The 125,243-nt window shown below is 36.9% G+C and overlaps 1 protein-coding gene and 1 non-coding gene across 6 annotated transcripts; one reads left to right on the top strand and one right to left on the bottom strand.

Annotated features, from left to right (window-relative positions):
* Positions 1 to 22,806: 22,806 nt before the first annotated feature.
* Positions 22,807 to 114,864, bottom strand: AHI1 (Abelson helper integration site 1). 5 transcript variants are annotated; one of them, XM_038176999.2, is made up of 28 exons: positions 114,713 to 114,782; positions 113,358 to 113,449; positions 112,047 to 112,153; positions 111,153 to 111,224; positions 110,620 to 110,727; positions 110,205 to 110,323; positions 103,597 to 104,207; positions 102,902 to 103,056; positions 101,688 to 101,901; positions 100,676 to 100,868; positions 99,234 to 99,329; positions 97,485 to 97,670; positions 96,773 to 96,928; positions 94,791 to 94,923; positions 93,720 to 93,843; positions 91,339 to 91,568; positions 89,742 to 89,845; positions 89,042 to 89,160; positions 85,927 to 86,057; positions 84,819 to 84,959; positions 82,296 to 82,498; positions 67,019 to 67,136; positions 48,286 to 48,344; positions 43,008 to 43,073; positions 40,592 to 40,754; positions 39,078 to 39,178; positions 27,939 to 28,018; positions 22,807 to 24,021 (listed from the first exon to the last, which is right to left on the bottom strand). In XM_038176999.2, the coding sequence occupies exons 4-28, from the start codon at positions 111,160 to 111,162 to the stop codon at positions 23,793 to 23,795; spliced, it is 3,849 nt and encodes a 1,282-aa protein (XP_038032927.2). In that variant the 5' UTR covers positions 111,163 to 111,224; positions 112,047 to 112,153; positions 113,358 to 113,449; positions 114,713 to 114,782; the 3' UTR covers positions 22,807 to 23,792. The 5 variants fall into 5 exon arrangements, with proteins under 5 accessions (XP_038032927.2, XP_038032926.2, XP_038032928.2 ...); XM_038176998.2 differs by lacking the exon at positions 113,358 to 113,449 and having other exon boundaries at positions 114,713 to 114,864; XM_038177000.2 differs by lacking the exon at positions 113,358 to 113,449 and having other exon boundaries at positions 39,078 to 39,175; positions 114,713 to 114,864.
* TRNAG-GCC (transfer RNA glycine (anticodon GCC)) lies at positions 57,114 to 57,184 on the top strand. The gene has a single exon. It is a non-coding gene; the product is annotated as a tRNA-Gly (tRNA).
* Positions 114,865 to 125,243: the final 10,379 nt, after the last annotated feature.

The following is a 125,243-nucleotide window of genomic DNA, read 5'->3' as shown; positions in this document are numbered from 1 at the left end:
GTTATATATGTTGATGATGTATGCTATCATAATAGTCTTCACTTCCTCTTACTCCTGCCACATTCAATTGCATTTCAGCCTTAGACCTGATTTGGGACAGGGATGATGACAAAGGACAGAAAGAAAATCTGTTCATAGAAATTTGTTTAAAAAATTACCTACCCTACCCCCCAGAGTGGAAAAGAGATTGTTAAAATACTTCAGTTTGGGAAAGAAGGAATGATTCTGAGGCACTTTTCTGCATCTTTCTCGTTTCCTTTTTTCTGGTTTGGGTGGAGTCAGTCAATAGCCCAGATGCTGCTCAGGCTCAGCTGGGTGGCATTTTGCCTGAGCAGCCAAGGAAAGACATTGGGTACATCTTCCAGTTACTGGGATAATGTCGTTCAAACAGAAGCTGCTGTTCCTGACCAAATGTGCTTTTTCCCTTTGTTTGATTCTTTTCTTTGAACTTGACTTGGATATTTCAGACATTTTCACTGAAGACCCCTGGTACCATTGTAAACTCGTCTATGCTTTCTTTGCTCTTAGTGACTCATGCCAGTAAGACAATGAAGACAAATCATAAAGGTCTAACTTCTGCCTTCAGACGTGCTTGCAAGCTGACACTGGATATACAGCTCATTGTTAAAGACTGCAAAATGCAGCCACTCCATCATTATTTTTCCATAAATTATTTGTGATAATTTTACTTTTCACAATCCTTCTTGACACCTAACATTTCTAGAAGGCATCTTTCCAATTCACTTGAGTATCACAACAACTGCTGACGTTATTTTATTTTTTAATGAGTGTCTGCTTCTCAGGCTGCGTGGATTCCCATTTATGGGCTCGTTTGACTTACACCTGAGGAAATTTCATTCCATGGGGAGAGAGCTTTCCCTACCTGATCAAGTTACTGCTCATCACTACAGATGCAAAAAGCACTCTTCACACACATCTGTCAGAGAAGTGTTCACCAACAGTGAAGAAGAAAGTTTCAGGAAGCTCTCCCCAAGCAGGTTTCTACCCTAACCATCGAGACCACCTCTGTATCTCCCAGTTCCTGCCAGCCCAGCTGCAAGCCCGCCGTGGCTGTCCCGATAAAGTCAGTGATGTGAGAGTCTTGAAAGGGTGCATGCAGGTGTGCTTTCCTGCAAGCCCTATCTCTGGTCGCTGCCTCTAATGTTTCATTAACTCTCTCATCAGTGTGCATCAATATAGGAGTTATCTGAACTTGGAGGGAGGCTGTAGCTATTTAAGCAATGGGTTTTCAGCATCTGGGTTCCTATTAGCTCTAGGCGGAGACCTCAGAGGCACCGGCTCAGCCTTCCTGTGCAGATAAAGGTGCACACTGCGCTGCTTGCATCTGCTACCTGTGGAGAGATGGAAACCTTCACAGGATTTTCAGCTTGTACCTGACCAACCAGTGCTTGCTGCACATCACAATAAAATAGACAAATGGCCATGGTTTGCTTCAGTCAGAGGCCTAAAAATAGCAAAAAATAGCTGGTTTGCATGACCTCAGTGAGCTCAATCCCACACTTTGTGTGGCTGGAGAATATGAATTACTCCCTCCTCACAGCTGACAGGCCCCAGCCACCCTTCACTCAGGACAGGCCCCATGTGCTTAGGCCTGTGGTTCTGGTACCCCCAGGGTAAGGCATTGCCCTCACTGAACAGCAAGCTCAGGTTATAACTTCAGTACTGCCTTCTGGTCAAGCCCCATCTGTGCACCTCGGCGTTTCACCAGGGTGACTACCCCAGGCCTGGAGGACAGGCTGCCTGCCTCTCTTGGTAGGATCTTCTCGTCACCTTCTCAGCAGGGCCAGGACAGGGACGATGCCTCCCACAGCCCAGTGAAGGTCCTGGGGAGACCTCCTGAGTTAACACTGATTAAGGCACTCCCTTAACTTTTTCTGATCAAAGAGGTTAGAGTAATCCTTTCTTCACCAACCTCTGATTTGTGGCCACATCCTCTAACAGAAAACACATAACAAACGCCATTCATATGGCGATAAGCTACAAAGCCAACGTGACAGTCAGCCCGCCATCAAGGCTCTAAAAAACATCTCTTTCTAGCTCGGATTTTCATTGCACCTGTGGCACAGCTACTTCAGATCTCACAAAAAGCCCCCCAGTTACAAGGGAGGAGTAAGCCTGACACACACCTGCCCCACAATTTTGCCACAGGCATCATAAAGCAGCAAACTCACTTACATGATGATTAAAATAAGCTTCCAGATTTTTTTTTCCTATTGTTAAGTTGTCACTTCTAAGGCTTGCTACACGGTCTGACATACAAAAAAATAGCTGTTACCATCCTCTCTGGCACTGGATCAATGGAACCACCAGGTTTTTATATGACAGCTTGAATGGATAGAGTGTGAAATTTAAATGATACCTCGGTTTGCCTTCCTAACTGTCAGAGGGGTACAAGTTCTTCTTCCTTCCTCTTTAACACCAGTAACTGACTTTTTTTTTTCTTTTTTTCTTTTTTTTTTTTCTCTGAAGGATTTTCAATAGCAGAAATTGGTCTATTCTTTAAATGACAGGAAGTTTTCCAGAAGGCCTTAAGAGTCCATGGGCTCTTAAAGCTGACACTGAAGGTGTTATAACTTCAGCCTTGCTATGCCAAAGCAGATTTTTACACCATAATCCAAACTTCCAACTAGATCCGAGGTATGGGAAAGCAGGAAAGCCTGGTGGGTACACACATAGGTTTGGTCTTACTAGTTTTCTATTAGCTGTGTATGTAAGTTGGCAAAGGGCAGGTTACCCTAGTTCTGGAGCAATGCTCCAGAAAGATATTACAGTGATGGAGATGTTATGAGAAGCTGCATGTCACAAAACAATGCAACACAATGTTTTTGGCCTTGCATTTTCTAAGTCCCTGAATCTCCTGAAGAAGTTTTCATTCAGATGAGAACTGCTGTAAGTCAGCATTGACTTGCCCCAGGATGTGATCTTTTTCTGTTGTGTTTACTCATGTTAAGTGCATGCAAATACAATCATCTCTCTCTCTATATGCAGTTATCTGACTAAAAACTGTAAAGAAATTTTACTGAGGAGGCCCAAATCATTACTAGCAGGTTGAACGTATCGTAGGTCTTATATCACGTGCTTTGGTAATGGAGACTCTTGGCCACCAGAACAGAAATCGCAGAGGATAGAATTCAGACAAACATCAGAGTCATAAAAAGAGAAAACGATCCAAACAAGAGGTTGCTGTGAGAACATCTTCTGCGATGAGAACTGAAACTGCAAGTCACTGGTTTTCATTGAAAGCAATGCAACCAAGAGTCTGAAATCAGTCATGTCCCCCAACTGATGAGTCGTCTGAAATCTGTCACCTTCCAGAATGCATGGATCTTGAGATCTCTCATCTTGCTCATTTATGATCACAGATTTCTGTAAAAGGGTATTTCTTGTTTAAAAACAAATAAAAATAAAGATTCCAGGCGGAATCTTTAATGGCGGAAGTTATCCAAGACATTTTATTTCACCCAGTGAATAATAGATTAATTTTTAAATTTATGTTGCAAGTGATTTCACACAAGTCCATTTACAGAAGTTTGTCCAGATACACTGCAGCTTAGAGTGGACTGGACTTAATTTCACAATCATGTTTTAACCTAATTCATGCATGTCTGATGCAAGCATTTCAACTAGAGTCAATGGGAGTAATCATGTGAATAACACATGAAGGATTCGGCCTGAAAATCCCTACTACCATCATTTGTGGGTCAAGGTTGGTCTGCTTGAGGAAAAGCACAATGCAGTGACAACAGTGAATGGCCTTTACATGGTCCATTTCCGAGAGATACAATGATACCACCAAACCACCAGGACTGTAGGCACATAATGAAAAGTGACAATGCAGTCATTTGTGAAGGATATAAGACAGCCACAGTAGTTAGGGCAACATTTGCATAATCACATTAACTTTAAGGACCTACTTTAAAATTGACCTAACAATGGTTGTCATTGTTTAAGGCCACAGCTGTCCATGCTGATCTGACAATATGCTTGGCCAACTTGTGTCGCAGCCATCTTCTTCAGGAGGATTGAGAAAGTTTGACTGAAAAAATCATGGGCTCCAGGACATCCTGTGAACGCTTGGCCTCCCATCATGGTTCCGGTATCTGGGAACTGAAGGGTTTCAAAAGTGTACTTTTTTCAAGCTGTTTTGTTTTCATTGGGACTGAAGTAATATATTGACACGGCTTTCCTTATTTTTCAGTATTGATCATAAAGGTTGTGTAAAAAAAACACACGCAGACCAGTTGGTAACTAAGAGTATATAACTTCAGCAAGAGTATATAACTTCAGTAAGAGTATATAACTTCAGGTCTAAGCCTTGGTTATTTGAGGCATGTGCAAGTTACAGCTAAGATTTGAAAAGGTCAGAATATTTTACTCAAGGCATGACGTTTCAGCCACATGGTCTTTGTACACATAGAAAAGAGTGGACTATTTCTGTCTTCATATGTGCCTTGCACAGTCATTTTCCCCTGCAAAATTGCTGGTATTTAACCATAAATGTACCTGGGAAGGGTTCAGTAGAAAAATATTTACTTAAATTATCAATGCGGCCATATGCAAAGTTCTGATGAAAAAGCAGTTTCTTACTACCTAAGATTTCTTTTCTTTGTTCTCATTAGAAATGCAGCCTTGGTCCACCTTGAAAAACATGTTTATTTTAAGTATTTTCAGGATTCTCTATTAAGCAAGGTGGTACTGGATTAGCTGCAGGGAACTTCAAGTTTCAGTTAGAGTGTGTCTTCTTTGAATAACGCTAACCACAGGTAAGAGAATGACTAGAACACATACTCTAGACTGGAAAACAAATAAAGAGAAATGTCGAAGAAAAAAAAAATGTTGTAGCAGAAACGGTTCAGCCCTTTCTGAGAATGAGGTTGAGGAAAACTAGTTTTTCCTTGCCCTGTTATGCCTAGTTAGCATAGCCCAGTATAAGCTCATGAACTTTAACTGACTTTTTGTTTTGCATTGCATATATCTGTGATTAAAAATCCATTTAGACTCCACACTCTCACTTGGTCTTAAACCATGATGCCAAGTTGAAATTATTTTTATATCACTTAAAAGGGAGAAGCTCTCCTGCCTCCATGCTGTGGATCTAGGACTTGAAATTTTACAAGAGCATATTGTTTGTGATTCCCATTCCCATGCAGATCCACACAGATTTGAGCAAGTCATGACCTCTGAAGATTTAGTTTGGCACACGAGTGGCAGAGACTCACTACAGCTTGACAGCTTACCTCCTTGTGGAGCCCCTGGGCAATGCGCACCAGTCATTGGAGGCTGCAGCTGGCCATCTGTGACCGTGCTCCTCACCCTCTGGGGCTGCTGCAGCATCACACAGCAGCTCAGCTCAGCTCAGCTCCCTCCATCTCCCAAGTGGTCTCCTGCTGCCCCTTGCTGAGGGTAACAGGGTAACTTGTCAGGTAACTTGTGTTACCTGACACAAGTGCAGAGGGATATAGAGCAAAGCAGGTACAAAGACAAGTTGGAAGCATTGGGAACTACTGGCTAGGATCCATATGTAAATGTGTGTATGAGTGTGTGCACACACATAAATGTGACTGTGTAATGAAGATTAGTATTATCATGCACATAGAGAAAAGTGGGGAGTGAGAGGAGGGTGAATTAATTGCACAGAGAACCTCAATTCTGACTCCCCTAACTTTGAAGTACCACACTCCCAAGCCTTAATGGTCTTTTAATTTATACTTTAAATGATAATTTTTGTTTTGATTATTCAAAAGATGGGCAACATTTTACACTAACACTTTACATTCAAGCAAAGAAAAGTAATTGAAAAGATGCAAATGCCTATAATGAAAAGATATGCAGAATGCACTTCTGTGTTAAGCACAGGTAAACTGAATAAGCATATTAATTTAGGCAAAGCTTCATTAACCACAGTGTTATTTAAATTTCAGGCACTTAGTACATCATGAGGATCAGCATTCTTTCCTCATACTCATATCTGAACATATTAAGTCTACTGGAATAGTTCAATATCATTATGTGAGAACTGCAGATACAGCAAAGATAGGGATGAAATCTATGAAACTTCTTCAGAAACACCTATACCATTTCAGCACTTTTATCCTGTTTCAATACTTCAGAAAAAAAATACTTTGGGTCTGAAAGGAAATACAGATTTATATCATTTAGACTCACAAACATTCATTTTCCCACACCAAGGAAAGCCTCAGAGGTGAATACTGCTGAAAAAGAACATGCAATGGTTGTGCAGTACTCTCTTCTGACAGTCAAAATCAGCCTTTGGCAGGTTAAATGATGTAACACCTTCATTTGATCTTATTTTAGGTATCCCCTATAGGCAGTCCCTTTATCTTAAGTTAATATCAGGATTCATTATGTAATTTTTACTTTTGGAGATCAGCAGTGTGCTACTTATACAGTCCCATGGATTTGGTTATTACCAAATGCAGTTCTATTGCAATGAGTTAACCACATATTTAATTATGCAAAAAGTCTTGCATATGTTCATGCAAATCAAATAATAGAGATTGAGGACTGAATAGATATTTTTCAGTATGACAAGAATGACATGAATAGCCCTGGGATTTCTGTCTAGTGGCACTCTTAGTATTTCACAGGAAAGACTAAAATATGTAGAGCACATTGGTATGAAGAACTTGGGAATCCATCAACATGGTGAGTAAGTGGAGTACCTAGCACCTTCCCATCATTAGACATGCCTGGTACCACATGTCTATCAAGAATATTTATGCATTCACACAACAAAACACAAGGAAACATGCCATCCCAGCACACCGTCACATACAAACCCATACACACAACACAGTTAAAACCTGCCTTAAAACAAAACTTTACCAAGCGAAAGGCTAACAACAAAAGAGCATAGCTTTTAACTCAGACCTTCTCCACTAACTTGGTTCATTCAAAGTTTGTACATCCGAAGAGGAAGTTCTCTTCAGAAAATCACACATGCCTTTTGGGCTTGGTCCATTTGAGGCAAAAACCTTTTCATTTGTATAAGTGATCTGCATTCATGTAGTTCAGCTACTACTATTTGCTGACAGATTAGAGTATTTCAGGTTTCAGCTCCACCAATTTTACACAGACTATGCCACTTCCACAAAATCTGTGTGTGCATTTGGAGAGCAATTTGAAATGATGTCAAATACGAGCTCACAACAACAGAAAATCGCCACTTTACAGATAGCACCTATGGAAAAAAGTACAGACAATAAATGTCACAGTAAATTCAACCTGTCTGTAAGATGAGAAATAACTTATGCATCTGGACATAATATGAGGCATAGCAATAGCATTGTAACTGCTTTATGTAATTCCCCAAATAAAAGAGATATAATGAGTCATTTATCTAAATGGCATCAATATTCTGCCAAACATAAGATAACACCGAAGAGTGTGGATAGAAAGTTCGGAAACCCATTCAGATACGATGCAACATAGGATCATGTAAGTGCTCATCAGCTATCACGAAATGTGACTCATTTACAACACAGTAAGACAAGGTTTATAGGGAGAGCAATATTTTTTATTAGACTACTTGATACAGCTTCTTAGACCAATAGTTGAACCAATGCAAATATACCACAGACTTTGTTTTTCTCTGTAGCAGATAGCAGAATCTCATCTATGTCCTTAAACAACCACAGCAACAAAAGCATTCATAAATTACATGAGACACATGGGACAAAGTGGTGTCCCATGACTACATGTGAAACTAGCATTGCAAATTGAGCATTGACCAGACACCCTCCTACACAAAGTTAAATGTGTCCTTAACACCACAGATGAGAAAGTCCAGATATCATAGAACACATAGGAGCACGCTGCCTAATAAACCTGATAAGATCCTTGGTTCAACTATTATTACATTTTGCCTTGCACAGCAGATGGTACCTGCTGTGGTACAGACAGGTGAGATGGTGAGATCCATCTACAAACCAGCTCAGTACACAGGGTACTACAGGTCTTGACATGTGAGATTTTCTTCATCTTTCTTAATACCGAATGTTATTCTGTAGCCACCTACCCATGCTATGTACATAAAAATACACTGCTTAAAGGAAGATGAGCATGAGAGGGTCATTGTCAGCTCAAAATGAAATTAAAAAAATAAAAATAACAACAAACCAACTAGGGCCCTCACATGTTTCATTGCAATATGCATGTGGGTTATTTTCAGCTGCTGTAACTTGCTGATCTCCATTTAGCAACTTCTGTATTTTTTTCCTCTTTTTAAGGCACTTTGAAGGCGTGGGGCTATATAGCAGTGATGTAAAACAGTTATCTTAGAAAACAACCTACATTAAACATCTGTTTGTATCATTGAATAAAAAGGGCAAAAAATCAGATGGCTTTTGTTTCTAATAGTATTTCCAAAGCCCACACAAACAGTACATTGCCCTCTTACTTTTCCATTGGATATTTTTTTCCCCCGCTAAAGGTCCTTTCATAGAAACTGTTATCCTAGCAAGCCTTACGCTTTCCTCACATAAACACCTTCACTCTTACTATGGCTGTTAAATTATTGTTTGTTTCTATCATGAGCAATTAAAATATCAAGGAGAGCCTTATTGTAGGACACAGTGTAACACAACCCCAGAAAATTCCCATTGTGCAAAGCAGAATTTGCTGTTACCAGATTTATTTAAGAGTATTATATTGTCAGGAGAATAGATCCAACACCTACGAAAGGTCTGTGTGTTGTCTACTGCTCTACTACTGGCAATGAAGGTAGATGAGACTATTTATTTTCATCCTACACCTGCACATTATGACATAAACCTTTAGGGTCTCTGTGAGAACTTCTTTTGTGAGCACACATCAAGCCATACAGTTAGTTCCCCCATGCAATCCTTTGCTTTGTATTGGATTATTGGAAGAAATACAACAGCACTTCTGTCAAGGAAATGCACTAATGATACGGCATGGCATGTACTATAAAGTGGCTGCTTGTCCCTTCTGCGTAATGTCACTCAGTTTGGGATTTCTTTGGGGATTGTGTCTTTTAAAACAAAGAAGGAAAGGGAAGGGAAGGGAAGGGAAGGGAAGGGAAGGGAAGGGAAGGGAAGGGAAGGGAAGGGAAGGGAAGGGAAGGGAAGGGAAGGGAAGGGAAGGGAAGGGAAGGGAAGGGAAGGGAAAAATGAAATGAAAAATGAAAATAAATAAAAAAAAAAGAAAAGAGAACAATGAAATAAAAAGTAAAAAGAAAAAGGAAAAAGAGAAGAGGGAGGGAAAATTCTCAAGCTATTTCTTCTGAGTTGAGAACTCCATGCTGTGGCTAGGCACACAGAGCCTGCTGCCTGCTGTGTGCTTTGCCATGCTATGTGGCAATGCAATAACTTTGATCCCTGGGGAGGTGAAGCGGAAGTTGGTCTTCACCATTAAATTTTTTTATAGATAGCAAAGTCCATCCTTCCACCTGCATCCAAAGCACTGAGGCAGCTGGCAGAACAAAGCACTAGAGAAAAATAGTTGACCAGAATCTATCTGAAATTGCCAGCATACAGGTGCAGTCTTGTTTTTCATCTCAGTCACAGCAGTCCCTAGTGACTGTCAATATTTTACTGAGACTAATTAACCCTTTTTTACCTAGGGGGAACCAACTTAAAAACCAACACCAAAACAAAACAAAACAAAAAACACTACCCAAGTTTAAAATTATATGAGTAAAGAAAGCATATCTAGCCCTAAACAGTGCCACAAACTAAAAGGTTGCTACAAGGGTGAAAAAGAAACAGCCAATGTATGAGGAAAACTTTGCATCTTGGGATCACCAAGGCTGTTCCAAGCACTAGCATGTTGCTTCTCACACCTGAATGAGGTGGTAAAGATAAACAGAGAAATCACCCACAGCTGAAGCACAGCCAATGCTTGAGTGTAAAGGAGGAGTTGTAAGAAAGGAATAGTAAAACTAAACAATAAACTTGGATAAGTACTGTAGACAGGAAGTTGGGAAATGTAAACAACTGAGAATAAAGATAAGAATTTGAGGATAGATAAGAATTCCCAAAGCTTTAGCTTGGCTGAGACGTCAATATTAAACATTCCTTTGGATCTTCAAGAAGAAGTGGCCAAGGAGCTTTCCAATCTTTAACCTTCTTGCTCAGAGAAGCCAGGAGAAATACAAATGACCTGTGAAAAAGACAAGGCCATTCCTTGTGATGCAGTTTCTTGTGCTCCTTCTAGGCCCGGTTGTTCAGGTCCTAAACTATGGGCTTGTATTACTCCCCCAGGGAGATTATTCCACAATCCCAATGTTAGGATTTTTCCATTTACATATAGTCTAAGTGACGCTTCTCATTTTCATCTCATTCCTGCTGCTTATAACTCCCCCCTGAAAACAAAATGTCTGTCATTACTTTCTACAAGTTTCAAATATGTACTTCATTTTCATTCACTGAAATCATAATTTCACTCATTTCACTCCCGGTGTTGTCCGAGCTCTGGTTTGAGTCCCTCCAGCCATCCACTGCAGCCACAAGGAGGAGAGGTTCTCGCCTCCTGCCACTGTCACCTGCCACCACAGTGCAGTCATCTTGGCATGGACTGGTCTATTTTTCCTCTTTTTATCACACAGTGAGCATGTCTGACTTCACTACCAGAGAACTTTTGTCCCTTGTGGGAAGTATATTTGGTCCAGATAACTTTTTCCCCCAACACGAGTTTTTCCACTTCAGCGTTATTTATAATCCAATCACAATTTTGGTTTGTCACAAATAGCAATAAACTGACAGCTTCCCATCCACCACCAAACGAGCTAGACCACGACAGAAAGGCTGAACAGGTTAGCAGCCTCTGGGCTTGCTTTCACCTTCTTCCTTCAGTATGACCACATCAGGAGGAGAGGGAGGCAAATGCAGGAAAAATAAGGGAGACGTTCGCTGCCTTGCTCTGTTTTTCTGCCAAGTTTTCATGATTTCTGTGCCTCAGTTTCCAGTGTGGTGAGTACAGAAGAGTGCTCTGCAGCTGCCAAAGTCTCTGTAGCCATAAATAAGGCAGATTTGGTGAACAGAGTAAAGCATAGGGCTGGGACTAAAAGGACAAAGCCTGGAAAGGCAGGGACATGATGCAATTGCTTGGCCACCTTTGGCTGGGCAGCACTCAGAAGTCTGCTGCTGCACCCCTTGTGTCTTCTATACCCCTCACTTTGAGGGTGCCATGCACAGACTCAGTGAAAGGAAAATCATTTTCCTTGCCAAAAACACTTCAACAGCAAGTGTTGGACATTGTATTGGTGACAAAAATAGAAAATACAGTTGGAAGGCATCTCAGGAGGTCACTATGTTCATCTTCATGCTGATAGGCAGCATGAAGCCTAAGAGAAATTTCTACAATAGATTTGTTTAACTTCCTCTTACATGTCTTCAGTGGTGGAGATGCCACAAGTTTCTTTAGGCTTCTTTGTTCTTAACAAAGTGTTTTATTCTGAAATTCTTACCTGCATCTTCCTTGCTGTAGTTCAGGCCCATTCCTTCTTTTACAATTGAAAAAAACATAGAGAATAGTTTCTTATTTTCTTCTTTGCAGCAATGTTAACAGTTAGAATTAACCAATGATCATCCTCTAATGCAATGGAGTGCAATTTGGAAATATTAGTCTTTGGGAGCCTCCAGCTGGACTACCATGCAGCTGTGTAACGCAGTATGACAGGACTTGTTCCCTGCCTGCAACGGGCTCGGGACCTGACTGGATTCACTGTTAGGCTGAAATTCCTCAGCAAGTGGAATTCTGAGCTCGCAGAACGACTTCCTCCCATTCATAAATCATATCATTTTGCATATATTTGAATGGTCAAACCTCTATTTAGTCCCTGGAATGATTTGTTCTTTCATTAATGGAGACTAGATGAAAGCCGCAGATAACGGCTCATGGTGATTGAACATGAAGCACAACTACTTTATTGTACAGGATCTGCAGCCTGAGCACCATGGCAATAATCTAATGATGCCAAAACTTGGATGCCCTTCAAATGCTTTGGAACAATAGGTGCTGTCAGCATGACCTACACGAGGTACCAGCAACCGAGCAGCCAGAGCGGAGCCTGAGGTTACCTGTTTCTTCTTTCCTTGTGGACGGTGGGTGAGCACAGCACCTTCAGGGGCACCCTGAAAACTAGCATCACCCAGACCCAGTGCATTTGGGCTCCTCGTTCTTATCCAGACCCCCTAAAACCTGTCTGCCATTGGCACCATGGCTAAAACTCATGCTGAGGTGAATTAGGTCCTTGCAGAGCAGTTGTGCCAAGCAACTCCCACTGGCTTCAGTGGGACTTGCCCGGCAATGAAGCGTGTAAATATTTACGCTTTCCGAACCTCCACGTTTTAAAGTCAACCCAGGATCAGCCAGGGTAAGGGCTGCGGGGTGGAAGTTAATACCTAAAGCTGTTCCACTTTAAAGTAGATGGTGGAGGAACCTTTTCAGGTACACGTGCACCACTCACTACAGACAATAAAATACATTGATTGAATGCATTCAGCTGTGCATCAGTACACATCTACATCTGTAGAAGAAATGTCCAGCTTCCATTGCTTGCCACCAAACCCCAAGTTATTTTAATGGCTGGTGGGATTACTCAACATAAATGCTATAAAATCCATATGTACTCTGTTTAATATAAAATTAAATATGTTCATCTGGATTGAATACATTTTACTTGCAGGCAAAAAGTGATTTCTCAGCCTAATACTTGGAGTAAATTTGGCGCTTTCAGGGCATTTGTGGGAATTGGAAAGGGTGGGGAAAATAACCCAACCTAAACATGGTGTAGTTAATTTCCTGACTATTATTTCCCTCTTTTCCGCTAAATGGTTGCATTCACTGACTACATTATTTCCTGAATAGAAATAGTATTAATTCTGAGCTGTGGAGAAAGAGTCCTCCATTGAGAAAAAATGTGAGATCATTACAAACCACTCACTGACTGAAATCACAAAAGAAGAAAAATGGACTTGAAAAAAGGCCCAGTTCTATAACAATGAAACATTTCCAATTGGACTGTGGTATTTATTTTAGTTTAAACATATTGCTCAGTGAATTACTGAACTGGAGGTGCATAGGTCAGAACCCACCAGGAATCCCCTCCTTTCCTATCACAGTAGTAGGCTGTTTATTTTCCAAAAGCCTAAGTGGTTGCAGCCCATATCAGTCCAGTTTCAACCTAAAGATACTCACACTCCTTAATGAGGGTGTGCTTACCATTGGGATGAACACTGGAATTGCAGCATGACCCTCTGATCTTTTGATGCTGCATTATTATTTCACATATCGTAATACAGGCACTGTCTCCTCACTCACTTGTTAACATACTTGTGTTTTGTTACCAAATCAGCACACCATCCTCTATGCTAGGTGTACATTCCTGTTTGTGGGGGACAGCAACTTGTGTCCTTTCCTTGCCAGCTTATCCAGCATTTATCTTCTCTGTCTGTTTTGATGGTAATTATCTCTTATGAATGCAAGAAACCCGAGGGGAAAAGAACCTCTCTTTCCTTGCCATGGAATATACTTCAAGGCTTTGAGTTTTTCTGGCCAGACTCCCACCCCAGATTTTTGGAGCTCCAGTAGGGTTTGCTCTGCAGTCTCTGATAGCTGCCAGGGGAGAGTGTGTTGTCGTAAGTTACGGTCGCCAAGTACAGCTGAACAATCCTCCTTTACAAAGACAGGCCTTTTCCAGAGCTTTTTCATCTCATGTCTGCTATTGCCAGCCCCCAAAATAAGATCAATACAATTGCCTATCCAAGCCGTAAGACTGAAAATCACGAGTTTACAAAACTATGTAAAAAAATCCTCAAAACTTAGTCCCATCATAAGTATGGACTCTTTGCCAACTACTTACTGAGTCATACAGGTGCGTGACAGCTGAACCTTTGAGATTCTGCTAGACAAGGGCCTGAGGACTGTACATTGTCAAGGCATCCTTATACAGATTAGCTCTCAGGCTGTCTTCAGGAGAAATGTTAGTATCTTCAGCTAAAGGCAGGGAAATTGAGGTTGAGGTTCAATTTACCCAAGGCCATGCCATAAATCACCAGAACAGCACAATTAAAACTGAATAGCCATGGGCTCATGAGTTCTGTAGAGAGATTCAGGGTCAGGATTTTTGCTCCAGTTAGAGATTTATGACAGAGGAGGTAATGAATAAAACACTTTTACCGTCATTTTTTCTCAAAGAGCAGTTAAGCACCAGCACTGATCTAGTGGGTCTTACAGATGATATTTTAGAGGACGAAAAAGGCAACTAATAATAGTACATGTAACACAGAGAAGAAAGGAAATATATGACCATCTAATTTAAATGTTCCCAGAAATACTTCTTGCTCTGTCAGACCGCTGTCAGATAAAACTAAGATAGTCCACAACAGAGAAAGAAATAATAATAGCCATGCTATGTAAAAAAAAATAATAAATAAATCACATAGCCATATATAATACCAAACAGAGGGGGCTGCCTAACTTGTTGCTTTCTATAAAAACCTACACACATTTAAGCACCGCTGTCATGCTCCCACTGCTGGGCCTGATTTGTCTACAGGTTTCAATATGTGTTGCCCCAAACTAGAGCAAAGTATTCCTGCTGATGCTTCACCAGCATAACTTGGAAAGAAAAAAGCATCTGATCTTACACATCTTATTCTTGCTAATATCAACACCCAGACGGCTTTCTTTAAAAAAAAGGCATAGGGTATTGTTGATTGACTTACTTTGTTTGAGCCTACTGCCCCTAACATTTTCTGTAATAAAATCAAAATACATTTTGTATATTTACCTTTGGTTCCTTCTTCCTGTACTCTGCACAGACCTTACTGACTGTTATTTTAGTGATTTGCATCATTTGTTCCATTTTCCAAAATCATTTTTAATTATGATCACGCCCTACAGACAGCTTGCAAACTCCTGGTGTCACGCATAAGTTTTATAAATACTACCGCATCATCCAACTCATTAATGGAAATAGTGAATAGAAGTGACAGAGAACTGACCTCAGGGACCTCCCATGCAATATCTCCCTGGTATGATAACTAAACTTGGGTAAGTCTTTTTTGAATACAGCTTTTCTTTTTTAATTAGTTATGCATCAACTCCTCATGATAGTTTCATCTAGACCATATTTCTCTTCTTTGTTTACTAAAAATATGAGACTGTATCAAAAATCTTACCGAAATCAATTTTTTTCAGTCTTATTCACTTAGTTATATTACTGAAAAAGCAAATTCATTGCCAGTGTTTTTCATACAAATATTTTTTTCTAAAACTGATCTTTAAATAAGTACAAAAGTTCTCTCTGAAAAACTTTCAAGACCTTTAACATTTCCTGTGTCACTGTAATTACTATTTTTTTTTAAATTATTGTAAAATCGCTGCTGATATTTTTATTAAGAGCTGATAAAACATAACTTAGGATAATACAATAGGTCACTGAATATTTAGACAACAGTTAAAGATTAATCTGATTTAAGTTAAAAATATTATGAAAAAAAGTCATGAAAACAGATGCAAATTAAATCCAACAAAATGGAAACAAATAATCATTTCAACATCTTCTGTGAAATCATTTGCTTGGTTTTCAGGTAGCACTAAGATCGCAACAGCTTTAAACTCAGTTTGGCCAAGTACTTTTCACCCTACAGCAGACACTTCAGCAGGTTAGGATGGAGGCAGTAAAAACCAGTTCCATTCACACCTTTCCAGTCAGAGAAAGTTACGACGATAGAGGCAAACAACCAGCCAACCAACCTAAACAAGAAACCCTGAGCTTCAAAAAGGCCGGTACAAAATAAGGCAGCTCTATCAATATTTGCCCACATTTGCCCAGGAGTGAAAAAGTTCTTTGAGCTACACGAGGCACGAGCGCTTGAAGAAGTGAGTCACCCTGCGGATGGATGGCGGGGTGTCCGTCAGAGGGCTGTGCCGTGCTCCGTGCCCAGGCAGCTGGCACGCTGCCACCCCTCCCGTTTCTCCATTTCAGCTGGAATGTTACAGAGGCGGCGGCAGGCCAGCAGGGAGCAGAGAGTGGCTGTGAGGGAGAGTGGGAGCAGCACCGTGAATCCCATGTCCTGCCCAGAGCCCTTCATCTTGCGTCAAGTCACAATGGAAGCTCCAAGTCGCAATGGAAATCTGCAAGTGAGGTTAGCCACCGCTCAGTGGATGTTTCGGGTACAAATATATTCTTCAAATTTGGAATCTGTGCCAGCCCATTGTCAGGCCCTAAGAAAAGTCCTAAACTTGCCTGATTTTAGGTTTAGGAACAGATGGCAATGCTCCAGAAAAAGATACCAAGAGTTCAAACAAATTAGAAACAGGTTTCTTGGATGATGCAAATATAAGTTTCCAATATGCCTTATCAAACATTCAAAAAAGGAACAACAACAAAAAAATCAAACATTCACAGATGTTATGGTGCTACTCTCAGCATGGGAACCTGGCAGAGTTCAGATGACTCAGTGAAGCAACCTCAGCCTACAAAAAGACTGAATCTTGGCAGTGTCTGACCTGTGTGTCAACCCCAGTGCACTACACCACTCACTCTTTCCTCTCCAAGCAAAATTCGTTCCTAGAATTAGCAACCTGAGCTAGACATTAGGTTTATCATGTGTGGTGACAGGCTCTGTCTAAATGCACTTATTGGTTAGGCTGGAAGGGATTTTAGTTTTACGGCATTTTCCTCCAAAGCTCACAGTTTTTCATAGCCTAGGAGGAATTTTAATTGTTAGTGGTATGACCATCAGCATTACTGGTCCTGTATTGCATCCTGTTTTACTGGTGTGAAAAAATACCAGTGAATGAATGCTAAGTATTGTTGTCCATCCCGTACTTCCCCCCCCAAAAAGCTTCCCCAATAAACCAAACTGAATCAAGCTGTTGCTTGACAGTCAGAGCCAATCTGGTGGGTTTTGGGAGGTGGATCTCAGCAACAGGTAGAGCAAGAGGCAGGAAAACTTAGAGTATCTCTACATGGGTCTCTGCCCTTCAACATAGCATTTGACCAACAGTTAGAACCCCAGCATTATCAGAATTCTTTTCCCCCCGTGAATTCAGGCTATTCACTGACCTAATTTTGGGCACCAAGTCTGTGTCTCTTGGCACACAAACCTAATGTCAAAAAAGTGCCTCGAGTGATTCTCAGCAATCGCCAGGTGCTCAAGTTTCCAAATGTGACCTGAAAACTTATGCTATTTTGTTGCCAAAGAGTACAAAGAGCTAGACTCCAGCAATGCTGAACAACTGAGGCAGGTTGGGGTCCCAGGCAGGAGTTTCCTCCAGCAAATAGGCCGTGCCCTTTGCTGCACAGCAGGGCAGTGGAGGGTGACGTGCAGCTCCATGCCTTCTGCCAACCTTTACAAGTCAGTGCTGCATCATCAAGGAAAGACACCCCGAAATATTTGTTGTGCCAGAGCACTCTGCCTCCGTTAACTGAAAGACATTTTTAGTCTGTAACCTGGGCTCGATCAGTGCTGGCCATGTTGCTGGTTCAACAGGAGGGGTGGTGGGAGCCCTGCCAGTGCCCTTGGCCACAATGCAGAGCGAGTGCATTGACTGCCCCTTCTGCCCTTTTCCTGATGTCACTTTCTCATTATGACATTATACCAAACCACAATAGGGATTAACCACCCCCCTATAAGCTTATTATAGGCTTATGCAGGCTGTTAAGAGCTTGGCTTTACATGGCATTTCTTTTAATGAGCCCGGGGATGATGTCACTCCTACAGCCATGACTGCATATCCCCATTAAGCACTAAAATTAATGCAGAACATAAAATTGAGTTGCTTTATACTGTGTCCACACAAAGGTGTCAAAAACACTGATGAAATGCAGAGAAAAAAAAAAAAAGCTGATGATGCAATGGCAATATAAAAACTTAGAAGTGGAACTAAAGGAACATTTCCAGTCCATGAAAAATAACCACTGCCAAGTGAGTAACACGTGGCGATGACAACCAATTGCAATTACTACGCACCTCTCACCTGCAGCAGCGGATAAACCGACAAAGGCTTAATTTGTGCACATTAAAACAAGAAGTGCAAGCAAGGAAGCAAAACTACCTATTCTACTTACCAAAATTTAGGAAGGGAAAAAGAGGAATTTTCTTCTAATTATACAGATGTGCAGTGCATGGAGGTCTTATTCAAATCACCGTAAGAATGAAAATTTGATTTGTGAGAAATTTGTACTCATTCTCTTCTGAACTCACAGCATTTCACTGCAACCTTCTTACTATTAAACTAAACAGAATGTCTTTAGCATGGGCAAAGAAACGACAATAAGGAGTGATTGAAAAATAGTTAAACCAGCACTGAGCGTTTCAGCTCCAACACTGAATTTCATCACCAGAAAACATGGCTAGGGCCTGCACTGACTCACAAAGTATGTGAAAAAGAGGTTCCTTAGCTGAACATGCCCACAGAACATCATTAACTGCATTTCTGACTCCCAGAAGAGTAGGATCTAAGCCAATATATTCTGCAATGATTTCCTTTCCAGTTAGTACCTCTGCCTGCACTGACTCTGCCATGGCCACTCCATGGTGTTAGTGAATGTGGCTCTGGGAAATATTTCTAAATTCAGAAAAGTCATGGTAATATTTTGTGCTCTGATGCTTTTTTATTACTATTATTATATATTTTTAATTTTCCTTTCCAGCTATACCTGAATTTTATGTGACTACAGGGTTTTCAAACAGCTATATCATAACAGTCTGTCGCAAGTGTATTGGGTGTTTCAGTTTGCCAGACCTGTCATAATAAATTAATTACAGGATGTTGCAGAAATGGCTCAGTTCCAGCAGCATCTTGCACAGTTTAATATAGCCCTATTTCCCCATTTCGATGTATTTGTGGTTAGATAAATCCTCAGAAAATTTACAGCTGCTACACACTAGTTTATTATACTCCCTGCCTGTGCAGGCGATATAAGTGCAACAAGAATTTGATGTCTTCTCAGTGCATAGATTTTACTGATACTGCTTTACCGGTGTGGAAACATTTTTCCGCTAAAAGTGGCATCTGCAGTTTCTTCTGAGTATTAGACAGACCTTGTAAATTGTTTGCCACAACCAAACACAGTGCAAATTCATTGGCCTGACAAAGTCCTCACACACACACACACACACACACACACACACGCCATCAAACAGGCAGCAGGAGTTTTAGATGGAAACTCCATAGTAGAGATATTTTCCTTCATGAGTACAAGCTATTTTTTGCATTCATCCAAGTTAGTGTATGTTCATTGACAAACTACAGCCATGATGGGGCTACTGAAAGCCTTGCCAGCTTTGCTGAAACTTTGAGAAGAAGGGTTTATTTACCCTGAGCAGCTTGCAGGACTGGAACTCCCAACATACGTGTCACCGCTGGAGAACAGACCATCCTGGAGGGGAAGGCAGCAACCAAAGCAGCACAGAACAGACAGCATGAAGGATAAAACACTGTGAGTAAGGCACATCTATACATATGAAAAGGATTATATATTTAATGTCCAAACCAGCAGCTACAAGGTTTGTGTGAAAATCTCATCGCTGGTCTAGCTGTTCTAAAGCTAGATGGATCAAGGCAGAGGTGCGCACTGCAACAGGCAACAGCTAGAAAGGTGCTCTCTGAAGAGCTGTGCCAGAAGCAGAATTAGGGAACCAAAGCCTCAGCTACCCCAGCATGAGTTGGGGTATGAGCCAGATACATGGCGCTTTCTTGACTGTAGCTGAGACAGGACAGTGCCAAGTTACAAATTGTTGGGAAACCAAAGGAGAATATTCTTCATGGGTTCTAAGAGTCCACTCAAAAAGCTCCTGTAAATAGCACAAAATTTAAACGTATTAAAAGGTGAAGTGGTTAAATATCTTAATTTCTAAAGCCCAAAAAACATGACTGAAGCCACCAAAGCTCTGCTATAACACGCCTTCCCGCTATCTTCTGTTCCTTCTTCTAAAGTTCCAATTTCTAATTGCCACACTCTTGCAAGTCTCCCCCACACAGTAGTTTTCTTCTTAAGTTGGTTATTTCCCTCTCTCAGACCTCCACTTGTTTCTATTCCTTACATGCAGCAGTTTTGCTCCTAATGCACATATTTATACTTCAAGCAGTAAAAGTCCTTGAACTGATGCAATATGTTTTTACAAGTGCAGGTGTACATCCATAAATTAGTTTGTCCAAAACACTCTGGACAGCCATTGGACAGAACGCTAAGGAAAAACACCTCAGTACAAGCCTGTACATGAACCTTTCCAGCCTGCCTTCACTATTCAGAAAATACTCCTATCTCCTCCCACATCTACAAAATAGACTGTACTGCACACATACTAATGTCATATGTGCTAGAAAAGGATCATTAAAACCCCCCACCACTCTTTGTGTTTACCAAACAAGTGTTTTTGCTTTAGTCTGCTCCCGCCTTAAATGAAGTATTTCCTATTCACCTTAGTAATTAGAGCAGAAGGATGTAGTGAATGAAGTGCCTCATTATCAAGTTTGTATCCACAGTCTCTGCAGAATGGCTACCATGCCGGCTATTTTTCATAGCTGTCTGCTTTCGCTTGTAATGGGCCATTGTTAACCCTAAATGATCCTGACATTCAATTCTCCATCAGACAATTGGGTCCAGCCGGCAGATTTAGTTCACTAGTCAACAGAGACTTTCAGTTGTCATGTTCCTCTGTGTTCTCATTAGCCCTTGTTTGACTGCGATCCATCCCCTACTGCCTTCTGAATTAAGTGATGCTACAAATACAATTATTGTGTTTTATGATGTCTGTTCCTCAAATTACTTTAAGGAAAAAAATAAATGCAATCTGATGGCTATGGGGAAACACAGGAAAAATGTGCCATCCCTTCTTTCCCATTTTCTTAATTTATACATTCACTCTTCACAATACCTCTGACAAATTACAAAAATGTAATAGGAGCTGTACGTAGTAACCACACACACATAAAATCTAAAAACGCCAGAACAATGAAAGACCTACTGTGCTGTTATCACCAGGCAGTTATAAATATCTAATATTTACCCTTTTTTAAACCAGTTTTTATCTGTGTTGTTCTAGCAATGAACTAGTATCACCCTGTAAAAATTCCTCAAACAGATGTTTATAATTCTGGTATTTCAAGTCATGGTTTAGGGAGCAATTTTGCAGGGCACTCATGTTTTAGGGTACTAAATGTAGTTATTAAGCTTAAAAAAAAAATAAAATTTCAGGAGGTAATGTGAATCCTTCTCTAATTCTTTTCTTCTTCTAATTACTTGTACAGTTTTCAGCAAATGTACACAATGTTCATTTTAAAGTGATTCGAAAAATATGTAGGTTGCATTGACATAGAAACAAGAAGCATTATATGAAGTTAAATTTCAAAACTTTTTCTAAACTATTACTCTCGTCTGAACTGTGCTTTATTCTTTAAAAGAAAAAAAGAATGTTTTTAAAAAGGAAAACTTTAAAAGGCCAACACCAACATCTGAAGAATGATGAATCTCTCATGAAAAACTGTTTTTACAATGAATATATTAGCCATATTTCTGAACAAAAGGCAAAAAGTGTAATTTCTTGTGTGCCCTGTTAATAATTTGTTGAGAAGCAATAATAGTCTGAAGGTTCTAACTTAAATGCTGAAAGAACACTTCAACTTTTTTTAATTGCAGGTCCTTATTTTTGTTCATTTTCTGGTAAATGAATGCAGAAAGCTCTAATACCACAGTGATTTGGTATAAAGCAATAGAAAAATCCAGCCAACCATGTGGTAGGGAGGAAAAAAATTATAAAAACAAAACAAAAGATATTGCAATTACAAGAAAACATTATGAAAAGTTTATTTTCAACTCCCTGCATTTTCATGTTTGGCTCTTATCTGATTTCTTCTGCTTAATTGTTATTTGGAACTGTGCCTTGGAAGACACTACTGCTGCCTCTCCTCTCAATTTGGAAAGTGTGGCAGAGCAGCTCTATTCAGCTTCAGAGCAGTGAACATAATTGGAGCCCTAGTTCGCAAGCATGAAAGGAGGTGCTGTGCCTTTGATTAGAACTACCATCTCTCTGTGGTGTTTATCTGAAGTGTTATTTCTGTCTTCAGCATCCACAATGCCAAATTAACATTTTACAATGCCTTCCGATGAGCTCCCAGATCTTGGCTACTGCTCAGCTCTCCCTGACGTGGAGCCTGATGTCATGCTCTGCCCTTCTTTTAAGTGCGACCCCGGACATTTTAAAGAAACCTAAGATATTGAGATTTTTCTCTTTTCTAAAATGTTTAAATCCTGCACGTCACGCAGAATTGTGAATTTGAATATATTACAAAAGCAGAGGCATAAGAAACAAGGAGCCTTGCTGGAAGCAGGCAGTCCCTGGACTGAGATAATTTTACAGAACCTATGACTGGGTAAGAGATGTTCACAATGTTCCAGTACACACACGCGTCCCATTTAGGAGAGAACTCCATACACATGCACTAAGCAAAGCAGAGCTGGGACTGCTAGCAAAGAACCATTACCAGTAAGGCCCAAAAGAACATTTGCTGCTCAAAAGAAACAGGTTTACGGATTTGCCTGGTTTAACATGTGCAGGGAAGATATTAGAATATATAGCAACTAGTGCTCTGCATCTGGGTGCATTTCACACATCAGTGCCCAACATTGTTATTTTCACTTCTTTTTTTAATGGAATCAAGTGTCCTGTCTACTAAATAAGGGCTTTCTAATTTTATGTTATTTATTGCTTCAGAGGGGGAGGAGAAAGAATTTCCTAGCAGAGTAAAAATAAACTGGACATCACCAGCCAGAAAAAATACCAGCACTAACTGATAGAAAGTGTTTCATTTAATATAAAACATAAATTATTTAGAATTGTAGATAATTAGTGAAGTTATTAGTAAAAGTTCACAACATAATACTCAAGCAAAAAAAAAAGATTAATGACATGTACAGCTGAATAAAGACTACAAGAAAAAGTATAACAAAATACACAGTTTGATAATGAAATATTTAATTCAGAAGAAAGAACACATATTTGGCAAGACTGCTGCCAAAGCAGCCAGGAACTCTGACAAAACTGCAATGCACCTTTATTATATGCATAAAAATCTCATTTGAAAATATAAGTGCCTGGAATTTGCAACACTTATTTGGATTGGAAAGCATGAACAGTCCCGCTGAAGTCTGAGTAGTTGCATAGGTAGTTACTCAACAATTTGCTTAAGTGCTGCACAATGTTGTCCAAGTGAATATTTCACATCAGAAAAAAAAATAAATTAACAGCTCATGTTTTCAGGTACATTGTAGTGTCAGCATTCCTTTGGAACTTCACCATTCTGAACACTGTTCTATTTTATATACAAATAAATAAAATGCTAATTCAAGAACTTTTGTTGTGGTTGGGGTTGTTTTGTTCTAGATGACACTTTTGGACTCAATTCTCTGCTCACTATAGACTGATCCACAGTCCACAGAAATGCCTGCTTAGCCTAACTTAGGATATAACCAGATGGTTAACATTGTATTTGTTAGTGGGATTCTCATGAAATATGAAAGTGCATTTCAGATTTTACCAGTCCACGGAGGAACTGGACATTCAAGATCTGTTAATTTCAAGAAACCCTGATCAAAATTATTTTGAACAGGCTTACACCACTGTTAAGTCACAACTGCCACCATTTTGTGTATTTTAGTTCTTTTTTATTGTTTTTTTCTTGTCAATCTTAGAAACAAGATTGAAGTTGCATCATTCAAATACATTTCTGTGTGTATATTGAATGCCACATTGGTATTTGAAATTAAATTATGACTACACGTCATAGCATTCAGGCTCAAAGGCAATATTTGTCTTTCCACTTGTGCTCAAGTTCGAGCCTCTTGCTGCCCTTTTCTTCTTCTTCAATTCCACCCCATGGGCTGTAGGTTCATTTTCAACACCATTAGCTGTAACTGATGATACAGGAGAATCGAGACCCATTAAGTTGGGCTGATTTTCTGTCTCGTTCTTCTGTATCCTTTTCTTCTTTTTCTTTACACCTCTAGGGGAAAGTGGATATAAAAAGAGTAAAGGAAACACAAAGTTAGCTCAAATTTAGAGCTTTTTCCACACACAGCTGATGTGTTAGAGCAATTGTCTGTCTGTCCCCCTTGAGCACAATGCTCAAACAGCTACAAAAACTACCATTCCACTGCAGAACAAAGACAGAAAAAACATGAGGACAAAATATGAGACCACTCTATTAGTCTGCTTTTCAACATGTCATAGCATTGCTCTAAAAAGAATTAAAAGAACCGCTCATGATCTTAAAAATCAGCAAGTCTTGTTCGACAATCAACACATCATTAAACACACAAATTACCATTCTCCTCCAAGGATAAAATCCATTGCACTTTTCTAAGCTCAAACACCAAAATAATTGCAATTTAAGAGAAATTCATGTTTTATTTATTTAACCATTGTATGGGAGACAGGCAGGAAAAGAGCAAAAAATTATTTTTCCCATTTGAACTTACCTAAACTATGATATGTTCATAGAATTAGTGATTATGTCTATCCATGCTTCTCAGACTTCATACAATGACAAAAGAATTAAAGCAAGCTCCTGTGTTTATACTAGTTAGTATCTCAAACAAGGGAACCAGGCTGGTCTTGCAGATGTTGCCAGGGACTACGCAGATGTTACACCACTTTTTCCATGCATCCCCATTCTTGACAGAAGCTGTAACTTTATATATACAATACTAATTTAAATGTAATCTATCAAGGGCAGGTACTGTCTTTGTTTAAAATTAGTATTACATGTAGCATAAACTGATCTTTGTTTGTGACCAGAACTATTAATCTTGGATGCTGCTGAAATATGTAAACAAGCAGAGGAATCAAGAATGCAATGAGGTGGTGTAGTTTCCCAAAAAACATTGCTGTAAGACCATTACTAATGGTGATATTGTGCTAATGTAATAATTTTTATAGATTAAGATGTTTACATATTGACCTTCCTGATGGAATTAATACTACCTGTCTGTAAGTTTTATTTATTTCTTTTAAGCTAAACTGTTTATTCATGAAAATGTGAATTGCTGCAGCTCTAATACCAGAACATCCTGAGGGAAAAGGTTCAGGAAGTTAAGACCCTCTGCATTAGGATTCTTAGGACAAGCTGAAAAGTATTGCCACCTGAGGAAACCTGAGATCAGAATCATAATTAGCCAGTAAGCACAATTTTCTACCAAACTGAGTGTTCAGATGGGTTTGACGTGTAATCATTGTAAATTTATGGAGAGAGCACTACCTTGTGCAGCTCAAGAAAACTGAAATGGGAATACATCTAGGGAGATAAAAATCTGTGCTGAGAGATGGTATCTAATCTTTAATATTCAAGGAGTGAGGCTATCATGCAGATTTTCGGAATAAATCTAATCTGCTCAGATTTTGAGAAGAGGATTTCATCTTTTTATTATTTGAACATCACATCAGATGCAGTAATGTAATTAACCTTTGAGATACTTCGATAAAAATTTTAGTTGTCTATTATACAGACATTTCTGTTTTTTCTAGAGTCTGTAGAAGACAGGTTAACTGCTTGGCTAAGATAAAAATCCGCTGCTATCCTGGATAAAACTTGTTTTCATGTTGCAAAATGGTACTTTAAATCTGGAAATTCTGAATGATAGATATTCCAGCGGAACTTGCCCTTCAGTTTCTTTTGCAGCAGGTACTGTGGTCATAATGAATAGCGTTCTCTATTAGGCAAAACATCAAACACCCACTTGGAAGCTCAAAGAAAGATATAGTGTGAATTGTGGAGGTGCAAAGTGTCACTTTTCCATAGAGAAACTGCATACTTTGTAATCACAACTGAACTGATTGCTACGAAGTTTAGCTACTAATCAGTTCCTTTTATGTATTAGCACGTGACATGGATGTTAAGTCTATTTTCACAGAAAACAGGAAGAAAATGGAAACTTTTAGATCAAATATTTAATTACAGATTGGACTGGATCTCAAGTCACATTGAAATCACTTTTAGATGCTACAATAGAAAACTTTTTCATTTAAAATCTTAACTCCTGCCTGTGTGTCATTTTCTAGGTATTTCAACAAACCAGCTGCAGTGAACAAGAAAACTACAGTCCTGTCACAGCCTCTGTGGGTCATCGTTTCAGGTACAGAGAAGTGACAGTTTTAATGAAAAATATGCAGCCACGTTTCTGAGATGTTTGACTATCTAATGGATAACCTCTAAACAGCAACATGGAGCTGTCTTTCCAAGTAGTGACAAAGAGAAGAATATCCTTTTCCAGCTATTAAAACAGGGCAAGAACTTACAGACTCTTTTGAAAAACAAAAACAAAACCACATGGTGTTTGCAGTCACTGCTATAATAAAAGACAACTAAATCACATTTCACTGTGTTCTAGTCCATGGAAAAGCTTGCAAAGTATGTATTTTCAAGGCAGCTAATATATAACAAAGCCTAGAATGTCTGGTCAAAGGGAAGCAAAATACAATACAGCACTGTAGTACTGAAATATCTGTTTTTCTCCCTTTCATATTAGCTCTCTCCTTATAAGGTACAGCACCAAACACTATCTCATGGCATCTTCCACTCTCCCCCACCATCAGTCAGGTATAAATGGCTCAGTGCCTTGAGAGTTTGTGAAAGAGGCTCTGAAACACTGCTCTTTGTCCAGACGAGAGAGCAATGACATGAAGCATGACTTCAGATTGCCATCTCCGTAACATTCCTACTCCAAAGGTTCAGGAGGAGAGAGTACATTCCAGTGACAAAGGCATGCGGGCAGCTTCCCTCAACTTTTTGAAATGCAACTGAAGAAGTTTGGGGTCTATTTCTTCAGCATGACACTTCAGTCTGACCTCTTCTCAGGGTAGACTTAGCTTCCATTAAAATGAGTATTTCACATTTGACATGACTTGAAACTCTTGAATTTCGTTAAATAATTTGTGATTCCACATTTTAAATCTGTGATCCCGCATTGGTCAGTGGTTGCCTGGGAAAAGGCAGTCAAATTTTTTGCTGAAGTTCTACTAACACTGTTCAGTCATCAAATTTTTGATAATGGCTTCTGACAGATTGTATCAGCTGTCACAGTTGTACTTTTAAGTTGGTACTTTTAAGGCATTTCCTTCCTTAAGTCCTATCAGAATAGTCATGCTCAAAATTCAACCCTGAATTATACCAACTTATTACCAACTTATAGTTTTACAGTCCCTTTCTCATCAAACATGAGTGTTGAACTTTCCACTCACAATTTATATTCAAGTCTAGATACAGGTGGAGAGGTAAAAAAAAAATCATTTAGGATTTACAGATGTTAAAATTACATATGTAACTGCATCTGAATGTTGAGGGAGGGTTAGGGGACCAGTCTGGAAAATAATCAGTGAAATAACTTTGCTTAGATGACAGATACCTAAAGTGGTAGATAAAATACCTCAAGAAGCATTTTCAGATGTATTTTTCCAGGTACAAATGATTGCAGTAGCTAAATATATTGTAGCAGCTCCTGTTCAAAATGTTGAGATCTTATCTGTTTACAGCACACAACAAATGCACACAATTTTTAAGAAATGCAAGTGTCACGATCAAAGATGGTAGCTTGCACCTTCTCAGTATGTGACCTTTTCCAATTTGTACTACTTTTTAGAAGGTGTAAAAATATTTTTTAATTTGTATCAATAAAGGCTAATACATAACAAAAGAAAGCCACAGGACAATCCCGTGTCCCTTCATTTTTATTCTGATGTACATTATGGTATATATTTGTTTGTACATGCGTATAGCAGTTGTTATTTCCTTCTCATTTTTAAGTGTGAAGCACTCTTTTTGAATAAGTATCCTAATGTTACCTTCTTGTTTTGCTTGCTAAGACAGTTTCCTAACAGTAGTTACAGATGTAACATTGCAAATCATTTCAAATATTTCTTGCTTACTGTGTCGCAGGTGAGTCTCTATCTGTGTCATGCCCTGAGATACATTTCAGGTCCCCCGTCTTACTGATGACTGGTGACATCTGTAAAAGAAAAAAAAGCAGGAAGGTAAAAAGAAGAAAGACAATGGGGCCAACACATGTACATTGAAAACCCACCAGCTTCCTGAATAAGGAGAGAATATACCTTGTTTGAAAACTAATGTCTATCAGCCATAAAATGTTAACTCCTATGTGGTTACAAACAAGGAAACAGTAGCCTGTTTTTTTTTTTTTTTTTTTTTTTTTTAAAAAAAAACTACTTGCAGATAGAAGACAGTTCAGGTATGTGTAGAAACAAGAAGTTATGAATCTGCTAAGCTTAAAATACAAACAGTCTGTGAAGAGAGCAAGTTATTTCTGCTACTGGAGAATGCTAAAAAGCCACCTCATTGCATAGTTTTAACAAGAGATGTCTAGCCTTTTTTTTTTTTTTTAAGTTAAAAAAAAAAAATAACAAGCAAAAAAACCCCAAAAAACAAAAAACAACTCCAGGTTACTTTACTACTCAGGGCTCAAAGGAAAAAGAAAAAAAAAAAGATGGAACTAACCCTCTATAAACACTCTTCTAATTCCATCAGGAAGACATCATGTCCTTGTTAGATTTTTTTCAGTTAGTGCGAGACCTGAGTTTACTGTCTTCATTGACACCTTATTTTCTCTACTTCCTTCCACCCAGACTATTCACAAATGTCTTATCTAAACCATACGACTTAATTTTCATGGAGGACAGAAGCCAACACAACTGACAGGCCTGACAGCTCACTCAAAATTTGCTTTTTTGGAACAGGGCATACAAACACATCCAGCCATGGACTACAGGCCTCCAGAGCACCACAACCAAGGAGAACTGTGGAAAGCAGCACAGCACACAATGCTACCAGTGAAAAACTGTTGTGGACTTCAGGGTGACAGGTTTGCTACATTCTGGAAGTATCTGGTATGGTATGCATGAAAGAAAAACAGGAGTTGTATCCAGGCAGCTGTTGTGACAGTAGCAACTGGTCCCTACAAAGAACCTGGAGAAAAAGGGTCATGTAGTAGAGTCCTAGGCCAGAGAAAGGAGGGACAGATCATAGAATCATAGAATCATAGAATATCCTGAGTTGGAAGGGACCCTTAAGGATCAGATTCAGTACTTTCCAAAAAGTAATATTTTTCAGGGACTGAAGAGAAGAATGAGCTTGAAACTAACTTGGCCCATGCTCATGATTTTTTAGTTCAGCTTCAGATTCATAGCCTGCCTAAAGCAAAACCTACCACATTGTTTCTGAATTTCTCAGATGGCCCTGGTGTTAAAAAGATCAGCCCATTCTATTCTGCCAAGCACAGATGTACTCATCTCCTTGTAAATAAGATGTTTAATGTTCTGGTATCAACTTGAATTACTTAAGGAAAGAGTTGGTTATTGACGTTACTGCTCTGGAAAGGCTAGGTAAAATAGGAGCAGTATTAGGAAGGGAGTGCCATTCAGCAACACTAGAGTGCCTGACAACAATACGGCATCTAAATAAGTAGCCACAAAGTCAACAAGATTTTTTTGGAAGTAACAGAAAGGAAAAAAGATAAAAAAAGATAGTTCTTGACACTTCAGTTTGCCAACTGTTTATTTCATTTTGTATGACCTCATATGCAAGGTATCACTCTAGTGATAGTCACTCTACATAGAATGGAAACAGAAAACAATGGGTTGCTTCACAACCTTTTTTCTTTTTTTTTTCTTTCTTTCTTTTTTTTTTTTTTTTTAAATAAATTAAGCATTTGTTTCAGTATGTTGAAACAGAGTGAAAATACCCTGTTTTCAAACACTAAATTTATCCATCACAGATTTCAAAGCCCTAATAAAAAACACTTAAAATTCCGCTGTCAAGTGCTATTGTCCAATTTTAATTCTGGGTAAAGTGAGGCACAGATTAAAATTGTCTTGACACACAAATAAAGACTATACTAGAACCAGAGCTCATATTTCCCAAACCTCAGTTTTAGGTCTTGAAGAGTTTAATTACTTTCTTAAACTCAAAATGGAATTAATTAAAATAATGAAATCTAGTCAACGCAAGTAGTTTAATGAAATTTGAACTTTTTTGTCTTGGTCCTGATCCCTACTATTATTTTGTTAGTTTAATATTATTTTACTGGTGAGTTAGAAGAAACAGGATCAAGCTCCCATTGACTTACTGAAATCATATAAAGCACACTGCCCGCAACAACCATGTGCAAACATTAGTCATTAGAAGTAGTCTGCTGAAATAAGTTTGCTAGATTAATTTAGACAAAAATCAAGCTTATTAAAATATAGGAGTGTAGCATTGGCTGGAGTAGGAAAAAAATCTTCTATTTCACAGACAAAATTCTTGTTAATACAGAAATAAGCTTCAGACTAAGTCAATGGTAAAATCAAATACAAAAGGAAGAAATATAATGCCATTCATATGAAAATACAAGTGACTGATGTAAAGGGAATGACTGTCACATAGCTAATACTTCCTACATCATTCATAACCTTGTAGCTCCTTGCCATACAAAATAAGGCACTCCCTTTATTTGCAGTCAGAACTAATTTTTTCCCTGAAAATCCTATGTGAACAATGCTGAACTAGGTTTTTTTTTTTTTTTTTTTTTTTAACGTTCCATTTTTAAGCTTATTGTACTAATACTATAATTAAGTGTGGATCTTTCCAAAGCCCATTCTGCTAGAATTCCCTTAAATGACACTACAGAAGACTGACATCTCTTACATTTTTAAATACTTTCAAATACCAAAACACAGAAAATTATGCTTGTTTTACAGTCAGGAGGTTAAAATACCCACTAAATTAAGCTTCTTAACTGAAAGTTCCTATGATCTGTTTTAAAAACTACTTGTTACATAGGCTTTTCAAGCACAGCATTTCAGCATAGGTACCAAGGAAAGAAGAGCACACAATTAGACTACCTTGCAAAAGCTGTGTTCAGCTGGCATGGTAATTAATGAGAATACCTAGGGTACATAGGGACAGCCTCCCAATTCTCCAGAGTACTATTTGAATATGATAGCTTTCTTACCTCATTCCTACAAACTTTCAAGCACGTAATGAGGCAGGAACTGCACAGATACAAGATCTTTTTGAAGCAGATCTCACTGCCACTACCTTCTGTTCTTCCCTATCCCACTTATCTTTGCGTCCTTCTTAGCCCAGTCCTCGACCTACATTTCCCATCCCAGCGATGTAAGCAAGCAGTAACAGTACTGAAGGAATAAGTGGGGTGGGGGCAGATGCAAGAAGGCAGCACATTAACTAGATGATGCAGCAAGAGGATGAAAGCAGCAGGAGGAGTACAGTGAATCAGGCAGTGGAGGGTAGGGGGGCAGGCAGGAGGTATGCAGGTAATGAGGCCGTAGTAACACTTGTGTATGGAGAGTGCACCAGGGGCATGCTGATATAAGGAGCAGGCAACAGAAGTCTTAGAGTATGGAGGGCTGAGGAGACTGCTCATCTTCTTTCCCTATTTCTAAACCTCTCTGACCTCTTATTTTGCATGGGCAGACCTCACGGGATGCTCCAAACACCTCCCCACTGTTGTTAGCGTGTCTACTAAGATTCAGCAAACTGCATTGTAACAGATATGGTGTTAGTAAGTTCATCCACAGTGCAGAGCTTAAACATTCAAACCAAATTACTAGGGCTGTGTTTGTTCTAAACACAAAATACAGTAAATGTGTCAGATAGTTAATACTCATATCTTGAACTTTTCTGTTCACGAGAACAAATACTGAACACAGTACAACATATGAGCTCCTTGTGCAGTGCCACCAGTGGTGTTCTGTTTTGTTGCCTTATTCTAATTCTCCACCCTTTGAAAAATACAGCACACCAGAAAGGCAGGAGACCATCATAAGTCTCATCCTAACTCTAGATTTTTTGCAGTACTTTCCTCTAGGCTGTGTAGAGTTGTTTCTATAACTGAGGTCTGGAGAGGTAATCTGACAAGTTAAGAGGCAGATGGACAGGATGGAGCGGTACAGGCAATCTGAATTTATTTTCTTCCTCTATTTAGGTGATGCAAGCCATAAAAGTAAAAGCTCTTGCTCTATAGCCTACTCTGTGCAAGTAAACTTTCCCATAGAAGTTGTTTCTACAGAACATCATCTAATTAAAGATTCATTGGATCACAGACAGCAAGAACAAACACGTCCATGTCATTTAAATTAGTCTTTAGGACATTAAACTCTTTTTGTATTAAGTCTATATTTTGTTTTCTATTGCAGACCATGGATGAAATGATTTATACTAACATACTTTACCACCCGAGACCTATATTGAAGCCTCCTGTCAAAATTTTTCAAATGAGTCAAGTTTGGGAGAAATGATTGTGACACCACACCACACTCCTTATTCTTATCCTGTTCTGTACCTCTCCAAAGATTTCCCCATTAAATCAATAATTGACAGGAAGTTTTGCTAGTGGAATTGCATAGATTTATTTTGCCCTGGCCTTCTTATTTAAAATGCAAAAATAGAGAACTTTATATATGAAGTTCTCTAATATTAAGTGCCTGTGCCTGCCTATCTAAATCAGATCACCATACTGTCACCCCTATGTCTAAAATTATTACCACAGTTACAAGTATCTAGCAGAACTGCAGCTCTGTGTACATCAGAGGCATTGAAATGAATTTTTATTTCCCTTGAAAAGCAGCTAGACCACTGAAGTGTTCAGGACTATGCTAACATTCACTAGCTTCCACATCTAGGAATGACAGAGCCACAGGCACAGAGGACTTTGCCTTGTCCAGTCTTTGATATTGTGAAACCCTGCACCTGCTCACAGCTAGGAGAGACCTACAGGAAATCTAGCGGATGAAAATCATAATTTTAAGTGTCACAACTGAATACTGACAAGTACCATACCTCTGAAATCAAGTCACTGGAAGACTGCTGGAGAGACAGCAAAATAAAAAGGAGGAAGAGCGGAGACAAGGTGCTTCAGACTGAAGCACTATGGTTCAGAACAGGTGTTTTCAGCCTTGAAGTGCTGGCCTCTGGGAACTCATCTGTGGTTACAGCTTTGCATTAAAATTTGCATAAAAATAGTTCAATCCTCTTCAGAAAGAGGCTATGATGACCCGAGGAGAAAACAATGGGGAAGAGAGAAGTTAGCTTGCTTTTGAGACCTATCTTAACAATATAAATGTCGCTCAATAGTATTTTTGGTTCTGCTTCGTCAGTTCAGTGTCTCAGCCTGATTCTTCCTGTCTTTAAATAGACCACAGTCACTTACAGCAAATTACTATGGATGTCATATCATCTTTGACTTTTTCCCAATAGATACTAGTTTGCTTATTAAACAAATAGCTTTTCTTTCAATAGCTCAAATAACACTGTAGACACAGGCAAAAACATTTGTGAGACAGAACTCATAGGAACCACAAAGGTGGTTTTGGACCTGAAAAAGAAAGTGCTACCAGCTTACAACTGAAGTAGCAAAACACATGCTTAATGCTATTCAATTTGAATAGCACAAACTCCATTTTAAAGGGAAAATAGAGTACCTAAAAATAAACTACAGAACTAAAAAGATGAAATATGTTAAGGTCAGATTTTGCTTGAGGAAAATAGTCTATTCCTAGTTACAAATTTATGTAAGAAAGATTTCTTCCAGAACAATCAAAACAGTTACCAGGATCTGCAAAGTTGTATCTATTTTATAATGTCTATTCAATGGCTGCTGAGGAAGACCACACAGCAACTTTGCAGACTGATTCTAAAAATGCATGGTATCTTTCAGCCCAGAAGGTGTCAATGCCTTTAGAAGAAATCTATAATCACATTATGCAAGAATGAAGCCCAGAATTATCAGCTTCACCATTCTAATTCCACTGAATATCACATTTTAGTGGGTCTGCAACCTCTCTGTATCTTCAAAACACACATCTGATGTGTGAAAGTCTTCAGCTCTATTGATTGAAAAAAAATCTACCATGCTAACTTTTATAAATGTTTCTCAGATCCTCTGCTCTTTCTAGTCCCTCCTTTTCCTAACAGTTGATCAGTCACTGAATTGTTTCCCACTAAGCTGAAGAAAGGCACAATTAAAGAAAACAGAATCAGAACTATAAAATTAACATTTTTGATGAAACTAGCAAAGTTTCTAGCTAGCATTTTTGGAGATATTGTTGAGTAAGTTTGCTACGCTTTTTAATTTTTAGTTATAATTAATAAATTGCGAGTCCACAAAAACAACCACATTGAAAGAGCTCAAGCCCAGAGAAAAAAGCCTCAATAGCTTGGCAGGTTATTTTACAGATGCTAGGCTGTCTTATAACCTACTCTGGGGAAAGAAAGTGAGAACATGAATTATTTATATGAACACAGGGATAATCTCAAAATTTGTTTAAATATACATAGAGTCAAATTTTGATGATCTCTAGTTAGATTATCCAAACCATGTAATAACAATGTAGTTCTAGGAAGTAAACAATTTCTTTTCATGCTTATGATCATTATTTTATACCTTGACTTAATTTTTCAAAGATAAATATACTAAGAAGAATATTTTCTTATGATTTTAATGGATATTTTAAATTACTGCTTTGTTTTGTCCATCACTCCTTCCCACTATTCCCACATAACCCAACTGAAATACTTAACATTCAGAATCTTTTTAGAGTCATTTGAAATAAAAAGTGGTAGGCCACCCCAAATTATAAAGCCTAATCACAAAGCTTTTAGCCAGCAGTACATTTTTGGAAAAAAAAAAAAAAAAAAAAAGAGGTACTGTATTGAATTTGAAATATCTCAGACTTGCGAAAATTTTACAAAACCCCAAATTCTGATTTCTAGCACAAACCTATCTGAATTTCTGTCTTTTCTGTATTCAGCTTAAGGCACCTGAAAACAGCAGATTTACTGGACCAGCCAGTTGATAGGTCTGCCCCCATTACTTGGAATTCTTCAACAGCATAGTGAGAGCTTCACTCCATGAAATTTCTATTGGCAGTTTAAATGTATGTTGTAATTAAACATGATTATGACCTAATTTTGTGGCTCAGGAGTTAAGTAACTCATAAGGCAGGAAAACGAGGTTTGCATAAAATTATTATGTTATGAATGCAAAGCTGATGGTAGAAATCATTTTGAAAGCTCTTTGAACTACAACAAAATGGCCTGTATTTGCAAAGATTAATATTGGACCCTAAGCATTACACACTCTTCAAATGTTAATGATTCCACTTAATTCACTCATCGTAATTTTTGATGCTTAGCTAGATAGTTAGGTACTTATAATACCTGCAGTTGGAAAACTGTTTTTAATAAGATTGTACGGTATTGTCAGTGATACAAACTACCATATTATTCACCTGCATTTCAGGTGCCCTTTTCAGACTAGTATGGTAGCAAAATCTCATGAGCAGTTGCTATGATGATTTCCACAGTAATCATATTTTTGCAGTCTTAATTAAATATTTAAATATTCCCTAAAAATACACAAAGAATAAGAGATGTATCAAACCTGGATATAACTATTTGGGGAAGTACACTTGTGGAAAAAAAAAAAAAGGCAAAAAAGGAGCATAACAACAAAAAGTATTGGTTATATTTTATAGTCTGTTTTAACAACTTAAGCAACAACTTATTTTTTTAATTCATTTTCTGGATTTTAAAATAAAATGTGCTTCCTTTTCTGTCAAGATAAAAATAATAGGGTATTACAGAAAAATGATTTTTCATATTTCTTATGTAAAAGAAATTGGCATTTTCTTTCAGCTCTACTAATGAAAAAACCTGAAAGGAATAGGAAGAAAAGTTGCTGTGTCACTGCTGCAACACAGGAACTGCCATAACTGATCAGACCCCCAGTGGTCCTCTGAGCAGTTTTGTCTCAGAAGTATCTGGTATTGCCTAAAGTCAAAGCACTATAGAACTTTCCTTCACTATGACAAACAGCTCAGTGACATTTTTTTCTTTTATGCAGCACTCAGCAGTTTTTGTAAAACCATTGCACTTGAAGGGATCTCATGCTTTCCAGAGAGATTTAATTCATTTGCTGTAACTTCAACTTGGTATCTTTTTGGTGAATTATACAGTGTATATGTGAGTATGTGTAACCTAAAAAAACAACAACAACAAACAAAAACAAACTAAAAACAGCAGCCAGATTTGTGTTTCCTACTTACTTAGATGCTTTTGGAATCTCAGCCACTACATCATCCTTAAACTTTTTATTAAAAAAAATTAATCCCTGTATGTCTAAATTTTAACAAAGTCTTGTAGTAGCTAATTTACCAGATTAACTAAGCATGGCATAAACAAGAATTTCCATCTCTAAATACTAGATGTGTTCCATTTCAGCTTAGTGTTCCCTGTTCTTGTTTAACAACAGGAGAGGGTGAAAAAAGATTGCATCCAATTTACCTCTCTACACCATGTGTTATGGTGTACTTTCTTCTTCATTGCTCATTCTTTGATAGTATTTAACTTGTAACCATTATACCAATCTCTTATACCATTTTTTCCAGCACTTGAAAACATTTCATGACTTTTCTTGACCCCTGGTGATTTTGTGGTGTTGATCAATGCTACACAAGATGAAAAGCAACATATCTGCCTTCTTTCAGACTATTATTGTATGCATTTTTATGTATTATGCCATTTGAATATCTGCATGGATTGTATGTGCTTTGCTACAAAATTCAAACTAACGATTAAAGGCATGGCAAATTTAATTTGAAGTGCCAGCAGAATCATAATACAGAAAATTTTGATGAAATATTACTAAAACTGTTACTGGAAGAGCTACTAGTAAAAAAACAATTGTAAAAACAATTGTTAGAATAAAATGTCAACTACAGACACTTGACAAAATCTAGGACTAATCAAAAATTACTTCTTATAAAGTTGAATAATAAATATTGGTTGTAACTGACAAATGTAAGTTAGTTCACAAAAATTGTTTTGATCTAGTTAAACTAGATTTCTACTAAACTAAAACAAAAATTAAAAGGTAAGACAAAAATGATCAAGTCTTAATAACAGTAACTACCTCAGCTCTTCTCCTGTTTATAATCTGGGTATGTGTGAAAAAGGATGAGTGTAGCAACATATTCCATTTGTGATACCTTTTTTGCCTCCAGCAACATAGATAACAGATAAAAGAAATCCTCCTTCTTTCTAGTAATGAAGTTATTTTTTCTGAATTTGTTCCACTCTTGACTTTAGAAGAAAGCATGTATTTGAAAGTAATGTACCCTTTTCTTTCTGGGACAATTATATTTGGCTTTTAGTTTCTCAGCCACGTAGCAGTAACAGATACTTCAGATTAATTATTACTAATCTATGTGGTGATTAACTTCATTTTTAAACTATAGTTAGAAACATAACACTCATAGCATTCAATTTACAGCAGCTGGCTTCAACAGGACTGCCAAGTGAGTAATCTGTACTAAATAATTTAATAAATGTTACCTCTCTATTCACATATATAAAAACAAAAGTTACACGACGTAGGTTAATAGAAGTGGATTTGAGTGTTTTATCTTTCAACATTACAATATATTACATAGCAAAGATACACCATCTGATAAAAGAAAAAAAAGTAACCAAGCCACTCTGCATACTTTGAGTCCTGTATGTCAGACAAAGTATTAAATTCAATTTTAGAGAAATACATAGAAAAGTCAAATCACTTGAAAAGAATCTGAACAAAAATCCCCTTTAAATTAGATATATTAGTAATGTTTCACTAAATGAGTAGATGTTGATAGCATACTTAAGAGGGCTACAAGCATTTTGGAATAAAACAATTCTTAAATTCTAACAGTTACTGAACTCATTTCTATTACTACTTTGCTGTTTTACAGTGTAAGACAATCATCATTATTTCACAGAAGGGGAACATAAGCTACACAGAAAGTTAGTAAGTTTCTGATTCTCTATCTAGAGAAGTGAAAATTGTTTGGCTTGCTTTGAACAGGGCCACTGCTTTGAACAGGGCCTCTCAAAAGATCTAGAAAAAAAATACCACCTCAGTATTTTTTTTTTCCATCATGTACATTTTCTGTAACATTACTAAAAACTGACTGCTATTCCTTTGCTGTTTTGTGCATTCCAACTTCTAACTAAAATCACAAAAATAGGAATGTATCTGCATGGAATACAATATGTGATGAGTAAACAACAACAATGCTGCAACCCAAAAGCTGTATGCTATGGGAGTGGAGAGACTTTATATCTGATCAAGACAAGAGCTTTAACAGTTGGTAAAAACTCTTATTTACTTACTTAAAATGTACTTAGGGATAAAAATAACTAACCAAGGAGACAACCCCTAAAAGCACTATTTCAGTAGTATCTTACATATTACAGCAGGAAATAATTACACCTGGAATTAAGAAAAAGGGATGGAGTCAGAAAAACCAATACACTGTTCTGTGTAAGGTTTCTTGGTATTTCTTTCCTTTATTCCTCTAAACTATAAAGTCTCCTCCTGAGCAACCTACAGGATGAGAGCAGTCATTCATATCAGAGGATCATCATCAGCTTTTAAATAGAAAGATCCATTGACAAATAAGTAGGTTTGCATGCAGGATATTGCACAGTCTGGTAATGAGGCTTTATGATCATACTGGGTATCTTAATTAGGGAAGTACTACACGGACTGGAAAATGCTTCAGAAAACATCATAGCTTTTGTTCTTTTAGCAACCTGATAGATATGGAAATCTGATAGCAGAAAATTTGAAGATTCTGTGGGCAGTACATATTCCAAGAATGACAATCAAGTGCCAGACAATATGTCAGCTTTTGACAAATCCATGTTGTTCCTTAAAAACTTACTTCTCTCAAGTAATTGTTAGACACTTCTATCAACCTTGGATTCAATGGCAGATTAGGCACTCGTTATAATGGTTCAGGAATAGGTAGAATAATTAATTGACACAAGATATGAACATTAGCCATCTGCTGAAAAAAATAATCTGCTGTACTGGAATGAAGTCTATGCATCAGATTTTTTTTATTTTTTATCATTTTTTTTCCAAAAAGAAAGGAAAATTAATATAGTCCACCTGGCATACAATGGATGTACTCTACCACTACTTACAGAACTTTCTTCTCAGTTATTACCTCTTGTAGTGTTGGAGAAGGTTCCTGTGCTTCTGTGGGTCCTTCAGACAGAAGAGGAACAGAATCCGATACTAATCCTGAAGGCTGTTCTTCATATTCTTCTGAAAACAGGATTCATAATTCACCATTGTGAGAGCCATGGAAGAATTATAGAAGCATCTATTTTATGTGAACAACTATGACATTATGATCTAACCAAAAATGGGATATGATACTCATGTATCACATTTGTGATACTAATCAAAAATGTTTGAAACTAAACTTGATTGATCAAAATTTGCCCATTAACTTTATGCTTAGATTTAAATTCGTAGGTAATAAAATAAAAACAATCAAACATTTACATGACTAGGAACAACAGCTATAGCAACAGCAGTGAAATTCATACTTCTTTTGACCCATTATTAATATGGTCAACAACTGAAACAAATTATACACTTCCTTCTGCTCCCAAGTTGGCCAACTATCTCAAAATACATTTGTTAAAACTTTCTCAAGAGCAACAGGACATTATTGAAGACTTTCCACAGAGACTGCTCTCTAGCTTATTTTGCAAGGAAGAGAGCAAGGAGAAAACGCAGAGGATGCATGAGGGGAGGACAAAGGGGAAGGACAGCAGTTCAACTAATTTTAAGTCGCATCATCTAGTTAACACAGTAGTATGTCCAAGTTTTTTTAAGGAATGGGCAGAAACATTAGAGTTCACTTGGAAGACAGTGGGAGGAACTAGAAAATTGGGGGAAAACATCTTGAGAAATGTTTGGTTAAAAGATTTCTAAACACCAGTATAACTGATAGCTAGATAGTTTAGGAAAGCATATGTATTTCCTGTAGCATGCGACCACACAATATATACATAAATTGAATACTAACAACTGGCAGAATACTGAGCATCTTTACATCAGTTGACTCAGTCAGATGCTTCTTATATTTTCAGTTATATTTAGTTTTTGCTGTATTAGTTGAGTCAAAACCATTTTAATGATGAGGGCCTGGTAGCAAATTCAATGCTCAGACATGAGATTTAACCATCACCGCTCTTTTATAGCTTCATACTGAAATCCACCCACCTGGGAACAGAGCAATCTGCATTAGAGTTGAGGGGGGATTTTTTTTTTTTTAATGGTAACCAGTTAGAGCTAAGTAATATTGCCTATAAAAGCCTAAGATGCCAGCAAAATGCTAAGATGTGACCTAAAACATTGTCAAGGCAGGGCATGAACCAGACGGCTATATGTAAGGAAGACTGAAGAATCAATCCAGTTAACTGATAATCAAGCCAGTACTATATAAGCTGGAATGTTTAAGTGTCAATACCTTTTAAAGTCAGGTTTTCATCTTGCTAAGTGGTTAGCTAACTTGATACAATTTCTGCATTACAATAAGTCATCATTATACCATCTGTGTACTACATAAATTCATATCTTCAGAATAATAAGCAGTACAGCATAGTAAAATCTTGGACCATCAGTTAAACCCACATTGGTATACCAGGAAGACAGCAGTAAACTTACTTTCACCAGCCACATAATTAGCTGGAAAATAGCCTTGCTGTCCATTTGCTAAGCTGCCAAACCACCAGTTATCATTATCTTTGTACAACACTTGGATAATGTCACTGCGATGGATGGTTAGCTCATCTGATCGATGCGCTGTGTAGTCATAAAGAGCCACTACCTAAAAGAGAGATAAGAGCACCACAGCTTTATCACAACCATGCCACAGAGAAAAAAGCGCAACATTCACTTCCTCTTGCAGAAAAGCAGCTGAAACCAAAGCTGCACTTTGGTAAAAGCTGAGGCTGTCTCAAGTTTTGCTAATGGGATCAGGGGTGGTGGGAAAGCAGCAGGAGAGGCAAGATAAAGGACTGTGGGATTGTAGAAATGGTTAAGAACATTCAATTCACTAAGATTAGCTTCAAAACAGCAGCTGTTAGTTTTATAAGCAATTTACTTGTGAAGCAAAAGGAAAAAAAACACTTCATACATTCACTTTCTCAGAATTGTTACACCACCTTCAGATCCCACTTTGTGCGCATGAAGCATATGTGTTCAAACAAATACTTCACCAGTGCTACAGTTTTACCAGAAGGAAAATTGTAGTGGAAAAATGTCATTGCAAAGTTTTTCTTTGATCAGTTCCCATTTTTTTTGCTTGTTTAGAAATAAGGATTTGCATATATGATCTTAACAATATCTGCAAAAAATAGGTATATGTTCCATTCCATATAGGAAAGCCATTTGCCACTGAAAAACACAATACTTTTCAGGATAAAAGTGGTAACAGTGGTCAATACCATGCACACTACATATAATACATTACCTGAAGCCTGCTTTCTACTCTGAATGTGCAGATATCAAATATAATTTCTTATTTATTTCCCCTGTTCTATGAACAAAAACCTGTTCTGACAAATTCAAAGTCAGAGAAAAATGAAAACAAGTGAACTGAAAGAATAAGGGAATTGCTCACTTCCCTCATCATAAGTGGAAACAAAAATTATGACTTATTTTACACACAGAACACTATTTCCCTACATATAATCCTCACCTCAGATCCCCCTATGAAATCACAAATAGGTCAGAAACAGGGATTATTAGGGAGTGATAGAAAGCATAGGGAATTAAAGACAGCAAAGTCATTATGAAAACAGGGATTTGGAGTAAACTTTCTTTTATTACCTATCAATGTGTTTAAATCCTAAAACTGCTGATCTGTACAGTGCTTTTCATATTTGTATTTCTATTTTCAGTAGGATCATCTACAAGTTCTAGGTGTAAAAACTTAACCAATGTCATTTGTATGACATTGTATGAAAATACTTGCATATCACTGATGAATCACTTATGAATGGGAAAAGATGAAAATGTTTCTACCATTGAAAGTTGAATTTGTGAGCTGGTCAGCATCAAAGCATTAATACCAGCTTAGCTGTCAGTGAACAGGAAATACATCTAAATGTGTGTACAGTAATCATGAGCTTACATAAAGGAGCTAAACAATGACCATCCTTTGTCATAATTCTCCTCCCTGCATTAACAAAGCTAATACAACTACAGGTGATGTTGACAGTATAGAAATATGAACTACAGAATAGAACAGAACCAAATTAACACATGCTACAGAGCACCATACGGAAGCAGTGCAGAACTGGAAGCTTAAATGATCATGTCCAGTAAGGGGTGCTATAACAGTGGCCACTTCAGCTCAATGGCAAAGGATTCCTTAGCGATAATACTATGAAAGGTCATGTAAGGTAAAAGGAATTTAGCACTAATTACTTAGCAGAAACCCAATGAAAGGCAGAGTAATAAATACTTTTTGCTGTGCCTTTTTGCAAGGCAGTTTTCGTGTAAATGTTTTGTTGTTTGGAAAAAATTACAAAAATTCAGTAACATGGAAACACTGCCAACAAACAGTTCAAACCAACCAAGCAAGCACCGCAATCTGTCTCCCAGAAATAAAAAATTAAAATACCAATGTGTCCTGTACCACAACTGGTTTAACAAGCCTGACAATTTAAAAGAAATGTGGAAATTGCTGTTATATTCTCTGGAGACAAATGATCAGAAAATGAGCATGAGGGAGAAATGCATCTCAGGACCAAAGAAGAATGTAAAAGCCTCATAATTATGCCCAAAGCAATGGAGTTTCTTCTGATGTGAAATTCAGATATGTGTTAAATGCTGTCTGGGTCCAAATCAAAAAGAAAAAGTTAAAATCTATATCTATCAACATTTTATGAAATGACTTTTCGGGAGTGATATAAGAACAACAGTAACATGGGTAATGGTGGTTATGAACATGTTGATAAGGATAACCTAGGGTGGAAAAAAAATCATTGGGATTATACTAGAAAAGAAGTTTTCAAAAGCACAGATGCTGTGCAACAGGTAATGGAGATAATGCAAAAAATTACATAATACTTACTGTCTCTTGCCTGAGCGGGCAACTGCTTCCTCCTCTTTCCCCCAGTGCAGCTAGGCAGTTGTCATTCTAGAAGAAGAAATGATTTGATAACTTTAACATGAAGTATTTTAATAAACTACAATTTTAAGTATTTTCCATATTTGTTACATCTGCTGCTGCAGCAAAAAAAAATACAATAAAAATACTTTTCTACAAAAGAAAAAGCAGAAGTGATGTTGAGCAACCATGAGTAATATTGACTATATAGATGTTTAGAATATATTCACTAAGTTTTTCAAGTGTGTACACTCTGCTAAAGACAACATGTGGGAGGACAGGATTGATGATTACACAGTCTAAGCTTGTCTGCACTGAAAATAATACTGTAGATGTTTAAGAAATTGTTGCAGTTAACTTTACCTCTGAACTGGTATGCAGAAGATGTCACTTTCATGCAATGGAGAATTTCAGATTGGTCTTAATAACCAACACTTTCACATTCAGTTCTAATTGCTCCATCTTTGACACTTACTCTTCAGACTTCCAATGAAGTCAAAGGAATACCATATATAAAATGTAATAATTAGGATGTGCCAGTAGCTACAAAATTTGATTTCTGTCAAAAAACAGAGCCTTTCATTTGTGAGACTGAAAACAGAAATACAGTGAAAATTAGCAGAAGAGAAATCAGAACAATGGAAGAGATTGAACTTCTTTGCTGGTTGCTTAAATTAACTTTTTCCAATGCCTTATTTTCACAATGTAGAAACCAGTTTCCCCTAGATTTTGCATGCATCAAAGGATACCAACTACATTGTGGAATAGAAATATTACATAGCAATTAAAATATTTTAGAAGACTCAAATGTGAATATTGTGGAGTAAACAACATTTCCAGCTATAACAGATTGTGCCATGTTATAAACATCGATATTTGAGAATTTCTAACATCGTTCTTTTTCATATTAAACTGTCTTTTGCATTAAGTTTTCTCTTTTTTAAAAAAACGTACTTAAAACATATTGCTCCCTTTATTATCTATTTATGTTAGGATGATTCAAGAAACATCATTATTGCAATCTTCAGCAGAATAAATGGCTTTCTGTAGGACAGACATTCTTGCCCTTGCACATTGTTTTCTTAACTTAGCTATGCTTATCCCATACAGTAAAGAAATCCTTTACACTCCTGCAAACCAAGGTTTCATCTTGTCTCCAGATTGTTTAGGCAGCATCACAGTAGTTACATACACACACAATGCATACTGATGAATACAGTACAAAAGTGAACAGTTGCACTCGGTTCTTATAATTTACCAGAACATCTAAGCCTACCACCTAGGGTTCTGAATAATTGTGGGTATACACAGAGGACAAAAACAAAACAAAACAAAAAAGACCCAACAAAACAAAACAACAACAAAAAAACAAACCCGCCTGATTTGATAAGCAAATTTTGAACAAAGAATAGTGGAAGTGCTGTTCAGAGTAAGAGGCTTGATCAATGGTCTACCGGTAGCTAGCAGTGCCTTCCACGTTTCAGCCAATTCTCATTTTTCATTCTCAAGGTTAAGAGAACTGTGCAGGCAATGCGCTTAGCCTGTGGGATGGGAGTGCCTCCTGTTGCTCAAAAATGATTCATCAGAATTATTAGTAGTATTATTTAGGTATCTAGCTCAGGTACTCACATTGCCCCATTTATTGTGTCTCAATCTGACTTTTTTTTTTTTTTTTTAATAAAGTATTTATGTGCTCTCAAACTCTCAATGTAAGAAGATCTTGAAGGGAGCAAGTTGTTTGGAAATAACAAGCTAAAATCCATGAGTCATCCTGAGACTATGCCGAATGTTCTCAGATACTGCATTAAACTTTTAAGGCAACAACAATCCAGAGAATTTCTTCTTAAAGAGGTACACGAAACACAGCATAGGCTGCCCGTACATCCCCCTTCCAGTCCCTGTGGCAGCTGAAACACGAATTGGGGAATTGCCTGCGGCTGCTTACCACAAGCGTGCTAACCCTGTATAGTACCGGAGCCGGCTCTGCCACGCCATGTAATTTATCAAACATCCTGACTACCAGTTGCTCTGGTACCAACCCAGCAAAAACAAGTGGCTTTTCAGCCCCAAAACACTAGATTTTTTAATGCCATATCAAAAGATTAAGCCATATTTTCAGGATTACAAAAAAAAAAAGCAACAGGTGTACTGAAGTGTATAAATACATTGTTCTTAATGTAATATTAATGTCTTTTTTTAATGCAAGATGGAAGCCAATTAATCTTTTTCTTGCATCCAAACAGACATGGGGTCTATAGTTATGCTCCAAAGAGCTGGTCTTACTGTGAGGCAAACCATCTGTGAGAAAATGGAATAAAACGCTTGTTGAAAAAGCCTACCATGTCACATTGATTTGGCTCAGACAAAACTGTGAGGAGCTTTTAGGATAAGGAACATCCTCAGATGAAGACAAATGGATCCAGCAGTTGATTCAGAGTTCCACACCATGGAGCATTATATCGGTTATCCACAACAGGCCCACTTAAAGCTTTGGTTTTAGTAACAAAAATGAACAAAAAATGTTTTAATAACTAATATGAGAGAGCACTGCAGGTAAGAGTGACCTGGTAAGTAAGTTGCTGTATCAAGTGTCATTGATTCCTAGTAATAGCACTAATTAAAATATTTATGGCTTCTTCTTAACTGGGCAGTTTCAGTGATTGTGGTAACAGAGGTTTTGCTTTTATATTCAGGCAGATTCAGGTGGCCAACAAGATTTGGGCATCAGAGAACATTCATGACCTTAAGAGAAGCAGCACTGAGTAAGAAATGATATGTTTTTACCGCCTTTTCTGAAGAACAACAACAGTTCATTTCCAGCACTAAACAAATATACTTCAAGTACCACAAATATCTGCCCTTTTACTGTCAGAGGGAGAGACTCAGTGACGCAAAGGACAAACGTCTCTCTCCTTGATGCTGCACAGTGCCACAGCTTCTCTCCAGTTCCCTTTACCTCTTTCTGCCAGAGTGGAAGGGAAGAGAAACTGGGAGCATGACTTCTGCAGTCACTCCAGCCAGGACATGGGGAATGCATGTTACAGCTTCCCTTGTCTGCCTAACAAATCTGTGCCTCAGTGCTTAACAGCTGAGGTTCAGAGACTAAGGTTTGCTGTTGTTGTTGTGTTGTTTTTGTTTTTGTTTTTGTTTTTGTTTTTTTTGGTGGTGGTGGCTTTGCTTTTGCTTGTTTTTAAGGACAGAAAATTAGAAATGAACACGCAACACTGGAGAAAAAACAACGTGACTTGCTTAAAAATGTGATAATACTGAAAGCATTTTTAAAATTTATGGAATCTGAGCTTCTACAGTTTCTCTGTTGTTTTCATTTTTCCTTATTAAGCCAAGTGTTAGAAATTTACTTAATCCTCTCCTTCCCTGAGTATGTAATCTCTTTACTCCAGGAGCTGAAGTTTTAAACGGAACACAAAATAAGCTGAGAGTTAACATAAAGTAATGTAATATTGTTAGCACTGTCATATTTTTGTTCTTGCTCTCTGGTCCAATTAATTGTCAACACATGCTGAGCTCAGGACACTTAACTGCACAAATTTAGTCTACAGGAAACAGAAGTACAAGGACAGTATTAACAGCTAAATTAAAATGATTCTAAAAGCATTAGCTGCTAGGAATAATGTACTCTTCTTTCGTCTTAATTAATCTGTCTGCTATCATGAAACTAGTGTAAAGGTACTTCCTTAGGCTTCAGATGACTACAATCCTTATTTGATTACAGCCTTTCAATATTTAATGAGCATGGGAATCTATAATCTGCCTAGAGGAAATAAAACAAAAAACAAAAAAACAATAACCTGTGCCAGGCTGCACTTTATTGAAACCTACAATGTACAAACAGAAAACAGAAATGCAAACACAGCTGCTGCAGTAAAGCCCACAGGGATTAAAAAAAAAAAAAAAGACAGAAAGAAAAAAGAAAAAAAGGGAAAAAAAGATCAATTCAGATGTATGTGGAATACTCCAGCTCCTAAAATTATTCAAAACCTTTTCAACTGTTTTGTCATTTGTTACTATTTTCCTTTCTTGATATGAACAAATCAATTTACCTGCACTAGCAGCATATACATATTTCTGCATATTTATATACCAGAAAATGCAACTAAAATATTCAAAACCTTAATCTAACCCTCAGGAAAAAATATTTAGTATTTACCAAAACAGCTGATTGTATAAATGCTTATAAAGCTTTCTGTGACAGAACACTGGCATACTTGTTGAATAATTTATCATTTTTCCTAAAAATTAGACAGTGATGGTTTATAAGTGAAAAATGTGTAAACGAGAACCAATTAGACAAAAAATAAATTTCCATTGCTTTTCCACAGCAATGGAAAACTGAACTTTCAAAATTTTTGGTGAATCCTATGCACCTTACAAGCCTACTGTTAACAGATTCTGTTAGCAGATAAATGATGCAGGTCCAAAAAAAAAATCCCAAACCTAAAACTGTAAAACAGTTATAAATAATCCATGTTAATTTATGTCATTTTCTAACATTTCTCTGAAAATTTTCCATTACTATACAATTAACACAGAATGTTAAATGCTGATATTCTGTACATGGGGGCAGGGAGGACTAACAACTGCTGGACAACAGGCCCAGCCTTCTAGAGCTCCCTACACTTTCAATGTCCACTCGCTCTTCCATCGTCTGATGAGTCCCTCCATGCTTAATCCAGGTTTATCAAGTGTGTAGTTGGAATTAATGGCATTTACAGATCCTGCTGGATTTTTATTACAGTGATCAGGAAACAAGAAATATAATAAAGGAAAAAATAACATTACTGTATGCTTCCAATCAATACTTACATATAGGCAATTAAATTAACAAAGGATAGCTGCGATGTCACTTGTTACAAAAAGATGAAATATAAGTAAACAGTAACAACAGGATTAAATTTCAAGATACTGTCCCATTTTTCTCCCCCTATCAATGCCCACATTCTTAATAAGAATCAATAATACTGGACTTATTTTGGCTTATTTATTTCTAGACAACAAAATGTAAAACTTGAAAAAAATAAAGCTTTAATTTGCAGATATCTGATCTCTCTACCAGCTAGCAGTGGCAGAACCTTATTTGCCCTTGCAGACAATTTGCTTGAAGATACTTCTTTTGTGAATAAAGACAGGATAAAAAAACCCTCTCTACAATAAGAACTTGTGAATAATGACATTTTATAGTTAAACATCAATTTTAAAAAAATGCAAAGATAGAATTCCTTACCGTCTGTATTCTACCCAATAGTGTTCCGCTAAGAGGATTTCCTACTGGGCTGAAACACCCTGTGAAAAGAAAAGGCTGTGAATTTTTTGCTTGTTATCCTTTTCCACCGAATAAACCATTTTATTTTAAAATCATTATGTTAGCAGGATATGTTTGACAAAATTCTAATGAAAAGCAGCAGCATCTTTCAGTCGCAACTATGCATCCTTCAGTCAGGAACAGTTGGAGGGTTTATTTAACTAACAGACCTGACACAAGGTTAACTAATCCAATATTTCCATTCAAATGATTTGGAGAAATAGCTCAAGCTATGTCCACATGCCACCTCGTGCTCAGAGCTGACACTATTATCTAGCCTGTATTGCTTTTCTCTTCATTGAATTTCCAAGTAATGCATACAAAGTTTTCCAACAGAAACGATCACAAAAACTCTCAAAGGAATTACTTCCTTATTTTATCTGAAAGAATAACTATGCCTATTCAGTAGTTCCCTTTGATCATCTGAGTTCCTATCACAACACATCTTGCTGTTTATTTTATTCATTCTCAACATAGCGCATTTGAACAAGTACTTGTAAATTCTTTTCTTTCCAAACTATTATGTTAACTACTAAGCCAAGGAAAATCCTTTCATCACTTATGGATTTATCTTTTTGTTACTGGTCTCCTCAGCTGTATACTTAAGAAAGCATCTTAAAAAGATACAAAAATCTGAAAATTGTTGAACACGACAATGAAAAATGCTACTGCTTCGCTGGAGAATGGTTTATTTTTTCTCAAGTATAGTGATGCCAGACAACACAGAGTTAAGCTCACTGGATTTTCTCTGTGAGACACTAGATTTGAAACAAGCTTTGTTTTCGAACACGAATGAGTTCTGAAAACTCATTTTCATTTACCACTCCAAAAGCCTACTCTTAAGGAGCCCAGTATATGAATAAAGAGGATTTCTGAGATTCAGATTCCCATGTACTGGCACAACTCCATAGGGAAGCTTGCACAATTCCACCTACAGTATTCTTTCTAAAGCGTAGTGGTTTAGACTTTCACAGGAGATTTACTCATAAATGTTTAATCATTAAGATACTTAGATATTTCTAAATATATTAAAAGATGCAAGATCGAGCAATCGTAATTAAGCCATGCTCCTGCAGATCATTCGTATGTCAATTTTTTTTTCTTTTGAGAAATCCTAGATAAGTACAATAATTAATTTTTAAATCTAGTATATGAACTAAAAAATGTGATTTTGATCATTTCAAAAACGTTTGTATAAATTCTGAAATTCTTCATTTTGAAAGACTTACTTTGATTTTTATTTCATTAATTAATTTCCACTCTGTGGAAGAAGAAAAGAGATGAGAATAGAAACTGTGTTCTGAGTTCAACTGACACTCCAAGATGGTAGATCTGAAGCTTACATTTCTTCAAGTACGTTATTTGCCAAAATACATATGGATATACTATTGCATACAGGTGTCACATCAACAATTTGATTAAAAGCAATTCAAACTCAAGACCAATAAAATATCTGCATGATAAAAAAATTCCCTTTAGATAACTATAGTGTCTGTGCCAGTTCACATAAACCCATTCTAAGGTAAATGTTGTAGAACACATATCATGAAATCAATTGCTTATTTGAAAAAATATCTTCCAAACAATAATAAAAAAGCATTTTTAATTAAAATCGGTAACACTAATTATTTTCCTGTTCTCCTGTGGAAAAAGATTTATTACCACTAAGTACTTCAGGACTGTATTTATGTACATGTATGTGAGTACTCCTGTGGGTCTCTATATGCAGCTGCTTGTCAAGTGAAGACTTAATTGAGGGAGTATCAGTCTAACCATAAAACCTGAATAAAGGCAATGCAGACCTTTTCTGCTGCAAGCACAGAAAAGAGGCAGATTTGTAACTCAAAGACGTAAGGAGTACTGTACTGAATTCTAGCATCTAGCACTGGTTGCGACTTAGCATTTCCTGTTAGCAGAGCCTTCTTTCAAAGCAAGCAGGGAATTCCTATTACTTTGCTTGAGATGTAAATGCTGACCAGAGCACAGCACACTCGGTTTCAAGTGTTCTGTGCTCCACAGAGCCAATGCTATTTGTTCATATTGATCGTGATCTGGTTACATCCGACTGTTCTCTAGTGTTATCTATAGTTGTTTTCAGCTATCAAGCACTGCCTTATTAGCCTTCGCATTGATGACACTGACATTTAAAAACCACAATTGAAACCTCCCTCATTCACAAAACAAGGTCCATTCAGCAAGCAAGGGAATCCATCCCTTCTTTCTCAAAGGATGCAGTAGATTTTTAAAGCAATGCTACACAGTTATTGGCTTGACTTGGTTCCACGCTTGATGAAGCATGTAAGTGACACCAAGCAGGTGTGACTAACAGCCTCAGCAGTGCTTGCTTCCATTCTCTCTGACCTAGGCTGGGCAAACATTTCAACTACTGTATTGAGGTATTGAAACTGAGGTCAGGATTGCAGAAGGACATTTCATCCAAAAATGATGTTTACAGAACACCATGACTTGTGGGGGCTTTTACTTAGCCTGATAAAGGTAATTAAATCTCCTGTAAGGTCAAACCTGAAAAAAAAACAAAACATTCCCCTAGGTCATTTTGGACTGCCTTATCTTAATGATGCTTCAGAATCACTACTGGGGAAGTGCTTCTATTGACTCAGAGGATTTATTTGAACTTTCCAACAATCATCTCTGTTAACAGCTTCTGATGTCACCTTCAACACCCTGTACATCTCGAGAAGCTAATCTGTGAAAGTAATAATGTGAAAGTATTAACATTTGAATTACTGTATTTCCTATTACTCTGCACTGATTCTTCAGAGGTCTCCTTCGTAAGGAATTTTATATGAGAAGAATAAATCACTTCTAGGAAAACCTACTGCTAGTGTCCAAATGTGATGTTAAATGTCTTAAAACAATAGGTGGTATTGCTTTTTCTCATATGACCAGAATTTCCCCATTGACACAATTTAACAGCAGGACAGCTCTTATTATTTAGTGAGTCCAAGCATGCACTGAGTTTATGAAAATGATGATCAAACTGATATCCTCTGAGAAACAATATAGCTGGCTTCCTTGATGTGGAGTCTCAAATTGTATTAGTTTCCTGTACAATTTGAAAAGTGGACTGCAAGTGCATCCTTTGTCCCCTGGCCATTTCTGGCAATACATACTCTTCCAGTATAAGGACAACTAAAGAGAAAAGATAACCAGGTATGTGTCCTCCTACCCAAAAAAGCATGTCCGCATTACCAGGTTCCCAGTTTTATTGTGTGCTTTCACTGGAAGAAAAATATTACCCCCTGCTCTAGATAAGCACGTTGCGTGAAGTGATCAAATTCCAAATAGTTGGGCTGAAATACACAGGAAGCAGATGAGTTCAGTTCCACACAGATTAGATTTATACAGAAATTTAAATGAGGAAGTAGCTTCTATTTCACAACAATGATAACAACAGTGCCCCCAAAATAGCACTAGCAATTAATTGAGAACACTTCCTATTAAACAGCAGCATCTTTAGTTATTGCATTTGTTCTAAAGTAATAGCAAGAGAGCCAGGACAGGGACAAAATGTCCTTCTAGGTAGTGACATGATTACACTATTATCATTTTGGAGTACATACGACAGCCTAATATGAAATGTTTATGTGAAAACATCCTCTTAACAGAGGCTGAGACAGAATTCACTTTTTTTTTTTTTATTAACTTTTCAAAAGAATAGTTTTTCTCCCTTCATGAAATTCTTGATAAACTAATTCTGAAAATCAATAAATGTATTTCTGCATCATAAATCTCCGGTAATTCTAATTTCATGGAATCTACAGTTAGTGAAATCATCCAAAGATTTAGCATGGAAAGTCCTCAGAAAATCAATGAACAATACCACTGAACAAATAACTAGAAAACAGAAAGAAGATAATATTCCAGCTCATTGCTGTGATGAAATCCTCTAAAGCATGTAGAGAAAAAAAGAAATCTTTATTCCAGTTTCACATTATTAATACTGTTTTTAAAAAGAAGAAAAGAATAATACCTGAAAGACATGAAAAAAAACTATGCTTCTAAGAAATCATATTTCTTATTGCAGACATACATCTTGTAATTTATATTGTGGCCTCTTGCAACATAGCTTGGTTAAAATATACCCAAATATACAACAAACACCTCAAAAAAAAAAAAAAAGGCATCTGAAATATAGGATGAATAAGTGTGTATCAGCTCATCCCCTTTTCCAATCATATTTTGTGGCTTTACAACTATTTTTAGCAAAAAATTATGTTTGCAGCAGAGTCACCTAATCAAAAGTATAGATTTTGCGACAAGATCTTGAAGTATGCAGTGTAATCTTTAATTCAGGTTTCAAGACAAAAGTTTTTATTTGTTTGTTTTTAAAATAAAAGTTTCCAGAGCAGTATAACTCAGTTCTTTCTGGGACTTTATTTTCCAAGCTAGGTATTGTATACGAGAAAGAAGACCATTTTGTAATGATATAAATACATATTAAACTTCCCTCAAAGGCTTTATCCTCACAACAATTATGCTTTAACAGATCAAACAGAATTCATTAAATAAAAGAATTGTTTATATATTGGATAAGAAACTGTTTTCCTTTACTTAAGCACAAGATCACATATACTTTCAAAACCTACCACAAACATTTTCAGATGCACTTCACATAAAGCTAAAGGAAAGGATGCACTCACTGAACACACACGTACCTTTTCATTTAACCAGCAAAACAGATGTTATTACTAACATCCAACACTGTAGGGGAGCACTCACATAAAAACTGTTACATATTACTTAGTCTAGCTCCTATGGTTCTCAATGTGTTCTAGACTGAATGGAAAATAGCTAGCACCAAAATGTTTTGAAATTTAAATAGAGTTTAATCTGTATCGTAGCTTTTAAAACTAAAACTTTGAAACACATTCAGCTGAAGCTGTAAAGTGTTAAAACCTCCTTCAAAAGCTGTTCCTTTTCTTACTCTGAATTGACTATTTTTACCAGTCTTTCTAAGATATTGTTTTATTCTTAACTAGTCTAAGGCCAAAGGAAGTGGTTAATTCTCTTCAGAGCCTGTATCTTCCATACCACTTAAAATGTATATTCACAAAGCAGACTGTTCTGACATACTATATATTTAAGTGTACATGCGAAGTGCTGTGATGGCATCACTACTGAATGCAGCCTTCTGCAAACACCCACGTGGCTCTTACAATGCCACTCTGCAGACTCACAGAATCACAGAATTTCTAGGTTGGAAGAGACCTCAAGATCATCGAGTCCAACCTCTAACCTAACACAGTCCCCACTAAACCATCTCCCACAGAATTCTACCCAATGACAGGTAAACCCACGCTGTTACTAGCCTCATCTTTTTCCCACTTGTCTTCTTTCAGAACAATCAATCCATCACCTCAGTTCTGGGATCATTTTCTAAATGGGGTTCCAGTTTGTTCCCTACATGTATATCTAAAGCACAAAGGACAAATAAAGCACACTTTAAAGCACAAAGGACAAATAAAATCCCTGTTTATTGTCTTATTTTCTACAATATAAATATATATATAAGCTTCATTGATTTTACCTGTTAGATATGAGAACTATTTTCATTTTATATACTTAAAAAATGAGAGAGAGAAAGAGAGAAACTCCAGCTTTACAGCTGCCAGATGTCACTGCTCCAGTTAGACTCATCTAGGTGGCAGTGAAAAAAAAAAATCAAGAGCTGTGCTGACGGGCGGGGAAAGGCATAGCATTTTTTTGTTTCCTTTCCCAATTCCCATTAGTACTATGAGAACTCACAAACCAACAGAAGACACAAAACTTAGAAACATGTCAATAGATCAGACTGTGAATGATGCTCAAAATACTACACTATACAGAAAAATCTGCACAGGAAGATATAAGCTTTCCATCAGAAAGTATGCGGTATTTATCTTTTTACCAGCTGTTTACTAAATGCTGGTCTTAAAAACAGTTATCCAGAAAAATAACTTGAGAGTTACAGAATTCAGTACAATGCAGTTCCAGATACTGCTGCTGCTTCTTCCACACCACCAAATGATTTTCTGGCAGATGTGCCAACTCCAGGTATTAGGAGAAAGTTGGCTTCTCACACCAAGAGTTGGTCATGTTCTTCCTCAACTGAGCAAGACAAATGGTCTAATGTGCTTAAACACAGTAACTTTCCTATCCAGGACTGATACCATATCCAAGGATTGATCTATGGCTACTGCATCTGGTTGTCTCTGATTCCCCAGCCCAAATGACCAAGTACACCCTTGCAGCAGAGCTAAGTGAATGCTACCAGTGGAATGGAGCAAGGCTTGAATTCACACCTGTAGATCCACAAAGAGATATCTTCACTGCAACACCAGCTAATTCCAATCCTCATATAAGAGATCTCAGAATCAGACAGCACCAACATGAAAAACACTGCGCTTCTGGCAGTGCCACATCCCACAATATAATTACACCTACCATCAGCCAAAGGAATGCACAGAGATACTCATGCAAGGTTAGCCATCATTTTAACTCCTGGTTCAAGATGTACATGGGTACAAGCATGAATGTGTTCTGTATCTTAAAATAATCCTCCAGAAGGAACTATAGGAGACAGTCTGTCACTGGCTTTGAAGAGAAAAGTGTTTCCATATACATACATTCATCCTGTACTTTGGCATAATGAACAGGCAGAATTTGGCCCCTATTTACAAAAGATATAATGAAGTAAAAGCTATTGCATCACAAAAACAATAAAAAAATCTAACTTTTTAATTAGAGATTAAAATCAAATACATTTAGCAGCCTACACACCCACCTAATTATTTCTGAGTAATCTTATCAAATCATCATCTCACATTTTTCTTGCAAATGTTAAGTTTCTACAGTACCATATATAAACAATGCAAGTAGTAGCACGTGTCCTGAGCATTCTTTTGAAGTAAAGAACATATATTGAATCCATGCTAATCAGGAACGTGCTAATTTATAACAACCTTACATCATAATGGCATTAGATACAATTGAAAAATGAACAGGGGTTATAGTACCCAGTTGTTTCTTTCTACAGTGTAGAGAACGGAAAGTGACTGTACAGCAAACATCAATAAGCCTCTATAGATAACATCAGCATTCTGAAATCAGATTGGCAATATTATTTACAAGTTCTAGATAGCAGATAAAAAAGATGCAAGGAAAATGCAGACTGTGACACATACTTTGTATTAATAAGAGTTATTTTTCTTCTAGTGCTGCAGATAGCCTGAGAAAGTAATTACTATTTTTGCTAAGCTCATCAGAACTATTTAAAAGGAAAAACACAAACAAAACTAAATTCAATTTGAAAAAGAAACTTGTTTTGTATTACATTAAATAAAGCTTGCAATGTTAGCCTGTGGAAAAGCACATCTAAGGAACAGAGCAACTGCAGCACCTACACTTGTGGATGCACATCATTGAAAAAAATCCTTCACTTTTGGTTTTGGTACTATTTTTGCTTCTGTTGTGCTGTAGTATTCATTTACTCTCCTGGAATGAGAGAAAATAGCAGGATATATGCCTATCTTTTTCCTAAAACATGTTAAGATAGTCACAATCCAGCCACATCTGACTGGAGATAAAATTATTCTTTAATGAAAATTTAGCAAGCAAGAAAAATAAAAGTTATTTACTTTGTGTGGTTCCTCTCTCAACTGAAATTCAGCAATGACTGGCTAATTATATCATTCTTTTTTTCTACTATCAGTTAAAATAACTTCTGACTATGGTTTGTACTGCATCTCCAGTAATTCCAAATCCATATAAAAACAGTAACTACTAAGTTTTCATATTCATCAGTAAGAGAAGTGACATTATTGAGGTCTGGATATTCAAGGACAGGAAATTCTTCTCCATACCTTACTATGAAAGCATCCTATTTTTACATCTTATGCACTGTGAAAGATATCTGGATTTCTTTAAAACTGACTTAACACTGCTAACTAACACACAAACATTTGTTCCTTTGGAAGGACCAAACCACCACAGAAAACACAGAAAACTGTCTACTAGTGTTCTAAAAGTTTGGAACTTTGAAAGCATATACCTTAAGCTTTTTCACATAAAAAAAAACATAGCTGTTAGATCATCCTAGATGGTTTTTGCACATTTGCACATGCCAAGTTATCAGCTCAAGCACTGGTGATACAGACAACTTCAGACACACCTTGTTCTCTTTGCAGAATACTTGGAACTTACCCTGAAAAGGATTTGTTTTGGTATGAAGAAAAGCTGATTTACAGAAAGATCCTTAATTCAAACCACAGTTTCAATCACTGAAGTTCCTTTATGTATATGAGTAAATAAAAATGATAGAACTGTCCCTTATGATCCTCAGCACAAGAAAAACAACTTTCTGATAAAGTACTGCTGTCAAGGTACACGTGATGTGGTATATTATAGGAATGCATTATAGGTACGCAATGCACTTCAGATTCTCCAAGAGCTGCACAAATGTCTTCTGTTCGTTCTGTTTTTTTACACAAAAGCTGTAAAATCTGAATCAACAACAGTTAGGCTGTAAAATCTTTTAAGACTGAGTGGATAAACACAGAAGTGAGAAGCTACCACAAATCGATCTATCTGTAGCTTAAAACAGGCTCTGAACTGATTTCTAGAATGAAAAATTCCAAGAACTCAGTGTGACTTGAAGTCCTTATGAGATAAAAGCTAAGTTGTTTTTAGCTTGCACCTGGTTCGCAATAGGATTTCTTCCAATAGCAACGTGCATCATCAAAAAGTCAGCATTGGTGGTTCAGTGGTAGAATTCTCGCCTGCCACGCGGGAGGCCCGGGTTCGATTCCCGGCCAATGCAATGTTCTTTTGCCCAGGGAGGTGGTTGAGTCACCATCCCTGGAGGTGTTCAAGGAAAGGTTGGACATGGGGCTTAGAGACATGGTTTAGTGGGAGACATTGGTAGTAGGGGGATGGTTGGACCAGATGATCTTGAAGGTCTTTTCCAACCTTAATGATTCCATCGTTCTGTGGATAGATTCTCCTGAATAAATAGAGGTGAGAGACCTCACTGCTAAAGACATCCTTAAACAAAAAACTTCAAAGGCAAGACCATAGTATTTTTATTATTATTATGGTGAACTCTGCTTAAATGTGCTTATCCAAAATGAAAATTTAAAGATGCAAAGAGCGGGGAAACACAGCCTATTTACTCTCTTCACCTGCAAAATAACGGAAAACATTACACCTGACAAAGTGAACCTAAGCAGTTACAGTCCTTGCCAGAAAAAAAAAATAAAAGAAAATAGGGGAATTGCTTCTTATGCTCTGCTGGTGGATAGGGACAAACAGAAGCTTGGTAAAAGAATTCTCAACACATCTGCTAGTAGGCAACTTATCACACCAAAAGATATTCAATATACATTAAGTAATCTACAATTTCATGTTTTATTCTTTGGCATATTAGCTGCAGCAGTCTGTTTCCTGTGGCTAGTCAGGCTCTACATGGATTCTGGAAAGACCTGTATCAATATATGTATCACTGCAACAGACCTCAACAACTCTAGAAAAAATAAAAAGCAATGCTAGTAGAGTCAGTTCAAGTAGTGACAGTGTCCCTCTTTTCAAAACAGGAGATATGGACAGAATAGGGAATGGGGATGCCATATGCTACAACCAGCCTCCAGATGAGATACGCTATGTTTTAAATACAGCCTGTTACACAACCTGAATATGAGTCTTCTGCAGAAGGACTCCCTTGCATGTCAGAGCTGGGCCTGAGGTCTACTCAGGAAACACTAAATTGTTTGTTTGAGGAAAAAGGTAAGAAAGGAACCTGTGCAATCCATTCTTTCACTTGAGTGTGTCTTAAGACTGCAGAAAACTTCCAAATGAAGGAGTGATATGCAGAGTTTTAAGAGTTTCTACCACCTCATTTGAGTCAACAAGCAGATGAGTCACTGTTCCTTAAAACTTCCAGTGAGCAAGAGAGCAAGCTTACAGCAAGGAGGCAGGCTCTACTGAAACTCTGGGTCAAAACGGCATGTTGAGACCAGCTCTCTAAGTATTACCAGTCACAAAGCTGTGTGACAACACCAATGGGCAATGCGTAAGTTATGCACCCATAGATACTTTCAATTATCTGTACATTTTCTTAATGCTTTCCCAGCCAACATCCCCTATCATCAGTTTCTATAGGACCAACATAATCAGTACTAACCTACCATGAGCTACATTGGTACCACAGTCGATGAATAAATTTCAGACTGCAGTACAGTCCACAGATTCCCAAAGTTAATTTAAAAGTCATTACTTAAAAAAACAAAACACAATTGTGAGGGAAGATGGCTCTCACTGAACCACTGAACTTGGTGCTTCAACAGTAAGAATAAAAGAAGTTACACCTGAAGCCATAAAACTTCATTTCTTTCACGCAAATAAAAATACAACTACAAAACTAGCAAAGCAGATTTAGAAAAGTTGAAGAAGTATGTATGCAAAGGATCAAAAATGTATCTTAAAAATAGGGCAATTTTTAAGTGTACTTGTTTTTTGCTCGCTTGCCAAAACACAGATGAAACCAAAGGATCTTGGCGCCCTCGGGGATGAAAGGGAGATGCCTCCCTCCTGTACACCATGGCTGCCACAGGGTCCTTTGCATAGTCCTTGCAGCTGCTCTGGAAATGACTGGAACAGAAGGACTAGAGCAATACATGTAAGGACGAATTTACTCACCTTATTCCTGCATGCTTATTGCTACACAGAAAGCATCCTTGCTGACCTGAACTTTCTTCTGGACAGAGAGTTGATGTTTTGCTGCACAGCCCTTTGACATAAGAAGTGTTTCCACCTCTAAAAACAGCTAGAATTTCATCTAAGCATGCACTTTGTCAATATTTGCTGTCTTGCATTTCCATAGCTCAAAAAAACTACAGACAAGCTCAGACTGAAAACAGTTAACACGAGCTCTCTACTTAGGAATTAATTAGATTTGGTTGGTTTAAGATCCACATAATTGAGAAAGTAAGGGCACACTCAGGCCAAATCACTTTTGGCAGAGTCTCTCCACAGTACTACGTCACACCCTGATTTTGCAATCTATACCCACTGCTGCCAAACAGAGAGTAATGCTTCATTTAATCCACACCCTTGTATAATTTGGCTGAAAGTACTTCCTTTACCCTGAAGGCATAGCAGTAATTACCCTAACATACACCAATTTCAAGTAAATATAAATGGTGTTCTTCTGATAAAGTTTTTGGAATCTTCAAAGATTACTGTTATTGTGCTCTGTATTTAGCGTAATTTTTAGAGAAATATTTTAATTAACTTGCCTAGAAGAAACATGAAAAAGAACATATAATAAAAGAACATGTGTATCTTTGATCTCAGTATAAACAATTCTTGCAAGTTTAACTAGAAAATACAAACTCTTCTGACATTTATAACATCTTATCAATCAGATAGAGGAAACTGGATAACCAACCTTTTAAAATTGAAGAACTAGATTGTCATTAATGTTAATGGTTTTGTCTCTATGTCTTTGCTATTCTGTTGGAACATTTTTGTGGTTAGATGTATCTATTTATACATCTTTTGTTTTCAAATTAAAAAACCATTTTTACTATTCATTTTGTAAATGTAAACACTCAGCTCTTCTACCTTAAAATAAGGTCCTGTATTTGTGCCTTGGGCCAAAACTCTGACATTGGCAACTGATACTGGCAGCAAAGCATGGGGGGGCTGCAGAGCTCTGTGGAAGTTCCTTCCCCACCAGAATTTCCTGAGCAGCCTGTGAGCTATGGTGAAGACACAGCTTTGTCCAGGTACTCTTGATTTTTGTTTACCGCCAAAGTCAGTTGCACAATAAGGCAAAGTATCCTCAAATTGCTCTAGTGACTGAGAAGCAATAAAATCTAGGAAGTATGTGCAAAGGTTGGCTGCAGGTGACAACTGAGTCTTCATAACCTATTTGCACGGAAGAAACTGAGACACAACATTCAAGTATCTGGCCTTCAAAATGTAAATTGTATAGCAAAATAGCTTATAAAGGAGAGGCATAAGAAGAGTCTTGTGATAGATGTATCTATTATTTAAAGAAGGAAATTAACTTTGACAAAATATTTTAGGTTACATCTTTCAGTTTTTACTCCTCTGTGAGAAAATAATTTAAAAAATAAGAAAAAAAATATTTTCTTATGCTGTTCTCTTTACTATTGTCCCTGAGGGAAAGGCTAGAGTTAAGAATACCTTAAAATGAATGACCATTTTCTCCAGAGGAGTTCCCATTCAAATTAACACAGACACACACAGTAAACATTTTAGACGTAATGTTTTGCTTTTGAAAAAAAATGTTTTTACCTGGCTTCACTGTAGATAAGTCAGCTGACACTGAAGATACAATTTGTGTGTTTAGCTTGCATTTTGTCTCTATTCAGTTCTCTCGTACTCTTTTGAGAACAAAGAAGTTGGAAACTAGCAACTAGATCCCATCATCACAGAATCATTAGAGAATGGTTGAGGTTGGAAAGGACCTTAAAGACCATCCAGTTCTAACCCAGCTGCCATGGGCAGGGACACCTCCCACTAGATCAGGTTGCTCAAAGTCCATCTAATCTGGCCTTGAACACCTCCGGGGGCACCTACAACTTCTCTTGGCAACCTGTACCAATGCCTCACCACCCTCTAAGTAAAGAATGTTGTCCTTATATCTAATCTAAACCTATCCCCCCCCCCCCCCCTTTTTTTTTTTAAACCTTAAAGCCATTACCCCTTGTCCTCTAACTACATGCCTTAGCAAGAAGTCCCTCTCCAGCTTTCCTGTAGGCCCCCTTTATGCACTTGAAGGCTGCTATAAGGTCTCCTCCAGAGTCTTTTCTTCTCTAGGCTAAACAACCCCTATTCTCTCAGCCTGTCTTCACAGGAGAGGTGGCTCCATCCCTCTGATCATAACCATGGCCCTGCTCTGGACTCGCTCCAACAGATCCACGTCTTACATTGGGGGCCCAAGAGCTGAACGCAGTAGTCCAGGTAAGGTGTCACAAGAGCAGAACAGAGGGAGAGAATCACCTCCTTATACCTGTTGGTTGGATTTCTTTTGATGCAGCCCAGGATACTGTTGGCTTTCTGGGCTGCAAGTGCACCTTGCAGCCCAGAAATGCTCACATTGAGCTATTCAACAACCAACAGACCCAGGTCCTTCTCATCAGGGTTGCTCTCAATCCATTCTCCATTTAGCCTGTATTTGTGCTTGGAATTGCCCTGACTCAGGGGCAGGACCCTGCATTTGGTCTTTTGAACTTCATTGGGTTTGCACAGGCCCACCTCTCAAGCCTGTCAAGGTCCCTCTGGATGGCATCCCTTCCCTCCAGCGTGTCAACCATGTGACACAGATTGGTGTTGTCAGCAGACTTGTTGAGGGTGAACTCAATCCCACTGTTCATGCCACTAGCAAAAATGTTAAGCAGCACCAGTCCCAATCCTGACCCCTGAGGAACATCACTCATCACTAGTCTCCATTTGGACATTGAACTGTTGACTGCAACTCTGAGTACGACCACCCAGCCAATTCCTTATCCACTGACTGGTCCATCCGTCAAATCCATGTCTCTCCAATTTAGAGACAAGGGGCAGTCATGTGGGACAGTGTCAAATGGTTTACACAGGTCTAGGTTGATGATACCAGTTGCTCTTCCATTATCCACCAACAGTGTAGCCCTGTCATAGAAGGGCACCAAATTTGTCAGGCATGATTTGCCCTCAGTGGAGCCACGTCGGCTGTCACCAATCACCTCCTTACTTTCTATGTGCCTTAGCACAATTTCCAGGAGGATCTGCTCCATGATCCTTCCAGGCACTGAGGTGAGACAGACTGGCCTGTAGTCCTTCCTTTTTTACCATTTTAAAAATAGGGGTTGTTTCCCTTTTTCTAGTCAGTGGAAATTTCAAACTGCAATTTGACTTCTCAAATAGGATAAACAGTGGCTTAGCAACTTCATCCACCAGTTCCCACAGGACCCACAGATGCATCACATCAGGTTCCATGGACTTATGCACTAGCACGCTAACATACTTATGAGGGTGTAACTTCCAACAAAATTTCCACAGCATCTCTGCAAAAATGTGAATTGTACCCTTTGTACCCATTGAAATGTACCCTTGTTACCTGCTTCTAAAAACAAAAACAAAAAAACACAGAAAACAACGTGAAGAGTATTTTAAGAGCATTTGGATAGTGCATAAATATTTTTTGATAAATGGTGTAAAGACTTACTTTACAGACTGGTTGAGACAGAAAAGGTACATTTTGAATAGTCTATCAAATATAATTGAGGACTTAAATGCAAAGTCAATTTTGCTAACATCTTCAGAGAGCAAGAAAGACTTCTTTGAAGCTTTTGCTATATGCAGGTGGAAAACACCTTTGACTTTCAGTTGTGTTAATAGAGAGAAAATTTCTAATTGTTCTCAACCCTGCCAAAGCATTATGTTTTTTGGTTTTGAGACTTTAAGATACAAGAACCATCATGTTTCTAGAACATAACATAATTGATTTTTAAAAGCAAGTTTAATTAACTAGTTTTATTGAAGTCAAAATTTTACTCTAAAGATCTATGTAATATCTGTAGTTGAATTTCAATCTCCCACATAGTTAACAATTAGGGTCACTTCTAATTACAATTACTTATAGCCTAAAGTTTATCTTAGAAAACATACCCTGAACACATTGGGAGTTACTGAAAAGTCACTGCTGAACAAAGCCTAAAAACACATTTAATTTCTTTCATGGTATGCCACAGATCTGCAAAACCATGTCTCTGCGTGCAGGAAGGTTATTTCTCTGTGCAAAGATGTTTAAAATCTTAAGGAGGGAAGGAAATAAACAAAAAAGGAGATTTTAATATCACTCAGTAAATGAATAATTGAAAGCTGGAGCTTTTGCTACTTCCTTATTTATTTAAGAAAATAACAACTAGATAATGGCTTATCCTGTAAGAAGGTACAAGGATGAGCACATAAGGAAAAGGCAGGAATTGCACTAGCACACTGTAGTGCTGCAGAGTACCGTTATAAGTATAATAAAATCAGCACTGAAGCATGAGTGTAAGCGGAACTATACAGCACAAGGAATGTAAAACCTCAATTGTAGATACCAAAGATTTTTAGTCTTAGATATTTTTTTTGTGGAGTAGGTAACAGCTTTGTCAAGAGCATAAAGGTAAGAATGTTGAGGCCTTGAAGAAGGATATTTTGGGGGTACCTGCTAGAGTCTGCCTGATCAAGAAGAGCAAATGAACAACGCTTTCTTTAAATAGCAGGAAGGGTCACAATCACAGACCCTGCTTCTCACAGAAAATTTTGACCATTTTTATATCTACTTAAAAGACAAAAACATAGGCTACAAGCAATTCAGACTTCTCGAAAAACACCTGAAAGACTATGTGGTCATTGGTCACAGCCAACACGGGCCAAATGTATCCTGGGGTGCATCAGGCATGGCATTGCTAGCCAGTCAAGGGCAGAGATTGTCCCCCTCTTCTCCAGTGCTGCCTCACCTCAAGTGCTGTGTGCATTTCTGGGTGCCTCAATATAATAGCATAAAACTACTAGAAGTTGCCCAAAGGAGGGTTATGGAGGTGGTGAAGGGTCTAGAGGGTGATATATATGAAGAGTTGCCGAAGTTACTTCTTTTGCTCAGCCCTGAGCAGAGCAGGCTGAGGGGAGGCCTCATGGCGGCCTGCAGCTTCCTCACGAGGGGAGCAGAGGGGCAGGCGCTGAGCTCTGCTCTCTGGGGACAGCGACAGGACCCGAGGGAATGGCATGGAGCTGGGATGGGGAGGGTCAGGCTCCCCAGGGAAGTAGTCACAGCACCGATCAGAATTTAAGCAGTGTTTGGACAACGCTCTCAGACACGTGGCCTGATTTTTTGGGAGGTCCTGTGTGGAACCAGAGCTGGATTTGATGATCCCTGTGGGTGCCTTCCAACTCAGGATATTCTATGATTCTATGAATGTGCTGGGGACAACTTTTTGATACAGATGTTAGACAGGCTAAGGTGGGCTGCATCTCTGGCCCTGCTAATAATTAATAAAGCAGAACTGACTGGAGACAAAGGCAGTCCTGCCTCAGTGACCATGAGATAACTGATCTTGGGGGAAATGAGGAAGGCAAGAAGCAGAACAAAACAAGAACTATGGGCTTCATGAAAGCCTACATACAGTGAAAGTGTGCACTTGAAGTAAAGCTAAAATATACTACCTGTTTGAGAGGGCGCAGAACCCATTTGTTAAATTAGCATGCATGTTTAAAGACAGTCCTGAATGTTACTTCCGTTTGAAATCCTATGAAATCATTTACAGCTATTTCTACAAATATATCTGGATACAGTAAGATTTAAAACTCAGGAAAGATATGCAGTATTACTGCTATCACTAATAAATCACAGAAGTAGATCCTCGGTCCTTCCACTATTTCTACCTATTATTGGAAGACCTGGACAATTAAATTGTCACTTAAAAGAAGAAAGTGCTGCATGCATCCAGGCTACTACACTGTCCATATCACAAGACATCAACTACAATGTTAAGTTTGTACAGCAAGAACATACACCAGTTACATAGTTAAAAAGATTGCTATTAGAATTACATGCTACCTTCACTGTAATTAAAATTCCACATTTTGCTTTGAGAAGCATTAGATACACAGCAAAAACTCGACCATGAGAAGGAAGACAGAATAACTGCCTACATAGCACTCAGGAATGTGTAACCATCCACTGGACAAAAATGAAAGATCCTTGTATTAGACGCACTTAATGATGTTGTATTATTTTATGACACAACAGACATATATGGTGTATAAACGAAACCAACATATGAAAAAGTTTTGTGTTTCCAGCAGACTCCATATATGAGTAGATCTGTTTTAGTACAGATTATATAGATTATTATATATATTACATATGTTATATATTTGTATATATATAGAGAAGTATATATATTACAGTTTTTATATTATTCAAAAGTAAAACTAAACTGATAGTTAACAGCTACAAACACAAGCATCTATCTTCACACTTAAGAAATGGGGAAAGATGAACTAAATGAGTAAAGCTTTCTTGCATATTTCAATAAAAACAGTTCTATCACAGCAGTAGAACTTGAAGGACACTAAAATAACAAAAATCATTTAGGATTTGTTAAGATTTTCTTACAGGAAATTTATTTCAGTTATGCTCCACTAGACTTTTCATGGTCTTTTTCCCCTAGGAGTCTTCATTTTCTCAGTGCTTTCACTGACTGGTGAAAGACCATTAAAATTTACCTCTTTTCACTATACTTCTCTTCCATAATTAATACCCTATAACTGAGGATTGTGTTAAAGTATTGATCAGTTTTGGAAACAACTATTCTGGAAGCGTGCATAAACATCTAGAGCACATATCTAGGTTTGATCATGCTATTTAAGAAGTTGCCATCAACACATTTATCTGTGCTTTTGCAAGCTTCAAGACACTGGCTTGAGCAATATTACACACTAAGATATTACACACTAAGTTGTCAAATGGGTATAATGTTAATGTCCTTCAAGTGGCTAGTCCACTTATTTTAACCACTTATTCTATCTATCCTATTCAAAATATGTAGAAAATAGAATATGTATTCTCTTTCTGTAACATTTTCACATGATGGAAACAATAATATCTATTTCAGAGCAGATGCTTATGATGCTTGTTACAGATTTTTTCTTAAGGTAGAAAAATGGAAATGCACAAGTTCATTGGTAGCTGACCAATTGTGCTGTGGCAGAGAATGATTGTGAAACTAGTGGTCCACGCTAAGGACTCATTCTTAAAAAAAATACAAAATGTAATCATAACATGATTTACAAATAAAAATCATGTTCCATTATGAGATAATTCTGTATAATTAGAGACTATCCCTTTCTGTACTATCAACATTTTAAATCTCTATTACCTGTTTCTAGTTCACTATGTATTCCCTTCTTCCCCTAGAATTCTTTTTACTTTTCTGAAGGATACAAAACAAAAAAATAAACACTTAGAAACTAAGGTTACAATTTCCTGTCTTCATAGGTTCCCAAAAAAAGAAAAAAGCATATGGAATTATCTATTTTGTTGTTAAACATTATGATTAGCAATGCAACAAGATATTATCAAAGTAATTACATAGCACAAAAATGCGGAGGTTGATTGCTTACCCTTTTTCTCAAAATCTTTGAACACAATGTTTTAGGAAAAATTAAATATAAATTAAATACTACTGTAAACAGACTACTGAGCACTACTGCTCCTAGGTAAAATGCTTAAATGCTTTTCTTATTATTGTTTTCCTCTATTAATACACACGCTTTTTTAAAATATGATTTCAGTGCTTTGCAGTGTCTGTGTTCAAGATACTTCAAAACAAAATGTTAAATTAGGAAAAACTGGCAATCACACACTGTTCTGGGAACTTACAGCACTAATAAGTGTACATAGAAAATGAACATTATGAAGGAACAAGTATCAGTATGGGACAGTATCACACTGCACTTTATAATAAACAGTATCACATAACAACCTGGCCACGCCCTGAAAGAGCTACAAAGCAAAGTTTATCCAGACAGAAGAAAAATCCTAGTAGAAGTTATTACTCATTCACTAGAGAGAGTGATCAAATAAAGAAAAACATACCGCTTTTAGCTGTGAAAGCATACAGAGGATTCAGTGGAGTGCTCAGTGTGCTTGGCAGTCTTAGCTTGGAGTGTGGTGACAGTGATGATGGCGCAGGAAGCAAGAGATTTGAGCTTGCCTGTAATAGGAAAGACAAATCAGAAAATGAAGTGTAATTTCCTGGGTTACTTGCTGATGCAACAGCTAAGACAGAAATAATTACTTATTTCAAATAACTATTAAATTTTAGGAAAAAATTAAGACAAGTGGATGGAAAATATCAATTTAGATGGACAGTTTTTTGTTGTTTTTCTTCTTAACATTTGTAGAGAGAGTTGTGGAAAAATTAGTGACTGAGCTACAAACTGAACTGCATGTTTTTATATGGGCACAAACTCTCAAGCAGTGAGAAGTGTAAAGAACTGCTTGAATTAGCATCTTGTTGCATCTTAGTATATAAAAATAAGATGTCATTTATATATGGTTGTGAACTGTGATATATAAAATAACTTCCCATTTTTGAGTAGTCAAACCATGCTAAATCTAAGAAGAGATTACTCAATATTAGTATGAGAGAAATAAAAAATAAAAATCTTAAACCAGTCCTAACTTCAAACCTATTTCTGCAAGCCAATACAGTACATTTAGTGCAAAACACCAGGCACTTCCTTTATGTAAGCTATACAAAAAAATACCTGCAGTCATAATTTCCATAATAACAACGATAATGTAGTTAAAATTTGATTTGCTGTGGAGTTTCTTGGCATACATGCTTCTAGTACAAAGCATAAATGTTTCCCAAACTTTACTCGTGATATCTTATCCCATAGAGCCTATATAAAAAATATGAAATTCTGAGTTTTTCACATAATCAAATTGAACATTTTATTATTTGCTAACTGTTTTCATTGTCTGCTTTTGGTAAAATGGCCAAAAGGGAGGGAAAATAGACCTTAAATAAAAGATTGGTAAATTTCTTGAAAGTAGATATGAATGCTATTTTTTTTTTTGAGAGCTATTTACATAAAGCACTTTTTAATCCATTCAAATCAAGCCTCTTACACAATGCAGAACAATGTGCATAGTCACTTATTCTAACTAGAAGCCTCCTCTCACTTCCTTGCACTTCAGCGAAGTTCAGTCAGACCCTTAAACCTCACTTAGGGGCCAAAACATAACAATGACATTTTTCAAATGTTAAATTTACTGGCTTACTTTATTTAAAGAAACAAAGACAGCTAAAACAAAGAGAGGTTTATTCCCAGAACTCATAATTTATATAAATACTATTTCTGTCATATAATCAATATTAAATATTTATTAAATATTTATTTAAAAATTATTAAATATTTATTTAATTAACAGGTTTTATTAAAGCAGAGTACTTGGGCATTGGCTGATGTCCTGGGATGAAGGCAATACAGAACTAAAAATGCGCGTTGAGTAACCTGACTGGGGTACAGAGGACATCTGCTATCATCTCTTTATTATTCCACTAGACCTTCATCTTACTGTAAACTCATCTACTGAAAGAAGCGTATGTTAAAAACTGCCTTTTTACTAGTGGAGTACTCTCTTAGCAACTAATTGTGATTGTTATGACCATATTCCAAAACTGAACAGAAAGAAAAGCAAGACAGAATCAGATCAGCCAGGGAACATGATATAAAAAGCTGTAAAGCATCTAGATTTTAGTGCTTTGAATTTTTGAATTTGACTGAATGTTAATAAATACCACTTGTGAAATGCAAGCATGTTGGCAAGGCTTGGTTTTGTGAACAACACAATCAATCTGCTTTTGGTACATTTACATATGGAAGCAGCTAAGTTTCATTAATATAAAGTTTTCTGTGATACAAATACAGAAAGTCATTAACTTATGTGTTTATTCAAACACAGAAAGGTAATCTTGTTACGCAAACATGTTGAGCCCAGTTTCCTGGTGCTTCATCTTCTTTTATTGACTGTTCACTCTAGCGGGAGCCCTTCTGCAGGAAGACTGCAATTAGATCTCTCCTCTGCATGCATTTTGTGCTCGGTGCACACTACTGGCTTCTTCCTCACAACCAATGAAACAAATGCATGTTCTGCAGTCAGAACATGCATGCTCATGAAACATTTTGGAATTATCTTTCAAATTTGACAGCAAACAACTGGATTCCAACCCTACTAGGGAATAGATACAGGTTGAATGTATCACTCTGGAAATCTAACTAAACACAGTAGAGCAAACTATTCAAAACTACCTCTTCCAGACACTTCTCTGGCTCATTTTTGGGGGAAAGGGGGAGAGCAAAAAAGCAGGAGAAACTTTTTTTTTTTAATCACAATGCTTGAACGAAATGATGAGAGAAATATTTATAGAGTTTGTAAATATTCCTGTACAGTATTTAATTCACTTATTTTCCTGTTGTTACCCAAATACTTTCATTAAACATGCCACATAGCATGCTTTGAAATCAAATGCACTAGACACATATATTAGAAGTGAACGTGCAACTGAAGATTTAAGAAAATCAGGCATTTAAAAATGCAGTCAGTTCTATCTTACAACTCTTCTTCTCCAAGTCCTTAAAAGCAAGATAAAAACAAAACACAAACAAAGAAAAAACAACAAACCCACAACCCCCATGCTTTTATAAAAGAGAGATTTAAAAGACAGTGATAAATTTAAGAAGTCTGCCAAGCCTGCCATTCATTCCTTCCCTTAAGAGCAGGGAAGCTCAGCGCAAGTGGGCTATACAAGACTGCCCATCTGAAGTAAATGTAGCATCAGTTTTATGACCTTTGTGCTACTAGCTCCCAAGTACTACTTAAATCTCTTAAAAGGCCCAAGGGGAGGACAGCAAAAACAACACACCACCACCACTATAGGAGAGGAAGGAACTATTCAGATATTAAATGAGGACTAATGATTCAACAGAATTGTTTCCAGGTAAAGTTTAGTGTTCTATTAAGAGTAATTAATTTTCCTACAACAGACATCAGGCTACCTACGGAATAGAGTGAAGCAATCTTTTTTTTTTTTTTTTTTGAAATGCATGCTGTGGGAAGGCATTGCTAAATACCTTTACAACAACGAGCAAAGTTGGCTAAGATAACCAACCATCAATCTAGTTATTTTTCACAACAGGCTTCGCTTGCTTCATGAAAAAACCACAGCTTTATCAAAGACACAGTTTACTATCCTGAATTGAGTAAAACTAAGTTATAACATTCATGTAGTTTTTGTAGCAATAAAAATATACCTACATATTTTTTGCCAAGTTTAAACAAACATGATTTGCATTTTCTTTTTTGTTAGGGCAGCTCTATGCAAATTATGCAAATATACATTTTCAGTGGAACTAGTTTTCACATTAAAAGTGAACTGCATGAGACAAAAAAACAGAATACTGCAAGACTTGACAGGCTGACAACTGCCATTTCTTTATTTATTTTTTTTTTTCCTGAGAATGGAATTTTATGACCTTTGCAACCAATATAATCAGCATTTCCATATGTACTTGCAAGTCAAATCAAGCTGGCCAGCTCTATACTGCCTCTTACTCTTTTAGTTTTTGTCTTCCCTTTTGAAACTTCAGGCCTCTAGGACACTGTGTTTAAAGACAATTTAAAAAATGTTAAATTCCTTAAGATTGTGGTTTAAATAAGAGTTAACATCTGAATCTGATACAAAACCAAAACAAATTCTATTCTTCTAGCACAGAGAAAAATACATAAGTGATAATGTTTAAATAGTACAATACAACTTTTAAATTTGCAATACAAGTGTGAATCAAGTTTATATCTAGGTAAAAACGTATTTATTTCTATCACAATAGTTTTAGAAGGTGTCCAGCAAAGGCTGGAATTTTGGTGTGGCAGGCATACTGCAATCATCCAGACAAATCTATTCTGCTCATAAGTAACTTCTAGTCTAAATGTCAAATACCAAAAACGTAAGTTATCATCCTCTTACACATAAATAAAATTGAAACACACTGGCTTTGTCAGAAGTAAGTTTGTTCCCCTGATGTTCCCTGCAGTCTTCCTACTCTGATTATTCTGATCAGGAACTCATCTAGATTATAACATAGTTCCCCTGTGATTTCTGTGCATTATGGTTTTTCCACATGGAAGCCCAGAAATGATTAGGGCATGCATGTGGAAACTGAAGCTAGAAGGTGCTCAATCATACAGTTTAGAGATAGCCATTGTACAGTGTAGATACAGCCATTGCCTACAGCTGACATACCTCAGCATACGGTAATTATATATATATTTTTTCAGTTTCTCATTTCTGCCAGAGTTCCTGCATTTCAATTACAGGCTTAACACAAAAATATATATTTTTAAGATTTTTTTTTATTGTTAAGAATTGCACATTTGAAGTACTAGGCTATTGTTTAAGCCACAAAGGAAACAAAATTCTTTGTACAAAGCACAAAACAGTTAAATGTAGGTTACACTACATAGACTTTCTCAGTTGTGAAGCACTGAGATTATGACCTTTCCTGGACCGGACAAAACTGGCATTTCAGCATGAGAACATGCCTGGATATAAAAGTTAACAGAATTGGCTAATGTCATCAGCTATAGCAGTGTAAGCTAGGTTCATTAACTTAATAAAAGCTATATGTAAACTGTGGACTCTTCCAAGGTTGGATTTGAATCTTGATATCAAAGATGGTATGACCAGGAAAAAACAAAAACAAAAACAAAAAAAAACAAAACACAAAAACATGACTTCTCTTTAATAGTTACAGGGAAAAAAAAAAAAAAAAAAAGGTATCATTTTCTTGGAAATGAAGATGGATTTAACTTGTGTCCCATTCAAAACACACCTAAAGATTGAGTTACAATTTTACTTCTTTTCCTTTTAAGAAAAATAGACAGCAGAAACTCTTGACTCACAGCTGCTCAAATAAATACAGAAACCTATTCCTCTGCATCTGGTGATAAAAACACATTAGGACATAACTCTAAATACAGCATGCAGTTTCAGGTAATCGTGTAAATACTCAGACATCTGTAAGCCCCCTCCCCCTTTATTCACCTCAAGTCAAGCATCTGAATATACTATAGTCTTTCCCAAGCATGTATAAAATCCATTTTAGGTAGACTTTTCTGATTTGTTTTTCCACGATGTTCAAAAGGTGTATTTTCTGTGAAAACATCATTATCATTCCTATTATTCTAAATAACAAAAAAGTAACTTCCTATAAGCCAGCTTGAATTTCACTTCTAAAGCTACGTATTTTAAACAAAAAATGTAAACTAATTTCTTAAATTGACAAGCCCTCATTTGCTTGTTCCAGAGACTGTAATGTAACTATAATGAGAGAAAGAAAAAAAAAAAAGAAGCAACCTGACAGATTTCCTCATAATAAAGCATCACTTTTGAATGCAAATTTATAGTTATTTTAAACTATTTTGTTTGAATGAGAAACAAATTGCTTACTCCAGCTAAGAGAATATAAAAGGAATTTGTGAAACTTCATTAAAAATCCTTTGAGGTTTATTCATCTATAACCTTTTTTTTTTTTTTCTGTTGATTTACAGTATCTCAGTATCTGGGCCACAAGTAGTGTTCTTTCTCACCTAACAAGTTGCAAGAAACTATCTCCACCCAAAAAATACACTAATAAAAAAATGAACAATTAAGTGAATTAAATCACTTAATTATATATCACTTAATACATAAAGTACCATCTTTATGGTACTTTCTTGCATAAAATATCCTTGTTAACAAGAAATGCTTTCTGCGCACCTTGGTGACAATAAGCCAGCTGGCATGAACAGATATAATCTTCTCTTTTACCAGTATGAGCGAGCCCAGCTTTCTTTGCTCTAAATATGATTTGAATATACATAACACTGCTCATTTACTTTGTTCAGCAGGGAGAAAACAAACAGTGACTAACTTTTCTTTAATACTGTACAAACATTCATGGCAAGAAAACTAAGGTGACAAAACTGGAAATAAAATTAAAGGACCAATCAGTAAAATCCACGTAAAAAGATATAAACATATTGTTAATGCTAAATAAAAGCTTAGAGAGAGGAAAAAGCCCTCAATATAACTAACTTAGGTATTCAGGGAACTCAGGAAGACTTCACAATTCTTCACAATTCACAGATCTTACTGGAGATCTGACTTTGGAGGAAGCTCACACTGCACAAAGACAAGCTGGAATGCCTATTTAATGAGAATTACTCATTTCTAAGGTAGCTACCCAGAGAATGACATCTATTTAAAGATAAAATATCTTGCTTTTACCAATTTTCCTTTATTTACTGCACAAGTGTGGAAAGTAGCAACTGGAGTAGCAATTACTGCAGAGTAGCCAACTGGTAAATCCATACAAAGTAGTATGAAGACAGGGTGTCTGTAACTACTCATCACATGCCAAATTTCCTTTATTTACAAAATACAGTCAATAGCTTCCTTTCTTTCACATAATCTGCCTGCATTATTTTAAATTTCATTTCATATTTACTGAAAAAAGAAGAATGCTTAGAAAAAAACGTTTCTAAGAAAATAATATTCTAACATAAGGAAATAATACAGATTTTAAGGATCTGGCCTGCTTTTTCTGGCATTTTCACAGAAGAAAGCTAGGGGAAAAAAAGTTTTGTTCAACTTCTCCTAACACAAGCAACACAGTCTAAAAGCAATTTATAATTGTGTCCAACTGTCTTAGAATTAAAACCGACAAATTGAATGAATTAGCATAAAAAATATTTCACAACAATTTCCAAAACCACATTTTATAATAAAATATTAAGATATATGAAGGTAAATTACAGCAAAATAATAATTTGCTATTAAGTATTTACCTATATAAATCCTCTAATAATACCTGAGTCATTTCATACTAACGTTTGCTTTGCTATCACAACTATTCAACAATATCTGCTGGACTAATGAGGAAAAATAAGTTTGTATCCACTAACTAAAATGCATAAGGTTATAGGATTTCAGACCCCAAAAATGGTTTCGCCATGCCTTGTAAAGCACATCCTTATAAGTGCGCAGCTTGGAGTTGCTACGTTTAAAGTAATAACTGCAACAATTTCCTAGAACAAGAAAACTAGAACAAGAAAAAACATTTCTTAGCTTCCGAAAAGGAATACTGGGGGAGGGGGTAAGGGAAATATAAAGAAAAATAATACAGTAGTCTTCAAAATCTCCTACTTCATTTAAGAGAGCTTATTCTAGTGGAGTGTATTGTACAGGTCATCAGAAAAACGATTGTCTCTGCCTACGTTATAGCATCATGTTTTCCATGAATATGATAATTAAACAACTGTAACCCAAACCTACTATCATGCAGCAGGCCACATCGATGTGACTTGAGTTAGCTATAAAAGTAATTTTGAGAAAAGTAACCTTGGTAAACATTTTAAAATCCAACTTCAGTGGATATTTAAAATTATATACTAATCTGATGAAATGAACATTAGTAACTCTTCTGGAGAATTACCACACAACCCACTGGCAAATAACATGATAATGCCACACATTTAACAGTATAACTCATATTTTTATATTCACACACGCACACATACACATTATTCATGATTTTATGTATTTCTATCACAACTTCCCTCTCACTCATCTCCACCTGATCCCCTAGCAAAGCTGAGGGAAGCTCTAGTCAGTTTAGTCACCCCATGCAAACTCTTCCATATCTCTTAGCAGTTGTTTTACTCTTGCTTGAGCTTCTGGTAATTTTTCTATATTCTTTTACAGAAGGGGTATCCAGAACAAATTTAAGTATACAATACATGGGCTCACTGAAGATTTCTTAAGTAAAAACAAAAAAAGCTCCTCTCCATATTCACTTTGGAATAGGATAGATCTTTAAATTTTTAAGACTTCCTGCAAAAAAATAAAAAAAAATAAACAACTAAAAAATAGCCACGATTTAGCTTCTAATAAGAAAGAAAACTATTTTTTTTTCCAAGCATAGGATGCACGATAGGGGGAAAAAATGGCTTCCTATCCATTTGCAAGTTTTATTTGGGAGGAACTTAGAATAATTATATGAACTCACTGAGGGTAAAAAAGAGGTTTTAAAAATACTGCCTATTTCTTATACATATGATATATAATATTACAGAATGTCAGTAGTTCCTCTGACAACTTGTAGATAAAATGTCGTAGTGCAGGCAAGATCGAGTAAAAAAAACTATTTCCGCCAGCACAGCCATTACGGCATCTCCCTGTACTTGGCCAAATACATTCACATAACTGGCAATATTTTAAAATGAATCCTCTGTACTTACTATATTGCGACCTTCTGGTTTTCCATCTTCAGGTAGAAGCTAAGTTACTGTAACAGTACTTCTCTTCCTGACCTACGCTAAAACCCAGAAGTCAGGCATGGTATCTTGGAATCTTTCAAATACAGGACAACCTGGAAGGCAGATTCTGACAACAGCAGCATAAAAAGAGACACCATTTCAGCATCTGGCTCTAGGTCTTTGTTGCAGACAAGATGACAAGTTTCCAGCTTCTTCCACCTGATGGCTTAGATGGCATCAGTGTCGTGTTTGTGTATTTACTACCAAGTCTATATATCTTTTCTGAAAAGCAGTGGCTTTAAATTCTATAGATGCGTTCTGTTTTGCATCTCAACTAAACTCTAAAAGGAAACCATCACAGAGAACTACATATCATAGGATTTGACATATACTGTATTAAAGCATCATATATGACAATGTAGTCATACAGCTTAATGATCAACGTGCACTACATTCAGTGCAATCTGAGGTAGAAAGCTTCTGGATGCTCTCCCAGTACCTACTCTCTTAATGAATTCTGGTGTAGTAATACACTTAAGGAACAAAAAAAAACCAACATTTGTAGGTAGTTCTGTGTATAGGGAAGAATTCTTCTACATTCTACTCATGTAATATTACACTGAAAACCCTCTGAGTAACAGAATTTTGGTAATCTCTTCAATAACCTTTTAATATTTTTTTGGTTTGTTTCAGAAATATGCCATGAAGATGACTGGAAAAAGCCAAGCATTTTTAATTAATTTAGAATTATTCACATATTAAGAGATAAGGCAGCCAATATATAATTGATTCTAGCAATCTGCAGAGCATAAATAGATGCTGTCCTTAAGTTTTTTTTTCTCTTTCAAGTTATAGCATGAAAAGTTCTGACATTAAAAAAAATCACAATTTCACAGCTAGGATATTATACCTTTAAAAGAAGTCCTTCTTTCCATATCTACATAACATGTATTACCCTCTTGCTTTGCAAAGTTATAAACAGGTATTTTGATTGCTAGATGGAAGTGAAATTTTAAGGACATACGTAGTAACACTGAAATAAATGCATTTGAGTTCTTTTAATGACTAGAGATGGATTAAGTGTTTTCCTATCAAAAACTTCTGTGAATAGAGACATACATTAGCATTAGTTCCCTAAGGCACAGATAATTGCTGCCAAGATTCACTACACTGCAATTTCCTTGTGAGGTAAAGAAGCCAGCTCCGCATTCTGGATTTATAAAGAAATTCATACTTACATTTCCAATTGAAATGGATACAGAAATATTTTTATCACACATGCTGTAATGTTGTAGCAAAACAATCTAGCTTTTGTGAATTCCTAAATCCTTGTAGTCCAATATTCAACTCTTGTTTGTAATTACATGCTTTCTGGGCTAACAAGGATGGTAATGGTGTAGTGGAGAAGGAAAGAAACTTCTATCATTCATTAAGGTTCACATTTAGGTACTGAAGAAGAAAAACAACCCAAAACATTGATCTGTAGGGACTTAGAAAGGAGGCAGTGGTCACAATACCAAAAACACAGCTCATACAGGATCACAATTTTTTCAATTTCTGTCTAGATTAAACTGAATTTTCACATATTCGTATTACTTCTCCCAGTCATACAGCTAAGTTGCAGACCTCTAAACTCTGCATTTACAAGTTAATTTTATGTCCATCAGTTACTGCTGTTACGTACTTGCAGGTGTCACCCAGAAATCTCTGGGCTGACACATCTGTTGTCTGGAAACTCCAACTTTGTCTCATAAAGCCTGATCTCAGGTCAGGTATGCTGCCAACAAGGCACGCCACTAACATGCTTTTTCCAACATGGTACTCCCTATGTATGTCTGTGACAAGGCACTGGTGTGCAAGCATGACCTGTAGAACAGTACAAAGTTTGCATAGTTTCCAGTCCTACATAGCATCAGACAAATACATACAAGATAACACCTGCATTCGCATTTGGATTTTCACATTCCAACCCCATCACGCAGCAGTCTGCCACCATACGTATGGCTTAATAAACTCCCGTCTCCATTTTCAGCAGACTGACCATCTTGTACCCGGCACTTGGACATAGTTTCTCATATAATCAGCTGAGATGAAGCTTTTATTAGGCTTACTCTGACTAACACCTTAGCAAAGCATTGGTGGGAGTACACACTTCAGCAAAGGCTCCAGAAAATACTACATTTACTTTTATGCAAGCATCATTTTTCACATGAGAAAGAGAGCTGCACATGTGTATATGTATATACATCCAAAGTTATAAAGTATCAACTAATTTGCAATCTGGATTTAAGTTTTAATGTTAACATATTACTAGGATTTATGTAAATTCTGCCATTTAGTCATGGATGTTATCAAGTCATGTAGAATACAAGCCCAGAAAACTATGTAAAACTGCTGCTCATGGGTAAATAAGCATTATTTCACATTGAAATATATAATTCTGCAAAGTTAAATGAATGATAATTACTAAATTGAAATAAGTCAAGAGAAATTAAAACTTCTATCTGGAACTATTATTTTATATATATATATTTTAAAATAACTAATTTTAAAATTAGATGCTTTAAATGGAAAAAATGAAAGATGAAACTATTTCATTAAAAACAGCAAACATATTTTGAAATAGTATTTGTGTTGCAAGCTGCTAGTGTCTTCACAGACGAGTAACAATAAGAAAGCATGTCAAACATGCAACTTATCAACAGGCTGATTAAGGCCAAAAACTGTACTTGCAATGCTTAGTAAAATTGATTCTGAAGTAAGTAACATTGATGGCAATATATATATATGTCTGCAATTACTTCACAGTCAACATTCATCCCAGTTTTCCTAACAAAAAATAGGCTTATCTACTTAGATTGATAATCAGTCCATCAGCTTCTTAATCCCCTGCAAATTTTAAACCTCCTCCAATCAAATTTTAGTCAAACTGAACAGAGGAATAGAGGTCTTGGAAATACTATGTCCTTAAAGTTTGATTAAAGGTAGACCAGAAAACAAAACCCCAAATAAGTCTGTACATTAACAGAAAGGTTGGCAAAACCATACATTATCAAATGCTATAAAATCCACACAGGAAAGAGACAAATGAAAATCATAGGAAACCATGCTTCATGTATTGTGCTACTCAAAGGAACTACGTGGTTTACCTTGTTTCTTACACCAGTTTCATAATCTGAGGGGTGCTGTTGCACCACTGTCTAAAGATACCGCCACAGTAGCTGTGCAGCTCTTGAAAAGCAACAGCCATTTCATTATTCTTGCTTAACTACTCCAAGTTGTGCAGAGTGGACTACTTTAACTAAACTGTAAGTGGAAGATCAATTACTAGAACCTGTAAAGCCATCTACTGCAATGACATAGCAAACCTTTCATGAAATTTCACTGAAAAAGAAAGATGTTACATCTATTTCGTGCTTGCAAGGCAGGGCAGAAGCATCAACTGTGATTCACTCAAAAGTCATACAAAATGTTCCCACCTATAGCAGAACCGGGCAGTCCTTTAATTCACGTGCATAGCCACAAGGCATTACCCTTTCTAGGAATGTGAAACTAAGACTGCATCCACATAAGTATTTTTAACTTGAAGACATAGCACACCTTCTGAATGTCTCCCAGAGTCACTCTCACCTACTGTGCACTGCTCCACATTGTAGTGTGGTTCTGGTCTGCAGGAACAGGATTTGTCTTGCTTAGTATCCCTTTTTCTTCTTTACAAGTCCTACATCCTATTGACTTCCTCCATGCTAAGGCTATTCCTTCTTGTACTACTCTTTCCTAACTGCTGTTCCACCTAGTGGCAACATATTTCTTCAGTCACCCAGTGTCATGCTACCCAAGACCAGCAGGAAACAACACTACTCAACAAATCATGCTGAGCAGCTAGAGCTCCTCTGACAGCAGGACAATCTTATGGTAGTGGTATTGGGAAACTGCTGATGTCATGACTGTCACTGTATATAAGGGGATCAATGATCAGTGTTGCATGAAGTTCAAAAGATGAAGGCTTTCTTTTGAAGATTTAGGCAGACAGCTAGCTGTTTGTGGCAGCACAACAGCTGTGTCCTCACTACAGAGGTTCTGTGTTGCTGTAAAGATCCTGTTCTTATGACTTAAAAAGACCCCTGTAAGGGCACATCAGCATTCACATCATGCACTTCTGCATGCTTGCAGCTGCAACCCTTACAAACAACTCCCTATGACAGTACTCATGATTTCAACTAAAGTAAGCATACTGCCCTCTTACAGGGAAGAGGTGAGCTTACAGAACTTCAGGTGGAACCACAGAATTGGTCCCTGGTCTGCAAAGAGGTACTAAACTTCTTTGGTTTGACCATAAGCGCTATTCATGACTTCAATAATACTGCAAAGACCAATGATATGGCAACAGCACCATGTAAAACAAGTTAAGATTGTATTCAGAGTCCCAAGAACACTAGTGCTGGCAAGTACTGGTTGGAGTAATGCCTACTTACTTGAGACTTCAGCATCAAAAGGCTGAAGCTGTTTGTCATAGTGGTGATCTCCCCACCTCTGCATTCTATCGAGCATAAAACACTGCAGAAGCTATAGGCTTCCCTGCCTGCCATCAGCCACTATCGGTGAATGCTGACTGCACACTCCTAACCTTTCAGTCTTGGACCTTTCTCCACTGATAGCCTACAGAGCATCACAGTCAGTTTGGCTTTGGGGAGGAAAGGTCTTACAGGAAGGATGCGAGGTACAGAGTTCCTTTTATTCCTTGTTTCAGTGGATCAATACAGAGGATATTAGTTGTGGGCAACGTACCCCACAGGGAAGAAGGAAAAGGATGCTCTGGTACATCTGTCAGCACGGGATGAGTCTACAGCACATATGGTGAACAGTGTCAGATAAGAGACACTGTGGGACAGTGATAAGAGACACATCACTGTGGGAGACACTATATGCTATTTTTTTTTTTCCTATAATAAAATATTTATTATCTCAGTCTTCCTCTGTAGACAAAAAAACATCCAGAGGAGAAAGAATAATTTCTTCTAGAACATCTTCCTTTAAAAAAAAAAATTGTCCCAGATTCAAGGCTACATGCTCCATTCCCTCCATACTATATGCATCTTTTTGGCTCATAATCAACTTCAAGGCACCAGGGCTTACTTGTAGATGAGGAGGGACATAATCAGAAGAAACAAACAAAAAAAAAGGCTTCCTTTCTTATGTGAGCCATACATAATGGTACAGGCAGCAGCAACATGCTACCGTTTCACTCAGAGAGTGGTGAAGCACTGGAACAGATTGCCCAGAGAAATGGTGGATGCCCCACCCCTGGAGGTGTTCAAGGCCAGGCTGGATGGGGCCTTGGCCAATCTGATCTGGTGGGTGGCATCCCTGCCTATGGCAGGGGGGTTGGAACTACATGATCTCTGAGGTCCCTTCCAACCCAAGCCATTCTAAGATTCTACAATTACCCATGCAAGCTACAGTATGGTATATCATAAAGGGGTCCACTAGAAGCTCACAGTCCAGAAGGCAGAAGGCTGTGGGATAGCTTTTCTTCAGGTAGTTTCAAAGTACAGGCATAACGGGAATGTAGGGAATCAGACTAGACCTAAACCAAATCAAAACCCCTAAAACTTGCGGAGAGTAGCTACAGTATCCTCAGCAATAAGTACTTTCATCTAATCGTCTGCATCTTTTGTGTTTCACTAATTAATGAAGACAAAGCCGAAAGCTACATAAAATCAATATGCACTCAAAAAATACTTAAAATGAAAAACATGCAAAACCAAATGCAGATCATGTCACTGTGAACAGCAATCATAACTGCACAGTTCTGGAATATTCTGCATTCTTGTCACAAGCAAAATAGTCTCAAGTCTTTACTTAACTTAAAAACCTTTTGTGATTGGCAATAATTACAGATTCAAATACTGAGAAACAAGCAAGACAAACAGTCAAAAAACTCAGAAATACCTTTCCTCCCTCTTTGACTGCCTCAACTTTACTCTGAACACCTCTCCTTTCCCTTTCCAAGTCTCTAGTCCCTTTGCTTTTGCTACTGCATTATACATATACATAGTCCCTTTGGTAGAGCAATGGGTGGTGCAGAAGACTGGGATTAGCACACAGTGGTTCCTTCTTTTGGCCTCTCCTGGTTTCTTACTCTTTTTCATCTGCTTTAGTGTGAGTCCTCCACAGACTGAAGTCCCCCCTCAGGGGCTGTATCTTCTCCACCATGGATTCCTCCATGGGTTGCAGTTGTTTCAGAGGCATACTTCATCTGTCTTTTCCTTTGTGTCCCCTCACACATCTCCTCCTGTGTTTCCTTTTGTGCCTTTTCCATCATCTCCCTCTCTATTTCTACTTGTATAGTTCCGTCTCTCCTTCATTTCTCAAATCCTCCCTCCTGTATCTCCAATTGTGCCTCCTCATGTGCTTCCCTTTGCCTCCCATCCACTCTGGTGTCTCCTGAACCTCGCAGACATACCCTTCCTTAAATATGTTTTCGCAGAGGTACCATATACTCTTATGATTATTTCCAATTGCAGTGTTCAGTGGATCGATACTGTCCTTTACAGAGCTTGCTGGAAATGTCTGTGCCCAGCACAGGGTAGTTGACCTCCTGTCACACAGGCCAGCCCTGCAGCCCCCCACTATGAAACTTCTGCCACTTCTGCCAAATACAATTGTAGAGGTGAATAAACAACTTCAACCACCTTTAACAACCTTTCTAAAGCTCAGCCATAATGATCATATTGATCCAGGGAGTAAATTGTATGAATCGCAATGGACATTAACAAAAAACATTCCTTGTCATCAATGCTTAATAAACAAGAGTAACCAAGCTTTACACGATTAATCTCTTCCGAAGAGATACTTACAGATGCATTAGAATCAGTGATATATATTCATTTCTGATGGGATTCAAAGACTACATAAGTATGTTTTGATACATACACCATTCACAGAATATGAACTTTGCCTGAAGAAACTATATATTCCTGGAAAGTAATGAAAGTTGACTTACCGTAACAGAATCAAGTTTTTGTTTCAGCTTTTGCATTCTCATTGATGTTCTTGCAACGCTGACAAAATGATCTGCTGGAGACATCACTGAACTTTTTTGCATAGGATTTTCAGAAAAACTACTAAAAAATTGTGGTCCTCTTGGTGCAGCTGAGGTAAGTGATGAGCTGAGATCTTTTACAAGTTCAGCTTCCTGTTGTGCAACTATAGAAACAGCCAATATTAACATATCAGGTGAAGCCTTACATTATCATAGGAGAAAAAATTTCAAAGACCACTAGCATTTTACCAGCCATGTCCTCAGTGAAACACCGTAATATTTTGTAAATAGTGCAATGGGGAAAACCTCAAAGAGAAATGAAGTTTTCTGCACAGTCCCCTACTTTTCCCTGAAGCCTCCTGATCACAATGGCTCCCCTTCTATTATTTGTGTTCAGTAGCCTCTCACACTAAGCTGGTATTATGGTATTGATGATAGAGTGGTGGTCTCCATGAAGAAATATTGGGGAGGTGCGAGGGAAAAGGAAAGATTTTCAAAGGCTAGGAAGCATATAGCTTGCCATGAGTTCAAGTCAGCTATTTTACAGTGTATATCTCCTCAAGGCTTTTTCAAACTAGTTCAAGTGAGCTTATTATACTTGAGGAAAAATTCAGAAGCTGATAGACACGTATATGAGCATAGGAGTCATTCTTAGGAGGTAAAAGACTCTTCTAGAACAGGACACTTTCATTAAAAGTTATGTTCACTCATTTAAACACATCATTTGACTTTTGTCATTGTTATACTGAGCTATCAAGCCAACCAAGGTTAACAGAATTCTTCATGCAACTTCTGTCCAGGATATTTATAAAAGTTCTTGTGCATGTAAAACACCTACTGTTGGAGTCTGAAAAACTGTGTCAGTGACTAAAATTAGTATTACTATATGATTAACTCTTTCAGTACTAAAGCAGTAAGACTATCTTCTGAAAGCAAGCTGTATGCTTTCAACCAAAAAAGGAACAAAAAGTTACTAACAGACCAAATAGAAAATGCCACAATCTATGCAAAATCTTACTGTCACCAGTGACTTAGTTAAACAGTCAGATGATACAAATAACTACCAGTGTGATATCAGCGTGATCTCTAAATATACACACATTAAACTACCTTATTAGCTTTTTAAAGACTGTCTACTAAACAGTCAATTTTTTTTTTTCAACTGACAATTTTTCCATTCTCTAGAATGCAGATATCTTACTGGGTTGAAGTTTAGTACTGAATACTGATTGTAAAGTCATTCCACTTTATTTTCCTGTAAAAGTCAACCAGTTCAATAGACAAATAACCTGAGCTGTGAGATTTGATATGAGTAATCTCATTAGTACATGCTATTTAAAAAGTAAATGTATAAAGACAGGATTAGCTTTATAAACCTATGTTTACTGCAAATATAATTCAAACAAAAATCTGTTAAAGAGATGCAAAAATTAATGCATAATGCACATTAACATTAACTACTGTCAAGATGTAACATGACATCTGAAACTATGTGCTTAATTGAAACAATGACACTGCTAAAGCTAACCACAAAAACACAAAACCAGAGAAGACTGCAAAAGACAGTCTGGATTTTGTTTTGCAGATCACAAATTCAAAGCTAGCATTTCTCACCAAATTCTCTTTAACATGCACATAACATGGAGAATAAACATATCTGCCACAGATACTTAACACTCATTAATAAAACAATCTATACACTCATATGAATTCACTTCTGTAGAGCTCTTCAACATTACTTTTTAACATAACACAAAATACTGAGTTTTTTTAAGCTGTTCAATAATTTTCGGAATGATGGTATTTTCTGGCTTCATAATCCACCCTGATTCTGAAATGAGGATTCTAAATATTTACATGATGCTTCCTATGTGCCATAAAGTGCTGACAGACTCATGCAGAACAACACAGTAATACATCTAAAACTGAAGCAGCAAAGACCTGTAGTTATCGCCAAGTTCAACCACCCTGTTCAGAGTAAAGTCCAGTCAGTTTTTCATAGAATGGTTTGGATTGGAAGGGACCTTAAAGACCACCTAATTCCAGCCCTTCTGCCATGGGCAGGGACACCTCCCACCAAACCAGGATGCCCAAAACCCCATCCAGCCTGGCCTTGAACACCTCCACAGATGGGGCATCCACAGCTTCTCTGGGCAATCTGTTCCAGCACCTCAGAACCCTCCAAGTGTAGAATTTCTCCCTTGTATCTAATCTAAATCTACCCTTTTTTAGTTTAAAGCCATTACTCTTTGTCCTCTCACTACACTCCCTGACAGAGTCCCTCTCCAGCTTTCTTGTAGGTCCCTTTTGGTATTGGAAGACTGCAATGTCGTCTCCCCGAAGCCTCTCAGTATCTCCCAGGATATAGATACATACTATCATCAAATACAGTTTTCTTTTTCCTTCAAAAGCACAAACACTCGCAAATCACTTTGAAAAATAGAACATTCACAAGCATAAGTATGAAGAGATTTTGTACTGTACCTTTGTAATCATAAATATATACAAGTATGGGTTGGTTTTGACCAAAGGCACAAAATGACACCATGTGTTCATGTGGATGAAAGGCAACATCACGAAGTGGAGATGTGAAGGAGAGTTCAGAATATATTGCCACCTGATCTCCTACAAAAGTGAAATATGGTTATCAGTACCATGGAAACGTATTTGATACAGTTGACTAACTGCAGTATTTTGTAAGGTGCCAAAGAGCTGTCTTTGTTTAGCTTTCTGAAGTAGTCAATGATTCTGAAGCTATAAACTAATTCATTTTTACACTATTAAGATAAAGAGGTTCTCATCTTAAAAAGCTAAACACACAGCTTAACAACTTAAACGATATATTACTGTAGTATGGCATATGCAAGTACTTCGCATGTCACTGAGTTGTTTAAAGTCTGTATTACTGCAACGTAGTGACTGCCACTGTAAAAATTATTCGGACATTTTCCTTATTGAAAAATATTACTTGGCATAAGAGTGGTGTTTTTTTTTTGTTTGTTTTTGTTTTTTTTTTAAGTTTTTAAGTTATTCAAGACATCGGAAAACCGGAAAACAGCTACAGCTGTGTAGCTACAGGAAACCTCAGAGGATGCATCAGGTTAGCTGAGTTGTGTTTTTCTGATAAGCAAGTTCTGGAAAGGTGGCGTTCCACAGTATTTGTTTGTGCTTGCATTTCACCAGAGATAGCTATCTTAGCGATGGATTTCAATTATTTAATATTGACAGTGGGAGTGAAAGTTGACCAAAACACACAGACACACAGAAAAAAAGTTGACTGAAAACACTATTGTGCATTTTGTTTTAATATGTTCATCTGCCTATTGTGGAATTGCAGCTGAGTTTAAGGTGCTCCATTCCTGCTAAATACCACAAATGCAACCTCTCCCTAGTTATTTTCTTTAGAGGATTAGATCCTGAAAATCAGTAACAGCTATTTAAAAAGTAGAGCTAAGGCTTCAAGATTGAAACCTTATTAATTCATCTTACTTAATCAAGATTGATTCATCTTACTGAAGTTTTATTTCATACCAAAAGGGTGTTTCAATAAAGCTTAAATCTTGACAAACTGGCTTAAAAGCCATAAAATTACCTGTTTCTGGATTCCAGACATATGCCTTCCCATCTTCACTTCCAGAAAAAAGGAATGTGCCACATGGTGTTAAAGTGCTGTGAATCTTTTCTCTGTAATTTGTGGCACCTATGTATTTCTTTGTAGCCAAACTGAAGATAAAGAACAGATTGTAAACATAGCAGATACTTCCACATTAATAAACCCACTTCTTGCTGAGTGTAGTGTTTACCTTTTATTTTCCCTATTTTTAATAAACCTGAAATTATAGATAATTTAGTAGTATATCTTTGTCTTTCATCACAGAAAGCACATACTCAGATCTAGAGAATGAATATAGCTATAGCTATTTGAGTTTTCTTGATTCTGGAATTCAAAGAAAATGGGGAAGTTAGCACTATTATTCCAAGCTCTGCCAATATTTTCATTGTGCTTCCCGAGTTTGATTACATCCCGGTATAGCCTGCATTTATCCAGCAGCTCTCCTTAAAGTTTTCAGGCTGTCTCACTGGCTACAAAAACAGCAGGAAAAATCCACAAATTTCAAACATCAACATTAATTATTTTACTATTAATAGTTTTAATGTCATTTTGCTACTTAAGTATCCATTTGTTTTCAGTAAGACACTGCTGGTCAGCATAGTTATAATGACCTACTAATTAACTACTGTTAAATAGTTTGCTAACATCATGTAACAGAGAACTTGCAAAAGTGTTTAAAGAAGCATAACCCAGCTTGTAAGAGGCTATCTCAAACATGAGGTACAGCTAGGAAAGAGGTATGGAAGTTCAAAGTGGAGACTAATATACAAGAAATACTGTGATACTGATTTTGAGGCAAGAACAGCAGTAGACCATGACAGCCCTCAAAGAATGAAGACATTAATATTTAAAACTTGTTACTGCAGAGACAATGGACATATGCTGGGAAAAGGGTAATACAATTAATATGACCAGATGGCAGGATTACTTTTAACAATATTCTGGATAAATATACCTGAGATACAATTCTATTTGACAAGAAGGGGAAAAGTGTGTTATAATGATCACAGTGCAAGACCATATTCGCCCAAACAAGAGCTTCTGGTGTGTGAACAGAAGGACAATCTCTCTGAGATGTAGAATAGCTATGCAAAATATGAAACTAACCTGCAGAAGAAAGAAACCCCAAGGTCTGAACCAAAACCCTGATCACATACCTGAGTGACAGGACAGTAGCATTATCCAATAAGATATAAAAAAAGTTGAAAGAGGACAGTTCAGAGCAACTATCTGTCAAAGTGAATTGTGTTGATCTGTGACCTCCACCCCCTCTTTTCTCATACAGGGAATGAACAGTTAATGATGACGTGTAAAATTATCACTGCTGGGTATCTGACCCTGTGGTTTATTGATAGACTTAAGCCAATGTAACTTTGGGTTGTGGTCAAAGCGGCAGTCCTGCTGCTACCCTCTCCACCCTTATTTTCCCAGGCTCTCCCTCACTTCTCTAGTTTTTTGGCAGCTATTGGATGAGTTAGATCAGATAGTTGATTAAAATGAAAATTAATCATTTGTTTTTTTGTAGGCTGATTTTAGTCGGATCAGTTCACTGATCTGACTTAGCCTGAATCCAAAGATCTGTAGAGCTGATACAGAGAAAATGCTAGGAATACATGGCCAAAGGTGTGGGAGACAGGGGGAGATGCTGTGTCCTACTGATAAATTGACTTAAAGTATTTGTGCAATTGCATACCACGTTAACCCGTTCTAAGAGGTTTAATATGCACATCTAATTTTCTTTCTTAAACTATAACTCTCTACAATTTTCTGGAATGGTATTGATAGGAGATCACCACCAGTTTAAATAAACTCTGCAAGTTACCTCAGTTAATCTATTGATTTCATGCTTTTGTTACATGGATAGTTTAGCCTTCTAGCATGGTCATTATAGTTTATCATTTACAGTTACAAATGAAGAGAGACACTTTAAAATTGGAAAGTCTTCAGCTAGCTTAAACAGCCAATCCAATATTATTAAAGAGTGAGATTTCCAGGAGGTGGGGCGGGTACTTCCCTCAGGTAATTTCATGTAGAACACCAGAGACCTTTGATTTTCTGCATGGTGAGGGTCACCCTTTGGCTCCTTTCATCGAAAGGGAGTCCATGAAATTAAAGATGAGATGAATCATTTACAAAGAGCATTCACATCTGTAACATGACTTTCCAGAAGAGAACGTTCAGGTGCATCTTATCAATGTGTGCAACTGATGAGAGTGAGACTCTTCTCAGCTTTGCATAGTTAAAGGATAAGAAGCAATGGGAACCAACCATAATACAGGATATTCCAATTAAACTTATGAAGAAGCTTCCTTTACTTTGAGGGTGAACAAACACTAGACAATATTGCTCACAGAAGTTGTGGAGTCTTCATCCTTGGAGACATTCAGCTGGACAAAGCTCTGAGCAACCTACTCTCACCTAGTCTTAGAAGGGGTTGGGCAAGACACTCTCCAGAGGTTGCATTCAACCACAACTTGAGTGATTCTATCAACCCCTTGTTTTCTACTGTAATTTATTTTTATAAATAAATTTTATAAATAAATTTACTGCCATTTATTATTAAAGCATTATTTTCACAACTAGTAAAAGTAAGAAAATAAAAAATTGGGTTAAAATATTTTACCACTTGCTCAATATAACCATTATATACATTATTCTGTACACATGATTATGAACTCCATTCTATTTTTATCACAAAAACACTCTTCCACAATCTTTCTAAAGCAAAACTAAGGCACAAATATATGAATATTATAATTTTAAAGTTAGTCTCAGGCCTAGATTCCATTTTTAAAAGTGAATGCAATCTTTAGGAGATTAGGGTAGTTTCTTTCACGCTGCCTTCAGTTCCCAAGTAATCCAGTCATTTTTAGATACTCTGTTCTAAAAGACTTACCCAACATCACACAAAAGGTATGCAACACAACAGTGTTTTGAAACCATTTCCTAGCCCTATTATTGCTATCCTTAGTTATTAGGACATCTGTTCTTCTTCACAGCTCTAATATATTTAGTAGCTTATGGCACCTTATTTCCCTGCTAAATAAGCTTTAAAAACAAAGGGAAATATGTACTAATATCAAAATCTACTTACATTCTGAGATCCATAACTCTCAGGGTACTGTCTTTGGCATGTATTAATAAACGCCTTCCATTTGGATGCACCTCCAAATGATTTATTGGAGTTCCTCTAATATCATTTTCTTTTATTTCCTACAGAAAAAGGTGTTTTAAAACTCATGTTTGTAATCATTATTATTCATTTTTCTCTTGCATTACTGTTTTTGTGCTCTCTTCACTCTGTTCAAGTACTGAAAATGTCTGTTCCTAGATTAAGGCACTGTATCCCAAGCAATCGGCTTTTCACAACCAAAAAAACAGATTCTATTGTGACTCTAAACTTCTGAAACACAGTTGATGACAGAAATGCTGACTGAACACTACACCTCAGAAGTATGAACAAAGTTGATTTGTAAAACCTGTGGTCAATTTTATTGTTGCCTCTAGAGAATACGTTTAATAAATTAGCATCTATCTGTTAATAACATTATTAAACTTCAAGCATTTTCATGTTATATACATATAAAATTAAAAATGCAAAGTAATTCTGAAGTGCTAAATCAATGAAACATAGCATGTTCTATCAGTTGCTTTGTTGTTAACAAGTTGTTTAAAGAAAATACACCTTTCCAGTTAAACAAATGTTAACATATTAAAAAAATGAATTCAAATCAAATTACTAGATTTGGAACAGTTCACAAATATTACAATGCTAGTTTAAGAAATCAGTATACCTTATTAATTCTCCAATTTTGAAATAGGTGTTGAGAACTTCCTTTCACAGATGTATCCCAAACTATTATCAGTCCTGAACTATCTCCTGAGAACATGTGGAGCCCTGTGAAATAAAGGCTTCAAGTAAGAATACCATGCAAAAGAAAAAATAAAGGATTTATGAACAATAAACAACTTTTTCTATTGTTTTTGTGAATAGGCAAACACCAGTGCTTCCCTCTCTTTTGTTATGATTACTCAGTGCAACTACATTGACATAGTTTAATGGTGGACTTGGCAGTGCTAGGTTAAAGGTTGAACTAGATCATCTTAGAGGTCTTTTCCAACCTAAAGGATTCTGTGGTTCTGCTCACACTTGCATGCTGGAAGCTGAAACCACAAATATGCATTTAGCAAATAAGTCAGATGCAGGGATGCTGAAAATGTTGTTAAATGTATTCATTTTCTACTCATATTCCAGGGAGCCATTAAAAAAAGAACATTTATAGCTTAATGAGCGTTACATGATCATCTACTGTTTACCTATACATTCTCTGGAAACACCTTGAACAAATTCCAACAGTTATTCTTAAGCACATTTTATTTTATTTTATTTATTTTTACAGAAATGCATCTTTCCTCTTCTTAGTACCTACTCCTATGAATATCTCCAAAAATGAAACACAAAACTACTAATGATGTCACTAATACCAGAAGTCAAACGCTTTCAAGAATCTTATTCATTCATCTATCTTCAACTCTTCCCATCATCTAGTAGTACGTCAGTAAATCTCTCACACCCACTTTCAGCTATTAATCTACCTGCTAACATTCCTCACAATGTCATAACTAATCCGTCCTTCTCTCAATTTTCAGCATTAGCAGAGAAAGTGGAACAGTTCACCACCTTCCCACTTCTTCAGAGTAGCATTAAAATTCTCATAATCTAATTACTGCTACTTTATTTTCTTCTATCCTTGTATTTAGTTGACAGCTTTGAACAATATAGAGGAGCTGTCTTCACTACTGTTCTGATGTACTGATCATGAAATCTTCTGAAGTGCTAGGATAGTTCTCTAGAAGCTGGTTTCAAAGACCTACTTCTGTTTTTAAGTTACCACATAATTCTTCCACTTACTTCTTTATCCCAACTTACTTTTTCGAACTTACCTCTCTACGCTAGCTATTAGGCTTTCCATCTGCATCCTGATGCATTTGCATCCTCTGAATAGCAGCTTCTGTGCTCTATTTTCTGCTAATTTTTGCTGCGATACAACAAATCATTAGCTAACAACAGCTAGCTACAGGAACAAAGCAAACTAAACTACTATAAAAAATTTGCCCTGTCATGATTGCTGGATATATTTGTTTGCTTGTCTTTTCTATGTTTTCCTTTTCTGATTATTCTTCAATGATATCAGGGACTACACACCCCTTTGTGTTTGCCCAAAATAGCACTAAATAATGCACAGCACTGATAATATTAATTGCTAACACTGCTAAAATGACTCTATTTTAGCAACATTTCATATTGCCGCTATGAAATGAAGCTCAAGTAACACTCAAACTGATCTTCGATTGAAATGAGTAATATTTGAAGTAATACTATGTATATACCTTCTGCATCAAAACAAAGTGTGTTGATGAAACTTTTGTGACCATCAAGCTCCTGTAGCAGTTGCCCATGGATTTCTTTCACATTTGCATTCCAGATTCTAATCACAGTGTCATAACATCCTGTCACCACCAAAGACTCAGCAACTGGGTGGTACTTTGCAGTGTAAACAAATGAAGGATGAGGGAAAACTCTCACTGCAGATGCAGCCTGTGTTTCAATTTTCCACATTCTAAAAGGAAAGGATATCTACTGAATAAAGCAATCAGACACATGTATAATTAACATATTTTGTGCTAGTGGTTCTGAAATCAAATGCTTGCAAATACTTAACAGCATTTGTTTATCTTACAAATTTGTTCCACCTATATTTAATACTTCAATAGCATTTTCTCAAACAAGATATGTTTAATACCTCACAAAGTACTCCATCTTCCAGGTAACTTCATGACTACATACTCATTTAATGGATATTTTGCACATTTTTGAATACACAATGCAATGCATGGAATAGTTTGGTTTCTTCTTCTTTCAAGAATTATAAACACATTATCTTAGATGTTTTAACATTAATGGGGAAAAAAAGTAGAATGACAAAAAAAAAACAAACCAAGCAACCAAACACCAAAAAAAAAAAACAACAACCCACAAACAAATATTCAGGACAACTAAATATAACTAGAACTCTAGAAAATTTTTAAAAAAACAATTACCTACCACACCATAATGATCACGATTCTCAAGGACACTTTCTTCACATAAACTCAGTTTTTACTATGGATTTATTTCCTATCCTTACAGCTGTAAGATTTCTTAGAATTCTTTCTTAGGATTTTTTTTTTGTTTGTGTGTGCACCTATATTGAGCCTTCTCCCAAGATGAGGTTAAAGAATGGAATAGTACCTTAACCATAAAATACAGGTGGGTAGCATTTTCAGAAAGCACAATTAAAACAGAATTTAATTGAGTGTTATCCTATCCTTTCAGGTTTTGTTTCTGGTGACTGCTGAAGAATTCTAAGCTTACTCTGAGGTAAGTACATTAAAAAATTACAATCTTTAAGAGTACACAGTTTAACTTGCAACTTACCATGCAAAGGTCACAAACCTATCTTTTAAAATGGCTTTACTCTTAACAACAGAAAAGTTTATTTATTGCTCAGAAATAATGAGGGACTAAAGCCTGCGTATCCTCAGGAGAATCACTGTCAATATGAAGCACTATATAAAGAAGGATTCACCTAAGTTCTCAAACTTCCCTTTAAGATGTCTTAGAACTCAGTCTGAGAGATGATCCAGGTAATAAACAGCTATGACTTTACAACGACAGTGTATCTTTTGGTCCTCATCCTTTAATTCTACCATGTTTCTCAGGCCAGATGTTCCCAACATGAAAGCAAAAAAGAAGAAACTCCTTTCCTAAACTGAGGCACTTTTAAGGAGCTTATGGCAACGGTCAATAAATACAGGAAATAACTCATACAGTGACTGTGTAGTATACAGAAAAGAAGGCAGAAGACTAGTTTCGTCATGCTGCCACAAATTCAAGAATTGAGGAACAGATGGACTGTTTAAATATAAACGACTGAAATCAATATTTACTTTAATATCAGAAATTCTTCTTTAATATGCATCCAAAAAAAAAAAAAAAAAAGAAAAACATGGAACAAGTACTCAAAATATTCTCTTTATTCCTACACAGAAAAGGGGTGAGGAGGTAGGTGGGGAGGGGGCAAAAGGGCTCCACATATACAATGTATTGTTTAACAATTCTTCTGGCATTTTAATTATGCAACTCCCTGTAGCATTACCAAGTTGCACAACAGAAACAGATAGGAATCTGAAGAGCTTAAAAACCCCCCAAAATGTCTGTGAAAACCTATGAAGTTGCTTGTAGTAAAATTCTGCAGTGTCATAGCCATATTTTCAAGGTCTTTCTGTAATTTTGAGTTTTGCTTTGAAATCTCAAACAGACTAGGATTTTAATGTTAACACTGCACTGAAGTACAGTTTTTAATTGTTGAGGAAAATGTTTTCACCTTCAGACTCAGAAATATCAAATTATAACTACAGTAATTAAAGTTAAATACTTCAACCAAATCTCCAAAACCTCAAAAGTTTATGTATGTGCAACATGGCAAATGTAAATTTCCTGCCTCAAGTTCAAATTTCCAAGCTTAATACTGTATTCCAAATATGACAATACTCTAAGGATAGAATACTCCAATTGTCTCAGTGATTTCTTGAAATATAACACTTTTTTCTGCTGTACATTTAGATACTACATTTTTTTGCAAAAGCTTTGCTCTCAAATTTATATACACAAAATTGCACCACTCTCACACTTTTGAAGCTGTCTGCCAGAACATTTCTGTCACACGTACCTGACAGTACCATCAGAGGATGCAGTAAGAAGGTATTCATTGTCCTTTGACCAACAAAGATCATACACGATGTTAAGGTGACCATAAAATTCTCTCAGGAACTGTCCAGAAGGAATTTCATACACTAATGGAAGTTCAAATAGGAAAATAAAATTTTTGTAAGTGTTTACAATCCATTATACACAATTACTAGTGCAAAGTTTAGTCTAGTCTCATACTGAGTTTTTGCTAGCATAGGTCAATTCATTTTCTTTACCTTCTCATTTTCAGAAAGCAGTATCAAATAGTTGCTAGGTATACATAAACAGCAAGCATATACTTCCATCTAGTGGTTCATGGATGTCACAAATGCCTTAATACTTAAGAGATTGGGCTCGCCAGGTTTACATTATTAGAACCACATTAGGATTATTATTTATTTTTTTAATTTCCGAAACTGTGACTGCAGATGACCAATGCTAGATAAATATTAAGATAGAGATCATTTTCTGCGGATGTACAGTAAAGGAACCTAGACTTACAGTTCCTTGTTTAACATTTACTTTGTACACTTAAAATACTACTCTTTGTAAATCTAAAAATTCTTATGCAGAACAGTACTATGCAGTTTGATGCTTGTGAACAAGCATCCCTAAATCTGAGTAATAAGGAATATTTGTAGATCCAGCTGAACTGGACTACAGAAGACAGCAGCCTCCAGCGTGGAGATGACAATTTTCCAGACATGATAATACATTAGAGAGGAAAAAAAGTGGGGGGTGAGAGTTTAAAAAGTTATTTCACCTAAAACCTTATTATCAGATAACATGTTCTTTATGTAAACTGATTTAGTACTTCCATTAGGATTCTATGCAGAAATACTGTTATTTCATGTCACTGACTTGTACATGTATTACCATGTATGAAAAGCCAGTTCCAGGCCTATTAACAGACAGATCATTTCCACAAGTCTTTAATGTACGGAAAATTTACAAGATACACTATAAAACAAAACCTCTTGAAAAAATTAAAAATGCACATTTTCCTTTAATGCCAAACTACTTCGATGATAGAGAAAAAAAAATAACTTACAAGCAATGGGGTATCCATTCCTTCCAGCACATGCTGCTGCCAGGGTCTTCCCATCATGCGAGAAACGAATACAGAAACAGCCCATATCTCCACCTCGCAGTGAAAACAGATGTTTGTTCGGTATGCGACAAGCCTAGCTTTTCAGGCAAGAATTAGGATTACAGAGTTATAAATATCAACTAATCAACACTTAAAAAGACATTCTCAACTATGCCATGCATAAGCCTTCAAAAGCTATGCCATGCATAAGTCTTCAAAAGCTATTAATATTCAAAGTGAATTTAAAAGAAAAAAAATCAACCTTTTAAAGAGACACAGTTCTGCAGCATAACTTAGATCGCATTTACTTTGTATGTTCATTTCTGCACATTATAACAGACAAAAAGTCCTTAAAACCCAAGAAAATCTATAATTAACATTTCCTTCATTTTAAAATATGCTTAATCATGACTATCCTCAGTAATATAAGCTATTAAATTAGTAAGTCAAACTTGTTTAAGGAGTCTAAGCATAACTTTTACTAACTTAACAGTTATGGCATGGACTCATAAGAGTAACTACGGGAACTCAAAAGTTTGGTCTACCAAATTGCCTTCATCATTCCTCATCTGTATTTGAATTTTCCATTTTTTATTTTTATTTTTTCAGAGTCTAACTGGAAATGACATATTTCAAAAAATTATACAGGTAGCATAGCATCTCTTTCTCTGAAAATATTTCCTCTGTTTTATCGATGGGCTTTTTCTCCAGAACTAAATTAAAAAATTAAGGGAAATTAAAATATCCACAGTAGTTATAAGAAATTTAACCTAAACTTGATTTTTAAGAGTGACAAATGTGCATGAACAGATTCCTATGCATTTAAAATAAATGAATAAATCAGGTTATTATATAATTACGTATTCACTCTTCACTTGAGAATAAAGGTAAACACATTTTTTAGAAACTGAACATGTGTTTTAATGCTTTTTAACCTCTCTAAAATATATCATTAAAATGTTGAATATAAATTTCAGCTTAGAGCAAACTTCTTAAAGTTCATGAAGCTGCAATTCACATACAATTTATTTCATAAGTGATTCATAATTACATGGAGGATTTTTAAAAATAACATCACCTATCAGTCTGTATCTCTGGAGACAGATACAAATATACTGTGGTTCTTTAAAAAGGTAATTTTGCTTTAAAGGTAAGAGTCATTTTTATGTATATAAAGGAAATAATAATTTGGAGTGATTATTTCTTTTAAAATAAATATCTGCTTTATTATTCTTTGGAGCAAAGACATGCAGCATCATGATAATCTTACTGAAATTCTTTCACAAGACACCACATCATAAAAGAGATGATCACTGGTTCTTCATTATGTATATGGACTGGTCTAAGAACAAAAGAACTGCCTTGTTTGTTTGTTTTTGGATGTCAAGCAAATATTCTTAGGATTATATTTCACTTGGTTTTGAATACACACTTATTTGCAGAATTGCAATTTTCTGCAATTAACATTAACATAAATATACATTTTATGTTTCCTGCTATTTGTAGTAAGAAAATTTGCATTGCAAAACAGACTCGACTATTCTTTACTATTATAATTAGCAAACGTTATTGGGAAATAAAATGAAGTTCAGGTGTATTTAAGTCCTTTGAAAGGACTTGTACAACTGAGATGAAATCTAGAAACTGTCTTACTTCCACTACCTGAGTAGCCCTACTCTTTCAGATCCTTGAGAATTCTGGAGATTAAGAACACCTGACTGTTCTGGGAAAAAATAATTATATCAACCATATTTGGTTAGATGTTATGCCTCCGCTACTATTTTGAGTTCCTTGTGTTTTGTATTTTGCTTAGTAGTTTTCTTGTTATTGTTTTAATGTTTCAATGAATGATTTGCTTCATAACACATCATAAAAATAAAACTATTAAAAGGTAGTAGATCTTTAAACTATTTTTCTTCAAAAAGCAAAGAAAAATACTTCACCTGTCCAGGCAATCTTGTCCATTTAAGTTGCTCCTTTTTCTCCTCCGGAGAAGTGATTTCACGTGATTTTTTAGATCCCTCTCTCTGGAGATCACACAGTGTTGCACTACTTTGTTCCTGCTGAACAGCCACCATAGAACGGAAAGAAGGAGTAACCTTAAGGCAAACAAATTATCAGGAAAAATGTTTTAAAACGAACAGTGTGTATCTTAAAAGATCAGAAAGTACTTTTAACTTTAAATGCACTACATTTTTACATCTGAAAAATGAAGAGACTGGAAGAAACCTCATGCATGATTATTGAATAGCAAATATTTAAAGCAATTCAGAGTTAAGTGGCTTATGGTCCTTCTCACTTACAGAATTTACACACCTGCATAAGCCCCGTGACTCAAAATAGTGTTTCTCGTAATGAGAAGGAATACCTGTTTTCCGGAACATGCCCTAAAAGTTTTCTGTCAATGGCAGAACGTGCAAAGTTGCACACAGGAGAGAACGTCTGTTTTTTAAAGATAGCTGTGAAGTGCTGAGTTTGGAACATGAATCTTAAGATGCAAAGTTCTTGCTATAACTAGTTACATACTAACCATTTCATATCCTACATGTAAGTACAGCTTTTATATGAATGCATACAGATGCATCATAAACACACTCCAGTTAGTTACTAACTCCTACAGAAAAGTCTGTGTATCTGTAAATATATTTAACTCACATGATCTGGAAGTTTTATGCCTCTTATGGTTACATATAAAGTTGATGGGTAACGATTTCTAGGACATCTTTCCCACCAGTCATAAACCTCAACAACGTTTGAATGTGACCTGGTCTTTGGAGGTGGGTAATACAATTGCAGACGGAGTTTTCCATCAATGTTTAGAATTCCATTTGCACCAACAAGCTGGGAGAGCAATTAAAAAGAAAAGAAGTGTTACATTAACACAAAATTAATTGAAGTCTTGGATTTTAGAGTTTATCCTCTGGTTGTTTACTATATTAGAAATAATCTACTTCCCTTCGGGGAAGCTTATTCCTAAAAGCTATAATGAAATAAGCATGTATTAAATAACCCCTTCATCAAATCACTAAGATTAAAGCTTAGTTCTTAAATACACTTCACGTGCACAGTGACAACATCCAGTAGGTGGGATGCCCTCTGCAGTCCCACTGACTTTTTTGTTTTTAATACCTCTTGCTGGAATCACCCAAATCTCAAATGACTGTAAATACACAAAAAGCCTCTTCCTGCCTCCTCACCCACATAAGTTTGAATGCTACAGCAAAGGGCATAGGTAAGGCTTTGACTCAGAGCAAACTTTCTTCCCCTTCTGTCTCATGGCCTCAGAACAGAAGATACATGAAAGCATTAACTCTTCCAGTTTCTGAGAGAAGAGTTCTCTTTATTGATCTAAATAGAGTTAGAAAAATGAATTCCTGTTACTGATTAAAAATCAATACATGCTGTTAGAAAAAGTCAGAAATTAATGCTTGTGTTTTTCTTTCTGTGTACCTACTACTGCCACTAACATTGACCACTGTTTATCCAGGCACTTCTACTTTGACTGATAGATGAAAGGATAGATATAATAAAGAATAAGTAATGAAGAACAGGTCGTAATTTTATTTGTATTTATGAGCTTGAAATTCATCCTTCCATTTGCTCAGAAGCAGGCTGTGTTGAATGCCCAGACATACACCCAGACAGGGAATACCACACCCCTGATTTCTGCAGATTCATGTTGGGAAGTGTCGAGAAGAAGATCAGTACAGAATGACCTGGAGGTCCCTGTGCTTTCTCCTAAGCTTGCAGTGCATTTATCCTCTCCTGTATGTCTCATGCTGTGGACTGTCAAGATCTACCATCCAAAGGGGTAGGTCAAAATGTACAATCCTCAGGCAAGTTAGAGCACATACCACCTTGTTAGCTCTCACAAGTCCAATTTGGCACACTCAAGCCTCTCTAAAAAGGAGAAAAAGGTACATGATGTGTGGGCTAAACTACTTGTATCTCATTTCAAGCTTTGCATCTAAAAATGACAGTGATTTTATTATCAGGTTAGGGAGTCTTTCCAAAGTCTTTATAACTAAAAATGCCATTACAGTATAGCACAGCTGAGGTACATAAATCAGTAGATTTGTTTTTTCCTTTGCAAAGACAGCTCATGAATTTTTTTTAAAAATAAATCTACTCTTGATAAATAAGCAAAATTCTTGCACATCCTATACTTTTTTGAAAAAAAAATATTTTACTGACAAATGTATTCCTATGGATTTTATGTGGGGAAAGGAGAGGGAAAAGAGGGAACAGACAGGCAAGAAAAAATTTGATTTTCATCTCTCATTTCATTTCCATTTCATGGAAATATTCAGAAATGTTTCACTACTTCATAAAAAGCTAGTTTTTTAGATAATTTAATAAGAAATATTTATATTTTTTGCTTCTTCCTTGTAATATTTACAATACCTTTAGAAATGCCCAACAGATTTTTCGGAAACCACATTCCTGAATTTGTGCATCACAGTTGGCTCTCACTTCATCCATACTTAGGAAATCAAGGATCTGCAAACATTAGCAGGAATATAAGTGTACTTCTGATGAATATATACTTAGTATTAATAGAAAACACTGATGAAAATATGCTAGAGGTGATTCATTAAATTAAAGAGATTTCAATTTTAGGCAAGTACAAAAACAGCACTTCTTCCACACAAGTACACCATTAGTAGTAACAGAACCTTTTGCATTTGCCTGATGACTATATATGACGTATTTTTAAAAAGAACATAAATCTGATCTTTAAAAAAAAATTTTCTTCCTTTCTGTCTCATTAGAAAAAGTTCATGTGTAATTTTCATAAATCCTATGTAGTTCACAAATCATACATATAGATAATAAATCCTACAGCCAGAACCAGCTGTAAATTAATCTAGCTGAAAATGGTTGGTCAAAAATGGTTAGGTCCTTTCCTAACCTCATCAGTTGTGCCCACAAGATTCTTCATTTTTCTGGTCAGGCCACAATCTTCTCATATTTCCTGTAATTCTTCCAGTATATCATTCTATCCTGAAATTTTAACTTCAAAAACTACACTGAAATCAAACAGCAGGCTTTCAGTGTAGTCATACTTTGGCTCTCCATTGTTAATGTGATTCCCATGACGAACCTTTACATTCAACTGTAATTACTTTTGTGCTAAGTAACGAGGGACTCTTAATTCTATAAGTGTGTTCATTTATGAGCATCAGAGAACACAAAGAAACATAAGGTGATATTGTATATACAATGTATATGAAATATACATGATATATACATTCTTATAAATACTGTAATACTTGAGCTGAAAATTATGTTGAATACATACTCCATTTTTTTCCTATAAACACAACCATATTGGGGGTGAACTAATAATTAATTTATGAAGAATGAGAGAGAAGCAGATGTCTAAAAAATGAATGGAAAACAAGGCAACAGCTTGTTCATTGGTACAAGAGGAAAGAGATGTTGCTACAAGCAGACAGACTCCTTTTCTGAGTTTCTGATACTTAAACCGTTTCGAATTTCAAGAATGTGGGAAAGAAACTGATAGCCTCTTTATGTGGTGCTATCCCTCCTGATCTAGAACAATCTTACAAATCTTTTCAAGCTCATAAGTTTCATGAATTTCATAAGTTTCAAGAAAGCTTTCTTCCCCTTACTGCTTACAGAACAGGTTTTTTAGCTTATAAATAATAGCAATCACCAATACTGCTTTTTGATATCTCCACTTAATGCTGTATCTTAAAGCTCTGCTATTAATTCAGTATAACTGAAATAAGACATCTAAATAAGCTAAATTTATACCATTGAAGAAACACAAATGTAACACAAAATCATAACAAGCAAAAATTTTAAATATTTATTCTTACCTCAAAAAACAGAATTACCCGAGGGCTTTCTTCAGTATTTTGAATAAAATAACTAAAGCGCTCATTAAATATTACTTGCTCCTCCCATTCTGGAACTGTTGATTTAAACCGTCTGAAGTCATATGGTTGCGTCATAATAGGAAGAATGTGCTCTATTTGTTCTTCTTCATAATAAGATGAAACTTTCCTCTCGCTGTTTGAAAATTTCCAAACAGTTATAATTGTTAAAATTCCTTAAAACGAATCTCAAACAAAACAGTAATTTAAATTAGTGAAAGCAAATACAAGATACCATTTGTTTGATTTGAGAAAAAAATCTAAAGCCATACAAAGCTTAAGGCAATTGAACATAGAAATGCAACAGGCTGAATTGCAAAACCCTAGCAATCAAATTATTATGACCAACTTTATTCCACAGACTCTTCCAGGATCACTATGCATAAGCAGGGTTTAAATCTGTTTTTGGGATACGTATGGATAATGACAATGGAAAGAGGCAACTGAAGAGGAAACTGAAGTTTCTAATACAATTAGAAATACAATAATGACCTTGCAAGCTTCATGCTCTGGGATGGCCTCATTGTGGCTTTTCAGTACTTAAAGAGGACTTATAAAAAGATGGGGAGAGACTCTTTACTCAATCAGATAATGACAGGACAAGGGGGAAGAGTTTTAACCTAAAGGAGGGGAGATTTAGATTAGAAGTTAGGAGGAAATTCTTCACTCGGAGGGAGGTGAGGTACTGGAACAGGTTGCCCAGAGAGGTTGTGGATGCCCCATCCCTGGAGGTGTTCAAGATCAGGTTGCATGAAGCCCTGGGCAACCTGATCTAGTGGGTGGCATCCCTGCCCAAGGCAGGGGGGTTGGAACTACATGATCTTTAAGGTCCCTTCCAATCCAAGCCACTCTATGGTTATTTCTGTATTACATTTTCTAGAGATTAAAAAAAAAAAAAAAGCATTTATAACAATCACAGACAACAGATAGTTTATTTAAAAAAAAAAAAAGTCACCTATGATCCTTCTTGACATATAAGCCACTTCTTTGATCAACGATATGGATTTTAACCATAGGATGAGATACCAGGAGATCAGTTTTAAGTCGATCAGAACGATGGATATAAACTCCCAATACAAGATCATCATCAAAACCAAATTTAGACTGAACTGAAACTTCTGAATCCTTCATTTCCTCATTGTTTTCTGCAGTAACTCCTGTGTTATCTTCTAGAAATAGTAACAAACAAGAACAAAACAATAACCACCAGAAGTTACTATGTTCTGCTAGTGGCAGTTCAAAGGAACAAAAACACTTTGTATTCCTTTAGCAATTAATGGTAAAGTACTTCATATATTCTTTTTTTAATAGGTTAAAATAAAATCATAAAATTTGAATGATTGAATGCATAGTATATATGCATTATGTGCATCATACAACCTATTCCTATTAACAAACATTTTTATTTAAAGGCAGAGGTCTTTCTCTTAATCAAGAAGTTCTTTGCCAGAAAGACTTAAAATTCATGCAGTTCAGTATCCTGCTCTGGACTACAGCCTATGGCTATAGCTTTTTAAAAGAGGGGAAAAAAAAAAGCCTGTATCTATCAAGCATTGACTAAAGAACATCCTGATTTAGAAGTTAAAATAAGACTGCCATGCTTAATAGTTATCAAAAGACCTATTCCTTGTGAATTTTTGTAACATCCCTTTAAAAAAAAGTCATTTCTTATTTTGGTCTCTGCAACATCTGAAGAAATGAGTTCTCCAATTCTCTAGTATATGTTGTGTGAAAAAGTATTTCTTACGTTTAAATTGAGCACCACATTAAAACAGTGGTGATACAGCCTTTACAATGCAAATAAGAAGTTAAAAGTGATGAAATAACAAAAATGCAATTAGAATATGCACTTAAGTAATGAACTGTGAAGTTGGTAGATATATAAAATATTATTCTTAAAAGACACTTGCAACCACAATTCTCAAGTTATCTCCGGTAAAAGAATTATCAAGATTTTGGATAGATGCATCAAATTAACTTCTGTTAAAAATAAAAATAAAAAAAAAGTATTAGAATTGGAAGCACAAAAATATAACTAAATAAACTTTAATAACATCAACATCAGTCTCAGTCACTTTCATTAGTACTACATGCAAAATATTTTAAAAAACAAACAAAAACAGAGGCTGAGATAAAGCAGCACACCATTCTAACATTTTGCTGGCATACCTTTTTTAGTTTTCTTTTTAACCTTCTTTGCTTTTGTTTTCTGTTTTTCCATGCTTTCCTCCACATTCTGTCCTTCTGATACAAATTGCCTTTCCAATGAATGATTTTCATTGCTATCTTCTGGGTGATGCTGTAGCTCAGAAAGGGACATTGCACTGAAATGTAATGGATTACTGTCAGCAATTGCAATCTACTGCGAATATGAATACAACTGTTTGTTAACATCATTAATACACCTGAAACTTCATCTTCAGTTCTCTAACTTATCATCTGTGTATCTTGAAAATACACACACACACACACACACACACAGAGCTCCCTGGAATTAGTCTTTTTCCAATCCAAACACTTTCCTGTGTGCATGCAGAACCACTCATTTGAATAAAGCTAAGTATATAGTTTTTTGCTGGATTGGGGCCATCACTCATTACCAAGAGAACATACTAAATGGTTGAGTGGCTTCCACATAAAACAGACATCAAATGGTATTTTTTAAAAAGTTAGACAAAATCTGTAAATTTTAATATTAATCTCTGTGTTATGAAACACTAGTAATTATTTCCATAACAGAATTATCCATTTGTTCATCATTTAGAAAAAATGTACAGGCAAAAGCTCTCTGATAAACTATACTATGTGTGTATGAATTTTCAGCAAAGGTTTTCATATTGTTTTAAGGTAGTTTATCATAGTACCTTGTTTCAGCTTCACAAAATCCTGTGATTTCTTTCTTCTTTTTTTTCTTTTTGCCCACTTCATCATTCAGTGCAACTTCATGGCTTTGAACAGTGGAGGTAAATTCAGACATCTGTTCTTTAAGTTTAATTCTTATTTTCTTTTTAATTGCATTTACCTCTTCCTCAGCCACATGCAGCTGATAGGCTTGAATTAGTTCTTCTTCCTCTTCTAATTCAGTTACATTTCTCACTTCAGTCAAGGAATTTTTAATCTTTCTATCACCTTCTTGATGAGGTACATCTGTTTGCGATTTACTTTTTGTTTTTTTCTTTGGAAAATCGTTTATCTTTTTTTCAAAACTCTCCAGTTTAGCTTCATATAAATTTTCCTCCTCATTAAATTGTTCTTGTAACAGTGATTTCTTTTTCTTCTTGTTAGACTTTGGTTGCTTGTTTGCCTCTCCACTAACAATATCATTATTTATCTTCTCTGCAATTGATGCTTTCTCTCTCAGTTTATTTTTTGTAAATCGGGGACTCTCTTCTTCAGGTTTATATGTGTTGTTTATAATTGCTTCATCATTCCCACTTTCTTTAGTTAGATCAATATTCGTTCTAAAGGTGTCAAGCTATGAAGGAAAAGAATATAAAACACACTTGTAATAAAAATTACGTTCTAAGGATGAACATGTTACTTATTATTTTTTTAAGCAACATTACACAAAGCAAAAAGCAAAATGAAATCAAGGGTCTAATAGTTTTCTTACTTAAAATTAAGAAGTGAGAGATTGAAAGACAAGATAATTTGCACTGAAAATAAAACAAACAAACAGAAAATTCTGTTTGGGCACTTCACCTTCAGTTTATTTTCACTATGTTTTTAAATGACTTATGTACATCCATGAAAAAATCCACAAGTCCACTCCATAAGTATACTGAATGCTTTACACCATGAAACCCTCGAAGAAAATGCGTAGCATGAACACATTTGTTTAAATGTTTAAGAACATTTAAAGTACAAGCTAGAGACAAACGTTTTGATAATGAAATTATATTAGAAAGAGTTAAAACCGAAAAACTGATTCAAAAAATATATATAAAGATAAAAAACCACGTTAATCTTAGTTAAATGACAAATAATCTAAAAACCAACCTAGTAAAACTAGCAGAGATTAATCTCAGTTAATACATTTGTCTTTGTACTCCTTGTGACCACTTTTAGTGTTTTTTTAGAGAACATGTAGTAAACTTCCCTTCCTCCTTCAGGTGTCTTCTCCTGGTTTACTAACCAGCATAATTACAAACAACACAGCAAGTAACTTATGCCCAGATCCATAAGAAGCTTGACGCACAGATTGCTGTTCCTTGATGGAGCTTCTATAAAGTCACCATGGTTCATATACTGTCTTCTTAAAAAAACCAAACAACTCTGGAGTTCCCATATGAAGCATTACAAAAGGACTTTAAAACACAAAGAATGCACATACATACACATAGAATGCATACAATCTTTTCTTTGCGGAGACCTTCTTCCCCCAATAAACATAGCCAGCTTCTGCTTCGAGCTAGGATTCTTCTCTCAGTTACAAAATCACATTTGTCTCAAACATTTTTAGAAAGGGATAGTATGCGTGCAAGAATGTCTGATCACCAAAATGTACAAACTTACAAGAGAAGAGAATACTTGACATGGACAGAGAGTGAAGTTGCAGTGGCAATCACATTTTGGAGGATCGTGACTTTAAAATGCTAGCCTCTGAATAATATTCTGTGACTAGGAAGAGTATACTCATTATGCAAGTCAACTGCCTCCACACTGTACAACCAGAATTATGTGAGCCTGCAAACCTTCATCACTATCTTGTTTTTACTCACATCTGACATTCAAAGAGATAGCATGGAGAGCAAGGAAAGTATTGTAACTATTGACAAATGAATAAGCAGAAGAAAGAAAAAAGTTGGAATTACAAGAGTAAAAGCACAGAAGGAAAAAATCACAGAAGTTTATTACTTGTACAGGAAAATCGTCAAATAAAAGCAGCGCGACAAAAAAAAAAAGTTTAACAACTGAAGTCTGAAACTAGGAAGTTGTAAAACGTACTAACTAGAATTACTCAGTCTACATATTAAACAACACTATCCTAATAAAATATAAAGAGACAATGGGCACAAACTGAAACACGGGAAGTTCCATGGAGAAACATTTCTTTACTGTGAGGGTGACAGAGCACCGGAACAGGTTGCCCAGAGAGGTTGTGGAGTCTCCTTCTTTGGAGATATTAAAAACCCGCCTGAGAGTGATCCTGGGCAATGTGCCTAGGAGGCAAGGTGATCCTGCTCTGCAGGGGGGTTGAACGAGATGATCTTCAGAGGTCCCTTCCAACCTCAACCATTCTCTGATTCTGTGAAATGAATAAGTGTCTAGAACCTAATTTAAGCATACTTATCAAATATATCAGAAAAATCAAAACCCATTCACGTAACTTTTCAGTAGGTGTCTTTATTTTTAGCTCCCCACATCTAAAAATAGTTTAAATTATCTCAACGTGAAATCATGAAAAGGCCTGTCTTGTACCATCGCTTTTTTCTTTTTTTTTTTTTTTTTTTCTGAAATAGACCACTAACATCCTTTTTATTCATAAATCAATGATTTATGTGGAAGAGCACATATAAATAACTTGAAATAGAGAATTTAGTCAGGGAAAGAAAATAATATTTAAAGCAATAAGCTCTTCAAAACCTGAAAAAAATAAAGTAATGTTAATAAATTATCCACCTCCTCTTCCGATAAGCTTTAACGGCCGAGCATTTGGAATTTAGGTTAAAACACACCAACAGTTGTTAAGACATACCAGCGATCATAACTAAGGTTATGCTAATTTTTTTTTTTTTAATCATTAATGCCTTAAGCCCTGTACTGGGCTTACATGGCAAGGTTTTCGTAGCAGGAGGGCTCTGTGAGGGGAGGGGACTCTGCAGAGGTGGCCTCTGTGAGCAGAGCCCAGCAGCTGCCCCATGTCAAATCAGAGCCAACTCCAGCCAGCTCCAAAAGGGAGATGCTGCTGGCCAGAGCCGAGCCAGGGAGCAATGCTATGTGGCGGCCTCTGGGAGAGCAGATTTAAGGAAGGGAATAAACTGCTGCACAACAGCAGCTAGGAGAGAGGAGTGAGAAAGTGTCAGAGAACCAGCTCTACCTGCAGACCCCCAGGTCAGTGCAGGAGGTGCTCCAGGCAGGCAGCAGCAGTTCCCCTGTGGCCTGTGGAGAGGCCCCTGGTGGAGCAGGCTGTCCCCCTGCAGCCCATAGGTCCCACATGGAGCAGATCTCCATGCTGCAGCCCCCCCATGGGTGGAGGAGCCCCCGGTGGAGCAGGTGGATGTGGCCTGGAGGAGGCTGCGGCCCATGGAGAGCCCCCGCAGGAGCAGGCCCTGGGCCGGAGCTGCAGCCCGTGGAGAGGAGCCCCTGCAGGAGCAGGGTGTCTGGGGGGGGCTGCCACCCACCCGTGGGGGACCCGTGCTGGAGCAGTTTGCTCCTGGGGGATGGTCCCTGTGGTATGGAGCCGTGTGGGAGCAGCTCTTTAAGAGTTGCTGCCTGTGGGCAGCCCCCACAGGCTCAGCCAAGGAAGGACGGCATCCATGGGAGGGACCCCACGGGGAGCAAGGGCAGGGAGGGACCGTGAGGAGGGAGCAGTGGGGACAAAACATTAGGGAGCCCCCATTTCCCTGTGCCTCTTGGTGGGTGGAAAGTAGAAGAGGGTTGCAGTGGTTTGTACTTTGCTTTTGGTTCTCACTGCTCTAGTCTGTTATCAGTTGGCAATAAATTACATTAATCTCCCTAAACTAAGTCTGTTTTACCGTGACAGTAATTCATGAATTATCTCCTTGTCCTCATCTGAACCCACAAGCTTTTTTTTTTTCCCCCTATTGTATTTTTCTCCCCATCCTGTTGAGGAGGGGGAGTGAGAGAGCGTCTGTGTGGTGACTGGCTACCTATTGGTGTTAAACTACAAGCACATAAAGTGGAATTCATTGAGAAACCCCAAACAATACCAAACTCATACTTGACCTGTTTGAGAGTTTCTAAAATAACTTTGGCATGCAAGAATCATTTCCTAAAACAAATCTAGTTGTTGCAAAATCCTGCTTGAAATATTTACTAGAACCTTTTTTTTATGATGCTTACAAACAAAAATATTTGTCCACAAAAATACAGTACACAGTCACTTGATTATAAGAAATTTACTTTTCAGAAAAACAAACAAACAAAAAAAAAAGAATCTCCTCATAATGAAGGAAAAACACAATCACAAACTGCCGCAAATTCCAGGAACATTAAAAGATGCAAGCAACACAAAGCTGTTTCAGGACTGTAGTTGAAACTAATTTTTCAGACACAGCCTGTGCGATCTTAATTCAGGCCACATTTCCTATGCATACCATTTAATTAAATATAATAATTAAAACATTATTTGCATCAGATTGTCTTAGGCAGAGACATGGATACTGGTATAGATCCTCCATCTGAAATGAAGGACAAAAGAACTAAAAGCAATCACCTGTTCGTAACACACTTGAACTGAGTTAGAAAAAACAGTTCAGCTGCAAGCTGAATGACAAGGCAGACCTTTCACTGACCATAGCTAACATCTCCATTCCTATCCCTTCATTCCTATCAGTTGTGGCTTGGAACTCATCCTGCCTTACTGTTATGGTCTTTCCCCTTCCAGTCATTCTGCTTCTTTTCTCTCCAGACAAGGGGCACACAGAGCATAGCAGACAAGAGGTCTCTTTACCCTCACTTCTGACATTTAAAATCACAGCTGCCTCCTGCAGTTCCAAACTCAGGTTTCAAGGAAACAGTGGCTTATGACAGAAAGTTTTATTACTTCAAGAAAAGCAAGGTTTTCTAAGGACAAAAGCAACAGCCTGGAACATTTCCATTGGAAACACACTCAGCCATGACCTGTTTCTGGTCAAACCCGGGAAAACATTTATGGCAATTATGTGACACAAAGACAACCACTACTGAAAATTCCATGTTATTTCAAGACATGAAACACAACACAATTAAGTTACATGAAGTGAACAAAACTGTAACAGAACCAAACAACTCCCTCCATCTCCTCTTCTCCCACACACATTTATTGCTTACTAAGAAAAGAAAGCTGAAGCTTTTACAGAAATTTCTACCAGAATGCAACCAGCATGGAAAATATCAACCTGAGCTCTTACATCTTTGCCAGACATTAAGGAAATACTCAAAATGGTCTTTGCAATATTTCAATACAGGTTCTTCTCAAGTTCTTAGTGCTTCAGTACTTTGGCAGGTTTAAGTTTACAGCTTCACCAAAACCATAAAGTTAGGCTTTCACACTGATACTAAAAATGCTTCTTAATTTGCTTGTGTGCCACTAGCTTTTGCTTCAGCTCACCATGACTATACTGCAAGTGTTTCTGGCCAACTCCAAAACAGTGTTTTACATGAGAATCTTCAGGAGTAAAAACCAGTTTTAAAACCAAAGTAAGCTTAAAATATTTATGAGAGTAATACATAGTTGCATTCTGTATTACAACTCTAAGTTTTGTATACAAGTATATTCCGAATAGTTACATTGTAAATACATGTACAATTTTGATATTCCAGAAAGTATCATTTCTATGTCTTAACTAAGTTATAAAAGAATGAACATTCACTTCCAATATGCGGTATGGATGCAATTGCAAGAAAAAAGATTGACAACAAAGTCTAACAGGAAAAAAAAATAAAAAAGGAACATTTGCCTTTTAATCAATTTTCTTTCTTTTGAAAATCCAAACATTAAAAGTCAATAATTGGGATATATAAGACACAAACATTTATTTTTCTACTCAGAAAAAAAGTTACAATATGAACCATAATTTAGAGGAATCTCACAGGCTCTTTTAATGGAAAAAATGCCACAAAGATGTCATCTAACCATAAAGACAGGTTGATAAATGCATTCCTAACCTTCAAGTCACAAGCCAAGGCAAATATCTTAAAAACAGGTGAACTACTTAATACACATGTAAAGAAAGAAAGTTCAGCACATGTAGAAATATGCTGATTACAGAGATCAAAATGAAAAAACACATTTCAAATGTTGTTATTTAATATTGTTTGTAGATACTTATACCAGTAACTTTAGGGAATGTAATGAAGTTGATTATCTAAACTCTCATTGGTTCTCAATTCACAGATGTGTTATTACTCTCAGAAGTAAATACTGCTATGGCCATGATCCTAGAAGTCCATCATTCAAACTCGCACTGAATTTGAAAATCTTAAATCTTTTCCGAAAAACTGGAATGGAAAAAAAAGTATTGACAGACTTCAAATGAGTACACCACTTACTCTTCACCAATGTTACACTCCAAATAATTTTGGCATCTCTCTGAATTGCAAGGATCAATTTGTGGTACATAAACAATAAATAAAAGCCACATCAAAACCAAAAGATACAGGCAGAAATTCACTTTTATACTTTTAAAAAAAAGTATATATATATATATTTAGCTGTTTATATCTCCTTTCTACATACAATACATTTTCGTGGTCTTTTTCCACTAAGGAAGGCAACCAAACAAAGCTTGGCTGTGTTCAAACTTACCACAATATTCTCTTGAGAGTGGAACTTTTTCTTTGATTTCTTGTTTTCTGTTAGGCCAGCATGACGTCTGAAGATTTCCTCAAAGCGAACTTTGGTTTTTGCCTTTGCCTCACTTTCAACTGAAAAAAAGAAAATTGGATTATGATTCAATAATCACCATCGGTATAAGACTGCCTAATTGTGCTTTACAATTTCAGTAGAGAGGAATTATTTTAATCAGGAAAAATTTACCAAGAAATTTGCTTAGTGTTCAGTTAAGAATTTCCACTGACTATACACTGCAGGAGGGTAACTCAGCAACATTGTACAAACAAGCCACACTGCTACTTGTTGCTGAAACTGGCACTGTTTACTGTTTCAAGCAGGAAGGAGATTTTTGAACAGTACACACATGGAGATCAAGTGGCAAGCAAACCTTGGGTCAGCCAAAGCAGATGACACTGACAATGGAGGTGACGAACTGTCCCCAGGAGAAGGGGCAGCTCTGGGCTCTTACTGAGCCTGGAAGCCTGAAGAGCACCACCTGCAAGAGGCAGGAGCACCCATGGATTTGAAATCAGCTATAGCCGTGATAGCCCCTGACTTCTATGACAATGCTATCACCAGCATCCGAATCCTTGATGTGGTAGGTGTTCTAGCCCTCTGCCCTCCCACCTAAGTAATGCTTAACCTGCAGTGAAAGTATTAAAAATGCATTGTGTTGCACCACAAAAAAAAGGCTACTGAATCCTCAGCTATAGCATATTTGTTATTATAACTAAGACATTTACAGAAGCCTCCATGTAAAACAAAAAATAGTAACAAAAACAATGCTTTGAAAATCAGCTCTAAGTATGGACTCAAAATAGAAACAATGCAAGATAAAAAATTTATGGACAGAAGTAACTCATATTATATTATTCTGACTATAAAATACACATTAGAAATGAAACACAAAAGGGTTCTTACCTGCTGGCATTTTCAGTCCTTGGTTAAAAGCAGCTCAGCACACCAGCTGCTTCTTCCTCAGAATTCACCATTCTGTTTAAAGTAATTAACAACTTTAATTAACGTAACTTGTCCATAGACTTGAAGCTACAAATTGAATGCACACTAATTGATACCAAGAATGAGTACAGGCCTTTTACACAAGTGGTCTAGAAATAAGTATTTCTCCAAATTATGACAAGTTCTCTCAGATCTCAGCTCAGAATTCTCAGCATATGAGAAACTTAATTACCTGAGAGCAAATAGAAGAACTGCTAAACTGCTGTGGCAATAAAAATAGGTATTTTTCTAGATAATCGCCAATATTTCAGTACTGCAGTTCTCCAATCTTAAAAAATCAAACAGCAACACCACAAACACAAAAACAATAACTGTACAGTGTATTTAAATAGCAAACCATGCAGCCATTTATATTGAAGCTTTTCTAATCAGTTTCCTGTCTGATAGCATCATAAACGAAGTCACATTTTAGCCAAGTGATAGCCTACAATGAAAAGGTTCATAGCTGCCAGCTAACCTAACTTTATTGCAAATCCCTAAATATTTACATTTACATAAAGCAGTTGTATTTTACATAAAGCAGACAAGCAATCACATGAAACTCATTCCTTTAAAGAAAAAATGTTAGGCCCTCCTGGTTGTGAAGAAAATCTTACAAATGTAATTCAAACCAAAGCTGGAAGGCAAATAAAACTATTACACAGCTTTATCTTTTCATCAAAAAAATCATAATGTTTCACAAAAAAAACTTTAATAGAAAAAGCTGTTTTGTAAACAGTGGAACTAATGAAACCTAGCTTTCTATGAATATGTTATGTTCCCCTGAGCCTTCATGCAGCACACTACCATACCCACCTGCCCTTCCAACAGCACATCAAGGCAGCAGCTCCAAGTCCTCCCTGCAGAACACCTTCTGTTAGACGCCACTCGCACATTCACTGGATACCCAGACTACACCAGTCCTAGTAAATTAAGACATACCAGTAAATATTGTTAAATCAGCCTTAGCACAGCTTTGGTGCAAACCATCTAGCACTCCTCCAACAACTCCTGCAATACACTTTAGGAGTTAGTATGGATGATAGATTGTTATTAACAGGCAGTTGGCAAGTGGACACTGATTTGGAGCTAAGAAAGTTTAACAGTATGAAAGCAGGCCATGCATACCACTTGCCTCAATACTATAAATCACTCCTGGGCAAACGTATTTTACAAGTACATGCTTATGTGCCCCTGCATCTGCACTACAGTACCCTCAGATCCCTCTCATTTCTCTTTCACAGTGTTATTTGCTTCTTTCTTGTCCCTCCACAGGCTACAAACTTTCATGTGATTTCATATTTCTTATAGTAGTTTGGCCTGCCTGCTTGCAAAACCAAACCAAATTAAAAACAAACAAACAAAAAAAAAGCAAAGCACAAGGGTTGGTTTGGGATTAAAGAAGTGCTGCTTAGTCAGTTTCCAGGTGTCATTAGTTTATTTTGTGTACTAAGCAAAGCATTTATACTAAGTATCCAACAGCGCCTCGGGATGTTTGAAATTTACAAGGATGACCAGAAGTGACTTCACAGGAAATGTTTTGTTGTGTAATTTCATGCTTTCACCCACAGGGTAGGAATATTTTCCCTTACTAAAAAATGTTTTGACTGGTAAAGCAAAGCTTTACTGTCACAACTGAACAATAACTGTTAAAAATAACACAAATGCCTAATTCTTACAGGAAATGAAAAACAGAAAATATTACTGAAAGTAAATCTACCCTTGAAATTTAGCCTATTATGCAAAAGGACCATTTTAAAAGTAATAGTCATTAAGTGCTGCTTTTCAAGTAGTCGATTCACAATCAGCTAGAAAATATTTGTAATTTGAAGGAATTGAAAACAAAAGATAAAATACAGCACATTCAATCACTTTAATCATTCATGGTGAATGACACGAACACACAAGATTCTGTTATGATTAGTACAGTGACTTCAACCACCTCTCCAAAAAACTAATTATAAACAACAAATGAAATGATTAAGTGCTCTGAAGTTTAAAAACAAAATGGGTTATACATAACAAAACAGCACAACTACTGAAGTGCATACATGTTTCAACTACTGAAATAATTTTATAACCAAAGGATAAATGAACCATACCACAAAAACAAACAAATAAACAAACCTGCAGCTAAATTAATTTTGAAGATCCTTGTGCTTGTAATGGAACAAACACATTTCCAAAGGCTTGGCTCATCTTATATGTATCAGTGTTCACTGTAAAATGCATAGATTCACCAAATTCACCAGTGACTGCATCATCTTCTATTTACCTCCATGTATTCAGTAAATAATCTATCCTCTTGCAACAATAAAAATGAGGTGCAGTCCTATAGTGATCATCCTTTTATTTCATATACACTTGCAATTTAGAATTACATGACATTTGACGTGGTGCATTAAAGCAACTATTAGCCTTGTGTAAATATAGATCCTTAATCAACAGGGTAAGAACAAGAGCGTTTACTCAGTCTAATCTCACCTTAAAATAGGAGAGATTTAATCTTACACTGGAGTTCAGCAACCACAGAGCCCCGATCTGTATAAACCCTGTTATCATCGAGATTAAACTGGCAAGATGCACTTTTGCCTGACCATATTTGATCTTTTCCATGTTAGTTAACATAAAGCAATCTAGGAACGACAAAAATAAGTATTTGGGAACAGAGGTATATTCCAGATGACAGGAATAGCTAGGAAAACTCAGTCATGAAAACTTCCAGGAATTACCAGACACCTCCCTGAAACTGATTTAACTTTTTCTTCTCTAATATCTCCCCCGTATTTCTAAACAAATCTACATCAAACTTCTGTTATTTTCACAGTGTTTTACGACAGATGAAGTCTCTGTATTCCGCACGTGTAAAATAGGTGTTCTCAATGCAAAGCACGTCGTGAGCTGCACCTTTCAGGAAAGGACTTTTATTAATCACCATAACAATTAGACAATCTCAGAAGCAATGTATGTTATAATGAAGCAGAATACAGACCATTTTCACGGTTTATATTTCCCATACAGGGAACTGACAAGTTCCCTGCCGCACTCGGACCGCTTTGGAAGCCGAGCTGACAGAACATAACCGCACGTTGGGGGATTTCCATGAAACGAAAACACTTTTTTTTTTTTTTTACTACTGCAACAAGCGAGTGCCACCTAGGGAGGCTGGAAACGCGCAGAGCACCAGGCTTTGTTTATTTTCATTCCTTTCGATAAAACCAGCCGCCGGGTAGCCGAACGCCTCAGATTTACGAATTAGGGATTTTTTAACGTGCCTTACAACATTTATTTTTATTCATTTTCTTTAAGAAACGGGCGTTCGCGCTGTCTCTGAATCTAACTTTATCACAGTGACCACGAAAGCGCCCCGGGGACGCGCGGCGCCTGAGGCAGAGCCCCCGCCCCAGCGGGGCCCGGGCCCAACGGCCGCGGGGCGCAGCGCTCCCCGCTCCCCCCGCCCCCGCCCCCCGGCCCCGACTCACGTGCCGCTGCCGCCAGTACCGGTGCTGCTGCTGCGGCCGCCCCCGCCCCACTCCTCCAATGGTCTCGCCCTCGCTCCCCCCCCCCCGCAGGTGGTTCAGCCGAAAACAACCCCAGCTGCCAGGGAAACGGCGCGCGTGCGCACAGCGCCCCGCCCGCTGCGCCTGCGCCGCGCGCACGCGCGCCCTGCGCGGCCCCGTTTTAATAGGGCAGCCGCGGGTGGTTTCCCGCCACGCAGGCGCGCATGCGCGTTAAGCCGTGGCGGCGGGCGGGGGGGTGGGGCACGAGGCGGGCCCACGCGCATGCGCAGTGCCTCCCCCCCGTGACCACATCGTTCGTTGCTGCCCGCTGTAGGCTGGGGCAGGCGGGGCCGAGGCGGAGCGCTGAGGAGCGGCCGTTTTTTGGAATTTGCCGTTCTTTAAATTAAAAGTTTGAAAGCAAAACTTGTGAAAAGCTTCAGTATCACAACTCCATTTACATCATCCGCTTCAAAAACGTCAAAGGGAGCTCTGTTGAGCTCTGCCCAGCGATGAAAGCTGCTCACAGAGGAATGAAACGCCTCAGTGAGGCACTTAGTTGAACTCTATGAGCTGCTTTTTGTGAGCTGTACGGCACAGACATCAGCTTTGAAAATAGCAGTAGGAAAAGATGTTCTGAAGCTGTGCAGACACTGCAGAACCTTTAATTTCCTGTCTTGATTTAGTGGGTGACTTGCGCAATGGTTCACTCTCCAGCAGTAAGAAGTGATTCATTGTTATTGTCAAGGAAGAACTGTTTGTTCATTTGCAATTTGTTAATAATAAAAAAGCAAATAAATTGTTTATGTCCAAGTTATTTCAAACAGTGGGAGGGTCACTTTTTAGACCCAGAAAAGCATGTAGGTTTGGGGCGAACATGGCCATACCTGTTCAGAAGTGAAGTCAAGTACAATTAGCTTTCAGCTGCACATGTGCCATTGGTACAACCTAGAGGTGGGTTAATGCTTGGGATAGATACCATAGAGTCATCGAATCATTAAGGTCAGAAAAGACCTTCAAGATCATCTAGTCCAACCATCACCATGCTACCAATGTCACCCACTAAACCATGTCCGTAAGCACCAGTCCAACCTTACCATCACAATGACGTACAGTTCCCAAGAGTGCTATGCCTAGAATTCTGTCAAAGAGTTAGACCTTCTGTCAGAATATACATACTGAAATCATTTGCTTGTTTCTCAAGTATTATGTCAGATGCTGTTTTCTTCTCCCACTAATTATCTGCTCTGCCCATCCTCAAATGCTTATGTGCACTTAACTGATTGTTAGGGAATGAAATACTAGTGGAAAAACTATTGCCTGTAAACAAGTGCATTTTTCATATTCCTAATTACTAATGTGCAGGAATCTTTGCAATACGAGGCTTGTTGCTGACAATATATTTCAGTTTTCCCCATGGTTAAAGTTAAAATGATACAAACCCCACTAAATTAGAAGTCCAAATATGGAAGCTAATGCTTTCTATTTTTAGAGTTGTGAGAAATTGGTTCACTGAAATTCTTTTTCAAAAAATATATTTTTTTTTTTCAAAAAAAAACATAATTGCCCGAAGAGACTGCAGCTGTGGGTGAGCCAACATTGGATCCCGTACACCCCAAAAAGGACTACAGTCTGCAGAGGACCCACACTGGAGCATACTAAAAAAGTGAAAAGGAAGGAACAGCAGAGAGAAACCTTTATGTATTGACCTCAGAGAGAGTGGTTGTGGTGGAGCTCAGCTGCCCACCTGAGTAAAACCACCACAGAGAGGTGTTTGAGGTGAAATGAGCCTGAGAGTGAAGATGAGCCTGGGAAAGGTGGAGGACAGATATTCTAAATTTGTCTATTATTTAGTTTAGTTTTGTTTTGTTTCCCAAGACATGAATCAGTCATTAAATATTTATGCTAATTGCCAAGAAATTAAGTTAAATTCCCCAAGTTAAGTCTGCTACCCTATTCACATGTTACATCACGGGATTCTTGATGGCTGGGGAGAATGTTTACTTGTGTTCTTATCTGAATGGCTTCCCCAGGGACCTTCAATTGTAGAAGAACATGCCTGTGGTAGGGATAGTCCTCTGGTAAAAGGCTACACAAACTTAGGTCATTGAGAATCTGTAGGACTGAAAGGTAAACTAGGATGTATTACCAAGGACAACAGAACATTCTGTCCCTTCACATTTGACAGTAACTGCTGCTTTATTGGCTATTTTTCTAGGCAGTACTAAGTAAAACAGCCTGAAATCCATTCTTTGGCTCAGACCAACAGAACCAGGCCAACTGGCATGGCACGGCTTCCATAAAGAAAAACTCTGTTACCCACCAATGCCTGCTTGGAATAATCTATGACTTTAGCTAACTCCTGGCTAACCACAGTGTTGTTACGTGAGTGCTTCTTGGCACAGTTCAAAACTGCGTCAAAAACCATGCTATCTGGGCTGTTAATATACCAGATGTCAGACTCATGCCCTGACCCCATTTAGTTTATTGGCATCCTTGTAGCTATTAATCACAATGTGTGATTAGAGAATTAGCTTATGGGGTCTACATCCTCCAAATTCCTTAAAGTACCTCTGCTTCTGCCCATTAGACTTCAGGTTCTGGAATACTGCAATATGATTCCCTTAATTTTTGGAACATTATTGTTCCTCCTGACCAGTTTTGAAACATATCAAATAATTATTCAGTCATCCCTATAAAGTTTTAGATATCTCAGTTGCTATTATCTCAGAATCTCTCCTTGGGAACAGTGTAGGTGTCTGATGCTATTTAAAATAACCCTTGATACCCTGATTGACTTCCAGATTCACAAAGATCTGTAAGACCTCCGGAAGAACACAGATAAGCCACATCTGTCTATATGTCTTAAGCACCTTAGGGCCATTTCAAATGGCAAAGGAGGCTTGTGCTAACAACCCTAGTCAGTACAGCATGGAGAGCAACTGCATTCATTACCCGCTATATGTCTACTTTAGGATGGGCAGAATCGCTATTAACTGCCTTTGAGTCTGTCTTTAGTACTGTCATGGAAGTTTCACTCTCTGCATGTAGGGCTCTCTGGGGAAGACTCATAGCTAATTAAATGGGTTATGGAGTTCTCTTTACCGTATTAATGCTTGTAGATTATGATTAAAGTTCTCCTAATAGGTGGAATGGAACAAACTATAGTATACATCGCTGGGTTTGGCAAACAAACAGGCCTGTGATAATTGAGACAGGTTGAAATGAAAAGTGATTAATCTTTTATGGTGAACACTGAAGGGTGCTGTCAGTCTTGAATTTATGCTTCCTGTAAAGATTAGGGTTGAGGTTAAATGAGTGGCTCAGAGGACTAAGGTGAGAATTGGTGCCTACCATGTAAAGTCCTTTCCAGGATATGCAGGGGTGTCATTTGTAGAATGGTAGCTGCTGGGGCTTTTGCCAGATAGATCTTCTTACAGCAAGACTGAAGATCTTTCTTTTCAAATGTGTTGAACAGCAAGATCATGCAAAGCCCCAGGGCTTGGATGAAAGCTGGGCCTGGCAGAGTGAGTGACATATGAAAGTTAGGAGGCTTGGTTATGCTTAAATCAAGAACAGTCATTTTTAATCTTTGACATTGAAGCCAGATTTGATTTTGTCAAAGATTTGGCTTGTCAGCAGTAAAAATGGACTACAGGATCTTCTAAATAAGCTCTCACCAGACATCAACAAGTTTTCCTATTAGTAATACAAACTTGGACATTCTCCAGTAATAATTATTTTATAAAAGCATCTTATAGATTTCTGTGGCCATTACATCTCTGAAAGACCACAAGTATTTCTGCAGTCTGAGTGGTCCTGCAGTCTGCAGTCAGCTAAACAAAAAGCTGTTAAGACAGTTTTCCATGTTGGAGGAAAATGCCATCACACCTCTTCAGTTGACTTGTTTAGTCAGATGTTTTTTGGGAATAGGCAGAAAGAAACACCACAGCTCTTAGTAACAATGATAAAGAACAGATGTAGTGTATTCTGTGATAAAGCCAAGAATATATGTTATATGTATATAATATATGTTGAATTTGGTACCTTCAACCTGGGATGGTTAGACATCTCTATTCTGACATTAAGAATATTCCAGATACAAATCTATTGTAAAGCCAATTGACATGCTGATCTAAAGAAGGTTTTTTTTTCCATGTTTCTTCCAATGAAAAAACAGACCTATATCTTGTAGTTCTTCCTATGTACTTTTCATAGTGCATAGCACGACCTGTTAATATTAAGTAGCTCTTAAGGTTACAAGTGACACTTGCACTGCAGCTCAGAATGTTGCAATGTGTTTTCCAAAGGCAGGGTCACAAATATCTTTTTTCCATTTCCTGACAGTTTCCATTTTCCATTTCCTGACAGTGAAATGTGTTTGGAATACATTGCATAGGCAATGGAAATCAGGGGCAACATCTAAGAGATCCAGCCTGGGAAGCTCATCAGCCCAAAAAATCATGGGATGATTTTTGTCTGTACTTTGGTGACCACACCAAAGTATGTATATTCCAAACAAAATGCATCCTGCCCGAAAGCATGCACAAGTAAACAAATCTTGTTCTGCTGTACAGAGAAGAAGAATACTCTTGAGAAACAGAAGTTACATGGCTGTATGGAATTTCATTCTTCAATGAACTGTAAAACCTGCGCTCACTTTATTCACCCTTTAGGTGAAGGGGCTTATATTTAGAGAGCTTCACATTATTTACCTTCCATTTGCTGTGTGGGAAAATAGAAAGAAACATGCACAATGATGATGTATTGTAGTCTACGATAAAGTTTGCAGATATCATGGGTATTCTGTAAATCTTACAGCAATTCTAGGATGATGTAGAATGGAGCAAGCTTCTTGTCAGAGCCAAACTCAAAAAAAAAAAAAAAAAAAAAAAAAAAAGTAAAATTGGTCACATTCAGGGAACAACCTCTAGGTGTCACTTGAAGGTATAAAATAGACACGGGAGTTGAGCTGGGTAATTCACACAGCTGAAGAGATGCGGTGGTATTTTAGCACGTGTTGTTTAACTGATTAGTGGGTTATTTTCTCTTGATAGTGAAATACAAATTAGTTTCTATTATTGGGTATCCTGAGCAAACGATCTGACGGTTTCATATAAATTGAAGCTAGTGTAATTTACGGAGCAACTCTTAGCAGAATTTTAATGATATTGATAAGAAAAAGAAATGTCACAGAAATGGCTAATGTTAATTACCAACTTCTTTAATAAACTTAGAAACCGGTTGTGCAAGATGCTTAGTATTCTGAGCTCAGTGTATCTTACATGCCAAATTTCTAGTGCTTTGAAAGCAATTCGTAAGGTCTTAACTATTTTGGAAATCTGATTTTCACTAAATGTGCAGATGCTGGCACTATAAATGTCTGTACATGCCTATTTGACAGTGTAGATGTCTATGGCCTTTTCTCAGAGCTTCAGCTCTTTGAGGTGAAATGTTTTCATCTCAATCTTAAAGATGTTGAATGTAAAGATCTCAAATCTTTAGTTCAATCCTTGATACATCCCCTATTCCTCAAGTTTGTGTCAGGGGCATACAGAAGCATGTAATGTACTCAGTCCATTCTTAGAAAAGAGTTTTTGCATGTGCTTAAGAATGTCCTTTATCCCCATCCGCTTGTTGAGCTGTAATTATCATCTTAAATGTAAGTATTTTCCTAAGTAAGGACAAGAAAAAATTGTGGCAATAGGTGTTTGTTTTCTCTTCCATTTTATCACCTTATTGGTGGTGAGAATTCTCCCAAAGCTCAGATTTCTGTAATGCAGAAGATTTACTTCACACTTTACTACGTTTTACACTTGTAGATTGATAACAGGAAATTCACATATTAATATTCAGAGAAACATCTAAATAAATCTACTTTTGTCTATTTGAAGATGTCTTCAGTTTAGGAATATTTTAAATATTATAAGAATGTCCAACCTTACTTGTCATATGAATAGAGAGACTTGGACCAAGGCTGAAATTAAAAGGTAGCATGGTCTTAGGATCTGGTATTAAAGGGAAATGTAAGATTTATTGTTATAACAGGAGGAAAGGAATGAAATAAACTCATTTTGTTTAAGAACCAGAAAACTAGGATTCAGACAGAAGCCACATACATGTATTCAAATTGTCTCTCCAGAGAATGAGGTCATGAGCCTTCTGCAGCAAAATTTTGATACCAATTTCAGTAGGGTTAAAGTTTCTCCAGCACTATCTCCTGAAGTGTAGCTAAATCTCTACTGATTTTGTTCGCGTCTTCAGAATAAGAATGTTTAGGTAGTCCTGTCTTCCTGAAAGCGAGTTACCGAGAACACTGTTTTATGTTCACATAAAGCTGCAGGTACCTTGCCACAGGATGGCAGTATAACAGCAAGTGTCATTAAATCTAATTTTTCGGGAGTATTTTGAAAACACTGTTCATTGGAGCTAAAATTTGCCTACAACTAAGTGCAGCATTATTTCTTTTTTACTTTTCAATATGTCATTGTTCCCTTTGTATGGTTACTGCATCTCTGCACACATTTTAATTACATTGTTTTTCTTTTGGGCTGTTTTTAGCCATACAATATGCTTTAATTAAGAATGATTATGAGAGCTTGGCTCTCCTGGGTTTTCCTATTGTGCCCAATGATTAACAGTTTTCTATTTGTATACTACTTGTCACCATCACTTTTGAGAAAAGTAATTTATTCTTTAAAATGTATTTCTTGATTTGTTTCATCTGATATCTTTTATTTCCTTTAGTGTTTTTTTTTTTTTTTTTTTTTTTCCTATTAAAACTGCCTTCATTGCAGTTTTGCAAGACTTATTGACTTATTTATCAAAAACACTATTGTTGCCTGCGCTTTCTGTATTTTATATCAAAACCGGTAAAACTTTTCATCCTTTTGTTATTAGAAATGGGATGATGAAATTCTGAACTTATTAAAGTCTGAATTTCTAGGTAGACCTAGTCTACCCAGGCTGCAGTCCTGTTGCCTGTGTTGCATATGGCCAATACACATGAAAGACCTGCTTTTGGTAGAGAGCAGATGGGGCTTGAACATGTCTAAATCGCAGTCACAAGTGAGATTTCTTGGCAGTGTCTTTTCAACTTAATCCAACTCCAGGAAAGATTGGATAAGTTTTGACCGGGTTTTGCTTTGTTATGCAGTGATCTGGGACCAAATCTGATGAGAAGTCTCATAACTTTGTACTGAAATTCTGCATTCAGCCAAATGTGCAGTTTATTTCTGCAGTGATGGGCACTGAGTAGCTAGGTAATTTTGCCCTTATTAGGGTGGTGCATTGATACTATGGTGTAGTCCGATTTTGGTATCTGAACAGAAAAAGTGAAAAATTTACCTTTAATTTGTCTTTCTTAAAGACACCATTCAGTCCAAGTCAAATATGAGGTTAAAGATACTTTAGAAATCAGTCCAAGTTGACATTTCAAATTTATTTTGAAGTAAAAGGATTTCAGAATGAAACTTGGTGAAGAAAATGATTAATTGAACGTCAAAATGATGTTCAAATGATATCTTGATGATAGAGCATAGAAATGAACACTTTTTTTTTTTTTCATGGAATATTCCTCCTTAAATAATGTGCAAAGCAATAGCAAAAAATTCTTGTAAAGATGCTTGTAGTTTAAAAAAAATCAGTAAGTCAGCACAGACATGATCTAAACCTCAGTTCTCCCATTTCTGCATTTTCTGTTGAGCTAGAAACTGAAAATTGATTGAAGATGCTTTTCTGTCTTCTCACTTTTCAGTGTTGACTAGGTCTACATTGTTCTTTCCCCATCTCTAGAGATCTTTAAGAATCTGCCGTTGGCAGGCTTCTTTATATATCTTTATCCTGTTACAACTCATAATGAAAATATATTTTAGCCATTATCTATTTAGCTAATACGAACATATTAGCAATTCTTCATTTTTTAAATCCCACTTATATGCCCATCTTGATTCTGTTAGCTCCTGAGCACAGGCATAACTTCATTTAGACTGAAGTTATTATCAAAAAGTGTTTTTTTTTTTTATTTTATTTTTATTTTCCCTGTATCTGATTTCAATACACTTTTATTAACTAAGTTCCTAACTTTTGCTTCTAAATCCAGAAATCTAGGAATTGCCCTTGATCCTCTCTGATCCTCTGTCTTATCCTTCTACAAGCCTTTTTTTGTTGTTTGTTTGTTTTGTTTTGTTTTGTCTTTTATAATGCTGTTTGTGCTTAACATGGTATTGCCAATTCTTTCTGTGCTTGTGCCATTTTTTTCCTTGACTCATACAGCTTCTTGTGTTATCATCTTTCTATATCCTCTTTCTGTCAAACTAGATAATCTAAAGACAGCTGTTATTTCTTGTTGCTGCAAGAGGATAGTGGTAAGTCCTCTTTTTCTTCAGGAAGTAGGATACCCATGTGTCTTTTTTCCACAGGTTTCAAGTCTTGTAAAACAAGGACATAGGAACCTGACCACATCAGAAGCAAAGCCATCACATACATGTACACAGATCAAATGGAAAACCTACCTTGTATAAAACCAATGTATTGGAAAATAACAGTAACCATGTTCATTTGTTTCCTCCTGAAATATTTTTTACATATGTTTACTACTTGCATCTCCTTGGTGTTTTGATGGGCAAAATTTCTCTCTATGCATTTTTACAATTTTTGCAAACTCTGTTTCTTGCCCACAGTCATTTTCTACTAGCAGTCTTTTCCTAAGATTTCAGACAGTCAGATTCTGCTTATCAGATACAGTAATTTTTCATCATTCTCCATTTCAGAATTATACCTCTGGGTTCAATCACTTTGCTTTTACATGTCTCTGGTCTCTTTATCTTTTCTCTGACTCGGGCCTGCAGATCCCCATAGGATTAAAAGATTATTTTTGAACTACACCAACTCTCTGAAGATTTCACATAGTGCTTACTGAATTACCTTCTCTTGTCTAAATGGTCTTGCTTTTCCATTTCCACAGTACAGCCCAGTACTTCTCTGCATTATTGGATAAAGCTGAAAAACATTTCAGTCCTCATTCCTATGTAATACATAAGTTCAGCTACTAGTGAATGGATATGAAATGGTTTTCAATACTCACTATGCTTTTTGTGTACTTTGATTTACTATGCATTTTCCATGTCACATAGCTCTCACTTTTTGTTTGTGTTGTCTGAACTCGAATATTTTATGACTTGGTAGAGCCTGTCTATCCCAGGCTAGTTCACTGAATTACCTCTACTTCCTGGTTCTAGCAGTTGCAATGACCAGAAATTATATCAGAAATACTGATCAAATGAGTTGGGAAGAGAAGAGACTGATATACTTGCCCTCAAAACATAGAATACAGAACTCCGAAAGAGACCTGCAGTATATTTGTCCTTTTTTAAGGCAAGGAGAACTATACCCATATCATTGCAGGCAATTCTTAAAATCTTCCAGAGATGGAGATTCCCCAGCCTCTTCACCCATGGGGTTCTGAGGAGCTGTTACCCATTCTCTTAGGAAGTTATTCTCCCTTTTTCTACCATTTAGATCCATTAATCCTGTTCACCACATAGAGACTAGATTATTGCCTTTCTCTTTGTGTCAGTGAAGGGGAGCTCTCTCCTCTGGAACTGGTCCAAACATTTTTTAAACTGTGGTGCCTACATGAAAGGCAGTACTACAGCTAGTGTCTTAGTGTTGAAAATGCAAAATAACTGCTTTACAGGTCTTTTGGATTGTAGTCATAAATGCTTTTTCCAATGACATTGGTATTATTGACTCACTTACAGCTCTTGATCCCTGCAGTTTTGGATCCTGTTCAGCAGAACTGCTAGCTAAACATTTGCCAAGCTGTATACATGCTTATTGTTTTGCATGTTGTCCTGCGCATGTCCTTACTGAATTGCATTCTCTTTTTTTTCAGATTTATTTCCTGTTTGTCAAGATTACTTTGAATTATAGCACTCTTGTCTAAAATGCTTGCAGTTCCTCACAGATTGGTGTAACTGCCAGTTTAAAAATCTTCCTCTTTATTATACCATCCAGTTAATAGCTAGTACATCAAACAGTATCAGACCCAGGGTAGACTCCTGCAAATCTCATCGATACAGCCTTCCATTTTGACAGCGAATTAATGATAGCTACTTCTGAATTGTTTTTCAACCATTTTTATATCATACATACGCTTATTTTCTCAATGCTAGGTATCTTATGACTTGCTAATGCAAGTCATATGTGAGGCTACCAAAAATTTACAAGAAATGGACGTGTGCCAGCTGTTGTCTTTATCTAATACCCAAAGCTTTTTACCCTCTCACAGAAAGTTTTGTATAATCTGAAACAATTTATTTTCAACACAGCCATGATGGTTGTTACTTCAGTCATTTAGGGGGTTGATTATTCATTTCATTACTTTTTTTTTTTTTTTTTTTTTAATAGGAAACTGCTGCTAAACTGATTGTTATATAATTTCCTGTGTATAACCTTTACTCTTTTCTCTGCTCTTCAATAGGTGCCCTTATTCAGCTTTTGAAGTTCTTAGAGA

The sequence above is a fragment of the Anas platyrhynchos genome, chromosome 3, assembly GCF_047663525.1.
Source record: "Anas platyrhynchos isolate ZD024472 breed Pekin duck chromosome 3, IASCAAS_PekinDuck_T2T, whole genome shotgun sequence".
NCBI lineage: Eukaryota > Metazoa > Chordata > Aves > Anseriformes > Anatidae > Anas > Anas platyrhynchos.
Note: the sequence above shows the minus strand (reverse complement) of the source record. Positions and strands in the feature narration are given on the sequence as shown.

What these genes read in the sequence shown, in the direction of transcription:
- AHI1 (XM_038176998.2), bottom strand. An exon ending in TATTGGGTAGAATACAGACG is followed by an intron (nt 43,074 to 48,285) that starts GTAAGGAATTCT and finishes TTCTTCTTCTAG; the next exon opens with AATGACAACTGCCTAGCTGC. An exon ending in AGAGACTCACCTGCGACACA is followed by an intron (nt 24,022 to 27,938) that starts GTAAGCAAGAAA and finishes ACTTTCCCCTAG; the next exon opens with AGGTGTAAAGAAAAAGAAGA.